At 42.6% G+C, this 144,179-nt stretch overlaps 1 long non-coding RNA gene across 2 annotated transcripts; it reads left to right on the plus strand.

Annotated features, from left to right (window-relative positions):
• Positions 1–12,266: 12,266 nt before the first annotated feature.
• Positions 12,267–109,460, plus strand: LOC142839727 (uncharacterized). Of its 2 annotated transcripts, none has more exons than XR_012908823.1 (3): positions 12,267–12,326; positions 13,943–14,038; positions 109,418–109,460. It is a non-coding gene; the product is annotated as an uncharacterized LOC142839727 (long non-coding RNA). The 2 variants fall into 2 exon arrangements; XR_012908822.1 differs by lacking the exon at positions 109,418–109,460 and adding an exon at positions 56,414–56,614.
• The last annotated feature ends 34,719 nt before the right edge of the window (positions 109,461–144,179 follow it).

Genomic DNA, 144,179 nt, shown 5'->3' on the forward strand with positions numbered 1-144,179 from the left:
TTAATTACGCATTTATTGTGGCCCAGAATTTTACATAAACATGTGGCTATTAAAAATAGAACATAGTATCAAAGATGAATAAGGCGTTTGAATAAATTCAATTATAGACTAGAATGTAGCAAAAAGGACAGAACTTGATACCTTTGTACCACAATTAAAATCGAATTTTACCTTTCATTTTCCATCATGTGCAATACTTCTTCTTCAGAGTAGTCTCTGGGCTTCAACATTTGCTAACAAATGGATAGAGAATAAGAATGCAAAGACTCAAAACCAAAGAAGATAAGATGTAGGTTCTTAAACCTGCAAAACCTTTCAATCAAACTTAAGAGCAATCGAGAGCAGTGACTAGGGATGAAGTTGGCCTTGGGCATTACCGCCTGTCTGCAATCAGGCAGCAATGCCTGAGAAATTGCGCTTCTGAGAGGAAAGGGGACACAGTTCATCACACACACCAGGAGGCATTGCAGGGGAGGAAGCGGCTCCCACACTTCTGGAAAGGTTTGAAGAAAAGGGTTTCTGCCGGAAACAGAGCCTGTAAATCTCAGTAGGCTTTGCGCTTAGACATTGGGCAGGACAGATATGACCAGGAATGCAGGAACAGGTCCATAGCGCACAGCTTCAGGGCAGGATGTTCAGCATCCCTAAGACACTGTAAGAACCCAGCTTTATAAAGCCAGTTATTCTCTAATTGACCCCTAAATAATGTGTTTTTCTTGTACCTAATAACGGGGTTATGAGGGCACAGTTGTATGCTATCTCACACCATTTTGGTTCAAAATAGACTACGCATATGACAATGGTATAGGAAGATTACTAATAGAGCTGAAATTCTTGCTGCTTAGTGATATAGCTGTCGCGATGTGAGCACAGGCTTGGAGGTAGCAAAATGATTTTCTGTTAATCATATTCAAGTATATATAAGAAAGTCCTAGGCAGTTGTGCTGGCTCGTTTCTATGTCAACCTGACACAAGATGGAATCATCTGAAGGGAAGGAACCTCAGCTGAGAAAATACCTCTATAAGATCAGGCTGTAGGGCATTTTCTTAATGAGAGACTGATGGGGAGGGCCCAGCCCATTGTGGGTTGTGCTATCCCTGGGCTGGTGGTCCTGCTCTGCCATAAGAAAGCAAGATGAGCATGCCCTGAGAAGCAAGCCAGTGAGCAGCTCTCCTTCATGGCCTCTGTATCACTTCTTGCCTCCAGGTTTTTGTCTCGCTTAAGTTCCTGTCCTGACTTCCTTCAGTGATGAACAGTGATGTGGAAGTGTGAGCCACATAAACCCTTTTCCCCCAATGCTGCTCTTGGCCATGGTGACTCATAGCAGCACTGGAAACCCTGACTAAGACAACATGACATAAAGCTGGGTAATAAAGAACTATATTGAGCTAGGTGTGGTGTCATGATCCTGGAGGCTGAACTGGGGGGCTCTGAATTCCAAGTCAGATTGGGTACATAGTCAGAACTTGATTCTAACAAAGGAAACTAATAATAAACAAAACAGAAAACAAGACAATTGCCTTTTTTTCTTTTTGGTTTTTCGAGACAGGGTTTCTCTGTGGTTTTGGAGCCTGGCCTGGAACTAGCTCTTGTAGATCAGGCTGGTCTCGAACTCACAGAGATCCGCCTGCCTCTGCCTCCCGAGTGCTGGGATTAAAGGCGTGCGCCACCACCGCCCGGCAAGACAGTTGCCTTTTAAAAATCAAAGCAAACCAGAACTAACTAACTATCTCTCTATATCTATCTCTCTATATATCTACTTACTTAATTTTTTATCATCATTTTGTAGTCCTTCTACTGATTTTTTTAAAAAAATTGTTCTGTGAGGGAAATGTGCCACCTCCTGCCTCTTATGCTGTGCTTATGTTTCTAGATTACATCATGAAGGAACGACTAACCCATAGTGTCCCTGTGTGTAGGTATATGCTACCAAGTACACACAATGCAGTTGCCCAGTGATAGAGGTCTCAGGGTGTGCACCAACACTGGGCAGTGCCTGATAATGTTGAAGAGGAAAGAACAAGAGCTGACCTAGACAATTTTAAAGAGAAAAATAATTGTAGTATTTATACCAGAAGCTGAACTTACATTAAATGAAGCTAAAGTTTGATGAAGGAGAAAATAATCGTTAGAAAGAACCGAGGCACAACTAAATCTATGTAAAAGTTAGACATATGATAGAAAGGAAAGAACGGTGGAGAAATAAAGAATTCAGCCAGTTCTTTGAGAACAACTGATTACGATGGAACAAACATATGAGTCAGTACCTCATAAGGCAAAACCAAAAGTCAGTGTGCGGTAGATACAACAATTAGGCTGTAAAATTAAAACATAATGAAAAGGCCTTTATGACTATATCTTTTGAGGAAGGTGTAAAAACAAAGCGCTTTATTTGATGATTTAAAACGTGTGAAACGAGAAGAGATGCAAAGTAGAATTCCTTGAATTATCATCTCTAGACTAAAAAATCCTGAAAACTTGTAATCTTCCATTCGAAAATGATAGATAATTTGGAATAGTATGCAGCCACAGAAATAAATAATATTTGATTTATTTTAATAATATGCCACACCTACATATTTCAAATTTGGTAAAGTTTAAATAACATAATTTTTAACATATAAAGAAAATTACAGAGTGGAATTATAGAAAATGTCATGTCCATAGTATTTGAAATACATGCTAAACTTGCAATACATTTTTAAATTTACACATATATATTTAGAAATACCATAATAAAGACTCGATTGTGAGTAGGCGTCACCATTAGAACAGCAGGGAAGAGACAAGAACAAGGCGTTTCAAATACACTAAATACATTCTGATTCTGTCCCATCCACCCACAAAAAAAAAATTAGAACAAACTAAAAGGAAAACAGAAGCAAGTAAATACAGCCAAGTGCTAACCTTATAGATCTACAACTGCGTCTCTTGATATTTTGTATTATTGCCTATATTTTCCCGTCCATGCAATGACAATTTCCTGCACACTTCTGATAGTTAAATAGTTTGCTTTCTGAAATATGCAAATTAATGAGAGAAATTTCTAAAGCCAACCCCCAAGTTGCATTAGATAATTCGTTAAACAAGTGGGGCGCTGTGTAATTGCAGACTACACATGGAAGTCATCATACAGATTATCCATTTCCCAGTAATTTATTTAACGAGTCTAAATTTTATCAACGTTCAGATGTCACTATATACATATAGTTAATATGAAGGATACAACACTGATGGTTCTGAAAGTGACAAAAAAGTATCTGCTCATAATATCAAGCTTCTCTTGGAAATATCTGCGACAGGCCGTGAAAAATACTGGTTATGATTTAGCACAGTAATTTTCTTTGGCACATTCTGGAAGGAAATAAGCAGTTTCAAAAATTATTTCCTTAAAAATATTTATAGTTATGCTATTTGGGATGTCAAAAACAAACACACAGCAGGAAAAAACCCAAATGTCTGAGACTAGGAGACGGCTGAGTAAAATGTGGCCTACCACAAGTTTACCGCAGAGCCATAAAAATGCCGTGCCCAGGGTGCGTGCTGCTGCATGAGAATGCCCAGTAATATTAATTTCACAAGATAGAGCTGTAAAGTGGCAGCTTTGAAAACCGTGCAGACACACATGGAATCGTAAATTAAAATTAATTTGGGAAAGCAGAAGATAGCGCTTCCTGATTTCCGCTAGGTGAAAATAAGAATAATTGGAAAAATGTGAATGTCTGAAAGGAAGTAAGCAAATCAAATTAGTTGCATTAGCTTCACATTCTCTCTCCTAAGGTTGTCTAAACTGATATAATACTTTTCAATACCCCGAGATGAGCATGATTAGATCAGCAGGGGAATGGTTTTATGGGGAAACAGACACATCTGAGTCCATGTAGTATGTCGAGTAAGCACTTGCCTTCCTCCCCTAGTGCCGTGCATCCTGCAAGCTGTTGAACACTGGACGACCTGGGGAAGAACCTTTTCCCTCAAAATATGTGCCGGGTGTGACCCATGTTAATTTTCTAATGATGGAAATGATGGCCTGGCTTGAGAAAGAATATAGCTACTGTAGACTAAATTATTAAATCAATGCATATAATATCAGCTTGGTTAATTTAAAAGAGGCAGATTGTCATTATCTGGAAATCAGTATTTCCTGAACAAACAACTTCGTAGGTCATTCTATACCATAACAGATGTCGATTTTCCACATGGACCACAACACATGAGTCAAGGGAACAAATGAAGCAGGAACAATCTGGTTTGTTCTGTTAGCCGCAAAGCTTTCGTTGGCTAGGAATAAAATTATAAAGGGGTAGAAGTCCAACAAAAGACAGTATTAGAAGAATAGAATAGGCTTTTATGGCATAGAGGAGATGTAAATGTTTTTTAAAAGAAAGAAATTATTTTTTAACGCCTCCTTCTTTGTCTTAAAATCCAACCGCATTGTGTCTATATTACAAAATATATCCAAACCTATTTTAATATGAGATTTCTTCAACCGTCAGTTCAACAGTTATTCCTGCCATACGCCAAAGTTGGAGAGAGTAGGGGACAAAGAGATGGCAAAAGAAAGGCCAATCAGTGGGTAGCAAGTCAAAGGAGAGAGAAATAAATTCTGGAGAGCTCCTCTGTGCTAGTGTCTACAAAGAAGATGAATACATGCTACTATGACATAAAACTATTTTACAAGTTTTAACCTCTAAAGAAACAAGTACTTCAAGAGATAGAGACATATTTACTCAGATTGGATTTGTCGAAACATCACGCAAGACTACCCAGTATAATTTTTTTGCCTTAATTTTAAAAGCTAATCATAAAGAATCAAGAATAAAACCAATGTTCTAGGACAATGCCCACTAATTCCTATTGTAGCAGCTCACAGAAACCCACCCCTGGGAAGAAATGACCCCATCTCCTGTGGGGAGCACACAATAGTACGCTGAGAGTAAGCATTTGAATGGCACTTCCGAGGTCATGTCTGATGGAGAGAAAGCTGAGCGCTGCTTTGTGTCAAAGATTATTTCTGAACTTGTGCTTTTTTTTAGAAAGTGAAATGAGTACCCCTTTCTAAAGGTGACAGAGATTTATATTAACTTATCATAATGAGTACCTCCCTCCAGGACAAAGTTGTCTTCCATTGTTATCCCTTATCTCAAATAGATAATATTGAACTACGGAGCGGGGAGGACCTTGGACTGGGCAGGGAACCCTGACTGCTCTTTGGACTGGAGAGGGAGGGGGAGGGGAGTGGGGCGTGGGGAGTGGGGGGAAAGGGAGGGAAAAGGGAGGTGGGGAGGAGGCGGAAATTTTTAATTAAAAAAATTTAATAAAAGAAAAATAAATAAATAAAAAATAAAAAAATAATTATCAGAAATTGTTTGTTCATTGTTTTTAAGCTATTGAGTTAGACTTACACATTATGAAAACTGAGAAATAGTTGGACCCTCTGAGAAATATGATGCTGCTACTGCTGTCCTTTGAATCTGATGCACCACCTGCCCATGTTTCATTTCTGTCACAGGGGAAGCACTCCCAACACAGAACCGCATAGAGACGAAGAGTTTACTCAGCTTCTCATTCCAGGTCACAGCCCATCACATGAGGGAAGTCACGGTCGCAAGAGTTGGTCTTTTCATAACCACAGTTCAGAGAAGAGAACAAAACCAGCATGGTCACGATTCAGCTCACCCTTTCCTCTCTCACGCTACTCAGGACCTGGCCCTTGACATGGCGACACTCATGTTCAGGTTGAGTCTTCCCACATCAATCAAGACAGTCATCCTCTGACACGCCCGAATAGTCACGTGATTTTTAGGTTGCAGCAAGTTGACAGTTAAAACGAATCGTCGTGCACTCCCCAAAACACACATTGACTTGAGGCCATTGAAGGACTGGAAAGTTGTGGAAAGGTTGAAGAGTAGAAGGAATTAGGTCACTGGGGATATGTCTGCCAAGGGGATTGTGGGACATCAGTCTCATCTTTGCCCTCTTTTGTTTTCCAACCAAGAAGGAAAGAGTTATGTACCCACTCATGATACATGCAAAGCTATGGCAAGAGTTGGTTGTTTCCAAAACTATAAAAGTGATTATTTTCTCTCTTTTAAAGATTTTATTTATTTATTGTGGGTATCTATGTTTGCATGTATGTATGTATGTATGGTATAGGTAAGAGCATGTGTGTATATGGTATTAGCTGTCTTTCTCTATTGCTCTCTACCTTAGATTTAAGCTTGTGGTGTGATGGTTAACCCCCATTGTTGACTTGACTGGATTTGGAATTACCTAGGAGACACATCTGTGGGTGTGACTTTGAGGGCAGTCCTAAGGAGGCTTAACTGAGGAGGGAAGACTCACTGTCAATGGGAGAGGCATCCTCCTGTGGGGTAAGGTCCCAGACTGGATCACAAAGGCAGAAGCTCTAGCAATCAGCAGTTGCCTTTCTTTGTTTCCTAGGTGCCCATGTTGGGAGCAAACTCCCTGCCACAGTGACTGGTGGCTCCTGCCACTGAGCATTGCCTACATTGATAGACTACACTCTGACTGTCCTGTGAGCTTTGAGACAAAAGCAACAAGCAAGCAAACAAAAACAAACAATTATTTTCTTCTTTAATTTGTTTCTTTTGGGTATTTGGTTAAAGAAACAGGAAACATAATAAATACAGAAGCTTGGTACCAAAAGGTGGGACTATTGCCCTGATAACTCTGACCATATGGGAGAAGTGCAGAACAGCTTGTAGCTAGAAAAGCCCTCCAAGGCTATAAGCACAGCCTAATCGGTCATTCTGGTGACAGCGAATGAGAGAAAAATGCTCAGATAAAGGTAGACACGAAGAGGACCCACGAAGTTTCAGAAGGCATAAAGACTCTACGGGTACCTAGATGAAAGGACGTTTGTGTTATAATATGAACAACAACAACAAAAACGCCTCTCACTGCTTAATGCCTGAGTCCTAAGAGCTTGAGTGATACTGAATTTGCAGACTTAGCTGTTTGACAGAGGCAGTACCAAGAAAGCGAACATTTCAGGCTCTGCAACATGACTACATTGATGGCCATATCTGTTGAGATTTATGGTGAGACCTGAAAGGGAGATGATACAAAAATTGCATACATTTGTAAGGAAAAGAGCATGAATATGGCTAATGTTTCAGACATGGCGGACAGAGCAGACAGGGTGGCTTTGATTGTGAAACAAAGTGGTGCCGCTAAACAGAATCTTCCAAGATTGCGTGGTGACCAAGACACACCGTACCCAAAGGGAGATCCCCAACCATTTAAAGCTCCAGCTTGGAGAAATTCTAAGGGGGGGGGACCTGTGATGCTTGGCTGGATTTGGGGATGCTTCTAGAGAGTTTTAACTGGATGTGCATAGCACCATCCCTTGGGCGGTGGTCCTAGACTGTTTATAAAGGGAAAGAGAGAACCTGCTAGTGCTACCGTGTATCCCCTTGCGCAACCACTTAGGTGTGAGCAAGCTCCCACTGCTATACCTGTACTGTGTCTTCCTCATCATGACCTGTCGTATCCCCTTAACCAGGAGCCAAACTAGACCTCTTTTCCATCAAGTGGCTTCTTGCTTGGTATGACGGGTACAGTCAGACTATTTAAGATTCTAAAGGATCAATTGTATTTTGAATATGGAAGTTATTAAGTTGCACGAGCAGAACTCTGTTTCGTTGCTTCTGGGACACTTGCCAGCCAGAGACCAAAGCACTGGCATTTAGCATGGGCACAAATCTAAAAGGAGAAGAGATAAAATGGTGGGAGGCTGTGAAGTTAATTTACCAGCCAGAGACACATGAGTTCTGGCTCAGGCAGGACTGTGGGAGAAGGAAATGATGTATAATCCAGGGTGAAAAGATTAGTCATTTGCATACATTTCACCATCATCACAATGACTAACTAGTGAAAGTAGATGGAGAAACATCCAGGCTCTAAGAGCGAAATACATAGAAGGAATATGAAAAAGATTCCTTAGGGTTGGATTCTATGACATCCTTGTTATCACCCATTAATTCTTGCACACTTGGTCATTGTTCTGGGAACCATTCGAATGTATCACTTTTCTTCAAAAACACTATGTACTCATGGACAGGAACGGAGTCTTGGGACCCTCTACAAAGGAAACATTACAGTTCACCCAAGTTTCAGGTCCACCAATTTCCTCTACAGAGTATGTGTGTATAATATTATTATATAAAATAAGATACTAGAACAGTATATTAGACATTATATGTTACAGTAACATATTATAGACTATAGTAATATACACACATTATAGTATAGTAATATATTATACATTATATATTATAATAGTATATGTGTTATATATTGTATTATATGTAATATCTATATATATAGGTATATATATATATAGACAAATTATCTGTTGTAGCATGATTAATAAAAACACAGAGACAGATATTGAGGTTCAACCTGAAGGTCAGAAAAACAAAACAGCCAGTCACTGGCTCTTACCTCTACCTCTGTCCAAAATAGTGATACTGCCTCCAGGAATCCTCAAAATGAGACTGTCTGAGAGCAGTCTCCTCCCACTTTATATTCCTCTTTAGGGCTGGGATTAAAGGTGTGTACCACTACTGCCTGGTTTCTACGGCAAACTAGTGTGGCTACTGGGATTAAAGGTGTGTGTCACCACTGCCTGGTCTGCAGCTGTTTTACTCTATGATCTTCAGACAAGCTTTATTTATTAAAATACAAATGAAAATCACTACAATCTATTATATATTATGTTATATATAATACACACAGATATTTAAACACACACATAATGTTCTCAGAACTGGGAGTCAAACCTATGCTAGGCAAGTACTTTACCAATGCGCCATATTCCAACCTCGTCCGGTGAATCCCATTCAGCTCCCACTTGGAGATAATGGAATCATTCTGATTCCAGAAACTTCTTGGAACACTGTGGCAAGCATAAAGAGCCACACAAAAGTCAAATTAGAAGTCAGACCTTAGAAAAGTTTGAGCGTGTCAACAGCGTGTCAACTAAAACCAACACATACAGAAGGGCTTCCCGAATCATGCTTGTTCTGATTTCATGGTCGCCAGGTAATCTTTGAACACCATTTGCCTTACTACGTAGAAAGCATTAACTGAGAAACATTAATCTTTGGGGCATTAACATCAGTCATGCTGGCTGTAAGTCTTGTCTCAGCTGCTTCGTTTAGCCTTATCACCGCTTTGGAGCACTAACAGAATTGGCTTCTTGATGTGGATGTTTCTGCTGTGAACTAGATCTTGGTTTTGAACCTGGTGATCCTAAGGTAAATTCTGCATGCTGACACACACCAGCTAGAGCCAGCTGATTTCGACCATGGCGGTCCAGGGCAGGGATGGGAATAGAAACCACTCTCCTGGTTCCTAACACATGGCTCTATACAGCACATCACAGCCGAAGTCTATTATAGCTTTGGGGATACATATAGCTATTAAAGAAAATATGACCTACCTATGTTTTAGACATTTTAAAAATTTTTCTTAGTCCATTATTTAGGATTGAGCATGGGGAAGCCAACAACACCTGTAAAACCTAGGTGAAAAGGCTGATAGTTTTCCTTCTGGAATTTTTCTCCCTTTCCAAAACCACACATTAGCTTTTTCAATACGGCATGCAATGGGAAGTGAGGTTTGTAAGCTGATGTGAGCACCCTTGTCCTGTTCACCTCACATAGATGAACTCTTATCAGGAATATAAATTGAGTTAGAGGCTTTTATTCTTTAGAGATCCCTGAAATTAAGGGTGTGAGGTACCCCCTCTCCACATTAGGGATTGACCAATGTCAGAGAAGCATCCCACAGAAGAGTTACAGTACCAGCCCCCTTCTACATTTTCTGTTAGCCTTGAACTCCCTATATAGCCCAGGCTAGTCTCGAACTTGTGTCCTGTTTTAGTCTCTTGAGTTGCAGGATTATTGGCTTGTACCACGAAGCCACCAGGACTTTATTACAGTTTTGTTCTACTAAAAATGATTATAGGTATAAGCATAAATCCAAACGGATTTACCTAGGTTTTAAGTAATTTACTCAAAATGCATAATATGCATATTATCTTGGTTACGAAGCTTTGTGGTGCCATTTAAAAAAGTAGTTTAAATTATTCAATATAATTGACACTTCCTTCTGAACTAGTATTTACATTTAAATAGAACTCTAAATTACTTATATTATAGGTCATTAAAGAAAATTTACTGTTAGGTAATCTGCTTAGAAACACATGTTCTAAGAAAGAGACCGTAATAGAGGAGTGATTAACAATGGAACTAATATGGAAATGAACTTGGTGATGACAACTGAAGACAAATAGTGACCAATGAAACAGTGTGTTGCTGCGCACAGCTTGGGTTTGTAGTCAATCATGCCTGACCAGGTGGAGGAATTCATTCCATGCTCAAAACAAATGCAAGGAACAGCTGAGGATCTTTCAAAACACCTCTGTCACTCGCCAATCCTTCTAGTGACTCAACAGTAAGGGGATACAACCTAATTCTATTCAGAAAAGAAATACAGTCACCGAGACCGAAAAAAAAAACTAGCAAACTCAGCAAATTTTCAAACATTGAAGAGTGCCGTGCCATGAGATGGCGTGGTTACTATCTTAGCAAGCAGGAAGGGCTGGTTTTCCCCAACCACAAACAGGTAACGGATGAGTCTAGGGGCTGTGATTTGGTTTCATTTGGATGATTTTCGGTTTACAGTTTCTCCATATTTTCGACGCCATCGGGGAATTTCTCCACGAGAAACCCTCTCCATCTCCATTGTCACTAACAAGAAGGAAAATACTCACACCCCACAGTTAACAACGCTGTATTCGGAGTGTGTTAGAACTAACCTAACAAGAAGGAAAATACCCACACCCCACAGTTAACAACGCTGTATTTGGAGTGTGTTAGAACTAACCTAACGAGAAGGAAAATACCCACACCCCACAGTTAACAATGCTGTATTCGGAGTGTGTTAGAACTAACCTAACAAGAAGGAAAATACCCACACCCCACAGTTAACAACGCTGTATTCGGAGTGTGTTAGAACTAACCTAACAAGAAGGAAAATATCCCACAGTCCCACCGTTCCTCAACATTTCTCTGCTCACAGGGTCTGTTGGTTAAGTTGTAATAATCAACAGTGAGCCATTTCATTTTAATCTGCAGCTGGGCAGATAAAAGAGATGTACTACAACAGCCTTAAAGTTCTGCAAGAAATGTGCTAATTTCTTCCTGCTTAGATTTCCATAAAATTTGAGTAACAGTGCTGTTTTTGAGACCAGATGCCAGCATCTTTGAGAACACTCTCTGGTTGTCAGTTCTCGGTAGGAATGCATTTACCTGGAAGTGGCCCCGAATATATAAATATATAACATATATATAATATAAATATTATATTATGTATATAATATTTTCTGACTGAAGCGCTCAACCTTCATCAGGCTGCAGCAGCTGCTGCCTTCTCAGACCTGTGCTCCTGTGGGTGGCAGGGGCAGGGGAACTCTGGCTGCCCCTTCCTCCACTGGTTCCCCTGGGATTTGATGTGGCCAGGTGCACAAGGGCCCCATCAACCTTTGCTGCTTGCTAAGATAGTAACCAACCACTGTAACACCAGGCACTGTTCAACTTTTGAAAATTTCCTGACTTTCTTTGCCCCCCCCCCCCCATCTGGATGGTTATATTTCCTTACTGCTGTTAAGGAAATGAATGTATCATCAGCTCCGCAAGGCCTTAGCACAAACATTTAAACAGGATAAAAATGAACACACCAGATATTCCTCCAATCAGTGACTGTGGCAGGCGAAAGGCCAAAGTTAGTGAGCAGGACTCTCTAAGTTCCCAGAGAGGAAGAGCGGTCTAGCTCTCGGTTCTCAGCTCACACAGCAAGGTCGGCAGCCTCCCCTCACCCTCCTCTCACCAGCCCCTTTCCACACGAAGAGCATCCTTGTAGATATCCCAGTAAGCCTGTGTGGCAAAGTCAAAAGCTGGCGATGGCAAGGGAGAGGGTCCAGCATCCTCCAGGGTGCAGGCAGAAAAGCTGGGTGAGCGCCTGGGACGAGGATCCAGGAAAGGGATGGCGGGGGAGTGGCCGAGATGCACTAGCCTGGCTCGGGCGAGCTGGTGCAGAGACAGCTTTGGGGATGGATAAGGTGGGAGGTGTGGGGACCGCGGCATCGTCCTCCGGGCAAGCCCAGCCTGCACACCAGCCAGGCTTCAGGGCAAAAAGCCAGGCAGGTGCGGCGGGAGCATGCGCGTGCGCGGCGGGGGCGTTTCCCGCGCCCTGGACCGGTGCACTTCGCGGGTGGCTGCTGAGGGGCGCTGGGGTAAGCAGGGTGAGCTCCAGGGGTGGGCGGGGGCGACTCCTCGGGGCAAGGGGTGGCGGTGTGGACTCCTCCCTTCTCTCTTTGCTGCGGGGCTGAGGCGCACCCCACTTGTCGCCCACTTCGCTAGCTCCTTAGCTGGCAGGGCGGGGGCGGGCCGGGAGTGGCCCCGCACCCCTAGACCTCTCTAGCACTCGCGCTTGGGTAGGCGGCGGCTTTTGTCTTTCTTTCGGGGACTGAAACCCGGGTCTGTCTCCACGTTGTCCACTCACGGGTCCTTCCAGCCTCATTGCCCCGGGCTTGCTTGTACAGAGTCGGGGAAAGGGCGCTGGGCGGCCGCCCCGCAGTGTCAGATGCTCTGTAACTACCCTGAGTAGGGGGCCTGGGAAGACCTTGCTGGTCTCTGTCGCCCTGTCTTCTCCACTCTGCTCCCCAGACCTTGCTGGGTGAGCTGGGGAGGAGGAGGGGACACGCGTGGGCCAGCACAGTTACATCCGGTATTGGTTTAAGAGTTTCTCTGGAGGTGGGGAGGAGGCTACCCGAGTATTTTGTCTGCAGCCTTTAATTGCCAATGGTTAACACCTTCAAACTGTTCTTCTTTGCTATATATACTTCTGTTCACTTATAGGAACATTTTTTTATTCGTTCATTTATTCTTTTATGAGATAGTGTCTCATGAAACCCAGTTATCCTCAAACTTGGTAGTAGCTAAGTTATGTTAACGTTGAATTCCTGATAGTGGTGCCTCCACCTGCCAAGTGCTGGTGCAGGTACACCCCAATACACTAAGGCCCTGAGACGGATGGTTCGTGTGACTACTGTGTCGTGGCTAAGGGAAGTCAGCCTGGCCCGGAACACCCTGCTCTTCTTCAGGCGTGTTTGGTTCCCACCAAGCTTGCCAACTGCTGTTCCTACCGTCCTGTGTTCAATGTTCTTTGTAGAAGACGCTTGCAGCAGGTCAGGGCTTGAGTTCTTGGCTGGAAGGAATAGTGTGATATCCTGGTGTTTTCGAATCCCCTTGATTCCGAAAAAAGGTAGAAGTGATAGACTGGTGGTGGTGGAGGCGGGGGGAAAGGTTGATGCAGAGTTTGCTCTTGTTGTTCACTTATAAAAGATGCTAAAATATCCAACTTCAGTTATTATTCCTCGGGGTAACTATAGGATTTCGAGAAAAGGTTGGGAAAGGAAAGATAATTTTGAACCTCCCGATGGGTGTAATTCAATACATTGATTAGTGTGAGATATGAGGCCGTGGGGAGTTTTCATTGTATGGACCGCTGGATCATGGAATCATTGAATAATATTAAGCTTGATTTGATGCTTAAAATAAACTCTCAAATCATTTCCTACGAGTACTGATGGGGAGGTGATCCAAAGACAGAACTGAAGTTGTACTGACCAAGCTATCACCAAAAAGAGAAATAAATGGGTTGTGGTGTTTACAGTTAACCAAGAGATCCTCAGGAGAGAGGCTACCATCTGCTTCACCGCAGCAACTGAGTGGTGTGCGCCTTAAAGCTCCGATTCATGGTTAGTAGGAAGAAAAGAGCCTGCAGTGCTTGGTCCTGGGTTGGTCCAGCATGTGGCTAGGTACTTATTCAAATTTCATTTTTTTTGAGGTTGAGTCTGTATGGGATCCAGCAAACCCTGAGCTGAGACGGGAATCTGAAGCAGGAATCAGGAGAGTCCACTGATTTTTGAAGGGAACTTTGCAGGTAGGATGCTCTTACACGGCAGAGCTCTTATGAGCAAGGTGGGCAGGACCGTGCAGCGGCTCTTTCTCTAGCCAGAGGGAGCTCCGGCTCTCTGCCTCCCATTCTTTCTTTTCATGTGTCTCAGTTTCCTCCTCTGGAGCTGAAGGAGAGGGGTATACTCCATGGCAACAGTGCTGTTATTTTAATTAAAAAAGGATGCTGCTATTGATGGATATATTGTTATTATTATAATCAGGTATCAACGAGAAAATCAAGGGTCTCTCGTTGTTGTTGTTCTTTTGCTTTATGGTGGAGAATATTCTTTAATTCCCATGTCTTTACAGCCTGTGCCCTGGTCCTCAGCACGATAAAGCCGAATTATTAGGGATGCTAGCACAGTACCCAAAGTCAATAACTTCTTTACTTGGTTTCTGTAGATGGATAGAACAAAATGTTTTTTTTTCTTTCTCACCCACAGCAGTGGATTTGTTGGGATCTCTTCCCAGAGGTTTTGTGAGTGTTTTCAGGGCCTATTTATACCATGTTTTAGCTTAGAAGGGGCTAGAGTTAATAAACTATGCATTTGAGGTCACATATCCACTTAGAGAGGTTGCTGGGTCTTGTTGGTGCGAATGGCAATTTGATTATGTTAGATCATCAGGAATATTTAGGGCATTTTGCTTTGTCAGGCAGCTATCATTGTCAGTCTTCCCAGAACTGGGTTCCGTCTGCATCCAAGATAGAGCCCACTGCTATGGGTGGTGGAAGAACAGAGATACTTTATAGTGATTGCTCCCCGACATGCTGCACAAAGGGAAGGTTAAACGTGATTATAAGCTGCATTCGTATCTAAATGTTTTTTTTTCATATTTCAAGAACTTTCAACTGAGTCGCTCTGTCCCATGCCGTTAGCTTATGGAGGTAACTGCTGTCCCACCTGAGCAGAAACCATGGAGGCACAAGGCTTCTTGACTTACTCACAGGCTCCTACAGCCTAGGACCAACTGCCTAGGGATGGTACCACCCACAGTGGGCTGAGCCCTTCTGTATCAGTTGATCATCAAGACAACGGTCAGGATAACCCTGACTGACATGCTACAGACCAATGAGATACAGGGTCTTCCACAAATGGGGCTTCCCACAAATGGGGTACACACTGATGATTAAGGGGAACCAGGACAGTGTCCTGGTTGTGACTTATTGAAGTAGTCTGCTTTACTGTGGTGGGAATGGGGTATGTGTGGTCGAGACAGCGTCTTGCTACGTATTCCTGGCTGGCCTGTTACTCACTTTGTATTCCAAGCTGGACAGAAGTCAGAATGTCAGTGGGGCCTCAGAAAACCAGCTACTTAAATTAAAAGAACTTAATATGCCCAAACTCGTAATAACATTCTCCTGTAAAAATGTCTGTATGATAATAGACATGACTGTTGATGAGTAGCTAGACAGGAAGTGCTGTTAATCACGGTGTGGGAAGGACCTGAATTATTAATAGCAGCTCGAAGAACTTGCTTACCCAAATTTATCCAACTGAGTAATGGTTGATTTAGAACTCTGACTTAGCCTTCTGGAGTCTGAGTCCATAGAATTTCCTCTATGTACACACACATGTATCCATCCATCGTCTGTCCATGGAATTTCCTCTGTGTACAGATGCCTATGTGTATGTGTGCACACACATGTATCCATCCATCATCTGTCTTTTGGTGCAGGGGATCAGATTCATAAGGTGTTTTCTTTTGCTTTTATTTTCATAGTAGAGTTTTCTAGCAAAGTTATATTCAATAGTTTGTGGACGTTATGTGTTTGCTCACTTGAATCGTGACACTTGTGCTGTATTTGCTAAGCAAGAAGATGTTCATTCATTCTGTAAATGTTTTTTTTTTTTAAATCAACTTTGACCAAGGCTGTGCTAGGCCTTGGGATGTAGAGATTTGAGGAGCCGAACACATATCTAGTTTTCAATCTTTCTTCAGGCAGCTTCCGAGAACACAGGCAGATTCCTCTGAGCCTCCTTCATGTTGTGACATGATGCTCTTACCTGTTGGTTTATGCATTTCTTGGGTCAGTGCTATTTCTGAGTACCGATGCTATGTCTGGCCTCAACATGAAGCTTCCAGCCTTCTCCGCTCAGGAAATGCCCTTGGTGTTTGTAAACTCCTTCAGAGGGCCAGTTGCTGGCTCTTAGGCCCCAGGTTCTAGGAGAAGGGTTGGGATGTACTTATGCAAGGGAGAGGGCAGGGAGGCAAGTGGAATTTAGGACCTCCTTATCAGGTCCCCAGTTGAGAAACTCCTGTTCTGCTCCACAGATGGCACCTGAGGAGCTACCTGTGGGAGGTGACATAGCTACAGGGTCTAGTCACCTTCCCGCCAACTTTGCTCTTTGTCAGCTGGATCCTGAAGGGCTGTCTCCAGAGACCATGTATTCTGGGTGTTAGGAGAAGGGTGGGCTTTAATCAAGCCTGTTCAGAAATGAGGAACACCCTCCGGGCTTGTGTCTTTTCTGCATTGTGCTTGCAGCCCCTGATGGCATATGGCACAGAAGAAGTAAGATCTGTATCAGTCTACAGAATGTGCAAACGCTTTGAAAGCACACCGAGTGTCGGCTCACAAACGAAGATCAGAAATTCAGCAGTAGTAATGTCTTCGTGGGTGAGCTTTACAAATGTCTTCAGATTCTCTTTGGCCTAAGTGTCTAAAGATGCCGCTTGAATCCAGTTCAAGAAAAAAGAAACAGTTTATTTGGAGTGACATGATTTTATCCATTAATCAATCTCTCTCTCTCTCTCTCTCTCTCTCTCTCTCTCTCTCTCTCTCTCTCTCTCTCTCTCCCTCTCTCCCTCTCTCTTTGTCTCCCTCTCTCTCTCCCCCAGTCTCTTTCTTCCTCTGCTGCTGCCTCTCTCTAATCCATGCCACTTGAAATGTCTATCATGGAAGCCATTATAGTTAAACCGATGTGCAGATTCCACACATCTTTCTTCCATGTATCTTTCCTCCACACATATTTCTTCCACGTATCTTCCTTCCACGTATCTTCCTTCCACGCATCTTTCTGCCACGCATCCTCCTTCCATGCATCTTCCTTCCACGTGTCTTCCTTCCACATATCTTTCTTCCACGCATCTTTCTCCATGCATCTTCCTTCCACGCATCTTCCTTTCACGCATCTTCCTTCCACATATCTTTCTTCCACGCATCTTTCTTCCACACTTCTTCCTTCCATGCATCTTCCTTCCACGCATCTTCCACGCATCTTCCTTCCACGTATCTTTCTTCTGGAACTGAAAAAGTGAAAGTCTTTGAAATAAGTTACAGGAGCCTGAGCCTCATGTCTCCCTGTTCCGGGGACTCACACTCGCCAGTCCTGTCAGGCACACAGTGGTGATGGTTTGAGGAGCATAGACCCCCCTCTGTTTCTTTTCCATTTAGAATACTCTATTGCATTTTTGTTTTTTAAGACAGGGTCTCACAAAGAAGCTCAGGCCAGCCTTGAACTTTTCTTCCTCCTGCGTCAGTTCCCCTAAGTGCTGGGGTTCCAGTCACCATGCCCAGCTGCACTTGAAATGCTTAACCTAATGTGGAAAATTATTCCTGGATGCTTCCTGATGTTGGGTGTCAACTCTATCAGACTTTGACAAAATATTTGTGAAATCCTTCTTAGGACCCTGACGTGTGATCAGTAGGAAAATAACTTTCCTCGTGCTTGTAAATTCTCAAAACAGTCAACACATGTACACGTGTAATCAAATGGAGAGCTTGGCAGGCTGTTAACTTTTGTTTGATTCTGCTTTTGAGACAAGGCTTCACTGTCGGCCCAGGCTGGACTTGAAATTGAGTCCTTTTGCATCAGCCCGTACGTGCTAGGCTTATAGGTGTGTGCTGCCATGCCTGGTGGCATTGATTAACCTGGAGAATATAAGTCTGCACCTGTATCTATATTTCGATTCACACTGAAAGGGCCAATGAAAACGCTGGGTCAGGTGGGACATGGCTGGGAAGGAGAATCGTTGAACAGCTTTTTTGCTCAGTGACGTCATTTCCCAAAGTTACAAACAAGACTTGGAAAATATTGAAACACAAAGTACACGTTTCTTGGTTTGTTTAGAGCTGTATTCCTGTGGGAAAGCATAAATCACTAGAACAGTGCTAAACTATTCTTTTGGCTTATACAAAATGGACTGAAGTTCAGAAATCTAAGAAACGTATGTGTAGTAATATGAAGCGGTGGGGCTGCGTCCCCAATACCCCAGCTGCCTGCCCGGCTAGCTCAGTCGGTAGAGCATGAGACTCTTAATCTCAGGGTCGTGGGTTCGAGCCCCACGTTGGGCGCCAAAATGAAGGCGTAAATCACAAACAATGCCACACCAATTTGGGATTATGATTAATAGGGTGATATTTATTTAAAGGGGAAAAAACTTACAGATCACTGTCAGCCCTCTACGCAACCAGGAGTCTAGTTGCCGGCGGAGCAGGAAGTGAAGAGAGAGAGGAGAGGGAAGTGGCTGCTTTTTTAAAGGGAGAGAGACCACGCCCCAATGGGCTGGTATCTCAGCGGCTATTGGCTGGAGGAGTGGGAGGACTTCCCGCAACACGTATGTGAGGTTTTTGACCTATGTGACCATTAAGTGTGATGTTCTTTCCCCCTGGAGGCAGGGGGATTGTATTCTAATGGATTTGCCCATGCCATAGGCCTTGCCCATGCCACTCCAGAGATGCCGTGCAAAATTAAAATAACTGTTCTGTGAATGAGAAACTTCCCTTTATTCGCAGTCCTTGCCCAGAGCTTTGGATAGTTCTAAGGAAATTCTTTGTTACTTGCAGTGATAAGGATGTGACATCATTTGCTAAAGGGCAAATTACTTCTGCTTAGTTTAGAAGTATCAATCACTCTTCCCTTTTATTGCTATTATTTTATGTAAAGGAACTTATTTTATTCGAATTTTGATATTTCTAAAATCATCTTCACTTTTCCAAAGTTTAAACCTTATAATGAAAATATTATGGTTGAATGTTGGCTCCCAGTTACAAATTATGTTTAACTTTGCTGGTCAGGTCTTGTTTGTATTTATGATCAATTAAATTTCTGGTTGTGTATTTTGTGGTCAAGTCTTGGTTTGGGTACCACCAAAGGTTTGACTGTGCATTGGTATATGTAGCTTAAAATGACCAAGTGGTCTGAAGTTAGAGTGTGCTGTCGAATCTACATTTGGGTTATGTGTGTGTGCACATCTGTAAATTCATGCATATATGTGTGTAAGCAGTTGAATTTATCACTTTATTCCAAATTATATTATTTTATTTTATCGGATATTTCTTGATGGTTCTAGAAAATGAGAAATCTTATTCAAATTGGAAGTATCCTTCCCTAACACTCTAGTTGATGTAGACTTGTTTTTGCAGGATCCCTAGCAGGTGATCATGTATACTGTGCTTGAGATAAAAAAAATGAGTACCAGAAAAAGTACTTACATAAATAAATAGTATTTGAGGGAATGAAAATAATCTAAGCATGTAAATCTTGGAATTTTGATTTCCAGAAAACCCTAGGGCTAGAGAAGAGGTTAAGAGCCCTGGCTGTTCTTCCAGAGGTCCTAAATTCAATTCCCAGCAACCACATGGTGGCTCACAACCTGCAGTGAGATCTGATGCCCTTTTCTGGTATTCAGGCATACATGCATGCATAAGTTAAATAAATAAATCTTTAAAAAAAAAAGAAAGAAAGAAAACCCTGTTAGTACATCATATGTCTCTAAGCTGACACAGGTATCTGTCACTAGAAGATTGGAGATAGAAATTTGTGTCTTTTCTGGGTGCCCTGGTTGAAGCCACGGTTTAGAGACATGAACCCCTGTTTGAGAGCTATGTTTCAGCTTTCCTGATCCCCAAACTTCTTGTTACTGAGGTTGGGGTTGAGACAGAGCCATGTCCATTTTGTCCCTATAATGGAGATGCTTCAGGGCCTCTTCCTGCATCTTTGTGTATACTTCCAACTCTTGGTTTTGTCCAGTGCCACCGTGTCCTAGTCGGGCCTGTCTTGGTTTTGCTGGGGGTGCCAGCATGCAGTATGTAATAGCTTTCTACAGCCCAGAGCTTCCCTGGGTGCCGGGGCCACACTTACTAGTGACTCTTACCTTTGAACGGAAAGGACCTTTGATGTATTCGATCCGAGTTCTCTAAGAGTGTGAACTGAAGGAGCTACTTACTTGTAGTCGGTGAGCCTATATAGCTGTAGTTTAGCTGTAATTCATAAGTCCTTTCATGCTGTTTCTCCATCCTTTGTGCTTAACCTTTTATAAGCCCTGTTCTTGCCCAGGGCCGCTGGGTGAGAGTGGAGTGGGATTAGGTTACACTGGATTCTTGCACTTTGCCTAGACTGTGAGAAGCAATAAAGGCTCAAATGTACAAAGCAGCATTTTATTTTGTTTTGTTTTATTACTATTTTGCCTTTCCTGTAGAGTTATCTCTCCAGCTTCCAATGTAATTCTTTAGGGTGTTTGACAGCTATTCAAAATTGAGGTTCTGAAATACATATGAAATACAAGATGATGACTGTAAATAATGCTTATTAAGAGAGGACATTAGCATGTTCTATATGGATAGCCCATAGCTGTACCCCTGGAAAATGGATGTGATGGGGTTTTGGGGGGATGATTATTGATATGACTGATGTGGTCACCACTGCTGACCTGAGTCTGTAATGGTCCTGTCTTAGTGATGTGGTCACCACTGCCTACCTGAGTCTGTAATGGTCCTGTCTTAGTGATGTGGTCATCACTGCCTACCTGAGTCTGTAATGGCTCTGTCTTAGTGATGCGGTTACCACTGCCTGCCTGAGTCTGTAACTGTCCTGTCTTAGTGATGTGGTCACCACTGCCTACCTGAGTCTGTAATGGCTCTGTCTTAGTGATGTGGTCACCACTGCCTACCTGAGTCTGTAATGGTCCTGTCTTAGTGATGTGGTCATCACTGCCTACCTGAGTCTGTAATGGCTCTGTCTTAGTGATGCGGTTACCACTGCCTGCCTGAGTCTGTAACTGTCCTGTCTTAGTGATGTGGTCACCACTGCCTACCTGAGTCTGTAATGGCTCTGTCTTAGTGATGTGGTCACCACTGCCTACCTGAGTCTGTAATGGTCCTGTCTTAGTGATGTGGTTACCACTGCCTACCTGAGTCTGTAATGGCACAATCTTAGTGATGTGGTCACCACTGCCTACCTGAGTCTGTAATGGTCCTGTCTTAGTGATGCGGTCACCACTGCCTACCTGAGTCTGTAATGGCTCTGTCTTAGTGATGCGGTTACCACTGCCTGCCTGAGTCTGTAATGGTCCTGTCTTAGTGATGCGGTCACCACTGCCTACCTGAGTCTGTAATGGTCCTGTCTTAGTGATGCGGTTACCACTGCCTACCTGAGTCTGTAATGGTCCTGTCTTAGTGATGCGGTTACCACTGCCTACCTGAGTCTGTAATGGCTCTGTCTTAGTGATGTGGTCACCACTGCCTACCTGAGTCTGTAATGGTCCTGTCTTAGTGATGTGGTCACCACTGCTGACCTGAGTCTGTAATGGTCCTGTCTTAGTGATGTGGTCACCACTGCCTACCTGAGTCTGTAATGGCACAATCTTAGTGATGTGGTCACCACTGCCTACCTGAGTCTGTAATGGCACAATCTTAGTGATGTGGTCACCACTGCCTACCTGAGTCTGTAATGGCTCTGTCTTAGTGATGTGGTCACCACTGCCTGCCTGAGTCTGTAATAGCTCTGTCTTAGTGATGTGGTCACCACTGCCTACCTGAGTCTGTAATGGCTCTGTCTTAGTGATGTGGTCACCACTGCCTGCCTGAGTCTGTAATGGCACAATCTTAGTGATGTGGTCACCACTGCCTACCTGAGTCTGTAATGGTCCTGTCTTAGTGATGCGGTCACCACTGCCTACCTGAGTCTGTAATGGTCCTGTCTTAGTGATGTGGTCACCACTGCCTGCCTGAGTCTGTAATGGTCCTGTCTTAGTGATGTGGTCACCACTGCCTTCCTGAGTCTGTAATGGCTCTGTCTTAGTGATGTGGTCACCACTGCCTGCCTGAGTCTGTAATAGCTCTGTCTTAGTGATGTGGTCACCACTGCCTACCTGAGTCTGTAATGGCTCTGTCTTAGTGATGTGGTCACCACTGCCTACCTGAGTCTGTAATGGTCCTGTCTTAGTGATGTGGTCACCACTGCTGACCTGAGTCTGTAATGGTCCTGTCTTAGTGATGTGGTCACCACTGCCTACCTGAGTCTGTAATGGCACAATCTTAGTGATGTGGTCACCACTGCCTACCTGAGTCTGTAATGGTTCTGTCTTAGTGATGTGGTCACCACTGCCTGCCTGAGTCTGTAATGGTCCTGTCTTAGTGATGTGGTCACCACTGCCTTCCTGAGTCTGTAATGGCTCTGTCTTAGTGATGTGGTCACCACTGCCTGCCTGAGTCTGTAATAGCTCTGTCTTAGTGATGTGGTCACCACTGCCTACCTGAGTCTGTAATGGCTCTGTCTTAGTGATGTGGTCACCACTGCTGACCTGAGTCTGTAATGGCTCTGTCTTAGTGATGTGGTCACCACTGCCTGCCTGAGTCTGTAATAGCTCTGTCTTAGTGATGTGGTCACCACTGCCTACCTGAGTCTGTAATGGTCCTGTCTTAGTGATGTGGTTACCACTGCTGACCTGAGTCTGTAATGGCTCTGTCTTAGTGATGTGGTCACCACTGCCTGCCTGAGTCTGTAATGGTACTTACTGTCTTAGCTGCCTTTTCTATCACTGTGATAACACGGCATAACCAAGACGACTTACAGAAGAAAGGGTTTATTGGGGCTTACAGTTTCAGAGCATGAGATCATGACCACCCACATGGTCACATTGGGGAGCATGGCAACAGTCAGGAAGGATGGCACTGGAGCTATACTTGAGCACTTATATCTTGGTAAGTACCAGGCATAGAGGAGAGGGCATGGACAAGCGTGAATGAGAGGGAGCACACACTGACTGGGGTGACTTGGGCTCTTGAAACCTCAAAGCCTGCCACAGTGAGGCATCTCCTCCAACAAGACCACACCTCCTAATCCTTTAAAAAGCTCTACCAACTGGGGACTGAGCATTCACATACAGAAGCCTATGGGGGTTGTTCTTATTTAAATCCAGGATATGTAACGGAGCTAGGGGTGGGCGATGGTTTCCCATCTCTTTCTGAGTCTGTCTGTAGATTTTAGTTATCAGAAAGGGTGCATTGATTTTAGAGTCTACCATTCAACTCCTTCCTATTTATTTATTTATTGCTGCGATGTGTAGAGCTTTTGGGAGGCTTCCTAAGGGGTTTGCAAACACCAGGTTCGCGTATTTTTCTTTCTTTTTCTCAGTTGTCCCTGGAATTTCTGGGAGTCTTTTTATACTTGTGTTACTTCACTCGGCATCCACAGGCACAGGAACTCCAGGGGAGGAGCCATCCAGGGTTGAGGAGAGAACATGACTCTCAGATCAGAACCAAAAGTATCTCTATTTTAAATATATCAGTGTATCATAAAAGAAATCCATCTGGAGATTCTTAAGGTTTATAAAGCATATTGTTAACACAGCATTTCCTGCTTACCTCTCCAGGGTTGCTGTGCACAGCCTTATGTTCTGGGAAGCTGCCGTTTTGCTCTTGAGAGCCTGGCTGCTGTGGGCCTCCCCCTGTGTAATCATCTTCAACTGAGATAACCATGAGTTGCATGCACAGAATTATGGTTGATAATTAATATGGAACAAAAGGGAAAAAAATCAGTCCCACGAACAAAGCTTCATGGGCAGTTAGGTGGCACTGTTTCCCTTTTCTTTCCAACAGTTTGACTAAGTGTAATTAAAATATGAAGAGGTTCCCTGTGACTCCCTGTGGCTCCCTGTGGCTCCCTGTGACTCCCTGTGGCTTCCTGTGACTCCCTGTGGCTCCCTGTGGCTGCCTGTGGCTCAGTATGGCTCCCTGTGGCTGCCTGTGGCTCAGTATGGCTCCCCGTGGCTCCCTGTGGCTTCCTGTGACTCCCTGTGGCTCCCTGTGGCTCCCTGTGACTCCCTGTGGCTCCCTGTGGCTCCCTGTGGCTCCCTGTGGCTTCCTGTGGCTGCCTGTGGCTCAGTATGGCTCCCTGTGGCTGCCTGTGGCTCAGTATGGCTCCCTGTGGCTCCGTGTGGCTCTGTGTGGCTTCCTGTGGCTTCTAGTCAGGTTGAAAGCAAGCAGGAGAGGTGCATTAGAAAGAGGCCAGAGGAAGAGCTTGCCCCTCTCCCCAGGTGGTATTTTTGTCTTCCTGTCCACCAGCAGAAAGGGAAAGTGACTTTATGGTTGCTGAACACACACGGGAGTTCTCTCCAGGGTCGCTCAGGAGCAGGCTTCAAAGCTCACACTCAGATGCTGTCAGTGTGGCAGGCACCCTGGCCCCCAGGATGGTGCAGTGACCTCCATGTTAAAGACAGGAGGGATTGGTGAGCCTGGGCTGCCTAGGTACACATCATTGGGTCTGCTGCTTAAGATTAGTGCTGTCTGGAAATCTTGAGTCCTTTCTCCCCACCCATTTTTCTTTCCTCCCCCATTGTGCTCCCCATAGAAGTTTGAAACGTAGTTTAAAAAAATGCATGTGTGAATGTGTGATTTCTTGTTTTGCTTTTTAATGCTTAGTGTGTGCGTGTGCATGAGCGTGTCTGTGTTTGTGCAGGTGTGTGTGTGCGTGTGTGCATGTGTGTGTGTGTGTGTGCATGTGTGCGTGTGTGTGTGTGCGTGTGTGTGTGTGTGTGTGGAGGGGGCACAGTAGTACTCCAGGCATTCAGTGCTTATTTTGACCTGTCAACTTGATAGTATATAGTAGTGTGTGTGTGTACACGCGAGCATGCGTGAGTGTGTGTGTGCGCGTGTGCGTGTATGTGTGTGTGTTAGAGGGGACACAGCAGTGCTCTAGGCATTCAATGCTTATACCGATTTGTCAACTTGATAGCATATGGCAGTGTGTGTGTGTGTGTGTGTGCATGCGTGTTTATTATAGGGAACACATCAGTACTCCAGACAGCCAATACTGACTTTACAACTTGATAGTATACAGCATCACCAAGCAGAAAAGCTTCTGGACCTTTCTTTTAGGGATTATCTCTGTCAGGTTAATTGAGGTGAGAAGCTCTACCCTAAATATGGACCTCGCCATTCCAGGGATCAGGGTCCTGACCTGCATGAGGAGAATAGCAGGTGCTGGAGAGATAGATAGATAGATAGATAGATAGATAGATAGATAGATAGATAGGTAGATAGATAGGATAGGGAGGGAGAGAGGGAGGGAAAGAGGGAGGGTGGGAGGCCTGGGAGGAGGGGGAGAGAAAGAGAGAGAGAGAGAAAGAGAGAGAGAAAGCCTATAGAGGACAGAGAGAAGTTGACGTTCCTTGACTTTCGTACTGCGGGTTCTGTGAGTCAACAGGATTGACACCCAAGTGTCTTTACCTACTGAGTCAGTTTTGTGTCGGTTTCCCAGGTTTTGAAATAGGCTAATTAACTTCTGCAGGCTGCATGGGAATAAGGCTTTAACTTGCACAGGCTGCATGGGGGTCAAGGCTTTAGCCTCTGCAGGCTGCATGGGGGCCAAGGCTTTAGCCTCTGCAGGCTGCATGGGGGCCAAGGCTTTAACTTCTGCAGGCTGCATGGGAGCCAAGGCTCTCATTCCTGCAGGCTGCGTGGGGGCCAAGGCTTTAGCCTCTGCAGGCTGCATGGGAGCCAAGGCTCTCATTCCTGCAGGCTGCGTGGGGGTGGGGTGGAGTGGTGTGGCTCACCAGGAGGAAACTTCAGCAAAATGCATTTGCCAGCATGAGAAGTGAGGAAGCAGTGAGCACACAAAACACAGCCCTCTCTCAAAGGGAATAAGATGTTGTTTATTTGGGGACCATATATGAGTGGCCATAGCCAAGATCACAGATTCAGGCTTCCCTAAATACCATGTTTCAGTGTGATAATACTTTCTTTACATTTTTACAGTAATAGGATAAAGGGGATTATGAATCCAGACATGTTTCAAATACAATGATCAAAACATGTTTTGAAATATATAGGTGGGTTACAGCAAAGTAGGCAGGCGTACCTACTGTAGGATTTATGTTACCTGATAGGGGTTGGTAGAAGCTAGGGCTCTATTTACATAGTCCGAACGGTTTTGTTTTATAAAGATCTTAGGTCACATATAGAGGTAGGCAATAAATAGTCACGTCACACAGGAGCTTCTATGGCTTTGGGACTGCAATGTGCCAACTCCCCACAAGCACGGGACCTCTAACCAGCCTTGAATTTTTTTTTCTAGGAACTTGATTTTACATCAGGCACAGCAAAAAGATGATTGTAGGAAATTCAGAACAAAAAACCAAGTCTTTATTATTTTTTTTTACAAAATTCTGAAATGAATCAAGAGTGATAAACACTGTGGAGGATAGGAAAGCCTGCCATGGCTCTAGAGTCGGTGCTTGCTGGTGTTTCAAGCCTAAAGGTAGGACATGAGGCTTCACTTAACTCCTGCTGTCAGGAAGAGAAGCAAGGTAGCCTCGTAGATAGGGATGATTTCCACTGCCTCCACTAGGGGCCACCACCCTTTCTGTCCTGGGTATGACTAGTATACTATCCAGCTTTCCCCTACTGCCATAAATTAGCTCATGAAGAAGTGGTTTATTTTGGCTTATGATTTCAGAAATCCCTGAGGCTGCTTGTTGGTTTTTGGCCGCCTGGCTAGCTTAGACCCGAAATAATCAAACACTGCTTGGCCTATTAGCTCTAACTTCTTGTTGGCTAGCTCTTACATTTTAATTTAACCCATCTCCATTAATCTGTATATGACCTTGTGACAGTGGCTTACTGGCAAAGTTTTGTCATGTCTGACTCTGACGGCGGATCCATGGTGTCTCTCTGACCCCGCCCTTCTTCCTCCCAGCATTCTGTTTAGTTTTCCCTGCCTACCTAAGTTCTGCCCTGCTATAGGTCCAAAGAAGTTTCTTTATTCATTAATGGTAATCACAGCACACAGAGGGGACTCCCACGTCAGTTCACAGTCATCGCTTTCCATGGCTGGGGACACTGGGAATGCCCAATCAGGAGCAGTGCCAGGGAGTCCTGGTGAAGCAAATAATTGTATCATCAACTTGCTGCAGAAGAGTGGGGGAGGGGTTGAGGTACATGCCAAGTGCACATTTCAGTCCATAGGACCATCCCCTAGGCACCTTGTGGGGGCTCCTCCACTTTGCCACCTTTAGCACTGGCTTAAGAGGAGACTGTGCCTTGAACACATGGGTCTTCTAGGGTGTTGGAGAGACATACTAGCAACCTTGTACTTGAAACAGAGGCCCTCAGAGTCAGGGCCCTTCTGGCTCCTAGAAAAGCTGTATACAAGTTTATTGAAAATCACTATCTGTTAATTTCCCCCATACATACAAAGTCTCAACTAAGGATCATGCATTAGCTCTCCTAAGGAGATTGTCTTAGTCTTGTGTGTAGGAGCGAGACTGCCTCAGGAAAAATAATGGAGTTCTTGCTGGAAAGGCCAAGCATGGCAAACAGACGTAGCATAAGAGAAATTAGTGCGCTGTCTTCTCAGTGTGAGGTGTTGTGATACTAATTTGTAAAAGGTTTTAGTGATGGATCACTGGAAACAATTGTTTTCTTGATTTATTTCAGATAGATTCTTCGACAATTTTCATTGCTTATATCTGTTCCTAACTTGTCCTTCCCACCCCCGTGCCTCCACCTATCATAACCTTCATATCCTCTTTTTAAAAAGTTTTGCTATATCTGATTAGTGCTTTCTGCTGTACCACTGGCTGGCTACTGGCCTGGTCTTGTGATGGTGACTGTAATGTCCATGAGCTCACGAATGCAATGGCAGGGCATCTCCAGAAGGCAGCACCCCAGCCCTTGACCACCTGCTCTTCCTCATAAATTCTTTCTACCCCTTATCTTTGGTGCTCTCTGAGCTGCAGGGGGGGCTTGACAAAGCTGTCTCATTCAGCGATTGAACTCAGCTGTCACTTTGTCTTGGCACTTTGATGAGTTACGGATGTCAGCCCTGCTTCCCAGGGCTGAGAACAGCACCGACTGGCGGAGTGACTTGCTGGCAGAGCTGCACTGAGTTGAAAGATGACGAGCTCAGATGCCTCTTAGTGTAGCAGGTTCCACGTGGCACCCTGTGCTGCAGGGCTACTTTGGAACCATTGGTCTCTGCAGCCTTGGGGTTCTGTCCTTTGTTAATCATTTCCTTGGATGCCCCCTTGACCCGTCCAGCAGGCCACGTAATTCGTGGGCCTCGAGTTCAGGATCACCTGGGTAGGAATGAGGGGAAAGAGAAAGAGAACCAAGCGCGTATAAAGAATGACAGAGTCAGTCTGAGCTGCGTCTAGGTTCTGTTTATTGCAGGCAGGGGTTTATTCTAATAGAGTGGTTTTGGTTGGGAGGGGTAGGGTTAGAGGGGAGCGGAAACTATCGCGCCGTAGGCCAGGGAGGAAGCAATATATCTCTAGAAACATCTAGTGGTTAGGCCGTGTCTTGGCACCTTGTGGTCAGGTCGTCTTGGCACCTTGTGGTCAGGTCGTTCTGAGAACTGTATCACAGCTGTCTGTGCAGCAAGCTGTTTTGGCAGCAAGCTAGTTTTGCAGAGAGGATGAGGAAGATTGGCCAGTACTTTAGGTCGGGGGGCTTCTTGGTCCTCAACACCCCCTCGTCCCTGCCACTTCCCTGTGGCCTCTGCTGCTCAAAGGCTGGAGCCCCGGGAGCTACTTTACCTTTGAGTCTATTTGGGGAGATTTATTTTTATTTTTTATTTTGGGACTCTTTCAACACAGCAATTTGAAGTAGAGGTTGCATGTCCAATTGTTCTGACACTTTGGTTATTCTCATAGCTATTGAAAGAAGCCGGCAATGTGTAGCAAGAATCAACCTCAGTTTGCCGAGCTTCTTGCTCTTGGTGTGGCACAGTCTGCTTGTTGATCTCAATTGTTTTCTTCATAAGAAACTGCTTCTGGTCTGCTTTCGCTTGCAGCCTCGTCTTTCTAAGCACGGAGAGCTGTGGCGCCTTTGAGTCTTGACTTTCCTGCTGATGACCTTGGGAGGACTTTGCCACTGTCCTTCCCTCCGAGCAGGTCTGTGATGATGCAATGTCAAAGTATCTCTTGCCTTCTAAGACTGGAATCTGTGCTGGATCTCACAGAAGAAGTTAATAGCACACCTTGAGGCCGCTCAAGATTTAAGACTCCTGTCCTACTGTGAAGTCAGCTCTTTGTTTAACCGGCTTTTAAGAGAACAATTTAACAATCAACCTTACTTGCCTCTGTTCCCATGTAATCAACTTTTACAACCCAAGCTAATGGGTAATAGCTGCAATCTTATCTTCCATGCCCCTGGCTCAGATAATGCACGGGTATCTTTTGCTTAAAGTAGCAAAGACAGAAGTTGAAAGTAACTTCCTAAAATCCATCAGAAAGGTTTAAAGTGGTCATATGTGTATAGTGGTGGATGAACAATGATGTTTTCGTCTGGGTTATTCGGGTGTTTTGGAGCCAGCGACAGTCTATTGTAGAACTCCGCTAAGGAGTTCCGTAAGTGATCATACTCCTTTCCCATCTGATTGTTTCTACGTTGTTCAATAAATACAGAGCAGAACCCTCTTAGGTACAGACATCAGCAGTCACACATACAGACATACACCATCACACAACAACAACACACACAGAGACAGAACAGACACAGGGACAGATTTATAGGAAAACCTTATTCCGGGCACAGACAAATTCAGACTCGGGTAACAGATAGACAGAGAACTGAAGACACAGGGAGCATGGTGCCGAGAACTCATACTGGACCCGCTGTTGGGTAAGCAGCTCCAAGGGGGAGGGCATTTCTTTCTCTCTTTAATGGGACCCATGAATTACAGGTGACTCGCGTTAACCACTGGTGCACACAGTCTGCGCTCAGGTCTGCTTCTGACTGTGCCTTTCCTCGCCTCTGCTCTCTCTGCTGGTCTAGATTTGGCCTCTGCCCACGTGTTATCTGCGATTTTTTAATTTAGTTTTTCAGAGTTCCCAACGTCTATTTTTACACCTAAAACAGCTGTATCTTTGGTTGAATAAACAGATGTTTAATCATGTGCCTGTTTGGCTCCGGCCCCTGGGTGGGCTCTGTGTAGCTGTGTGAACAGAGGTCACTTTAGGGTTTTATTTAAGATATAAAATCAAGGTGGCAGTAGGGTTGTTGTCAATATTAAGTGATGTTCTAAGCACCAAACATCTAGCACATGCTACAAAGATAGCTACTGTTTTTAATAACTGTCAGCAATGGCTTGCCAGTGCTTTTATGTATTATAATATTTCCCTGAATGGGTGATATGTTTTGCTCCTGGAGGACTTATATATGTATTCCAAACACAAAGAACCGAATGCAGGATGAGACACTTGCACCTTTATTTGTCCGTGCCTCGGGGAGCTTTCCTCACCTCTCAGAGCTTACTAGGTCTGTTGTTAGTTGCTAGAACACTCAGAGTAAAGCCACAGGCTTCTGATCTTTATCTGCAGAGGGAACTTTAGGTTGTGCCAGGAGGACTGAGAGGCACCTAGGACTGACCAAGGTCCGGCTGACCTGGTGGGCAGTGGCAGGTGAGGGTGTCAAAGTTGCAGCGGGAGCTGTGTCACCCCATGGGAACGCTGCCGACTCGGTTGCCCGTCTCATAGCCAGAGGTTCTGAGTGGACGGTGAAATACTGCACAGAGAGGGGTCCATCTGCTCTGTGTGACAGACTCTCCTCGTGACTTCTCAATGGCCATGCGGCTGCACTCTGCAAGTTACCTCAAGGCTATTAAAAGAATGGTTTGCTCTTAAGAATTAAGAGCCCCAGTTTGAATCATTTGGAGATATTTTCTCACAACTACTTAAATACTCCAAAGACTCTTTAAGAATGTCAGCTAGTGCCATTCAGATCAGAATAGCACTGTGTTTTCTTACTTCGTTAGTACTGGGCTGTTGTTTTTATATAAACTGATGGCAAGAGCGCTCCAAGGTATGATTCAGTAGGAGGATTTTATTGAAAATAGGAGGGAGGGATCCACCAGAGGCGTCTGGAAGGGTGTAGAGCAAGGAGAGAAAGTAATAGACGGAGCATGGCCGGTAGGCTGGACTTGGCCATGAAAGGAAGAGGGGAGAGAAAAAGGAGAGCAGAGAGAGGGAGAGAGAGAGAGAGAGAGAGAGAGAGAGAGAGAGAGAGAGAGAGAGAATAGCTGAAATCGCAGGGTTATAAGGACAGTGAGAAATTGGGGTGGGGGGGGGTAGGGAAGCCCATAATAGTGAAGTGTAGGGTAAGTGAGGAGGGGCAGGATGAGAAGAGCCAGGAGGCATGGATGCTGAAGTGTGTAGCAGGTACTTGTGATACAGAGGGAGCCTGGAGACCAGCAAGCGCTTTGGTATGCTAATAGGTACCATAGATACCCACTTACCCATCTGCCAGTGATGAAGAAATGGGTCCTTTGGTAGAGGAAAACTGGCTGAAGCCAGCTTCCTGAGGACTGCTGACATTTGTCTAACTGCCAGATGATGGACTTGACAGTTTCAACCCTAGGAGAAAAGTCAGTGATTTCCATGCATTGCGGATGTGGCCGCATTAATACTGTAGGTGGCTGGGTTCTGGTCTTGATCTTGTTCTCTGATGCTGTAGTAGTTTGGGAAAGAAAGTCTTTCTTGATGCCATGTTATCTTCTGCTTGAGGTTTGTAACATGAGGGTCAGCTTGTTGGGGTTTCTGTCCCACCCGGTACCCCACAGCCGGCAAGTCCCAAAGAAAATCACACAGAGCGTCTACATTAGGTTATAAACTGATTGGCCCACTAGCTCAGTCTTTTTATTAGCTCTTGTAGCTTATATTAACCCATTATTCTTATCTATGCTAGACACATGGCTCGGTATCTTTCTCAGCCGGGCAGGTCACATGTTGCCTCTTCGGTGGTCTGGGCCGGACTGGGAGAAATGGGCTTCCTCCTTTCCAGCATTCTCCTGTTCTCATCGCCCCTCCTCTACTTCCTGTCTGGTTGACCCGCCTATACTTTCTGCCTGGCCAATCAGCATTTTATTAAAATACATGATTGACAGAATACAGACAATTCTTTCGCACCAGACGTTAATTACAAAAATATCAAAAAGAAAGCTCAATGCAGACTAGCCATGTACTCTGATGTTATCTTTGGCTCCTGTGCAAAAGTGACAGCCCCGCCTTGACTTTCCTTGTTTAGTTATGATTTTACTCGCCACAAAGTGAGAGTAATTCTAGCCTCTCGGATGCCGCTACTACTAAGGGTATTTTTGAGGCCACAATTATATTAATACATCAAAACACATTGCAGTGTATATTTTTAACCCTTGGAACAGCAAATTGGTTGTGTAGGCACATACGTCAGAAGTTTATGTCAAAACATCATTTTCATAACAATACTTCTTAAAATAAAAGAGAATGTTCTCTGACCCCGGGCTGAGCTATTTCCTTTATACGTTTCTTGATATGAGGTGTGTAGCTTCTTCACCCATCCCCCACTGCTTGTCGGTAACAGTGGGCGACTATTTTGTTTATCCTTGCCAAAAGAATTTTTAATGCAATATGTGGGGCGCAGATGGTGAGCAGGAATAAGATATAGTCCGCTCACCTGCTGAGTTCTCCGCGGGAGGCCACGAGTAAGACCAAGAATAACATCATTTCCCAGTATTCAAGGCCATCCAGGGAGTAAGTGTGTTCCCACATGTCTAGGAAAATACTGGAACTTCTGCTGGGCCTCTCTGCTGAGTGAATGCTACGCTTTGGAGTGTAACACATCACGTAAGATTAATACCCTGCTGTGTATTCAGCCTAATTAACTTGCCTTTAAGAGAACAGTGTAATAGCCAACCTTACTTGCCTTGGATTTCCCATTTAATCATTTTTATAACTCAAGCTAATACATAACTTTAATCCTAACTTATGTATTCTTCCATGCCCCTGAGCTAGAGAACAACGTACATCTGTGTGTATGGGTGATATAACAATAATCTGCTAAAAGTAGGTAGCAAGTTGAAAGCGATAACTATCCGTCGTACGTGCTTCAATCTGCAATCAGGTACTGCTTGGCAAAGGGTATGTTTGCAGTATTGTCTGTTATTCTGGTCAGCTGGCTCATTGCATTGGTTTAATCCCTTGTAAAACTCATTAAAGATTCCTATAAAGCATCTGCCATGCCTCCTCCTGTGGTAATTTCTGTACAGTTCATGTAAATATAGAGAAAAGCCCTTTATGCAGGAGAGGCAGAAGACACAAAGATAGAAGTAGAGAATGCGCACTTGGGCTTGCTTTGGTTCAAAGCAATCCGTGATGAGGTTTGTGATTGCCTTCCCTCATGTGATGCAGATTCATGGGGCATCTCTGAGGTTGCCTTCTGTGCATCAGACTCACACACGTGAGAGTCTCACCATGTTTTATAAGGTAAGGGAACAGATACTACTGAAAGACATGCACAATTGCATCATGCTGTTAAGAATAATGAACTTTCTAAGGAATGAGCTATGTTCAGTGTATTGAATATGAACTATTCTGGTGTAGCCTTTACAAATGTTGCACGCAAATACCTTCCGTTTTATCTCATAGAATCTCACAGATCTGATATGAGCTAAGAAAACTTAAAATGGTGTGCAGAGGGGAGGTTTTGAGCCAGTGTGTTCTTGGTGTAGAGTAAATTATTTTTCCTTAAGAGTTCCAGTTCCTCCCCCAGTACATTTAGAAATTTAAAGTACTAAATACATTGCTTGAAGTAAAATAGTTTCAAATTCTATAAACAAGTAGCTTAAAATCCAGTAAGTTGATATTTAATACCTAGTTTCTTCTTCCGCACATTAAGTGTTGTGTGCTTAGATTAGTTAAGGTACCATTTGGGCATTGGACAGTCAGCAAACCAAATGGGTGCAGATCCTATGTGGAGCCTATGTCTGAGTTGGGAAGAGCCCATCCATCAGTCAGTGGTGAACAATACATAGGTAGGTTATTTAGTGGTTTGGATGATGATAAATATTTTGTGGAAGTAAAATAGAACTCTCTGAGATGATGAAAGAGAATATTTTTCTCATGTAGGTTGTTTTCCTCAGGTATTTTGTTAGAGCCATTAGAAAGCCAGTTAATAAAGTGACTTTATACAGTATTTTAGAGAACTCTGTGTACAGTTTATGCAACATCATGATTTCTTTCCTCACAAAATTTCAAAATTTTTAACATTTCAGATTTCATATTTTTGAGTTGGGAATGCTCAGCTTGTCCTTTATGCTTTCTTTAAGAGCTGTGTCTGTTTTCACTTTGACCTCCCCTTCTAGAGACTAAGATAATCTGTCACTATATCTAATTCCCTTACATTTTTGCCACTTTGTATCACTTTTTGCATTTTCATGGTGTGGTTGTCTGAATGAGAATGATCCATCCCTGTGTTAGTTAGGGTTTCTATTGCTGTGAAGATACACCATGACCAAGGCAATACTTACAAAAGAAAGCATTTAATTTAGGTGGCCGCTCACAGTGCAGAGGATTAGTCCATGATCATCATGACAGAGAGCTTGGTGGCAGGGATTATGGAGGCATGCAGGCAGACATGGTGTTGGAGAATTCTACATCTTGATCCAAAGGCAACAGGAAGTGTACAGAGTCACTGGGAGTGATTTGAGTGTATATGAGATCTCAAAGCCCACCCCCACAGTGACATACTTTCTCAAACAAAGCCACACCTACTAATAGTGCCATTCCTTTTGGGGGCCATTTTCTTCCCATCCATCCATCCATCCATCCATCCATCCATCCATCCATTCTACTTAGTGAAACTGCTTGGGAGGCATTGGCAGGTGTGGTCTTGTTGGAGGAACTATGCCACTGGGGACAGGCTTTGAAGTTTCAGATGTCCATAGCCATTCTCACGTAGCTGTTTCATACTCATGCCTGTAGATCAGTATTTAAGGTTTTGGCTACTTCTCTAGTGCCATGTCCACCTGCCTGCTTCCATGCCGCAAGTACAGATGGTCATGGATTCTAACACCTCTGGAAATATAAGCCCCAAATAAATGTTTTAAGAAGTTGGCTTGGCCATGGTGTCTTATCACAGCAAGGGCAGATGCAGCTGAATCCCATCTTGTTACCTTTATTCCTCTGTTTTATTCATTCAACACACTTGCTAAAAAAAATTGCTAGGGCTCCTATTCTAAATGTTAGTGGAAGGATATACTGATGAAAAGAAAAGGTTGTCATGCCCGGCTTTGTGGAAACCACAATAAAGACAGGTTATGTAGATCTTATGTATGCAAAGCAAATGAATATATAGTCAAATTTTGTCACATTAATTTGTAAGGCAAGTTCTCACTACGAAGCCCAGGCTGATCCAAAATTTAAGACCCCTTTGCCTCACTCTCCCAAGTGCTGGGTTTCTAACTGCATTTAGCTCAAATTCTTTTTCTTTCTTTCTTTTTATTTTATTTTATTTCTGAGACAGAGTCTCTCTATACCTTTAGAGCCTGTCCTGGAACTCTCTCTATAGATTGGACTGGCTTTGAACTCACAGAGATACTCCTGCCTCTGCCTCCTGAGTGCTGGGGAAGAAAGGCATGTGCCACCACAGCCTGTCCAACTTTAGCTCAAATTCTTAATGATGGAACTGAAGCTGATATGGTAGTGGATCAGAAGGCAACACTTGAGGTGGCTTCCATGACTGACAGAGCATCCTCTAGCTGAAAATGGGATTTGATGATGAGAAACAGGAAGTCAGATGAGCATGTAGTTCCATTGCTGGGTCGGCATAGGCTTTGAGGGCACTTTTCTGGGCAGTGGGAAGTCACTGTGACTAGTGAGGTGAAGTTGGAGACCTTGGGAGCACTGGGGACATAGGGCTGTGTGGGTCTTAGTAATGTTTTGGGGGTTTACTTAATGTATTGGCAAACTGTGCATGTCTGGAGCAGAGAATAGAAAAATCTCAGCCAAGACCCAGACCTTGAAAGCAGACGACTTGGAACTCCCAAGTTCGTTGCCTGTACCTAGACCTCCATTGTTCCCTGCATTTGTTACATCTGCCTATTTCTTGGTGAAGGTCACTGTTCATGTCTGTTCTGCCTCCAAGTCATGCTGTGATGGAGGAAGGTCATTGGTTAATAAAGAAACTACCTTGGCCCATTTGATAGGCCAGCCCTTAGGTAGGTGGAGTAAACAGAACAGAATGCTGGGAGAAAGTGAGGCAATTGCCATGCCTTTCCTCTCTGAGCCAGACACGATGAAGCTCCAGCCCAAGATGGACCTAGGCTAGAATCTTCCTGGTAAGCTATTGCCTAGTGCAATTGGAGAGTGCTACACAGATTACTAAATATGGGTTAAGCAAGATGTGAGAGTTAGCCAAGAAGAGGCCAGATATAATGGGCCAGGCAGTGTTTAAAAGAATACAAGGGGGCTGGAGAGATGGCTCAGAAGTTAAGAGCACTGATTGCTCTTCCAGAGGTCCCGAGTTCAATTCCCAGCAACCACATGGTGGCTCACAACCATCTGTGATAAAAATCTGGTACCCTCTTCTGGTGTGCAGACATACATGCAGGCTGTATACATAATAAATAAATAAACTTTTTTTTAAAAAAAGAATACAATTTGTGTGTTTTTATTTCGGGTATAAAGCTAGCCATGCGGGAGTCGGGCGAGACGAAAAGCAGGCCTGCTCCCCATCACTACAAATGGCGCCCAACATGGGCGTTCTACCAGTTTCTCCTTTATGCTCTCTGCTGCTTCAGTTTTATTGATGCCGCTAAACCTACCATCCTCTCATTATGCAGATCTATATTCTTTGACTACCTCCTAGGAGTCAAGTGCTTGAGGTATAGTGCCTGTTTGCGGTGTATTAACAATGGCAGATGAATAAAGCAGTTATGATGAGATGTGCCAGATACACTGTGAGGGGGGCTCTGCCTAGAAAAGCATTCATTGATCCTCCTGGGAAGGAAAGCAACCCCAGAGTGCTGCTTAGAAAGAAAAACTTAGGACCTGACTGGCCAGGGTTGAGGGCTGGAAGTGTCAGAGAGTGAGAGGAGAGTAAACAGGCAGTTTTGAGCATGATTTGGCTAGGGTTAGAGCTCACTAGTGTGGTCTGAAGAAGAACATCCCCCACCTCTCTCTCTCTCTCTCTCTCTCTCTCTCTCTCTCTCTCTCTCACACACACACACACACACACACACACACACACACACACCAGTTCATAGCATAGACTAGACTTGAATGCTTAGCCATCAAGTAATGACACTCCTTGACAGGGAATAGGAGCTGTGGAGGAAGTGTGACTCAGGGGTGGGCTTTGGGCTTCATATGCTCAGACCAGATCCAGTGTCTCTCTCTGCCTGCTGCCCATGGGTCCATATGTAGAACTCTCAGCTACCTTCCCAATATCATGCCTGCCTGCATGCTGCCCTGCTTCCTGCCATGATAGCAATGAACTAAACCTCTGAACTGTAAACAGCACCAATTAAATGCAATTAAATGACCACGACAGCTCTTATAAAGGAAAACATTTAAGCAAGGTGGTGATTACAGTTTCAGAGGTTCATTCCATTATCATCATGGTGGGACATGGCGGCATGCAGACAGACATGGCGCTGGAGAGTAGCTGAGACTTACATCTTGTGCAGGCAACAGGAAGTAGTCTGAGACACTGGGCAGTATCTTGAGCATAAGAGACCTCAAAGCCCACCCCCACGGTCCTACTCTTCCTTTATCAAGGCCACATCTCCTAATAGTGCCATTCCCTTTGGGGGCTATTTTCCAACAAACTGCCACCACTGTTCTTTGGTTTGCTTTTGGGACCTTAGGAAGTGGGGGTAGATGTTGCCCATTCCTCCCACCAGGGAGGGAGATTTAACAACACTGGTAGAAGTGGGTCACCAGAGAGGGGCCTTTGACTGCTGCTGCCTCTGCCTTGGTTTCAGCCTTATTCCTTGCTTCTTGGTCTTCAACAATGTTGAATAGTCTGCCACACACTCTTTCCACTGTCGTCCGAGTTATCCCACCAGGCCATCTTCACCATGACAACCTGGAATTCCTTGAAACATCAAGCCAAATAACTCTTTCCTCCTTAGATGGTTGTTATAACTGTCACCTTGACACAATCTGAATTATCAGAGAAGGGGGCTTAATGGGAGACATGTGAGAACATGACAGCCTGTGGGGGATTATCTTGGTTATGTTAAATGGGGTGGGGAGATCCCCTCTACCGCCAACCGTGGTCAGTGCCATTAGGCTGGCGCCTGGACTGGATGGAAAAGAGAGAGAGCTGAGCGGTAACCATGCACGTATTGTTTCAGTCTCGACTCTTCACTGTGTGACCAATGAGACGGGCTGCTTCAAGCCCGGCTGCTCTGACTTCCCCATACAGGATGGACGGTAACCAGGGATTGAATCTACAATAAAGCCCTTCTCCCCTCAACTGCTTTTCTCGCGGTATTTCATCAAGGCAGTGGTAAAAACCAGGATACCGCCTTTTAGTTTTTCCACTACAGATTTTGATTACAGTAGCACAAAATTAACCAGTACAGTTAGTTCCGTAGGACGTGAGGTCAGGAAGCAGCTTGCAAATCAATATTGTCTGGCCTTATTCTTAGCATGTAGGGGGCACTGGAGGGAATAAGCAGGGAAGAACCAAGTTGTGACCGACGGTAAGGGGCTCACCTGTCCTCTTCTCCTCCTTGGCTGCTGGAGGACAGTTGCCATCATGAATGACAGCAACAATCCAGACCAGAAGTTCAGGCTAACTGTGGGCTTCAGAGGAAACAAATGATCACCAGTATGCGCTTCGTCCTGGGAAGGCAACAGTACCAAAGACGGAAGCTTGGGGAAAGCTAGCCGACGTGTACAAAAACATTCCAGCTTTGTGCTTGAATCCAGAGTTCATTTTGGTTGTGACAAGCTTCAGAAGCTTCTCTGGATTGTGCAAAAAAGAATGGGCGTGAACACAGACTCCAAGACCTGGCCTTTATGAGAAGAAAGAGGCCTCCAGGAAACAGAGAAAGGGACACTAGAACAGGACGAAGATCAGGAGGCAGTGTTGTGCTAGAAAAAACAAAAGATTCCACTCTGATTGGATCTGCTGGGATGGCACAAAATTCTAAGGAGAGGATTAATAAACTGTTACAACTTTAGACAAATAGAATTTTTTGAGCACACGAAGGTTTATTGAATTGTGTTGGACATGAATTTCATTTGAATATTGAATTAATTGAAAGCCTTGAGTCTGAATGTATTTCCATAGAGTCCATTCTTCTTTACAAAATCTCATTTGGCCTTGTGTTTTAATATTTAATATTAGTAGTTAATAAGAACTGATAATTGAAGAGTTTGTGTTGAAGGAACTGATGGTAAGAGGTAGAGAGGGGCTTAATGGGAAATGGGCAACCTTATCATGTGGGAGGAGGGCCATGGCAGAGACCAGAGCTGTGGTTTGTGGTTTTCTGTTGGGAGCAGGACTCACTGCAGAGGGAAGCACCACTTAGTGGCTCAGTCTCAAATTTACCACCCTGGTGGTTTGAATTCAACTACAACCATTGTAGGTTTTTTTTTGTTTGTTTGTTTTTCGAGACAGGGTTTGTGGCTTTTGAGCCTGTCCTGGAACTAGCTCTGTAGACCAGGCTGGTCTCGAATTCACAGAGATCCGCCTGCCTCTGCCTCCCGAGTGCTGGGATTAAAGGCGTGGGCCACCACCGCCCTGCTACCATTGTAGTTTTAAATGCAATAATAAGAAAGGTCGCCTGCCTTTTAATGAAGACAGCTCTTTGTAGTCAACTGTCCCACATATGTGACGACGCTCTGCATATTAAATACTATGCTAGAAAAGTGAGGGAATTGAAAAATGAACATAGCCTCAAGCCTACCCTATCTACAAAAGAGTAAATTTGGATTTACTTATTTATTTATTGTTTTTGCAGCATCACAACCAAAGTTTCCCATCTCTCCTCTCCTCCGCTCCCACATCCACTCCTCCTCTTCCATTTCTCTTCAGAAAAGGGCAGGCCTCCATGGATATCAACCAGCCGTGGTATATTATATTATAAAAATGGCCATTCTATCAAAAACAAGCTACAGATTCAACACGATCCCCATCAAAATTTCATCACATTTTTTTTTTTACAGACCTTAAAACAAAAGTACTCTCCTTCATATGCAGAGTAAATTTTGTACAACATTTTTTTCAGTCCTGGAGGTTGAACCCAGGTCTTTGTAAACACCAACCAGGAGTCCTACCACTGGGCTGTCTCTCCATTCTTTATCGAGACAAGGTCTTGTAAATTGCCCAGGCTAGCCTCCGCTCCCTGCATATCTTAGGCTCACCTTGAACTTGCAGTGTGTGTGTGTGTGTGTGTGTGTGTGTGTGTGTGTGATAGGTATATATAAGCTTCTGACAGTAGTAAGTAGGTTTCCATATGACTTTTTCAAAGGTCTGTAGAGTCGCTATCCTTCCCTGTATTCCTTCCTCCATCCTACCCCACCATCCTCCACCCCATTTTACCTCGTCCTGTTCCACTAATTCTCTGTAAGCTTTCTATTTCCCTTCCCTTGATGAACCACTTACTGATTTCTCCGCCTCTGGATGCAGCCATGCTCCAGCTATACCCCAAAGACCATAGCCTACTTTAGAGACACCTGCTTATCCACGTTCGCTGCTGCTCTGTTCACCGTATTCAGGAAACAGAAGACTCCGAGATGCCCGTAACTGATGAATGGATAATAAAAGCGTGGTGCATTTGCACAACAGAATATTATTCAGCTGTAAAGAAAAAAATGAAATGATGGAATTTGCAGGTAAATAGATGGAGCTGCAAAAGTTCTGAGTTGACCCATAACGACAAAGGCGGCATGTTTTTTCTCTTTTGTGTGTGTTCTTTTGGAAAACCTGCACGGGCCAGGCTATTGCTGCTGTTCTCTAATGCTTTGTAGATCTGGTACAGTGGAGGTCTGGCACTTCGTTGCTGTAATGCACTTGACCTCTGGGCAGATGTGAGGCAGTTTGCAAAGGAGGCCTGCACTGCAGTTTCCTTCTACTTCCTCTGGCCTTGTCCTGCTGTGATTCGCTAGAAAATCCATTTTGCGCGGTGCCTAATCTGTTTGATAGAGTGCTAGCTCTGCCGACTCCGACTCAGCTTCCGCGTGTGACGGATCATCACAGTTTAGAAGTGACTCCTGTTTAGACTTTGTCAAAGCTCTAAGCTCTCTGTGTACCTGGAAGGCTGTGTGGTTGAGAGCCAAGCGACTGACATACTCTGTATGAAAGTAGGTATGGAGAAGACCTGAAACCTGATAAAGAATGCCCATGCTGCTCCAGGAGCCCTTGTTTCTTTGCTGCATGGGAGACAAGCTGTTCAATCTCCAGTGTGGATAACGTTGCAGAGGTGAGGATGTGCAAACCAGTTGGCTTTCCAGAGTCTATAATCACATATCTATGGTACCCTCATCATTTTCCTTGTATTCTCCCCCTAAGAATCCTGTGGGAGCAGAGGGCACAGTCCTTAAAGATGTCCAGATGTGCTTGCTTCTCTCTGTGTCCTCCATTCTGAACAATGCTTTACTAAAAGGAAGAGTAATGCAGGTTTAAGTGTGCTTTGCCACAAGAAAGCACTTAATGACCATGGATTGTCGTCCTCCTTGGGTAGGTTATTGAATTTAAAACTTCCTTCTCATTATTGGCAAAACACAATCATCACAGCTTAAATTCTCAGTGGGAAATGGGAAATAGGTTTTAAGTGGAAAAAAAAAGAAAACCAGTCTGTGCTTTCTCCTTTTCTTTATTTTTTAAAGCAAACCAACAAAAAGGATTTCAAACTAAATATTGAAGCAATTTGCATATTTTTAGAAATTATGCATCCATCCACTGGCCTCTAACTAGAATGATGAAGTAATTTAATGTAGACTCTAGTAGACTTCGATGCTGGTTTAGATTAGTAAGCTGGAATGTATAAAGCGAGGTTGTCTTGAGCAACACCACCTATAGTATAAAAAGCTACAAAAACAAACAAAACAACTTACTGATGTTGCAGAGAAAGAGGAAGTAAATAGCTGCAAAGTTTATTTAATATTGAAGAGAATCTATGTCATGTATGAGAATTAATTAAATTTTGCATCATTAACAAATCAATCTATTTATTATTGATACTGTTGTTATTTATTATTAATAAATCAATATATTTATTATTTGCATTATTAAAAAATAAATGTATTTATTATTGATGTTATTATTGGATACTGTTTCGAGAATACAGCAGAAAGCATGGCATTGTTGTTAGGGTCAGGGTACCATAGCGCAGCAAGAAAAGTGAGTATACTGTGACTTTCTTATGTCCCACAGGCACTGAGGCATGTATAAGGCAGAGCTGTCCCTGGTGTCTTTGCCTCAGCCCTGAATAATGCACTGAGGGCCCGTGTCACTCACACAGCACGCAGCAGGGATGCATGGTCCCCGGGATTTGTCCTGGTTGATGCTTGCTGGCAGTGTGATGCAACTTAGTGGCCTGAAAAGAAAGAGTCTCAATTAGGATCGCCCAGAGCAGACTCACCTGTGGCTATGTCTGGAGGGAATTGCCTTCTTGGTTGTAGATTGACGTGGGAGGACCCAGCTCACTCCTTGGCAGGCTGTTCTGGATTGTATCAGAGAGCTGGCTGAACGGGAGCCAGAGGGAGCAAGCCAGCGAGTAGTGTGTTCTTCCGTGCTCTCTGCTTCCGATTCCTGCTTGAGCTCCTGATGTGACTCCTCCCAGTGACGGACTGTAGCCCTTACGCTGAAACAAACCTTTTTCTGTGAAGATTTTCTTGATCAGAGTGTTTAATACCATTGCTGCTTTTGTCTTGGTGTTTGGCATAGTAATGGGAAAAAAAAAAACCAGGACCTGGTTTTTCAGAAAACCCAAACTAATAGAACAGACATAGACCACTCCTCAACCCCCGTGCATGCACACACATGCACATGCGTGTAAGTTAGGGACAATTTGCTGTATTGACTCACATAGTCAATGGTTAACTGTCCTATTATGGGTACCTGTAGCCTACAGAGGTGGGAAAGACAGTAGCTTTTTAGTCCAGGCAGGCCCAGAATGAGAAATAGGCAAGGGACGTAGTCTTGGATGCAGAGCAGCATCCCTGGAGAGCTGCTTGTGCAAACTCACTCACACTCAGCGCTGCAGGAAACTGGTGTCTGAGGACCACAAACAATACCAACTGCAAAATACACCCGCGCAGAAAGGGTCCAGCCTACATGTGCTTCTCCAGTCTTCCGTTCACTCTTTTACTCCATCTGGGCTCTGTCTTCCTGTATGGTGCCCCCTGAATTCAAGGTGGGTCTTTGCCACTCAGTGTATTGGCCCACATGCCAATCTTCTTTGAAAATAAATATGATTAGGAATATAGCTTATCTCATTTCTTGGTATTCCCTCAACCCAACCATATCAGAAACCAACATCAACATTCCCAGGAGGCCTCGGCTTTGCTGGTGTTGTTGGTGTAGGGAAAAGGAGGGGAGGTATGCGTTTCCCTCCTTCTTGAGGTTACTCGTTGCATAAAGGTACCTAAGGAATAAGCCTAAGGAAGAGGATAGCATGGATCCTGCATTATTAGCAGTTTTCGTTTCTCCTGTCAGAATTGTGGGAAGCATGAAGGCCTGTTGGCACTCCCAGCCATCCAATGTTAAGAAGCATATTGTCCGGATGACTTCAGGGTTAGGATTATTGTATTAAAGCAGGGGTAAAGAAATAGTATTGCAGGAAGCCTCATCGCTTTGGAAGGGCTTCTATATGGTAATGCTGATGGAGAACAGAGTCAGGAAACAAACAAAATTCCATACAGTGTTCCCAAGCCAACCATGAGATCAGACTTTCACCTTCCGCTTTCTTGTAGGCTGGCGCTAATGTCAGTTCAGTGACCCTCTCAGTTTTGGCTTCATTAGGAACACACTGTGAACACCGTTTGCCCATTGGCCTTCAACATGCTGCCAACAGTCCTGCTTCAGTGCATTAGAGCATCATGGGTGGGAACTGTGGGAGCCTCTGGTCAAAGTCTGCACTAGGGGCCTAATTCTCAAGGTAACCAATCACTCTTCTTCCTTAGGAAGATGAACGTTTTCACATCTCCGCCCTAGATGGTGTGCCAAGCACTCTGATAGTCTGCACTTGAGCTCATCAAGTGAGTAGCAGGATGCCGGGGCTGGCAAGCTGCCATCAAATGGCCAAGGGTGGAATGCTTCCTCTTTTTGTAACTGTATCTTTACTGGTGCGCTGATACACAGCCACACACTTTTGTTGGGTCTCTATAGCAGAGTGAAGTAGCTATAGAGAAGCCTGCCTGACCCTAGAGGGTATTGTTCAAGTATGGCAGTGTGTACCTCTAATCTCAGCCTTGGAGAGGCTGAGGCAGAGCCACCTCTTAATAGTACTTGCTTAATAATACTTTCCGGATCCATTCATTTGCCTGAAAATTTCATCATTTCATTTTTTTTTCTTAAAATTTAATTCCAGCACTCAGGAGGCAGAGGCGGGCAGATCTCTGTGAGTTCAAAGCCAGCCTATCTACATAGTGAGTTCTAGGATTGTCAGATCCTGTCTTAAAGCAAAACAGAACAAACCCTAAACACCCCCCCAAAGCAAACAAATAAGATACATACATGCAATATATGTGCAATGGTATAAGTATGGGTGTAAAGATATAGAAAGGAGACAAAGAGAAAGTACTATTAGATTATGAGGGAGGGTGGAGATGGGCAGGCAGGTGAAAAGGATCAGGAGTTGGGAGAGTGTCCAAGAGGAGGATGTGGAAATGGGGAAAGGGAAATTGGAAGGGGAGCCACAAAAACATACTTTGTTTGAAAATGTCATTATATTTCATACATTATATATTGATTTAAAATAATAAATGTATAATGGAAAGGAAAATTTTTGACATACATTTGATGACTAAGCATTCTCATGACTGGGGATTGTTCTGCCATTAGCATCTCAACATAATCTGCCACCTTTGCCCTATATTTTGTTGTGTGTGTAGAGGAAGCATTCTAGCCCTATAGGACTCAACCGGGGGGTATCTAATGGTGAGGGGTCCTGGGATAGAGTTTATCTGAGTGGAGACATCACATCTCTTCTTCATCTCATGCTCTCCAGTATTTCAGATGTTTGGCCTCCCATACAAACTTCTGTGATGACGTCTCTCTCGACCACTATCAGGGCAGGAAATCTGCCTTTTCTGTGTGTCCGAGATGGGGACAAGCATTGTCTGCTCTTGGCTGGTGCCTCTATGAATACCACACAGAGCTGGATAGGAGGCTGCTTTTCCTACTGTCACCCTGACAAAGGTCAGCTATTCTGTTTGGTGCTGGAAGAATCATCACTGTTTCTCTCATTTTATGGTCCCTCTAGAGGCTGGTCATCGTGTTCCCAAGTCTCACTTTATGTAGCTTTTTCTTTGTAGGAGGGCCTCAGAACCCAGTGATCATGTGACATGCAAATCCATTGTGTTATGATTCCTATATTGTTCCTGTGTCACCATGCCTTCTGCTAGGCATTGTTCTGAGCGTACCAGTGCCAGCAAAGCTGAGCAGCCCCTGTCCAGGGGCAAACCGGGGTAGTTCTTTCTTTTGTAGCTCACGTTATGTGTCCCTCTCTACCTCCTATTGACTTCTCCATGCAAGTCCACTCGCTAAGTTCTGGGCCATCCCAGATCTGTAGACTCGGTGGCAAATGCCTCTTACTTGCTGAGCCATCTCCCCGGCCCTGCTTTAGTTTTAGAAGAGTTAAAACCTGGCAAGTACTCACGAATCGTTGGCTGACAGGAATCATGGGACAAACAGCTGTTTAGCTGTGGCTGTTATTCTTGAGCTCGCGGTGTCTCCAGGACAGCAGTAAATACAACTGACGACCAAGTCATTCGTACTTGGTTAGGGAAGTTACCGGCGTAGGAGCTTGTGGACTGTGGCTTCAACAAAGGTGTCCTGGTGTTTCCCTTCTGATATTGACACTCCGAGAGTTTGTCTGCTGTCGAAGGCAGGGAAAGGCCTGCTAAGCTAACTCCCCATCACAGGAGAGTGGCAGAAAGATAATTAGTGACTGTGGGTGACAGAAGGGAGTTTGGAAGATAAAAGGCAGGGATGCCTGCCGTCACACATTTGTGCCAACTACAGCTTCCTGCACAGTGTTCTGGGCTCAGTGTGTTAACGGTTTGAGTCTCAGAGAGGAACTACTGGGGAGTGTTGAGCCCAGTAGAGGAAGGACCAGGGAGGTCTTTGGGTCATGGAGGTGTGTTCTCAGAAAGGGTCATATAATCTGCCAGTCTCTTTAGGTTTGAGGTGTGACTCTTCCCTTCCTGCCTTCCTGCCATTGTTTGGCAGCCACATCCTTACCACAGACAACACCAGTCCATCCCTCTAATCTTGGTCTTCAGTCTTAGCTAAACAACCCTTTTCTTTTTGTAAAGTTACTTGTCTCGGATATTTTGTTGTGGTGTGATAAAGATAACACAGAGAATTGTCTTCACTCCCTATGATTTTCTTTTGACATCCAGAGCTGTTCTGCTAACACACAGTATTATTCAGTCACTCAAAAAAAAATTAGTCTTTTTCTTCCAATAAAATTTTTCTTATAAATAATTCCTCTCGGACTTGGTATTGAATTTCTGTTTTAGTTACTTTGTAGCTGCGTGGCTACTCTGTAAATTGTAGGCTTCCAGTTTCTTTATAGAAAAGGGATGGGAGTGAGGACCAGTGTGGGTGATGCTGTGTTTGTAGTTTGCTGGGCAAAGCTGGAAGGTTGTGGAAAATTAACTATGAAAAGATTTTTTTTTTTGGACATGAAAAATGCTTTGAACAGGGCTTACTAGAGACTGGGGATCTGGCATCTGACAGTGGCCTCACTTCAAAGCACTTTGTCTGAGAACGTTCTGCCTGAGGCAAAGCAGCTTCCGGAACATTCTAAGGAACTGGCGCAAGATGTTGCTATGCACAGAGGGTATGATAAGAAGATACCAGGGACTGTCCTGCTTAGCCTTGAAGAAGCTTCGACATGCCCCCCCCCCTCCGTTTAGTAGGGAAAAGTCGAATGCAAGGACTAGGAAGCTTCTCTGGGACTGAGGACAGTCGCAGGGTCACCCTCCAGAGCTGGGGGCTGTTCTCAGCTCCTACCCCACAGTTTCCAGGTAGAACACCCTGTCTGAGCAGGGAGGACCTTGGGAAAGAGTTTTCTCCAAGTCCAGTTAAGTTTGAGATGGTGCCTGGAGGTTTGTGAGCCTCCTCTGGGCCTTTCCTGTGACTAATTCTAGGTAGGTTTTTATCGAAGGATTTTAACGTCCAGTCTTTGTTGCTGGAGAGGAATATTCTGGCTAATTGTGAGGAAGCCAGTGTTTTGACTATTCCAGAAAGATGGCCAAGGATCTATAAGGAAGGGTGACCTCTAGGGTAAATACTTGGGTCTTGGTCTCTGATTTTTCCCTCTGGTGCCTGTGGTGGGCCCTGGTAGGAGGAAGTGGTTTGGTGAATGTTTTCTACAGCGTCTACTCTTTCTCCCTTTGGTCAGGAGAGATCATTCCTATGGAGCATGGCTTCTTTAGCTGAAGTGAGAGATTTGTGGATAAATGCCAGATTATGGGTTCCTTTAGAGTGCCTGGCTCTTGGGACAAGGCAGATACTCACACTGTATGATTGCCATGGTGAAGTCTGTTCAGCCAGATTCTTTCTGGGAATACATCTTTGAGGGACGAGGTGAAACAAAACAGCCATCTGAAGCTGTCATACTGTCACTTCATGATGTTAGTGAAAGACCCCAGCTTAGCTGCTGTAACGCCATTTTGCAAGGCTTTAAAACAAACAAGTAAAGTTCAGGGTAAGGTCAGTACTCCTAGGCTGCCAAACAGAATATCTGCGGTCAGATATCTGGCCTAGGAGGGGAACGAAGAGTTCTGGGGAAGACTGCATATGCCCTTGATAGAGCCTAGTCAGCTGTTATCAGACGTTTGTGTCCCCAGCCAAGAGCAAGGGGGTTTGTCCTCAAGTAAACCCCTTGCCGCATTTGAAAGGACCAATGGGATCCCTGTAACCATGCATCTGCTTCTGTATGCCTGCTTCTGCCGCCCGTTTCCATATAAAAGACCCCCTGCCTAGCCTGAGGGTGCACAAGTCTTCCAAATAGACTCTGCTGCCCTCAGGTACCTGTGTACTCTCAATAAAGAAACCTCTTGCCGGTTGCAGCCAGTGGTCTCGGATTGTTCCTTGGGTTCAGGGGTCTCCTCCTGAGGGAAGGTCCTCCCCAAGGGTCTTTCAGTTAGTAGAGATATATAAAATCTTTGAATGTAATGTAGCATTGTGAACTTGATTTTTTTTAAATATAGAAACATTCAAATCTTTCCTGGGTTCTGTTGTATGAGTTTTTAATATTATTATTGCTATCCTAAAGATAACATCATTATTTAAAAACATCCACTTTTCTGTTTTTATAATTCGGTGACACACTTTAAGATGTGGGAAGATGAGCTTAAGACAGACATTTGTGATACCATGGTCTTTATCTGCCGTGAGAGTTACTGGTGTCCTTTGTTCGGGAGTATGGTATTTAATGGCTATTTAATGAAGATTGCACTCACCCTTTTGTGGACAGGAATTTTTGTTTAATATTATATTAGAAAATGAATATTGTTAGAAGTTGAATGTGAACTGTCCCCACGACGCTCACGTTTTAGACATTTTGTCCCCAGTTAGTAGCTGTGTTGTGGGATATGTTCTGAAAGTTGGGGATAGGATAGAGTTAGAGGAAGTAAATATGTGGAGGTAGATCCAAGACCATTTACCTGCCTGTGGATTCCACCTGCCTCTCTCTGTGCTCTCTGATCTGCTGTGGTTTGAGCAGCCTTTGTGCCATGCTCCAGATGCCGTGATCGGAGCAGCTCCGACACGCCTTCCCAGTGACAGACTCGGCCCTAAGTGAGCTTCCCTTCCATGATTTCTGTTTGTATGGAGGAATCCCATGTTTCCATGTATTTTTTTTTTAAAAAACTTAGTGCAGAATTAAAAGGTTAAAACTTACATTCTGTCTTCTAGCCATATTACCTAAATTTGCCGCAGGAGATAATGGTGTCTTTATCCTAAAGAATTACAGTCCACTTACTGGGACCCTGGTGAGGCGACCTTGGCCAAGGTTGTGTGATATTTCCCAAAGTTTGAATGTTCACACTCAGCCTCCTTGATTGAATTCAGACAAGTCACCTTACGAGGCTCCATGCTGTCTCGGTAATTAGGACTATGCTGTGACTAAGGGCAGAGTCTGGTGTCTCTGGGAAAATGGTGATAACTTGAAGATTCTTTCCCTCAAACAATAACAGCATTTCAAGTCCTTTGTGAAAAGATGACTTTTAAATATATTTCTGAGAAGGAGGAAGGAGCAGAAGTGCCGGTTTATGCTGGAGATGGTAGCCTGGATTTTATTATTTCTTTGACTTTATGCACTGTTCTTGCTCTGTGGGCTTTTTGTTCCTTTATCTAGAATCAGACAGTTCAAAGCACACTGTGGTCACTGCCTTATCATTGTAAGAGAAATCAGTGCCATTTTAAAAAACATGATTAAAATGTCTATTTTCAAATGGTAAGTTGAGAATAGAAATTTCCTGCCCTTTCTTCTTCTGAGAAGGAAGCAGACAGAGTAATTTAAGATCAGTATAAATAGTTATCATGTACACTTATGGTTAACATGTGTAATGTTCTGTCAGTATTTTTAATCACAATGACTAAAGGAAAATGGCAACGCTTTCGTGCCTGTTGGGTGGTGCTTTTTTTTTCCCTTTATCAGTTTTTCTCTCTTCTTGCTTGTAGAGAAGATAGTGTTTCCACAATCTGTTCTTATATATTTTATAATCTCTAATGCTTTCTGTCAGGGAAGAAGTGTTTGTTGCATGTAACATACTTGTATACAACCCTGTACCATGTAATCATTTTGATTTCTAATTGATGCTTTTGATGGTATTTGTGGTTGCATTGATTCTAGGTACAAATAATCCAACCTAAGTTGTAGAAGATCAGAGACTTACAGAGTTGAAGCACATGAATAAACATTTTGAAAACTGCATTATTGTAACACAAGAGGCTGCTTGTTGGGGTTTCTGTCCCACCCAGTACCCCACAGCTGGCAAGCCCCAAAGAAGATCACACAGAGATCTCCATAAGTTATAAAACTGATTGGCCCATTAGCTCAGGCTTCTTATTAGCTCTTATCACTTATATTAACCCATGATTCTGATTTTGCTAGCCACGTGGCTCAGTACCTTTTAGTTGGGCAGGTTACATCTTGCTTCTTGGTGGTCTGGCCTGTGTAGTGAGGAGCAGCAGCAGGCTGAGTTCCTGCCGCCCGCTCCTGCACGGCTAGCTTTACCGGAAATAACTACACGGAAACTGTATTCTTTTAAACACTGCTTGGCCCATTAGTTTTAGCCTCTTACTGGCTAACTATCACATCTTGCTTTAACCCATTTCTAATAATGTATGTAGCACCACGAGGTGTGGATTACCAGGGAAGATCTTAACCTGCGTCTGTGTTGGGTGGGAGAATCATGGTGACTGCCTGACTCGGCTTCTTTCTCCCAGCATTCTGTTCTATCTACTCCGCCTACCTAATTTTCTGTCCTATCAGAGCCAAGGCAGTTTCTTTATTAATTAACCAATGAAAGCAACACATAGAAAGCAACACCCACATCAGGGCTGGAATGAGGGGAATGGGCTTCCTTCTTTCCAGCATTCTCCTGTTCTCATCAGAATACGGATAGTTCTCCTGTACCATTATACTTATGTTTTCTTGCCATGCTGTATTTAAAAAATTAACTACTCATATTAGTATTTTTGGTGTGTGTTAACTGTGTCTTTCCTGTCAACACTTTTGAACTATATGTTACCTACCTTCATTGTTAGGTTGTTTAAAGCTTAGCTGCTACTGAAGTCTGAGATTAGTATTATATAGAAAAATATATGTTAGCTACAACTTTGAAATATTAGAATTAATCCTACTTAATTTAAACTATGTTTCAGAGATAGAGTATTTTATCTTATAGTATAACTTTATTTTAAGTGTAACTTTAAAGGATAATCTAATTTTATCAATTTAACTCTTGACAAAGAACCAGGTGAAAAGAAAATATACCTGTGGTTTTTATCATCTATTTAACTAACACTGAAGTTTTTAATTTTGAGCAGCAGGTTCTCTATTCCTATAGAGATAAAAAAAAGTAGATGTTCTTAAGGGTTTTGTCTCTGAACTCTCTTACACTATTGACAATGGTTGAGGTCATCAAAGGTATGTTTAGGGAATGCAGTATATATTTCTATTAGTATTTATTCCATTAGCAATAATATACAAATAACAACATGTTTCAGCTCATTTACAATAATAAGTTCCACTTCAGGTATACATTGTATCTTCATGGATACAATGAACAAAATTATTTTCTAAAATGAATTACTTTTCAGATCCTTTGATTTGACTTGCTAGAAGGGAGTTGCTTCTTGTGTCTGCTTCTGCATGTAGTGAATTGTAATGTGTGGTGCCCATTGCAGTGTAAAAAAAATTTAAACAGGCCTGGATGACCTGGGGTAGCAGGGACTACCTGGAAGACCCCTTTAGAGTACCAGGAGAGCACAGGCCAGAGCCCTTGCTGACAGTTCTTGTTTAAGATGACTTCATGAAGCTGTCAAGGCATCCTGTGCCTTCCCCACCCCTTCTTTCTTCAGACATTAGAAATGGGCGTCTATGGTAGCAATGAGAAACCACATAAACCCCAGAAGCACGATTGGCTCATCTTGATGTCTGTGTGGTTTCATCATCCGGGATCCACATTAGTAGGCACCGGTGTCCCAGACCGCCTGGACTCTGATCCCTCATGGCCCCGCTGGGCTGCTTTGTCACTTTAGACAGTTTCCAGGTCCTTGTCAGTTTCAGCTTTTTCTTCCTGTGTGCTTGCAGTAGTCCTTATTTCCTGGACTAGTGAGATAATTCACATCAAGTAACCCATATAAAAAGTTCCAGAGTCTGGTGTGTAGTATGTGCCGAGCAAGCCAGCGATTATCATCTTGCTACCTCTGGGTGTCCGAAGCGTCTTGGCAGGCATGTCATTGCATATCACATGCTCTCATTGGCTGCGTGGTACACAGGCTTTCAGAGTAGAACAGGGTGGAGATGCTCTCAGAAGACACGCTTTGGAAGTGCACTTGGGTGCCTGAGAGGCCTGGGTTGGGTAAGGTGAGTGGATAGGGTTTTCCTATAGATGGTCCAGCTGTGGTTTTCTATACAAGACTCTGTTGGTTCCAAGGCTAAACAAATTGGGGAAATCCACTTGTTGTGAACAGTCACAATCTACCAGCTGTGAAAATGGAGGCTTGATCGTTTTTTTTTTTTGGTGATTTTTCTCTTATGTGTTTTCCCACTAAGGATAAAATGTCTGGGTCTAGCATTTAACTTTGTCCCTGACATTTGTTCTAGGCCATTATCTCTGTAAGACTTCATTGAAAACAACTTCCTTATTTTCACAGAAATCTCAGGAGAGTTGTTTTAGAATAGGCTGTTCCACCAGGGTCCATGGGCAGCAGGGTGTGGTGACTTTCCTGGTTTTCCAGAAGGAAAACAACCTCACCTCCTTACTCTTCCTTCCCTTAACTTCCCTTTATTTGCAGAAGCTGGTATTCTTGGGAATTACAATTTAATAATTTGTAATGAAAATTATAATGTTTCCCCATATTTTACATCCTCTTTCTTTTGCCTCTGACTTCTGACAGTGTGTGTAGGAATTGGTCAGAGAACACTGGCTGAGCCAGCTGCTGGTAAGCTGTAATAGTTTATAAGGGTGAGGGAATGGAATGAAGAAAGTCAGCATTTTAGCACAGGAGATACCTGGGTTCAGATCCTGGTGTAGTTTGTCATCACGGTTTCAGCCAAGATGCTTAATTTCTCTGAGGACTGAGTAGAGAATGATGGTGATTCTAGTTCATGAAGAAGTTGTTGAACTCCTCAGGCCACACTGAAGAAGATAGATCTCCTCCAAGAGACACCCAGTGCTAGCTGGGTGTGGAAGGGAGTTTTCTGCCAGAGAGGAATACTGTTAACAGAAGAGAGGAGTACAGGTAGGCAGGTATGGAGAGGGTAGTTCGGTAGGTGTGAAGTCTTCTCGCAGAAGGACTGTCCTTGTCCAGTTTTCTTTCCAGCATAAGTCATGACAACAATCAACAAGACTCTCCTCCCACCATCTTCGTATTCATTAGGCTCTGTAGGAGAACAGAACTGTAAGAAAGAATGGATTATTAAAGAGGAATTCTTCAACTGGCTTAAAGGTTATGGACTAGGTATTCCCACAATGGGCGCCCTACATGTTCAGAATCCCATAGCTGCTCATAACCATGAAGCTGGAGGTCTGAGAAGTCTCTGGCATTGAAGGCCTGGAAGATTCCTTGGGAGCTGCTGGTCTTCAGTCCATGTTGGAAGATTGAGGAAGCTGGGTGCTGATGTCAGGGGAGAATGGGAAAGATGGCGGCTACAGGGTAGACACACTCACCAGGAAGAAGTGTAGGCAGCCAGGCAATAATAGCAGGACTCCCTTTACCTCTGACCTCATTTTATCTGGGCTACCACCAGAGGCTGCTGCCCTCTCAGGGGCTCTGGGGCAGGGTGTTCCCTCTTTAGTTAGTCCTTCCCTTAACTTTGTGAAGTTTTTGATTGCTTGCTGTGAAAAGTCTATAGAACAAAGAGCAGCTGATGTACTCTCCTATCTCACATCCGCCTCTGTTGGTCTGTTTCTATATTCTTAACATATATTATTGATATACAGTATAATAACACATGTACACATTAATAGAATACATTATTATAATATGTTAATACATAGTACCATACATTATTAATATATGCATATTTTTAAATACATGTAAGGGACAGAATTCCCTTTTACCTGTCAACTTGTTCATATGTCACATGGTAGTTTTGAATTATTGACTTGCACTTAAGGGAGGGAGAAACAAGGACCATGAGTTCCCAGCTCACACATCCCTTATGCCACCTTCTGCTGGCCATCCAGGGACACGATATGAATCCATGAAACATTGGCATCATCTCACTTTATCTCTTAGACCTGCCTTGGCCATCAGGGCTTCAGCCATGGCAGGTTTAGTCTCTCTAGCTCTAGGGTTCTTTTTAAAGAGTTGAAATTGATTCATCATAAAATTTCTGTTAGAAATCTTTAGGACAAGCTTGTTTATACTGCTTTATGAAAAGTACGTGTGCGTGTGTGTGCGTGCGTGCGCGTGTCTGTGCATATATTAAGCTAGTCTGGAACTCATAATATTCCTACCCCAGCCTTAGAATTACAGATAGGTTCCACTATGCCTGGAATAATATTTTTGTTTTAAAATAAATTAAGTCCATCTCACATGACTGGTTAAAGTCATGGATGTGTAAGTTACAAAATGAAAATGTTACAGTTTAATCCGTGAGTATGGAACACTCAGGTGCTGGCCGTTGCCAGATCTTCATAACTAAAAAGTATCAACACTGTCAATTGGAGTATGTATCATGTTAGAAACAAAACTTTCAGATTCACTCGGTCAGTTTCCCACCTTCTGCTTCTTACACTGCTGTGCAAGGCCCTTTCCTCAAGAGTCCCCGGAGCAGTGTAGATTGCCTACTTCCCCTCAGTGCCAAGGCACTGTCTCCTTTCTGTTGTTTGCGTGAAGAGAGCTGTCAGTGTACGTGAACAGTCAAGTGTGCTGCGTGGGGACAGTATAAACATACAGGACACAGATGCTTCCTAAGGTTATGCAAGGTCGGATCCTAGAAGGTCATGGATTTAGTTTAAAGAGCAGTGGGCGAAGAGACGCCGGAGTGTAGCTGCTGGCCGATGAAACCACGATTCTTGGATCCGCAAACGCATGCGCGTTTTGATTTCTTTTTTGTGTGTGTTCAGACTACTCCCGTGGATTCTGTTCTAAACTCTGTTTAGTTTTAGGGGAATCTGATTTGAAGGGTGGTAATGTCATTTTGTACTACTAAGGGAGACATTTTATGAGGTGTGGGTGAGGAGCAGAGTCCCAGGCAGGGCCAGCTAGCTGCACAACCTTGGCTCAGCTGTGTGGACTTCGGTTTTCTTTTGCTGTAGAAGACGGAGGTCAGGTAGAGGTGAATCCCTCTTTTTAAAACTGTGTTTCCATCAACACAAGTTGACTTTGGAAACATGCAGAAATGTATGTTAGTATAGACTGAGAAAGAATAAAGTAGACATGGAAGAGGCCTTAAAATTGTCTGCTAGGGCAAGTCCAACTCATTGATATGACATTGAACTCCTAGAGCAGCGAGCACGGTTTAAAAAGCTGTGTAACTAATATGAGGTCATTTTCTCCAGGGGGAAGGTCGGTGAGACCCGAAGGGAACACAGTCATTCCTCATGAAGTTCCCGAGGTTTTTTTTTTTTTCTTCTTCTTTATCTAACCATGACTTGTTAAGGAAACTTTTTAGTGGTTCTAGTTTGTGTCTTCCACGGGAAGGGAAGAGAGCACTGTGATAATGAGATTATGTTCTGAGCTTTGAGGCCTAAATGAGTCAGCTTGAAGAAGCTTTTAATGGACGGATGCATAAGTAATTCCATTTTGATGGTTGCTTTGCAATTTATGCATTTTGCATAATCTGCGGTGCTTAGGCACTGGTTTATTCATCAAGTGACCAGAGAAGCCTCTCCACCGCTGTCCTTCACGCATTCAACTTGATGTTTCCTCTGGAGATTTTTTTTTAAAGTCTGATTGTTTGTAATTGGAACCCAGAAGCCGAAAGGGATCTTCACAATTGCTTATGTGTATGTGGCATTTTGATAGGCCAATTTAAAATCAAGCAATCAGCATGTGGAGGACTCCTGCATTCCCATTAAGATGAATAGCAATCTGTCTTCCGATTGGGTCCTCAGTACCTGAAATTAGATCATTGGCTGAAGGTGGTGGCGGCAGGGGAGAGCGGGGATCTGGTTTCATAAACGATGCTAAGATTAAAAGAATTACAGGGTCCTAGTTATCTCACTGATGAGGAGTTTTTATTTCACATATTTTTTCCATTTTCTCTTATAGTATTCTTTCCAGTAAAGATTTAGGAATTTCAATACTACTCCAAGGTTTGATAAGAAAACTAAACAACAACAATAAAAGCCCCTAAAACGCAAACAACAAAAACAGCAACAACAAAATAGCCGAGACAACACGCAGGGGTAGCGACAGCTTCAGCCAGTCTTGCCATTTCTTTTAAAGATAAACACTATTTCTTATTGCATGGTTCTATTTTTTATTTCCTTTCTTCGCTGTAAACTTCAGGATGTCAGAACAGGATTTCGGGTGGGAGCCAAGCTGATCCCGGAGCTCTGAATCTCTTAGAGCAGAACGGTGACGTGAAGATCCAAGGAAAATCTATGCTCAAGGAGGACACAGCAAAGTGAAGCGATAATCCTCACGGGGGCGTCTTATAGCTCTCCAGGCACATGCCGATTGCCATTTCTCCTCGGAGGCCTGGCTACAGTTTTTCTGTAAGTGGAGACAGTTTTCTCTGCTTGCCCCTTGCAGTGTCAATGTTCCCTTGCATCAGGGTGGCTTAGTGGCTTTGTGTTGCCATGGAAGACGCTGTAGAACTCTTTGTATTTAGGAATCCTTGGGCACAGAATGTCTGGGTGACTCATGGATCTTTTATTTGTAGGTATAAAGGGAGTGTGGAGGGACTGGCACAATGGGAGGTGGAGAAATGGGAGTTTAAGATTCTGTTAGAACTCGCGCCACGGAGCTCTCAAACCTGATTTGTCCCTTAGGAAGTGTGTGTGTTGCATGCATGTACATAGTGTGTTAGTGCAGGCATCTGGCACTTTAAGTGTAGAGGTCTTGGGATAGCCTTAACTGTCCATCATGTGTAGAGGTCCTGGGATAGCCTTGACTATCTGTCATGTGTAGTCCTGGAATAGCCTTGGCTGTCTGTCATGTGTAGTCCTGGAATAGCCTTGACTGTCTGTCATGTGTAGAGGTCATGGGATAGCCTTGGCTGTCTGTCATGTGTTGAGGTCATGGGATAGCCTTGGCTGTCTGTCATGTGTAGAGGTCCTGGGATAGCCTTGGCTGTCTGTCATGTGTAGAGGTCATGGGATAGCCTTGGCTGTCCATCATGTATAGAGGTCCTGGGATAGCCTTGGCTGTCTGTCATGTGTTGAGGTCATGGGATAGCCTTGGCTGTCTTTATTCACCTTCACACCATCACCTCTTACCTTGTTAGGATGCTTCATAGTCAGACGGGAAGGTTATGGCTTCCTAGGGTTTTGGGTGTCATTTTCCTATTTTAAAAGAAACAAATGAAGCAAAAACAGCCCCCAAAACAGCCCACCTCACCCTATGGTTATGGCATTAAAAGTAAAGAGTTACTTTATTAAAATCTTTCAAGAACCTTCTTTACAGTGTTTTTGGCAGACTTGGTTTCTTTATTCCATCACATCTGCTCAACTAAATAGTCCATAGAATTCTTGCCTCATCACACACATAAAAATACGCCCGTAAGAATGTTCATTGAGAGTAGCGAGGAGAGGGCTTACGTGGCCCATAGCAAACACATGTGCAAACTGCTTTGTCTTAATGAGTCTTTGGAAGGCTGCGGCTGGGCAGCCATAGCACAGCCCGTGAGCTGGTTTGCTCATGCTGCAAGTGGCAGCAAGCCAGTGTCTTTCCCTTCAGATTGTTCACGTTTGGGTTTGAGAGACACACAATATGTGCGAGCCTTGCAAGACAGAATGTGTCCTTTCAAAGACTCCAGTCTTCGCTTAAGTGTAGAAAGTTGTCGTTAACAAATGTTGGCTCAATTGACCGAACACTGTAATTTTGTTCATTTATTCTACTTTTAGAAGGTCACAGGAGATATTTGGATTTTGAAATGTGAATTTGGGTTAGTTCTGTATGATAGCTAACTGTTCTTTAGGGAATGTATACAAGATGAGTTCAGAGAAAGTGGTACCGAAAGAGGAAAATATTTTTGACATTTTAAAGTTCTCCCAAAGGTGTCAGTTTTAAGGTTTTTCCAGCTTTGGGTCTAATGACTGTTTCTCCCTTTCTTTATATTCTCAGCATTTGGGAAAGAGAGAGAAGGAATGGAAAAATCCTCCTGGCTGTGCTGAGGCCTCCCTGTCCCGTTCACTGGGGAAGCTGTTTATGTCTGACCTTCAAGGGAGGCTAGCGTGGGGTTTCCTTGACTCTGCCTAGGGAAAGCAGAACTCACTGTGTGACAACAAGCTCAAGGCTGGAGGGCTAGGAGCAGCAAAGGGTCACTATAGACTTTGAATGCAAACAACTTGCTTTTTCTAGATCAGAAAAATGACTGTGACACAGAAGCTTTCCCTTTGATCATAGCAGGGTCTTAATTTTGGGTTTAGTAATAATAAAGTTCTAAAATGTTTCGAGAACCTGCGGGATGAGCTAGCGATTCTTGGCGAATTAATTAATCAATCTAAATTTAAAAAAACAACGGCAGTTGACTCATAAAGAAAGATCGACTTGTTCTGGATGAGAGCAAAGAGGTTGCAGTCATTGAATACATGCTCCTAGAGTCCAGCAAAGAATGCACGTGAGACACAGCCATGAGCGGCTCGTGAATGGGACTTATATTCACGTAGAGGAAGGCGAGATGCTTCTTTCTCTTGTTTGAGTTTTTGAAGAACTGGCGGATGTTCTTAGGGTATTCTTGAGGCTGTGTGAACTCACAAGGGACAGGGCATATTCTAGAGAATAAGATCTTGTGAAACTCATGAGGGTTTCAAACCTGAGTGCCCATCTGGAGGCTAGAGCCGTCAGGAAGATAGACCCGTCAGGAAGGTAGACCCATCAGGAAGGTAGACCCATCAGGAAGGTAGACCCATCAGGAAGGTAGACCCATCTGGAAGGTAGACCCATCAGGAAGGTAGATCCATCAGGAAGCTAGACCCATCTGGAAGGTAGACCCATCAGGAAGGTAGACCCATCAGGAAGGTAGACCCATCTGGGAATCTAGACCCATCTGGAAGGTAGACCCATCAGGAAGATAGACCCATCTGGAAGGTAGACCCATCAGGAAGATAGACCCATCAGGAAGGTAGACCCATCTGGGAATCTAGACCCATCTGGAAGGTAGACCCATCAGGAAGATAGACCCATCTGGAAGGTAGACCCATCTGGAAGATAGACCCATCTGGAAGGTAGACCCATCAGGAAGGTAGACCCATCAGGAAGGTAGACCCATCAGGAAGGTAGACCCATCTGGAAGATAGACCCATCAGGAAGGTAGACCCATCTGGAAGATAGACCCATCAGGAAGGTAGACCCATCAGGAAGATAGACCCATCTGGGAATCTAGACCCATCTGGGAAGCTAGACCCATCTGGAAGGTAGATCCATCTGGAAGCTAGACCCAGATGAAAAAATCGAGCATCACCATGACCCAGAAGTCCTCTTCTCGTTCCTCATACTGACTTCTCCTAGTTCCCCTGTCACTACAGGCTTTCAGTGGTGACTTTGTATTATACAGTTCTACTGAATTAGTTTATTGCTTCTGAAAGACTTTTGGTGGAACTTTAAGGGCTTTCTATCCATACCATCATGCCACCGACAATGAGAGATAATTTTACCCCTTTTGTACCAATTTGGATGCCGTCTCTTTCTTTATCTTGACTGATAACTCTGGTGAGAACTTCCAGTTAGACACTGAATGGAAGCGACCTTGTGGAGTAAAGAGTGTCTGGTATGAAGAAAGCTCAACTACTCACCCCTGAGAGGACATTTGCCGTGGAGTAGCTAGTGGCCTTGATTTCACTGAGTTCTATTCTTTTGTATATAATTTGTTGAGAATTTTGTTCTTACAACAAAAATATAAATTTATTTGATATTAGATTTATAGATTTATGAGAGAGTTCTTCTGGTTTGCTTTTGATCCTGGCTTCTTTTTGTAGCCCAGGCTAGCCCTGGACTTGTGAGACTCCTCCCTCCACCCTGGGGATCCGGTCATTTTAGGTGTGTTCTACCATGTTTACTTGAGTTTATCATTTTTAAAGATTCATTTGATTAAAGTGGTGCTGTTAGTATATTGACATTAAAATGTTGAATTTCACACACTTCCTGTGATAAGTTCCATGTGACCAGGTCCTTCTCTTGTGCTTTTAGCTCAGTTTGCTTGTACTTTGCCGAGCACCACGCCCCCATGTCTGCGCTCTGTGCGCTGGCACCCAGTTGGCGAGCTTCGGGCAAGGGAGCTGGAGGTTAAAATACACAGACACACACAGAGAGACAGCGACACGGGTCATCCTTGAATTCCCCAAGAATGCCCCCTTTATTGTGTTCAGGGGCAGATTATATAGAGATAGCCATGCCTCAGCCAAACCCACCAGAAACCACTCTCCTGCCATCAGGAACTCCTGAAGGTCTCGTGCTCAGAGCAGCTGTAGGCACTCAGATCACGGGATTACAAGAAATTCAGGATCTGGCGTCTCACTGCTCCCAACATACTTCACTGAGGATTTTTTTTTTAATACAACAAATTGCCTTTATTTCGGTATGCATCCATATTTCAACATTTAGTGGTCCTGAACAAAGTGGGGAACATGGCAATGAGCCAGGAGGCCCAGCCCCCTGAAAACTTGTGACACGGAGCTCCTCCAGGTCCCTGCCGAGGGTCTGAGGAGCAGCAACACTGAAACCTGAGTCCACAGGGTCAGGCTCCACATCAGACCTCATTGGTAGCCAGGGAGCCCTGTCCAAACCTCTTCAGTTTGTAAAAAGCAAAGCGATTATGAGAAAAGGAACCGACACAGAACCTCGTGAGCTTAGGCCTTTCTCTAGACGGAATCACCAAGGATCCTGAGCACTGGCAGGTGGTTTGTTGCCTTGTGACTGCTCTGTTCACCTCGAGACCTGAGCTCAAAGTGCATCGGCTGATGGTGGCGGCAGGGCTGACGACCCAGCACCCCCTTCCCAGGCTGGTGGCAAGTGAACATGTGGTCCAGAGCTAAGGGAGGGAGGCCAGGCTCTTCCAACCTCATCTGATGGCTTCTGGCCACAGCAAGTGTTGGGTGGTGATGGGCAACAAGGGAATTGAGGAGGGGGAAAGCAGCACCCCTTGATAAAGGTGGGGAGACAGGAAGCCCTGAATTCCTCACCCACGGCCAATTTCAGAGGGAGGGGAGGGTTACAATCTAAGCCTTGGCCAAGGGTGGGAGTGGAACAATGGGGGAGACAATGGCTTGGACGGGGCATCACTTAAGACTTAAGGAAGCAGGGGTACAGCCAAAGCACCCCAAACCCAGCAGTAGTCCCACGGCTGCTACCTGAAGCATCTAGTCTAAGGGCCACCACACAGCTGTGGCAGGAGGGCGGGGCAGGCAAAGGCAGACCCAGGCCATTGTGTGACGCGTCTGTTCACAGTTGCGAAAGGAAACTGATTTCAACACACCTTTTTTTTTTTTTGAAAAAAAAAAATTTCTGCCTCCTCCCAGCCTCCCATTTCCCTCCCCTTCCTCCCTCTCCTCTCCCCCTTCTCCCACTCCTCCCCCCTCCCTCTCTAGTCTGAAGAGCAGTCAAGGTTTCCTGCCCTGTGGAAAGTCCAAGGTCCTCCCCCCTCCGTCTAGGAAGGTGAGCATCCAAACTGACTAGGCTCCCACAAAGCCGGAACATGAAGTAGGATCAAAACCCAGTGCCATTGTCCTTGGCTTCTCAGCAGCCCTCATTGTCCGCCATGTTCAGAGAGTCTGGTTTTATCCCATGCTTTTTGAGTTCCAGTGCAGCTGGCCTTGGTGAGCTCCCAATAGATCAGCCCCACTGTCTCAGTGGGTGGGTGCACCCCTCGTGGTCCTGACTTCCTTGCTCATGTTCTCCCTCCTTCTGCTCCTCATTGGGACCTTGGGAGCTCATTCTGGTGCTCCAATGTGGGTCTCTGTCTCTATTTCCATCAACACATCTTGATCCCAGAAGTTCAACTAGGCAGTCAGCCTAGTTACACTCAACAGAAGATGTTACACAGCACAACTCAGGTATTTCAAATGGACAGAAATTAGTATCAGAACAGTGTCTCAGGATGAAGTCTCAGTGGAGCTTCCTCTCCAGGACTTTGATGTCTACAAGATGAATCTAGAAAATTCACTCTTGTGGAAAATGAAGACTTAGGGTGGATTGGGGAGGGGAGGCCTGGGCCCTGGTGACAGTGTCATGTTCTCTTTTGACATCATCAAGCTTCGAAGCTCCTGCAGGATGACTTTGGTGCTGTGGGAATTCTGCCACTTTGCCAGCACCGCTGTGGCCCTTGGGTCCACCACGCCATTTGAACTACTCACGCCGCTCATATTGACTTCTGTTACAAATCTCACAGATGGGGGTGCTTCTGGGTATTTAGGCCCACATTCTATTTTAAGGCTGTATATTCAGTTTTCATAAATTGTTCTTGGAGGCCCAATTATCATCCCTGTCCCTCTTGTAAGTGTCCTGTCTCCGTCGTCCTCTAGACCTCAGCTAACTGTGCCGTCGCCTACTCCTTTCTGGCCTTCTTCCAGCTCTTCCTCCAGTCGGAAATTTCGAGGGACTTTTACTCCCGAGCCTGTGGTGGCTGCCATCTTGCGCCGCTGTCGCTCCTTCACTGAGGATTTTAACATTCATGTCTATCAAGGTTCTTGGTGTATGATTTTCTCTGGTTTAGCTTTGACATCAGGATAATGGTCTTGTAAAAATGAGTTTCCACTTCCTACGTCGCAGTATTTTGAAAGTTTTTCAGCAGTGTGAGCTTTTTTCTTTCTTTGTTTATTTGCTAGACTTCATCCTTGAATCCCTCTGATGCTGGACCTTTCTTTGTTGGGAGGGTTTTTTTTTTCTGTTTTCAAGTCTAGCTGAAGATTTATTCGTTGTGTTTATGATTTCAACAAAGTAGCTTAGTTTTGTTGATCTTAATCTGTAGCCCAGCCTGGCCTCAAACTCATGCCATTCCTCTGCCTCAGTGCCACGGATGTTGAGACTTGATCACCAAATCAATCTTGATATTGATCTGTTGGGACTCACTGTTTCTTCCTGTTTAGTTTTAGTAGTTTGTGTATTTCTGCCAGGTTATCTATTTCCATGAGCTTAGCCTGTTAAATGGAGAACTGTTGTAGCCTGCTGTAGACCTTTGTATGTCTGTAGCATAATCTTCTTCTTTTTGTGGCTTACTCTGGTTCTTTTTGGAAAGTTAATTCAACTGATGGTTATCATTTTATCTATTATGTAAATACATTAGCTCTTAGCTTTTTATTTTCTGTCTTTCTAATATCTGTTTTTGATTTAATCTTTATTATTTTCTTCTTACTACAAAGTTTGGGCTTAGTTCTCTAAGCTCTGTAATGTGCAAAATTAATTCTTATTTGAGTTTGCTCTTTTCTAATGAAGGCCCTTGTTGCTATTCAGCTGTCTCCCTTGTCCTCCTTTGCTTGCATCCCGGAGGTTTGGGGATTATGATTCCGTTTTGTTGATATGAACACATATTTGGATGGTTTTTCCTTTTATCTATCAAGTTTCAGGAGTGTGTTGCTTGTCTCTCATGAACCTTGGATTTGCCCTCTTGTTGCTAATCAAGCTATGGCTTGATTGACTTACATCTTCTTATGTTTAAGGCTCATTTGTTGGCCTGACATGCACATACTGTGTGTGTGTCCTAGAAAATGTTCTGAGTGCTTTAGAAAAACATAGATTCTGTTGCTGTTACTTTACGTGTGTATCTGGTCTTTTTGGCCTTTGGTGTTAAGCTTTGCTGTTTCCTTGGTTTTCTATCTCTACACTGCATTGTAGTGAACCACGTTATTACTATTGCATCCCTGTCTGTTCCTTCTTCCATGTAGCCCAAGTTGGCTTTGAACTAGTGGTGAATCTCCTGCCTCAGCTTTCCAGGTGTGAGGATTATTGACAAGTCCTATGATGCCTGCTTTAGCAATGTCCTTTCAGGATTGTAATGGTTTTCTTTACAACTTAGTAGTAGTTTTTGACTAAAAGTCTATTTTTTGCTTCAACTCCCTCTACTCTTTCTGGTTACGATGCACTCAGGATGACTTTTGTCATCCTTGTGCCCTCAACCTTAGTGTGACCTTTGAGGTAAAATGAGTTTCATCAGATTCTGTAGTTGGGATTTGTGTTTTAAATACATTGAGTTCTCTGTGTTTAGCTACTTTGTCCAAGGAGTTTGCTGTACAAATTGCCCCCTAGGAATGACAGATGTGACATTCATCAATAAACTCTGTCCACTACCTCTCCGCACACGTCTCCCAACCTCCTGTAACTTCTGTGACTCTGTTTTTCTCTGTCACAGCTGCCTCCAGTGTTATTGATTTTGCTACGATGTTGGGATTTACTTCTTGTGTGGATGTACCACATTTTGCTTCTCCATTTGTTGATAGAGACTTAGGTTGATGCTGTTTTAACTATGATGTATTGCTACAATCAGCTGAGAAGGCAGGTATCTCTCTAGCGTGCTAATTTTATTTCCTTGAGATATATAGCTAGAAATGTATATGTAGTAAAAGGGGAGTGGGCCTGCTTTTTCATCCTACCTGGCTCCTGTACGGCTAGCTTTACACCCGAAATAACAACACACAAATTTTATTCATTTAAACACTGCCTGGCCCATTAGCTCTAGCCTCTTACTGGCTAACTCTCACATCTTGATTAACCCATTTCTATTAATGTGTATCGTCACTTGACTGTGGCTTACCGGCATGAGTCTAACTACCCTCCGTCTTGGGTTGCTGTAATAGGAGCAGCGGGCTGCTTCCCGCCACCGGCTAGCTTTATACCCGAAATAATTACACGGAAACTGTATTCTTTTAAACACTACCTGGCCCATTAGTTCCAGCCTCTTATTGGTTAGCTCTTACATATTGACCTAACCAGTTTCTAATAATCTGTGTAGCCTACGAGCTGGCTTACCAGGAATGATCTTAACCTGCGTCTGCCTGGAGTGGGAGAATCATGGCGACTCACTGAATCTGCTTCTTTCTCCCAGCATTCTGTTCAGTCTACTCTGCCTACCTACTTTTCTGTCCTCTTAAAGGGCCAAGGCAGTCTCTTTATTTAACCAATGAAATCAACACAAAACAGCAGACTCCCACATCATTGGGTAGGAGAAGCATGGCGTCTGCCTGACTCTGTTTTCTTCCTCACAAAATTCTGTTCTGTCTACTCCACCCACCTAAGGGCTGGCCTATCAAAAGGCCAAGGCAGTTTCTTTATTAACCAATGAAAGTAACACATAGACAGATGACCCTCCTACATCATGTATAGGTGCCCCACAGACCTTCATGTACAAATTCTGTATTTCCATTCTCTATATTACCTAGCTTTTAATATATGAATTTACTAATAAGCTTTTATGAAAGAATTCATGAAAATAGTACAGTGTGAACTCAGAAGTAATCACACATACAGATTTTATTTGTATATTCACAGCAGAAGGAATAATAATTTCAACACTTAGAGTGAAAATTGCCCACTTCAGTGCTAGCTATAGAGATTTGGATTGGTATGGATCTTGGTTTATTGATACAAATTTAAGGTCAATTTTGTTATATGTATATTTCTTCTCTTGATTAAGGTATTGTGTTTGTGCAGCTCATTTATAAGTGTAATGCATAATTAAGAAATATAGGTTAATAGATAGTCATCTATAATAGGCAAGCTTGTAGTCATGTTAGTTAGGTTTTCTAGATATATAGAGATATATTTCAGTTAGGTATTCTTCAAATCTTTTGGAGACATTCAGAAGATGGCATTTAAAATGTTTTAATAAGTTAGGGCTTTTCATGACAATGAGACACATCTGCTCCTGGCAGCACCAATTACTTCAAGAGGAAAAGAGGCTCCTTATGGAGTTGGTTAGCCATTGGGCCAGAAACTGCTCTTGCACTTGATGAACTGGACATGCTGAACATGCCTAAAGGTGAGACAATCCTTTGGGGTTCCTGCTGCATGAAAGAGTCTGTTAGACATTCTGTAGGACACAGAAGAAAGTTACTGACAAACTGCCAATATAGGTGGAACTGTCTTTGAAATTTCCTGCTTCATGGAAAAGTCTGCTGGATACTATGGGTCTGTAGGCTGAAGATGGATGTCCCAATGGTATAAAGAACTTTGGGTGACTGTCCAGGCAGTGAGATGTTTCTGTCAATTCTACAGTTTTGGAAGCTACTTACAATGAACTTCCTGTTTGCTTAGGTAAAATCATATCCTTCTGGAGTCTTTGATGGAGTTGAAGAATTTATAGTTATAGTTTTTCTTAGTTATGATAAAAGATAAAGTAGATATAAATATTGTAACTAATTATTGCTTGATACTTGGTTTGTTACATGTTACTTTTCTATGTTAAAGTTAAAACCTTCCTTCTTATTTAAACAGAAAAGGGGAGGTGATGTGGGATTCCCCTCTATATGCTGTGAATACCATTGGTTTATAAATAACTGACTTGGGTCTGCATGGGGAATAAAAGTAGGTGGGGAAAACTACACTGAATGCTGGGAGAAAGAAGGAGGAGTTAGGAGAAGCCATGTAGCCTTGCTGGAGACAGATGCTGCAACTTTACCCCATAAGCCACAGCCACATGGCAATATCCAGGTTAATTTAGATGGGTTAAATTAATATGTAAGAGTTAGCCAATAAGACGCTAGAGCTAATGGGCCAAGCCGTGATTTAAATAATATAGTTTCTGTGTGATTATTTAGGGAGTCTGGGTAGCCGGGAAATGAACAAGGGACCTCCTTCCAATAGTAAATCTTACTTTTCTACTGCTGGATGCACTCCTAAGCTAGACATTAGGTGCCCTGTGCAGCCATGATCACATCATTTAGTGACGATGCTCAAACACATCTTTTGCATTCTCAGTGCTGTCTAACTAGTATAAAATCCCACCCTGTCCATCCCTTTATTGGAAAATCACTGCTGCCCTTGGCAAACTTGTCAGTTACATGCAATTAATTTGGTGCATGAAAGGAAATAAGTGTGCGTTCATACATATATGAAGGAAACACGGTGGAAGTTAAGAGATGAGCATGGTTCAGTTGTATTAATTGGACAGCCAGCTTGCTGGTCTCTGAGAGGGCATCTGTTGAGGTTCTGGGGATATGTGGTCACCGGTGACTTTGCTCCTACCTGAGGCTGTGGCAAGAAATTGCTTGATTTTCACTTTTCTTTAGTGTCATTGCCATTCCCAGAATCATTTGTTCCCCTTTCTTCAACCATTCCCTCAGAAATCTGAGCTCATGATTCTCTGCCAGATGAGGACCTTGCTTTTCATTTTGCATATTCAGCTTTCTTTGGAGCAGTGGCTCCCCCTGCATTTCCCTCTCTGCTTCAATAGAGGAGGCTACTATTCTTTTCATTGTACTTATCTGCCTGTTACTGAGCATTGTGTAAGGGAGTCATTTGGCGTGTGTTTCTCTGATGGCTTTCTCCTGTCAGCATGTTTGGATGCATATTTTTTTTTGTCCTAGCTGTACAGTGTTGCTCATTCTATAGAGTAAGTGTCCCATAATCTATCCGTTCGGCTCTTGCCGAGCATTTTATTTCTCAAAGCATTTAGTGACTTGTCATTCACATTACATCTCCTGTTATACTCATCTGTTGGTTTCAGGTTTTTCCCTAGTTCTAGGATTTCCATTTGGTACCCTATGCATACTCCAAATACCTCATCAAATTTTTGGCTTTATTTATTTCACATAGTGATTACTTTGGAACACATTAACCACAGTTGTTTTAAAGTTCTTTGTAGTGATGACATTGGGCGCCATTCTGCAGTGATGAGGCAAGCAGGCCAGCTTTTTGTCCCTCCCGGCTTCCACATGGCTAGCTTTTCACCCAAAATAACAACACACAAACTGTATTCATTTAAACACTGCTTGGCCCTTTAGCTCTATCCTCTTACTGGCTAACTCTCACATCTTGTTTAACCCATTTCTAATAATCTGTGTAGCACCACAAGGTGGTGGCTTACCGGGAAAGATTCAGCATGTCTGACCTGGCAGCTGGCTCCATGGCATCTGCCTCACTTCCCTTCTTCCCAGCATTCTGTTCTGTCTACTCCACCCACCTATGTTCTGACTCATCAGGCCAAGCAGTTTATTTATTAATTAACCAATGAAAGCCACAGATAGACAGATGACCCTCCTCCATCAGTTCTTGGCTACTAACTCATATATACACATCATTTAATAGTATAGTTTAGTTTTAGGTCATATTATCTTATTCTTGGGCCTAGTATTTGGGACTGGCTAAAAGAGAATGCACATAAAAGCGAAGGCAACTGTGCATTTTAGAAATTGCTATATTTCCCTAGAGAGGATTTTCTATTTCCTTAGCAAAACTGAAATATTAGACCATTGACCTCTGTAATTATTTCATTAAGGCTTTCAGCTACTAGGTTTAATCTAATGCATGATTATATGTTTAGGCCTAAGGTCTCCATTATTGGCCCCGGCACCTCACAATATTGCATATTTCCATCATGATCTTTGCTTTGTGCAGATGTAACTAGGAAAATGAGGTAAATCAATAATTTTATCTCTCCGAGGTGCCACTTTTTGAAAACAAAGTGATAATCTTACCTTTAATTATCTTCATTGCTTTGGTACCTCCCTTTGATACCTCCATGATGCCTTTATCAGTTTGGAACTTAATTCATCTTTCTCTGTCATGCAAGTTAATATTGGTGTGTATTCATACCAGTGGCTTCCTTCTGTCAGCACTCATGTGTCAGCACGTGTGTGATCCTCATGTTGATGCTTACAATGACGTCTGCCATGGTCATATTACTGCCATGTCAGACATCCCTCACATGTATATGGTTGAAAAGCTGTTAGAAGATGTGGTGTCCCAGATTTGGCCTGCTGACAATCCACTACATTTCATTACAGTGTGCGGTCAACAGGTTTGATCTAGTAGACGATGCGGATGATCAGGAACTATATAGCATATATGCATGTAACCATACGTGGGCCACGATCAGAATAACTCCAACTTGCTAAGCGCTTACATTTATTTTATTATTTTATATGTATGGGTGTGTTGCCTGCATTTGTGTGTCTGAGCACCACAAGTGTGCAATGCCCACAGAGGCAAGAAAAGGGCTGCAGATCCCTGGAAGTGGAGTTATAGGTCATGTGGGTTCTGGGAATCAGACTCAGGTCCTCTGCAAGAGCAGTCCATGCTCTAAACCACCGAGCGATCTCTCCAGTCCCACGCTAGGAGCTTTGAAGGCATGTTGTTAATTTCAAAGTGGTGTTATTTCACTTTTCAGACTCGTGTTGACTTTGGAGTAATCAACAAACTTAATCAGTATATGAGAAAATGGCATTTTCTTCTCTAGCAGCAATTATTTTCTGTGAGACTTGATTCCTTAGACAAATTTTAGAGAGAAAAGTAAATTGTTCATGGTCCAGGAAAAGTCATATGGTTCTGTTTACAGTGTTGCTTGGTTTATATTTTCCTTTTTCTGTCTTTCCCCATTTGCAAAGGTTGATCACTGAAGTAAATATAGCATTTTCACACATTTATATTATTGCTCTCGGTTCATATTCATTCCTTCTAGTTTCCTTCCTCATTCCCCTTTCCCATGTCCTGGTCCCCTTGCTCTGCCCAAATCCTGTTTTTTCTGCTTTCATGTCACATGCCCATAGAGTTGAATCTAGATTTCCTGTGAAAGAAATTGGTTCATTCCATCTTTCTCCCCATTGTCCTTTCCTGTCCTCCTTCCATTTAGATGCCTTCCTCTCTGTTCTTAGCCCCTTTTTTCTTTCACATGGTGTGTGTGTGTGAGTGTGTGTGAAAATACGGGTTGTGCATATGAGAGAAAATGTCATTTGTGTTTTTCTCATTCTATTTTGTTGACATGATGATCTCCAATTGTGTTTATCTTCCTGCAAATGACATAATTTCATTCTTTTTTAATGACTGAACAAAACTTCATAGTGTAGACATACCACATTTTCAGAAGTAAATTCAGATATAGAATTTGCAGATCAAAGATTAGGAGACAAAATTATCAGTTGAGAGTTAAAATAACATAGGTGATACTATAAGGAAATGCAGTCTCATCTTTCTGGAAATCGCAAAGAAAACCCATTAACATTTTATCACAATAGGAAAGAGGCCAGTGTGGCTCCCCTCTCCTCTCTGAGTGGAATGGGGGTGTCAATGGATGAGCGTTCATTCTAGAAATGTCAAATTGTGAAGCAGTGATAAAAATTATATAAAAGAAATCTTTTGGCCCAAACAAATCAGCCCTTCTGGAAAGTAAAAGCTAGGTGTGCTGACCATGAAGCTCCTGCTTCCAGCCAATGAGCTATTGCTTGTAAGACACTCCTTTCTTTTAAGTACCACCGAGAAGAAAAATAATGCCAATTAAATACTTATGTTTTCTTATTTCTAGAATGAATATTTATGAACAGAATCTTACTTGATTAATTCAAGCATTTTTATTTATCTCTCATATGTACTTAAAGAGCAGTATTAGTCTAATGAATTAGAAGGGCTTTCTAAAGCTTGTTTGCCTTGTGGATCTGAGCTCTGAATCAGTCTTGACTCAGCCATCACTGCTGTGTTTCTACACGTGGTCAGCTCTGTGTCACCAAGGGTATAAATACTGGACATTTCTGGAAGGAGTGTTTAAGTAGCGTCCCCGAGCTTTTCTTCTAAGGCGTTGTTATTCAGTTTGCACAACTGATGATATCTTCAGAGGGTTTGCCTGACAACGCTAGGATGTGTCCCTGTCTTTTCTCCCAATGGCCCACTGATGGCATGTGGACCAGCCAAGGTAGCCTCGGTCTAGCCTTACACTGAAGCCTCCTCTCTTCCATCAGGTGGCAGAGCCAAGTGAACACACGCTGGAGCGATGATCACATAAGGGCTACTCTCTGACTGACAAGGCTGGTCTGATTTGAGAAGCGACTTTGGAATATTCTAGGGCACTTTACATCTGCCTTTTTGATGCATGTTCTATTTCATGTTCTTTATTACACAGGTAATATGTGTCTTTCTGCAGACAGAATGTAGGGAAAAGACTAGTTTAATACAATGTTTGATATTAGTCCTTGATGCTCAGGGACTATGGGGAGATTATTGTAGCATTATTGAGTGATTTGGAACATAGGATGACAGAGGCTTGTCTTGTTTTCTCTGATGTCTCAGGGAGGTTGCTCTAGTCTCTCGAGACTGTTGGTATACCATGTTATAGAAGCACGTGTGTGTGTTTGTTCCTCCGCCCCAATTTTGCCCCCCATAATCTTTTACCACAGTCTTCTTTTTTTTTTGCCTATGCGTCATCCAAAACTCATTCATCATTATTCTCATTGATTTCTATTTTTAAAGCTTCAATTAATACTGACTCCCAATTTTTTTCCTCTTGATTCAAGCACTCTTCCTTTTGCCCCGGGTGCCTTCAGATCCATAGACTTGAACAGTGCTCCCACCAGAGCCTTCCAATAATGGGGATCACGAGCACTTGTAGTCATGACTGGTCAGCAGATGCTTTTATTCTGGGGCATCTTTTAATTACTTAAATATTCTAAATGTCACATCTTCTTATACTTCAATTAATTGATTCCAAATAAACGAGTTAAAAATAATTTTATTTTAAGCTGCCGCTAATCTTGAGGCCTTTGTAAAATGAAGATTACGTTTACAAAGTAGCAGAGGGTTAATGAGTTGAGGAACGTTGGGCTTAGACTCCAAATCGTTTTCAGTGTTTTCCTGAGGAACTCTTAGGGAGTGACGGTGCTTTAATTATCTCTTTTAAACTTTGTCTTAGATTTGACTCTTTGAGTTACACAGATAGGAACACAGCTCAGAATGTGAGAAAGAGAAAGGAAAGTTATTGGCTCAAAAGCTGCAGAGCCCAGGGCTGGTATTGGCTCAGCGTTGGCCACATCTGGGGCTCCTCACTCCCAACACTTGAGTCTGCCTTCCTCTAGGGTCTTTGTCTCACTGAATCTTTACTTTACTTGATTGCCTCTGCAGATCTAGGTTTATAATCAACTAACCTAACAGTTCTGGAGGAAAATTCCTGTGTTTATTATCTCCAGTTAGAGTCCTAAAATCAGTTGGTTCAGTTTGGTTACATATCCATCCCTGAATCAATTAGTCCAGTCACAAGGATGGGTTTCATCGAACTAACTCTTTCCTGGTTACCCTTCTACCCTGAATCTCTGTGTAATCAGAGTGTGGACCCCCTATGTTAAAATCAAGTAACTCTATAAAGGAGGTTACTTGAATTGCTAAACCCTATGAGATATGAGCCGGGTGGTGGTGGTACACACCTTTAATCCCAGCATACGGGCGACATAGGTAGGTGGATCTCTGTGAGTTCGAGGCCAACCTGGTCTATAAGAGCTAGTTTTCCAGGACAGGCTCCAAAGCTGCAGAGAAACCCTGTCTTAAAAAACCAAAACCAATCAAAATAAAGAAACTTTATGAGATCTGTAAGTAGAAGCCTGGTTTTGTTTCTGGTGCACAAACAAGGAGAAACAAAAACCATAATGGTGAATCAGAAAGTAGATTAAGGAAAGTCGATCCCAAAACGTGGCTCTGATTCGCTCAGACTGGCAAGGTGACAGATGGTATGATGGGAAGCTATGTCAGTTCAAATGTGAAGAATGAGAATGTGAAAACAAATGTGAAGAATGAGATTTGGTGTTGTAGCAGGTACTCCCTGGGTGTCGAGTGTTCCACGTGCGACCTCCAGATCTGAGAATATAGGCCAGTGATCACTGTGCTGGATGAGGCGTCCCTGGGGAGCAGGGTGCGGTCTTGCATTACTTCCCCATCTCTGTCCATCTCTCATCTTGTAAACCTCCCTGTTTGGTGTGGGAGAATTGTCTGTATTCTGTTAATCATGTATTTTAATAAAATGCTGATTGGCCAGGCAGGAAGTATAGGCGGGGCGATGAGAACAGGAGAATTCTACGAAGGAGGAAGCCCATTCCTCCCATTCCTGCCCAGACCACCGAGAAGCAAGATGTAATCTGCCCGGCTGAGAAAAGTACTGAGCCACGTGGCTAACATAGATAAAAACAATGGGTTAATATAAGCTACAAGAGCTAATGGGCCAATTAGTTTATAATTAATGCAGACTCTGTGATTTTCTTTGGGGCTTGCTGGCTGTGGGGTACCAGGTGGGATTGGAAACCCCAACAAGCAGGCCGCTCATGTTACAGCTGTTAGATGTATATTATGACATCATACCTTATCCTCCAAGTAGTATTTTCTCTCATAATTCTTAGTACTCTGTTTCATAATTTTTTGATGAATGTCTCATGTCTGAATTTCAGTTTTCCAGTTTTCATTTCTCAATAGACTACCTATATATCTATATGCATTTCATAGTATTTATTATTTTTCTATTTACTTTTTCCAATTTTTACTTCTATAGGAGAATTTGAAGAATTTTCTACCTTTTTTCTTTTTTCAGGGGGGTCCATGTTTTCCTTTATTTCTTTCGAGAGCTTGTCTGTGCTTGCTTTCTGACGTCACAGAGGTGGGGACATGCTCAGGTTTTAGTGTGAACACTTGTCTTCATGTTCCTCTTGATCTTTGCAGTTACGTATTCCCAAGATTTCCTAGATGTTCCTTCTTTGCATCTTGCTTTTATCTGACTTTTATGCTACTGATTTCCTTGTGAATTTTCTGATTAGAAAGGTTAGGAGCTCATCTTTAGGGAGGTTTTCTTTCCTCTGCATTTGAAGCGCATCCGGAGATGCTGATGGGTCAGTTTTGCTCCTGGCTTTGGAGGTGCCTTCTTGTCTGCTGGGTGTAAACTTCGAGTTTTAGGTTTCTAGGTGATTGTTTTGTTTCAGTGTTATAATAAAGTCCTTTTCTGCACTAACGTCTAAGATGGTAGGTGGGGGGATCTCAATCGTTAATCAAGGATGGAGAAAGCTTTCCTTAATCCTTGATTGTATCAATAGAACAGTTTTTCTTTCTTTTTTTTTTTAAGCTTCAAACCATACATACAGCACACAGCTTCCATTTTCAATCACAGGCAAATAATAAACAGTCACAACCCTTGTCCAGGTTCGATTGCTAAGAACATGCTGTCTAAAATGCAAGTTTAGTTTTTTCTATTTTCCTTTTTTTGGTTTTTCAAGGCAAGGTTTCTCTGCGTATCTTTGGCCTATCCTAGAACTCACTCTGTAGACCAGGTTGGCCTTGCACTCACAGAGATCAGCCTGCCTCTGCCTCCTGAGTGCTGGGATTAAAGGTGTACGTGCATGCTACCCCCTCACGAGCAGGTTGAAATTGTTAAGTGTGTCTGAAATGCTAAGATAGGGCAGAGTCAAGCGATCAGACAAGGAAATGGTGACGATGCATGACATACACTCAACATTTTAACAAAGCAGTGTGGTTTCTATAAAAAAGACCCCAGTGTTCAGGGCTGATTTCTTCACCTCAATTTTATCTCTCATTTTTTACTTTTCTCTCTTTTAATAATCTAGAAATTCTTTATACAATACAAGTGTTTCTGGTATTTTTTTCAGCATTCTTTCTCCTTCTGTTTATAATTCTTCCCAAATCAGCTTAGTTACATTGTATTTTTCTATGTACTAGGACATGATGTAACAAAAAGTCTATGTTAATTTATATATAGATCTACAAACTTAAAGTTTTATTTTTTTATTCTCAAAATACAGAGTCTAGCAATTTAATAAGTCTCATAGGACTAAGATAAAATGGTAGCTGCTGCACGGAAAGGAAGAAATGAGTTTACTTCATGGTAATATCAGAGCTTGTCAAATAAATTTTGTCCCAGCCAGTGGGATACGAATGGGGGTCCCCGATAAACCTAGAGGAGGAAAGGAATGGAAAGGCACGAGAGACACGAGAAATGACGGCAAGACAGGATTTCTGATTAAACTGCCTCTTTATTAATTCTCAGAAGCTATTATATACCAAACAGGCAAGGGGGAAGGGGAGGGGTGTCAGGTCTGCTGGAAATTATGTCAGAGATACCCCTAATTGATAAGTAAATGCTGAGGGTCTGTTATTGTTGACTAACAAAGGAAATGCTAATTGTTTCTAAAAGCCTGGTGCCTGTGGGTCTCACTAGGCTAAAGTCCTAGGTCTGGAACTTGCCTGCAAAGGTGAATATCTTACTTGTGAACTTAAGATGCATGTAAACAAAATACAGATCTCAAAATACAGGTCTTTGCTTCAGGCAAAATTTTAAAAACGTTTTCAAAATAAATGCATATTCTGGGAGGAAGAACTGTGACTCTCGATGTTTACTCGCTGTTCCTTAGAGCTGGGGAGGGTTGAGATTGAGACCACAGTTAGAATGGATGTTAATTAGATAATCTTCAAATTGGGGGATAGATAATTCTGGATTATTCGAGTTAACTCACAATCATATGATTTCTTTAAACACGGAGGAGGTGATCACAGAATCACTGTTACAGCCTTCTCTTCAAAGAAGACTTGATGAAATTTAGAAGATAAAAGTAGGAGACCATGAGGCCAAGGAACATTAATAGCATCCGCAATCCAGGAAAGGCAGAGAAAAAAATCTCTCTCACCTGTAGCCTACTGAAAGGAGTCCAGTGTTGCGGGTGCCTTGATTTTAGCCTAATGAGACCCATGGAGGACTTTTGAAAGACCCCCCCCCTCCGTGTAGGGAGACTCTCACTCAAATCTCAGGATAACAAGACCCTCCCAGTAACTCATGAAAGACCATCCTTGCTGCAATCACATGAGGTTTATTTGACAGGACAGGAACCAGTGAACTGGGGCCGAGACTCATAACCCATGCAGGGGAGGAGTTCGACCTCGAGTAACTGGGAGAAGGGGTTTTTAAGGGAAGAAACCATAACCCAGTAATCCGAAGGGGGTAGGGAGGGTGTCATAGAAAATCCCGAAAATACCAGTGATGATCACAAGGGGGTAACTCCCTGTTTCTCAAGATTATTCTCAAGATTATAATCTAACTTTATCTTCAGCTAGTTCCTGAAACAGAGTCACTGAACCTAGTGTTTTGGCTCTATTTTTCCTGCTAGAGGGGTCTGGATTTTTCCAGGTCTTTCATCTCCCCACTTCTTCTAGTACCTAGTTCTAATCATAGAACTAGATTTCAGTATCTTCTTGACCTTGTGAAGCACTATATTGGTGGCTTCTACATATAAATGATGCACGTGGCAATTATATTTCAGTGCTTGATTGGCTGGAATGTCTTCAGGTCTAATCTGTATGTCCACAAATGACAGAATTTTATTCTTTTCATGGAAAAATAATGTGCCATGGCATATGCACCCATACTTTGTTTTTTTATTTCCTGGCCAGTGGATTCCTCGGATGGTCCCATCGTCTGTCTGTTGTGATAACTGTGTTTAGAAGAGAGTGTAGGTCTTCTTCAGTGCACTGTTTCTCCTTCCTTTGTGTTTTTCCAGTGCTGCGGAGTGCTAGGACAAATAGCAGTTCTGTTTCCGGGTTGTTTGTTTTTGAGGAACCTTCCTATTATTTCCTGTAATGGCTGGATTTGCTGTGCTCTTGGTGAGATAAGATTATGTTTCATTTTAGCTTTGTTTTATGTTTACTGATGCTTAGTACCCTTGGGAAGTTTATATACATACATACATGGATAACACACACACACACACACACACATACACTCACTGGTAAATTGTGAATTTTTTGATACATGAAAGACTCCATTGAATTGTCATGGTTTATGCATCTGTGTCATACAATTTAAAGCTTTTTCATATGTTTGCGGGGCTCTGAGGCTTGTCTTTGACGGCATGCCCCTGTGGTCATGATGTGCCATGTTTCAATGCCTTGCCTTTTGTTGTTGCTTTTAATTATATCCCAGTTTTAGACCTTTGGTTGTTTTTGCTTTGGGCTATTATGATATGGTTGCTATGAATACTCAGGTTCAAGAGTCTGTGTGGACTTGTTTTCCTTTCTTGAGTGTGCCTGGAGGGAGGCTGCTGAATCACTTTAATTTTTAAGAAACTGCCATACTTCTTTGGACTGTAGCTATATTATTATTATTAAATACCACTACTACTACTAGTAGTACTATTATTATAACAGTATAATGCCTAATTCTCTCCATATTGCTGTTACTGTATACATGTTTTTATTATGCATACTTAGCTGCTGTATCTCCTGGTTTTTATTTCCATCTCCCTAATGGAGAATGATAATGAGCATTTTATGTAGTTATCAGTCATTCGTGCATTCCCTTTAGAGGCATTTTGTGCAGATTTGCCAATCTTTCAGTCACTATCGCTCAGTTATAAAGTTGTAGGAGGTCTTTCATGGTCTAATACGAGTCCTTTAGACCTTTGGACATGTATCATTTTCCCCTCTGTGGCTTTTCGCTCTCTTTCTTGAGTATAGTTTACAGTATAAAAAGTTTTAGCGTTGATTTATTCCACTTTACTTCTTTTCATTGTTTGCACCTGTCACATCTACGAAGTTGTTGTCCTAACCCAAGTACATAAGGGCTCGCCTCACCCATCTGTTTGCTCCAGTATTTGAGGACTTCAGCTCTTATGGTTAGGTCTGGGGGCCTTTGAGTTATTTTTTCCTATTTGCTCTATAACACAGGGCATCTATTTGTCTTAGCACATCGTTTGAAGAGACTGAAATTTTCTCATGAATAGCCTTTACAACCTTGGAAAATTAATTTTTCATAAACATATTGTTGAATTTTAAATCTCATTCTATTTATTTAGGCTGTGTCTGTCTCTATGCTAGGACCAAACTGTCTTGTCTACTGTAATTTTTGAAATAAGTTTGGGAGTCAGGGATCATAAATCCTTCTACTCTTTTCTTCTTTTGCCAGATTATTTCTGGCTGTCTAGGAGCCCTTGTATTTCCACACAAATTCTAGGATCATCACTCTGTGCAAGTATTTTATTGGTGGTTGTACTGAATCTGTAAGTTAACCTGACGAGTAGAACACAAAATCATTAAATCTTCTAACCCACAGATGAATAATACCTACTTCCTTTATTAATTTCATTCTACAGCATCAGGTTTACTGTTGATAAATCTTGTACTTCTTATTGTGTTTATTCTTGTGCGTTTTATGTTTTGATATACTGCGCATGGAATCAGCTTGGAATTTCTTTTTATTATTAACTGCTGGTATATATAAAGGCACTAGATTTTTATATATTGACCTCATTTTCTCCACCTTCACAAGCTCACTCACAATTTCTAGCAGTTTTCATGTGCTTTTTTAAGGTGCCTGAACCACCACGTTATGTAATTATGAGTAGAATTTTCTTCTTACTTTCTTATCCAGATGCTTTCAATTTCTTGTTCTTGACTAATTTCCCCAGGCAGAGCCTCCTGTACAGTGTGGGATAGAAATAGTGACCGTCCTTGATGGTGATTTTAGGAGGAAAGTTTACACCTTTCCTCATTTAATGTGGCTTTAGCTATGGTGGTTCAGAAAGCGTTTCCTCGGGCTTAGAGAATTCCCTTTGGCTGCTATTATGTTTAATTGTTTCATTGCACACCACTGAACTTCACTGGGGCCTTTTGCCTATGGAGATGGTCCTAACATCTTGTCCTTTGTTCTTTTGGTAACGGTGGTTTTGACTTGCATTCCTCTTCCTGTTCTGTAGCCTTTTATATGCTCCTGGCATCAGTTCCATAGAGTTGCACTGAGGATTTTGAGTCGCTATTTATGGCTTTCAAATCAAATGAATTGTGAAAATTCTCATTCACTTGTCAGGATGTTTTTGCTTCACGGATCCTTTGAGCACCCTACACTTCTGACCACTGGAGTTTTGTGAGGACGGACTATTTTGACTGGTCATGGATCTCACGATTTCCCACGTTTGGCTTGTAGTGCACTTGGAGGAGAGGCTTTGTGCTCACAAAGCGTGCGCCCACTTCTCTGGCTTTTTGTTTCCTGGATTTGTCTTCTTAGACATGTAACTCTAACCACAGCCCGTGATATCCATGCGCAGGTTCTCTATTACTCCTAATTCGCCGTCCAGGGGGTTTCCTGCTGACCACCCTTTGGCTTCAAGGGAGCAAACCGATGCCACCCTCCCGCTCTTGCTGGTCTCTTTGGACTTTCATTGCCTCATGGAAAAAAAGAGTCTTCTTCCTTGTTCTCGTCCTGGGCACAGGCGACTCAGCATTTCAGCCTCACTACTTTCTGTTTTACAGAGAGAGTTCCTTTAGTTTTTAATATTTGTTTTTTATTCATGTGTACACATGTGTGTTTATATGTCTGTCTGTCTACCATATGTGTGTGTGGGTGCCCACAGAGAGCGTTCAGTTTCGCTGGAGATGGACTTATAGGCAGTTGTGAGCATGTCTAACCTGGGCACTGGAACTGAACTCAGGACCTTTAGAAGAGCGGTAAGTGCTCTTAGCCCTGGGTCATCTCTCCAGCCCCCAGGAAGGATATTTTCATGACTGCTTTTTTTTTTTTGTGTGTGTGTGTGTGTAGAGTGAAGGAATGCCTGGAAACAGGGATGCTCAGCCACGACAGACGTTCCCAAGAGGGAATCAACCTCTATGAGACACTGCTGTGAGGCTATGCGTTAATCAGTGCAGAATTATGGGTGGAATATAAAATGCTTAATGTCATTCTAGAAAGAACTGAAGAAGGAAGGCCTTCAAATGACACGAGAGGCTCAAAACAGGACTACTGTTCCTGTTCTCAACCTGTGCGTGTGAGCGGGGAGGGGAGGAGGGACGGCACACTCCATTTCTGGTTATTTGATGTTGTTGTAGCAGCCTGGTGACAGGAAGGGCTCATATTTGAAGGTAATGTATGAATGTGCTCGTTAGAGCCCATCTTTTAAAGATAATCCATTGTAATATCTTTTGGGCTCTGAATCTTGGGGCTCCTATGTTATTGTCATGTGATTTAAGAGTATGCCGTTAATGTGTAATGAATCAACTACTCTTTAAGATTCCAAAATGAGTAAAAGAAATGAAATAGCGAAACATCATGAGCCTTAACAGAGAAAATATCAAACAGGAAGGTGCTCTGCTGAGAAGTTCAGCAAGGGAGAGTTTCAAGCTGGAGAGTTTCAGCTTCAGGTTACTAAACTTAGATTATAATGACAAAAGCTGCTACAAAGGTTCAAAGAGGGGCTCTGGAACTGTGCTACCTGGGCACTGAGACAAATCACCTAACCTCTCAGTGTTTCTCCATCTGTAAAGTGGGGTACTATAGCACATATGCCATTGGGGCATTGTATGTGTTAGCAGAAAGTACCTATTATAAAGATGCCTAGTATGTTAGTACTTAGGTAACATTTGCTATTGTTGCTAACATAATGAAACATTAATAATTTATGTGTAAGTAGTCATCATTAATTATAATCACCTATTACTATTATTTTATTTAAATAGCAACTATTTTGCTTTGTGTTTTTTTTTATTGGTTTCTTTTTTTTTATTTTTTATTCAAAAAAAATTTCCGCCTCCTCCCAGCCTCCTATTTCCCTCCCCCTCTCCCCCTCTCCCTTCTCCTCTCCCTCTCCCTCTCCAGTCCAAAGAGCAGTCAGGGTTCCCTGCCCTGTGGAAAGTCCAAGGTCCTCCCTCCTCCACCCGGGTCTAGGAAGGTGAACATCCAAACTGGCTAGGCTCCCACAAAGCCGGAACATGAAGTAGGATCAAAACCCTGTGCCATTGTCCTTGGCTTCTCATCAGCCCTCATTGTCCGCCATGTTCAGAGAGTCCGGTTTTATCCCATGCTTTTTCAGTCACAGTCCAGCTGGCCTTGGTGAGCTCCCAATAGATCAGCCCCACTGTCTCAGTGGGTGGGTGCACCCCTCGTGGTCCTGACTTCCTTGCTCATGTTCTCCCTCCTTCTGCTCCTCATTGGGACCTTGGGGGCTCAGTCCAGTGCTCCAGTGTGGGTCTCTGTCTCTATCTCCATCCATCGCCAGATGAAGGTTCTATGGTGATATGCAAGATATTCATCAGTATGGCTATAGGATAGGGTTATTTCAGGTTCTCTATCCTCAGCTGCCCAAGGAACTAACTGGGGACATCGCCCGGGGCACCTGGGAGCCACTCTAGGTTCAAGTCTCTTGCGAACCCTAAGATGGCTCCCTTAACTAAGATATGTGCTTCCCTGCTCCGCTATCCAACCTTCCTTTATCCCAATCATCCCGCTTCCCCAAGTTCCCCCCATCCTCTCCTTCTCACTTTTCTCTCCCCATCTCCCCTTACCCCCATCCCACCCCACCCCCAAGATCCCAATTTTTTGCCCGGCAATCTTGTCTACTTCCCATATCTAGGAGGATAACTATATGTTTTTCTTTGGGTTCACCTTCTTATTTAGCTTCTTTAGGATCACAAATTATAAACTCAGTGACCTTTATTTATGGCTAGAAACCAATTATGAGTGAGTACATCCCATGTTCATCTTTTTGGGCCTGGGTTACCTCACTCAGGATAGTGTTTTCTATTTCCATCCATTTGCATGCAAAATTCGAGAAGTCATTGTTTTTTACCGCAGCGTAGTACTCTAATGTGTATATATTCCACACTTTCTTCATCTATTCTTCCATTGAAGGACCTCTAGGTTGTTTCCAGGTTCTGGCTATTACAAATAATGCTGCTATGAATACAGTTGAACAAATGCTTTTGTCATATGATAGGACATCTCTTGGGTATATTTCCAAGAGTGGTATTGCTGGGTCCAGTGGTAGGTTGATCCCGAATTTCCTGAGAAGCCGCCACACTGCTTTCCAAAGTGGTTGCACAAGTTTGCGTTCCCACCAGCAATGGATGAGTGTACCCCTTCCTCCACAACCTCTCCAGCAAAGGCTATCATTGGTGTTTTTTATTTTAGCCATTCTGACAGGTGTAAGATGATATCTCAAAGTTGTTTTGATTTGCATTTCCCTGATCGCTAAGGAGGTTGAGCATGACCTTAAGTGTCTTTTGGCCATTTGAACTTCTTCTGTTGAGAATTCTCTGTTCAGTTCAGTGCCCCATTTTTTAATTGGGTTAATTAGCATTTTAAAGTCTAGTTTCTTGAGTTCTTTATATATTTTGGAGATCAGACCTTTGTCAGTTGCAGGGTTGGTGAAGATCTTCTCCCAGTCAGTAGGTTGCCTTTTTGTCTTAGTGACAGTGTCCTTTGCTTTACAGAAGCTTCTCAGTTTCAGGAGATCCCATTTATTCAATGTTGCCTTTAATGTCTGTGCTGCTGGGGTTATACAAAGGAAGCGATCTCCTGTGCCCATATGTTGTAGGGTACTTCCCACTTTCTCTTCTATCAGGTTCAGTGTCTTCAGATTGATATTGAGGTCTTTGATCCATTTGGACTTGAGTTTTGTGCATGGTGATAGATATGGGTCTATTTTCATTCTTCTACAGGTTGACATCCAGTTGTGCCAGCACCATTTGTTGAAGATGCTTTCTTTCTTCCATTGTATACTTTTAGCTCCTTTATCGAAAATGAGGTGTTCATAGGTTTGTGGGTTAAAACAATACGATTCCATTGGTCGACTTCTCTGTTTTTATGCCAGTACCACGCTGTTTTCATTACTGTAGCTCTGTAATAGAGTTTGAAGTCAGGAATGGTAATGCCTCCAGAAGTTCCTTTATTGTATAGGATTGTTTTGGCTATCCTGGGCTTTTTGTTTTTCCATATAAAGTTGATTATTGTCCTCTCAAGATCTGTGAAGAATTTTTATGGGACCTTGATGGGGATTGCATTGAATCTACAACTGTCTTGGCTTTTTGATAGGGCAGAATTTAGATAGGTGGAATAGACTGAAAAGAATGCTGGGAAAAAAAAAGCAGAGTCAGGCAGACACCATGGCTCTCCTGTCTGAGACAGACGTAGGTTAGACTCATTCCGGTAAGCCACAGTCACATGGTGATATAAAGATTATTAGAAATGGGTTAATTAAGATGTGAGAGTTAGCCAAGAAGAAGAAAGGCAGTGTTTAATCGAATATAGTTTCTGTGTAATTATTTTGGGTAAAGCTAGCCAGGAGCCGGGCGGTGGGAAGCGGCCCACCTCATTTTACAACATGGAACTAGTAAGAAATGAGGGTAGTAATTATATATTTTCATTCAGTATTCATATCTGAAATTCACTTTCAATTCTATCAGTATTTTAGAAGCAGACGAAATGTTCCCCGTCTGCTCATGTTGCTGGATGTAGTTTCCCTCCTGGGAACACCCGACCTAGAGCACTTCATTCTCTGAAATGATGTGGACTGCATTTCTTACTCATAGGACACTGCTTAGGTTGTGGTTTAAACTTCAGTAACTGGGGAAACAGAAGGTGGTGCTATTACTACCTAACACCATGACAGGGCGGGGAGGACAGAGGACAGACCTTGTCTGTTATTTCGGGTGTGTGTCACATGCACCACTGAACTGATTTGTTATATGTAATTTCACTTTGTTAAAGTTAAAACCTTTTCTTTATTAGACAGAAAAGGGGAGATGATGAGGGATGTCCTTCTGTATATGTGTTCCTTTCATTGGTTGATGAATAAAGCTGTTTCAGTGAACAGTTTAGCAGAGTAAAGCTAGGCAGGAAGTCCAAACAAAGAAAGAGAGAGTGAGTATGTAGAGCTGAGGAGACGCCATGTAGCTGCCGAAGGAATAACATTCTGCACTGGTAAGCCACAGCCTCGTGACTTACACAGATTAATAGAAGTGAGTTAATTTAATAGTTAGAGCTAGCCAGTAAGAAGCCTAAGACATTGGCCAAACAATTGTAACTGATAATAAGCTTCAGAGTGCTTATTTCATAAGCAGCTGTGGGAACTAGCAGGACCACCAGGTGGGTAGAGAGAAACATGCCCAGTGGGATCTGGTGAGATGGAGAAAAACCTTCTACCTATACATCCTCCTTTCTGAGGTGTTTAAGGGGGCATCTTCATGTTCCATGAAGAATGGATGATAATATGGGACCCCAAGAGCACTCACACGTAGATACAGATTTAATCTGAAGGATGGGAGATGTCAAGATGCCCTTTCAGTGAGATCTTGATGTGTCTGCATGAGTAAAAGTTTGGTTAGAATGACAAGTGCCTGGCAGTGTGTGACTAAGGGCTCCCAACGTGAGGCCAAGGCATCTGGATATTAACAACTCGTTCCCAGTTTTCTACGGGATATGAATACTTTTTATATATTTACCTGCCTCACTTTTTAAAATGCAAAGCATTATTTAGAATGTTTTCCAATTAAAAGCTCACTGACTCGATTGCAGATAGTGCCTGGGTTTATTGTAAGCCAAATCTACTGCGTGGCTCAGTCTGTCATTTGTCTTATTCTTTCTTTTGATGATGTGCTTTAAGGCTGTACATTGTTCTTTCCTGACTTTTAACAACTTTTTATTTCCTTCAAGTCTAGGAAGAGGAAAAATGACTAATGTACTATTTTGGACCATTTGGGAATAGACCATTTTTCAGGGGCAATTAGAATGGTTCATATAGTTAGGTACTTTTCCAACTATAAAGTTAGGTTTCTGTCAAAAGAAATATTCTGTTTGTTGACTAGAACAAGTCTACGAATTGGCTTTCTAAGTGGGTATAGAGACCTCTCTAAGTGTGTCAGTGTGCCCGAGTATCCATCAAACCACCATTACCAATAATTCACATTCTGTATTTGACACTATATTTATTCTTTTCCTGTCTGTAACAAAATATATGGGCTGCTGGGTACCTTTTATATTTATACTTTATTATTTCTAAATTTAAAGATAATTCAGTTTTTTCAAATTTTATTTTGAAGCTCTTTGGTATAGCTTTTATTTTGTTCCTCACATATTATAATAAAAATTCAGATTTCTGTGTTTTACACAAACTAGGGTTGCTGAGATAATTACCAGGGATTAGCAAGGCAGATCACCTTGTTTATTGAGCAGAGATGTCAGTAGCAGGTGATTTCTCTTTGACAAGCTGTGGGGTGTTATTCACAATAAAACACACGCCAGGCTTGCCAAGGCTCATGCCTGGTGCAGTAATGATCTGCTGAAGGCACTCCGTCTAAGCTGCTCATTTGCATAGATGTTCACAATCTTACCTGGAGCTAGGCATGATGAATTGTATTATTAGTTAAGTGCCCGTCTTAAGAGCATACCATCTGACTAGAAGCAACTGGAAGTGAGAAATTAGTTCCTTCGTTTGCATTTTGTTTTGTTTTATTTTGTTTTGTTTTGGTATGGCGTGGCGTGGCGTGGTGTGTGTGTGTGTGTGTGTGTGTGTGTGTGTGTGTGAAGAAGAGATAGGAGTTCAGTTTGAGAATGATACTCTAATGATGAAGCATTCTAGAAGGAGAAATATTTGTTTGAGTCAGTGACTGACATCCATTGGAGTAATGGCTCTGAGGTTCTCATATAAATCAGGGAGATGGAGATGTGTACTCTGTGAAACCTAACAAACACATTCGGAGAGTCTGCTCTGAGCCTGGTATAACTGGGTAATGGAGAACAAGGATGGGCAGTTCACAGTCCTTGTTATCAGGCTGCTTGTAGCTGCACAAGGAAGGATCTATGAGCAAAGTAAAAGAATGCAGCTCAAAGTATTAAAAGCTGTGTCAAAGGCATGCACAGTAACCATGAAGTGTAGGAAATCTGTGTGAGATCCATTTGAGACGGGAAGTAATCAGAGAAGGCTTTTCTGACGGTTCTGAAGTCTTCTTAGTTGACATATGAAAGATGAGTAAGTGGTGATAGCTGGAAAAGGGAGATATGCGGTATCCAGAGGCTGAGGGTCAGCAGAAGTTGGGAGCAAGGAGGTGCACATTGTATTGGAAAACTTAAATCATCCTATCGAGTGCAACATAAAGTTAAAGGTGGAAAGAATTTATATATAAGAAGACAATTGAAGAAATATTCACTAGATTAAAAGATAGGTAAACGTGGAAACTGTTTCATCCTAAGGGGTGAAACAATACGGAATCCTCATCTGGCTCAGGCAACGTCAAGCTTGTCATCATTCAAAAGGATGCATTTTCTTTTGGGTAGGTCTAGTGCAGGGGAAGCAGGACAGTGTGTGCTGAGCACAGCTGGATTCCAGCTGTCTGACCTGCTACTGTCTACATACTACATGTGTGTAGCATGAACACTGTAAGGCAGGTATGGGAAGAGGAGGTATGAGAGCTCTTGAGGGTAAGAGATGAGCTTGGCTGTCATGTTTGTCAAAGACAACTCTCTTAGGACTGGCAGTTTCCCAAATATTACATGCTAGCTGTTATATATCAGCGACTAGGTTTTAGAACAGTATCTTCTGTGGTATATGAAGAGTATTGGTGCTTGCTTCTCATCTGGTTGCCCTGCTAGGCAAAAAGAAATCTCATTTCAAATCATTTTTTCAAAAAATCTTGACTGCCTTATGCTAATATACTGAAGAACCATTCTGATGGTTGAATTGTTATGCATCCATCTTGATTCCTGTTTCTGAGTGACATGCTGTGTCTGGTTCTTGTGCAGGTCAGACCCCTAAGCAGTGAGTCCTAAGTCATCTAAGCAAACGAACTACAGAAGAATTTACCTTAGAGAGGACCAGACACAGCAATATCCATTTTCTTATGTAAATTCTAGGTAGGAAATGAAATCTGTCACCCTTCGTATTATTTCATTCTTGTATTAGAAGCTTTAAAATTAATGATATAGTTTGTCAGCAGCAAATTATAATAAATAAAATTAAGTGTTTATGTTAGTTGGAGTCTTTTTTCTATAACAAAATACCTGAAACTGGACACGTTTATTTAGCTCACAGTTCCTGTGTTCAGGGGCATGGTCTGGCATCAACTTGGCTCTCGTGAAACTCTCAGGACAGACAGCAACACAGCGTTGGGATAATTTAGGGAGCCAGAGATGGCAAGTAATGCCAGTCCCTAAATGACCAAGCATTCAAATTTAAGAGCCTATGGGGCATTCTTATTCAAACCACTTCAGACAGGGTCTCTCATCGTTCTGGAACTTTACAAGGTCGGGACAGCTAGCCAAAGAGCTCCATGGATCAACCTTTTCCACCCTCTCCCTCACTGTTTCTGGAACTATGAGCCCTTGTACCATACACAGCTTTTAGTGTGGGTTCTTGGAATCTGAACTCAGGTGACCATGCTTCAAGGCAGACGGTTTACCAACCGAACCAATTCCTCTTGTCCCCTTGGTTGTTTCGTTGGGGTAAATATTCAATCTCATTTTTTCCAGTCTTTGAAATGCGCATTAACTTCTCTACAGTAACTCTCTGTAGTGTTTTGGTGTAATTGGGCCCATAATCTCATAGGGAATGGCACTTTGTTGGAGGAAGTATGTCACCTTGGGGGCGGGCTTTGAGGTTTCCTACGTTCAGGACACTGCCCAGTGTCTTAGTCGACTTCCTGTGGCCTGCAAGCCAACATGTAGCCAGCACCACATCTACCTGCATGCCATCATGCTTCCCACTGTGATGATAATGGACGGAACCTCTGAAACTATAAGGGAGCCACCCCAATGAACTGTTTTACTTTATAAGAGTTGCCATGATCATAGTGTCTCATAGCAATAGAAACCTTAACTCGGACACCCATTATGTAATGTTGCTTCAGAACTTGCTCCTATGTATCTAACTGTTACTTGGAACCCAGGCGTCAACTGTCCCAATCACGTTCCTTCTTTCCACTCTTCCCAGACTCTGATTACCACTCTCTGCTCTCAGCTTCCTTGAGAACAGGCTCTTCTAGATTCCACATGTAAATAAGATCACAGGGCGCTTGTTTTTGTTCCTGATTTATTTAACATAGCACAGTACAATTAATCAGTTCTATACATGAAATGAAAATGATTTTTTTTTTAAAAAAGATGCAGGCAAATTGGATATTATCAAAGAAAGGAATGGAGAGATGAACTTTAGAAGTTTTGTTAGAGATCTTCAGAGAATCCCTAACTAACACTTTATCCATTCACCCACCCACTTGTGTATCTGGATACCCATGTAGATAGTTATTTAAGGGGTTGGCTCTTGCCATCTTTGTGGCTATCAAGGTGGGAATCTGTATGGCAGGCTGGAGGCCCAGGAAAAAGGTGCTGCAGACCTGAGTCCCAGGTCTGTTTGGCGACAGTCTTCTTTTTCAGTGATCTCTCCCTCTTCTCTCAGGGTCCCCAGTCTTTGGAATGTGCCCTTCCCCGATATGCTTTTCACCAACATCTCCTGATTTCAGTGCTAATCTTACCTAAAAATACTTCGTAGCAGCATGGATACCTTGAAGGCAAAATGTTTACCTCTACTTCTCTGGACTGTGCTGTTTCCTTTGGACAACTGTATGCCTTGTGGAAACTTAAGATGTACAGAGCCCCCTGGAGCCCCCTGTGGTGAACGTTTCTTTCCATTAGGGGCTGAGAGCTCCATAGACACCTATTCTCTGCTTTGATCAATTGTGAGTTCCTGTACAAACACCATCTACTGCTCAAGGAAGCTTCCCTGGTGGGTCTGAGAGCTTCACTAATCTATGGGTAGAGAGACATGAATTTGGAGGGCAGTTGTGTGCATTATCAGAAAAATAGTAGTTGGTTTACCCCCGGGGGCTGGTGAACTCCCAACCATGGGTTATTAACTAAGTTTATAGTAACAGGTGTGGTCCCTCCTGTGGCCTGAAATCCATTCAGAAAGCAACTGATTGAAATGCATGCCACTATTGTATCCATGGACTTATTGTGCTATGCCAGGCGTTAATGTTCACAGGGTAAGGCATTTGATGACTTTCCCACCTCAGCAACCTACAGAGGACCTCCCAGCACTCTGAGGCTAATCAGCTCGGAGTTCTCTGGTCATTATTAAAATAGAATCTACATGTTCTGTGGCCAGAATTTGTGGTGTCATCAGGAATGGGGATTTCCATAAGTTCTGGTGGTTAACCAAGAGCAATGGCATAAGCTGTCTTGTTTGGGGGGTGTTTCTGGGATACTCCCGATTAAAAAAAATTGAGTGGGAAGGGTATCCCATACCTGGCACTGAGTTTTTTATTTAATGGCCTTCTAGGTATTTGTGTGTATAGATTTAAGGGGAGTTATTTATATTTTCAAAAATGAGCATCTGGTTAAAAAAGGCAAATACACACACAGGGGCTAAGGGAAAAAGTGAATTTCCTACCACACTTCTAATACTTACAGTAAGTATAAAATATTTCCTGAATTAAGTACCAAATAATGTAGCATAGTTAATAAAGACCCAGAGACAGAATTTGGGGTTCAACCTGAAGGCTAGAAAAATAAAGCAGCCAGCCACTGGCTCTTACCTCTACCTCAGTCTGAAATGGCGATTTTGCCTCCAGGAATCTCAGAATGAGACTTTGTCTGTGAGCTGTCTCCTCCCGTCTTATATTCCTCTCTAGGGCTGGGATCAAAAGCGTGCACCACTACTGCCTGGTTTGTATGGCAAACTAATATGGTTACAGGGATTAAAGGTGTGTGTCACCCCTGCCTGGTCTGTAAGGCTGACCAGTGGGGCTGTTTTACTCTCTGATCTTCAGGCAAGCTTTATTTATTAAAATACAAATGAAATATCACTATGAAATAATATTAACTATTTCCTGAAATATGTAACTATTACTACTGACAGTTTGTTGTATATCCGTAAGAAACATAAGCAAAAAGGAATTTATATGAATAAATGACACATTCATAGTGCTTGTCCTAAATGGACTAATCTTTTACTTGCGGTTAAGGCCTTGGGTTTGCTTTGAAAGCACCTCACCGCTGAGCTACGTTCCCAACCCTGCCCTTTTGGCAGTTAATATCCATACTATGGGAACTCAGGTTTGTTTCTTCTTTTTAGTGGTAGATAGTATTCAGTTTGAGAATGTGCCAAGATTAGAAAAAAGGATCGAATATTTGTTGGTTGGTTGTTGTTGTTTTTCTTTTAAAGTTAGCATAGAAAGTAAGAGGCTTTGTTATGGTATATTCATACATTTCTGCCAACTATACTTTGCTCCGGTCCATTTCTTGTGGCCCAGGACACTGTGTTTGCCTCACTTCCACCAGACAGCTCCCCCTTCTGTTTTCAGGCCACCTGTATTCTAGTACCTTCTTTTCTTCCTCCCTTAGGATCTTTCTCTCTCCCTTCTCATGATCCCCTCTCTAGTTTCAATGCGTATATGCACACACACATGCATGCAGGCTCCTGTGCTGCATGCATATAAATAATTTAAAATTTAGATCATGTATATGAGAGCAAATTTCCAGGTCTGGCTTATTTTCCCACTAGCAGTTTGAACGTTTCAGGCTTACGTTTGAGATCTCTGATCCATTTCGAATTGATTGTAGGATGTCAGCATTTGCAGTCAGGGTTCTGCACTGAATACAAACTTTGAAGCAGCGCCACTTAAAATGATGTATGTTTTTGATTCGGGCGTGGTAGCCGTGTGGCTCTGTTTCTGGGTCCTGCATTCCAGTCCACTTTTCTGCACATTTGTTTTGTGCCAGATTGCGCGACTGTGGCTTTGTGATATAATTTGAGATCAGGTACCGTGAAATCTTCACACTTGCTCTTTTGGCTAAGGCTTACCTCGGTCATTCAGTCTTTTGTGCTTCTAATATGAAGTGTAGGATTTCTTTTTCTTGTTCTGCAAAGGATGTCATTAAGATTTTGGTGGGGATTGCATAATAAAGTCATTTTCTCAATATTAATCCTGTCAATCCATGATCAAAGGGATCTTCCTGTCACCTGGTATCTTCTGTTTCATTCTTCAGTGTCTAAAAGTTTTTACTGCAGAGGTCTTTTATCTTCTTTGTCAGGCTTGTTGCTACATGTTTTATTAATTTTGAAGCCTCCATGAAAGGAATCCCCACCCTTGGATTCCTTTCTTGGCCAGTTTGTCACTTACATTGAAAAGCTACTGACTTTGGTGTGTTGATTTTTTATTCTCCTCCTTTACTCAAGGTGGTTTCATTTCTAAAAGTTTCTTGGTGGATTCTTTACAGTTATTTAAGTATAGCATCATGCCATCTGCAAAAAGGATGATTTGACTTCTTTCCCTTCTTTTAATCTTTTTTTCTTATTGTTCTGAGACTTTGAGCTCTGTATTGAATAAAACTGGACAATCAAGCACCCTGAGATTTTAGAGAGATGACCCCAGTGGCCGTAGATTTTTCCATATATGGCCTTTATTATGTTGAGGTGTGTTCCTTCTATTCCTTTTTTTTTTTAAGTTGGTACTAGGAGTTGTGCCTTTGCCTCACATCCTCTACTCAAGCAAACTGCCACGGAGCCACAACCCTATCCCATCTAGATTCTTCAGAGCTTTTATTGTGAAGGGATGATGAACTTTGTCCAGGGACTTTTCTGCATTGCTTGAGATAACCACGTTATTTCTGTCCTGAATTCTATGTGGTGCTTACATTATACTTACTGATTTCTATATACTAAACCAAATTTGCATCCCTAGAATGAAATGAACTCGGTTGGAGTGTGTGGTTTTAATTTGTTCTGGAATTCTGTTTGTAAGAATTCTTAGCAATTCTGTTCTACTATATTCATTAAGAGATTGTGCTGTAGTTTTCTTTTTGTTGTGTTCTTACCCACTGTTGGCATGTAGGTAATGCCAGCTTGATGGGATGAGTGTGGTGGTGTTTCTTTCCATTTTCATTTTGGAACAGTTAGAAAAGCATTTATATTAACCCTTACTTAGTCAAAATTAGACTTTATTAGTGGTGGTTTGTTGGTATTTGCTAAACTTCTAGCAGGGAAATTTAATTCATTTTTTATTGATACTACATATTCTTCTATTAGCACAATTATTTTGTATTATTGTTAGATATTTTCATGGTACATATAATGCAGGGTCATAAGATCCCCCAACTCAGCCTGTTTTGGGGCTGAGGCTCTGGGACGGGGTGGTGAGTGCAACTGGGCAGGAGTTCCTTTGTTTCACTGAGCCTGCAAGCAGCAAGGTAGTCCTTTTGTCTGCAAGGTTCCTGGCGAGCAAGTGGCCCTGATCCTGTACCAGAAGATCCATTGGAGAGCATTTGAAGGAAGAGATGGGCAGGTGCCAAGGCAAGAATTCCTCCAACAATCTGAAAACTAACAGGATAACACCAAAACCCAGCCGACATACAACAGGAAGACTTGAACACCCTAATCCAGAAGAAGTAGAAAAAATAGATATTATGAAAGTGATAGAGTCCCTTAAACAGGATGTGAAAAACTCCCTTAAGAAATGAATGAGAAGAATAACAAAATATGGAAAAGAATCAGCCAGCTCTACTTTACACCTTTAGGGTGTATAACCACTCATCAATAGTTTTTATATCCAAAGATTGAGGGCAAAAATGGGTACAAAAAAATTAATTATCACCTTTGGTCACCAACCAATCCTAGCAAGAAAAGTGTGTCAGCTAGTAATAATTGGGCTGCTTTGTTCTTGTTTCCTGACCTTAAAGAGTCCCTCGTTCAACTATTTGCTTTTCTAAAACTTTAAATTATCTTTTTGTGTTTTTCACCTCAAAGCTACTTGACAAAATCATCTTAATCTAACTTAGTTATTTTCAAAGCATCGTTTCAGCTGTGACGCACTCCAAATCTGTGAACACCTCTCCCAGCGTTAAGATGAGAAGAACTTAAGGTAGCTGGTCTACTGGGAATTGTTTTTCTTAATCATTAACCCAAGCCACAGTCTATACAGCTCCTCAGCAGAAGCTCGTGTGTTCAAGCTGTGTGACACCTCCTTGTTTTATTTATTATCATCAAAACTATTTAAACTAACATTATTATTGTTAGTTGGACGGTACAGCTTAGGAAGAAATCATCTTCATAATAATCCACAAGTAAAGATGCCCAGTAGAACGGGATGTATCCATGAGATAAACCCACTCTATTACAGGCAGTGGGGATCTCCCTATGCCCATTCACTCCATGCCAGATACCAGAGAAAGATGGCAGCAGCAGGCATGCAAAGGCACAACAGAAGCAGAAGACACCCTGGGATTTGTGGTCTCGGGCCTTGCCTGTACCAGAGTCACCCATCAGAGAGTTTCCTCATGGTGGGCTCTCATCCGAACTTCAGTTGCCACCTGCTGCTCCTCGGCCACGGCCACCAGCAGGTAGTCACAAAGGGCAACAAAGAATAATAATATAATAATAAACAAATGATAGTATAATATATTATATATAATATATAATAATAAATAATATAATAATATGTTGGGAAGTCTCTTGGACAGCCTCAGTGAACAACTCAAAAGAGGTCTTCTTATCTTTTTGTTTGTTTGTTTTATTGTTAGGTTATCTTTTTCTCTTGGAGAAAATGTTAGTCTAGTTGAGAGAGCTTATTAAAATTGCTCATGTGTATTTATACTCAGAATTATATATACTATAAAATGATTTTAAGGGAAATAGTCAATAGTGGCTCCTTATGGCTTTTTTTTTGTGGTTTTTCGAGACAGGGTTTCTCTGTGGTTTTGGAGCCTGTCCTGGAACTAGCTCTTGTAGACCAGGCTGGTCTCGAACTCACAGAGATCCACCTGCCTCTGCCTCCCGAGTGCTGGGATTAAAGGCATGCGCCACCACCGCCCGGCTCCTTATGGCTTTTTACGACACTCTTGTTCCCTCTCTCCTGCTGTATTGCCCTGCTTTCCCTCCCTAAAGAATGCCGCTCCCCCGTTCTCTCATCAGACCACCTGCGCTCTGCTCTTCCCCTTTGCCCTCCTCCCTCTTTATCCTGCATCTGTCTGACAGTGCCTGAAAGGGCCCCCTTCCCCATTTCTGTGATCAGATCATTTGTACGCCGGTATTCCCCTCTCTGTCCCTTCTCAATACCCGTACCCCGGCAATGGTCCTGTTTTTTTCCTTTTCCGGTTTCCGGACTCCAGGATATGTCCTCCCATCTGAAGATTTGCAGTTAGGAGTCCCAGACGAGAACATGTGACATTTGTTTTTCTGAGTCTAGGTTACCTCACTCAATAGGGTCCTTCCTAGTTCTGTTTACCTACAAAGCTCATGATTGATTGATTTATATAACTGAATAGTATTCCATAGTGGGCACTTAGCATATTTTCCACTATCCCTTCATTGGTGTTGAAGGGCATTTAGGTTGCTTCTGTTTCTTAGCTATTGTGAACAGAACAGCAATGCACGTAGTTGAGCACTGTCTGTGGAGTAACATGTCATGTCCTTTGGGCCTGTAGCTGGGGCACATGGCAGATTTGCTTTTAGCTTTTGGAGACCTTTCCCTCACTGATTTTTATAATGGCTGCACCCATCTGCAATCCCACCAACGGTGATTGGGGGGTTCCCTTTTCCCCATATTCTCTCCTCACACTTGTTGGCTGTTTTATTAATCTTTGCCATTCTGACTGGGGTAAAAATGAAACCTCAAAGTAGTTATGATTTGCATTTTCCTCATTACTAGGAAGGATGAACATTCTTTGAGCTATTTCTTAGCAATTATATTTATTTATTTTGATAACTCTCTCTTCAGGTCTATGTCCATTTTTGTGGTTTTGGTTCTCTGTTGTTTTGAGTTGCTTATATGTTCTTGTTATTGCTCCTTAGTCAGGTGTATAACTGGCAAAGATTCTCTCCTGTTTTGCAGGCTTCCTCGACACCCGAGTGATAGTTTCTTTAGCTATGCAGAAGGGTTTTAGTTTTATGATGTCCCATTTGTCAATTTCTGGTCTTAATTCTTAAACAAATGGAGTCCTAGTCAGAAAGTTCTTTCCCACCCTGTATCCCACAGTGTCCTGTCTGCTTCCCATCCCTGTATCACAGTGTCCTGTTTGCTTACCAACCCTGTATCACAGTGTCCTGTTTGCTTACCAACCCTGTATCATATGGTGCCTTGCCTGTGTTTTCTTCTGGTACTTTTAGGTTACATGTTTAGGTCTTTTATGCATTGTGGTTTGTGTGTGTGTGTGTGTGTGTGTGTGTGTGTGTGTGTGTTGGGGAGGAGGGTTAGTTTTTTCGAGATAGGGTTTTTCTGTTTCTGTTTTTTCCTGACTGTCCTGGAACTCACTCTGTAGATCAGGCTGGTCTCCAGTTCACAAAGATCCACCTGGCTTCCAAGTGCTGGAATTAAATGTGTGCATCACCACTGCCTGGAACTGGGGTTGTTTTTTATACAGGATGATAGATACAGGTCTAATTTCATTGTTCAGAAAACACCCAGTTTCCCAGCACTATTTGTTGGAGATACTTATTTTCCTCCAACCTGTTTTTGACTTTTCTGTCAGATTCTCAGTGGCTGAAGTTACTTTGTTCATTGGTCTCCATGTCTGTTTTTGTGCCAGTGCCATACCGTTTTTGTTACTATCACTCTGTAATGTATCTTAAGATGTGGGATTGTATCCTCTGCCATTCCTTTTGCTAGGGATTGTTTGGCTATTTGGGGGGTCTTTGGTTCCATAAACACTTTATGATTTTTTTGTCTATTTCTGTGATGAATGGGATGGGGATTTTTCTGGCAGAATTTTTGGGATCTTTAAATTATACTGTCCTGTTATCTGCAAATTGACTTCCAATTTCCATATTTGTATCCCTTTAATTTCCTTCTCTTGCCTTATTGCCCTAGCTAGTATTTCTAATGAAAGTGGACATGCCAGTCACATTCTGACTTCAGTGGTATTGCTTCAGGATTTTCTCTGTTTAAGGTAATCTTGACTGTGGGTTCCTCATATATGGTTTTTATTGTGTTAAGTATGTTCCCCAATAGTCCTACATTCTCTAGGACATTTTTTTCATAAAGGTACATTTGATTTTGTCAAAGGTGTTCTTTACATCTATTGAGATGATTATGTTATTATTTTTGTCTTTAAACTCATTTATTAGATTTATTACCTTGAGTATGTTGAGCCATTCTTGCATTTCAGGGGTAAAACCAACTTGGTCATAGTGTGCAATCTTTTTGTTGTGTGTCTGTATTATGTTTCCTAGGATTTTATTGATCATTTTTGAGTCTATGTTCTTCAGGGACATTGGTCTGCAGTTTTCTTTTTGTTGTGGCTTTGCATGGCTTTCTTTCTTTTTTTAAAATATTTATTTATTTATTATGTATACCATGTTCTGTCTGTGTATATGCCTACAGGCCAGAAGAGCCACCAGACCTCATTACAGATGGTTGTCTGTGAGCCAACATGTGGTTGCTGGGAATTGAACTCAGGACCTTTGGAAGAGCAGGCAATGCTCTTAACTGCTGAGCCATCTGACACTGCCTTTGTAGAAGGAGTTTGGGAGGGGCCTTCTGCCTCTGTTTTTTCAAATCGAATAGTTTAAGAAGAACTGTTTTTTCTGGAAATCTTTTGTTACTATTTGATCTCCTCATTTGTTATATAACTGTTTAGATTGTTGACTCCTTCTTGGTTTAATTTTGGTGGTTTGGCTTCTTCTTGAAATGCATTCACTTTTTTTCTTAGAAGCTTTTCCACCTTCATGGAAGGGGGTTGTTTTATTAAGTGGGCTACTTTTTGACGGCTCAGTCTGAAGCAGAGATCAGCTAAGACAAAGCACAGTACCGTATTAGCAACAGCATCAGCAAACTGAAAAATTTAGAAAAGTACAGAAAAAGATTCCCCCACATAGTTACCAATAATAAAAATTTTCAAACCTTGAAAAACAAACAAAGGGTATGTTGGTTAGGTTTTTGCCAGCTTAACACTAGACCAGCTAGAGTCTTCTGAGAAGAGGGAAATTCAATTGAAAAAAATTCCCCCATCAGAGACTGACTTATGAGCAAGCCTGTGGGACATGTTTTTGATTGATGATTGATCCATCCCATCCTGGTGTGGGTGGTGTTACACCTGGGCACGTGGTCTTGAGTTGTATAAGAAAGCAGGCAACAAGCCACATGGAGCATTCCTCCAAGGCCTTTACTTCAGTTAATTCCCTGACTTCCTGAAGTGTAAGAGGAAATAAATCCTTTGCCCACAAGTTGCTTTTGGTCATGGTGTTTATCATAATAATAGAAACACTAACCAGGACAGAAGAGAACAACAAAACAAAACCATGAGAACTTTTTTTGTTTTTGTTTTTATCCATAAAATATAGTAAAAAAATAAAAATAAAAAAGAAAGAAAGCTGAGTGGTGGTGGCACACACCTTTAATCCCAGCACTCAGGAGGCAGAGGTAGGCGGATCTCTGTGAGTTCAAGCCCAGCCTGCTCTATAAGAGCTAGTTCCAGGATAGGCTCCAAAGCTACAGAAAAACCCTGTCTTCAAATATATATAGCTAAAATAGGGAGGGCAGGGAGGGAAGAAACACAGGAATAAATGAAAAACGTATTGCTGAAAATGGAAATACTGTTTACACAGAGTTAAATAACTATACAAGGGAATGAAGTAAAAACACAAACATTTTATGAATACAGTAATTAAAAATAATGTTAACAATATAATGAATGAGTATCAAAAGATCCCAAAGTTTAAACGAGACGAGATGGGTGTGGCAGCTCCTTTCTAGTCCTTTGAAAGTTGGAGACAACAGTTGTACACGTGGAGGTCCATTGACTACGTAGCTGCTACCCTTCTGGTTGTCTATGCTGTGGTTGACTCTGTCAACCACATGATAGCTGGCTCATGCCTTTAGTCCAGTCTTTGCACTGGAATAGTTCCTTCCTTGTGTATAGTCCGTGGGCCTCTGCTGGCTGCATTTAGCTTTGCAGGTTGTGGTGGTTTCTTCAGTTTTGTTCCGAGGTTTCTCAAACTCTTCCCCTAGCCCAGGGACGAATGTTTTAGCTGGAGGATGGCTCCGTGTGTAAGTGAGAAGTAATCAGAACACGGAGATTAGCCCAGGTAGAGGGCCTGTCTTCATGCTTTCAAGAACTCTTGAATGCTAATCACCCCGTGTGGAACACAGCTGCAGGCATCACCTATACCCTTGTGATTTCAGAGTTCTTAAGCGCTCCGGGCTACAGTTCCCTCCAGAACCTGGTGTCCTGCTCACAGCGACCACACTCCAGGGCTGTTCTTGTCTGATGAGCTCTCACCAAGCCCAGAGGCAGCACTATTTTTTCTCGTGTGTATTCTAGCCTGAGCTGAGCCTCCTGTGTATATAACCTTGGGTCCATGAGCAATTCCCTGTCCCCCTGCTCTCAATAATCACCTCCCTGGGCCTTTCTTCATTTAGGAGCTGAACGGAGCAAATGGAGGCTCACTGGCCTGTGATTTTTCCCTTATTCGGGCCCCACTTCTCGGGCAGGTTCCCAGGCTAATTGTAGGTTCTGTCTCAGAATACTGGCCAGCTATTGCCTTGAGTCGTAGGATGACAAACGCCATTGCTGCTCACCACAGCCTGTCTGCTGTATGAACCACTGTTTCTCCAACACAGCTGAGTGTGGCCGTGACTGGGGCCCTGCTGACCTGAGGACAGGACTGCCCATTTCTAGCCTGCCTTAACTTTTGGAAGCACCGCCTCTCCTCTGACCATATCCCTCGCCCGGGGCCAGCAAGGCTGAAGCTGTGTCTAATGTTTTGAGGATTTGCTCTTTTCCTTCCTGGGCTTCTAGAGTTCTTTCTGCCGTTTTTGTTTTGTTTTGTTTTTTCTGCCTTTTCTGTGTTCTGGCCCTCTCCCAGAAGTTCACAGGATTTATTTTCCTAGTGTCTTACTGTAAACATTGACTTTACTTTTATTCTTGTTGTTATACATGTTATGATCAGTGTTCTTCTTACGTGTCTTATAGATATTAGGATACTTTTGCAGCCAATCCACAGGCAAAATCATATTGGAAGAATTTTTCTATTAAGGGGAATTACTGCCTTTCTGCACCATCTTCCAGAAGGGTCCCATTGTTTTACCCTTTCCGCAATGGTCTCTGCCATGGTGGATATTTCCCCTGGTCTTTATAATACGTTCTCCATCTTTGCCTGTGTGGTTCTCCTGTGTAAGTGACCTTGTGTTTCTGCTTCAGTCCCAGCGGTCTGAAGGAAGCAAAAGAGTAGAGGTTTTCTGCCCCACAGAGATTCCTTGTTACACCCTGCTTCTTGCCAATATCTGGCACGAAGATCACTGACATTTAAGTCCCCTTTGTTAGCTTTCTCCACCTCACACCTTGAGAATTGTCTAGCCTAGAATGGGCACATGGTGACTTGGAAAAATTATACATTTTTTTCAAAGTGATTTCATCCAAGTGCTTGATGTGTATATGGGTGTTTTGGACTCCAACTGCAAAGCAAGATGTAGTCTATATAATTTTAAATTCCTCCCTCAGATATGAGCTTCATAATTTTAAATGGATATCTTACTTACCTATATAAGAGTAGGCTATCCGGTGTCTAATTGTATATATAAAATATATAATTCTGAGTAAATGTTGTTTGCCATTCTTCTTCTTTAAGACCCCTCCCCAAAGTAGGAAACCTCTTTACATATTGAATTTTAAACTTTGAAGGGTTAGTGAATAATGAGACCGTAAGATACCTTGGGCAGGTCTGCGTGGTCCCTCCCAGTTACTCTTCATGACATAGCTGAAGAGGTTGTACTTGATGCAGAGGCCACTGGCCTTAGTATAAGGATGCCAAGGGGCCATGGTTGACCTCAATATTCTGCAGGGTGAAATGACATCTCACTAATAACATCCTTAAATAGATATGGAGAAAATCCTGGGTTCAGCGTTATTGGTTTACTGTTTTTCCCCCAGGTGTTCTTAATTCTTTACCATTTCATGGCCTCACATGAGACTGATGTTGTTTTCCAATAATCAGTTGAATTAATTTCCAAGTGGGCTCCAGAAAGAAGGTATTCATAAACCACTGGGGATGTCTGACTTGGCTTTTGGTAAGTCTTGGAAAGTACGATAGTGATTTCCTCTGGAGACAGTAGCCACACTACCTAGTATTCAAACAAAACACAAGTGCTTTTCTTTTTTTTTTGATTACATCTAAGTTTCCGTAGAGCAGTGGAGAAGGTTCCCATATATTCCTATCTTTCTCTCAATGGCTAATTTCATTTTTCTGCGGTTCCTATCCCACATGGGATTGGAGCACTCACGGATTTGAAAAGTGTGTTTGAAGCTCACATAGCATTCAAGTAGCGGTTTGTTCCTGAAATTATTCATCAGAAATCCACATTTTCTACAGTTCACAGAGCCGGTATGTGTCACCCTCAGGCGAGTGTCAGCTCCTGGAGCAGGGACCCCAAGGCTCTCAAAAGCCCTCCAGCGTTCCAGGGGCCTACGTCCAGAGACAGAGGGGCAATAAGGCACTGCAGGCATCCGAGCTGCTCAGAGCGTTTGACTGGAACCCCTAGACAGACGCAAAGACACTGTGTAATTAGAAATCACCACTGAAATGTAGCGGCGTAAACGAATGCAGACAGATTGTAAAAATATATATAGTTTTAATGTAGAAATAGACTTACAGAACCACCGTTCCCGCGGAGACCAGGAAAGCAGAAGAGACAGCTGGGAGCACGCTAGCCAAATTTATAGGCAGACATTAGCCCGAGGCGAACACGCCCCCAAGGGGCGGGACTTATCCCTACACTGAAATGCTATCTCAAAGCGCAGGGTGTGTCCACGGCTATGAGCAGGGGCCAGCATGTCTAGTCTTACTGGCTGTTTCGCTACCACACAGCCTTCCCTTTTCAAATGATGGATTTAAATTGTTAGTGGGAATGTACAATAGCGAAGTTTATTTTCTATTTCTTCAGCTGTCAACTCTTACTCATCCCCGGACATTATTCTTGTTTCCCTAATGATACAGTTCAATTTTGCGCTTTTAGAACCGAAGTTTGAAACCTGGGAGACCACAGTAGTGGTTCGATTTTCTTCAGCTTATGCCGATGCCTGTAGGTCTTCCAAATGGGAGAAGATACAGTCTATATTTTACCCTTTAAAATATGTTCTGAATCCATTCATAGCAGTGCAGTTGATTATTTTTTATAAAATAATTAATTAGTCCAGGCAGAAATGAAGAGTATTAAAGCTCCAGGAGCCATGGAGGAACCTTTAGTCTGATCACTTTAGAAAAAAATAGAAAAGCCAGTTTTAGAAAATTTAGGTCTGGAGAATAGAAATCACTTATTTAAGCATACATAACTATTTATTTCTAGGTTGGGATTTGACCTTATGTTACCTGGCCCCCAACTGAGCATTTTTTGGTCTCTGTCATATAGTATTAAGTAGTTTAAATCAATAGAGTGAATACATTATAATGGATATGTAAATTACTCTGATACTAAAAGAGCTATCATTTATACATGCTTTATCTAAAGAACATACAGACACGGGGAGCTCGGGTAACGTATGTCCAGAGTGAGAGGTAATATTATTTTTCGATTCCTTTTCCTTCTAAGCAGGATTTCAGTAGCACATAAACGTGTGAGCCAAGTAGCCTAACCCACTCGCCGAGGGACAGATAGCATATTATAGATTTCATTTCACTTCTGAATGCTACCGTGATTGTCAAAGAGCTCCAGCAGCTGTCATCTGAGCATAATCAGCTCTTGAATCCCGTGTCTCTCTCTCTCCCCATTGCAGTTTTCCTGTAGAGGAGAGTGATGTCTCTTTGAGTTATGCAAAATATCTTGCATATTGACTGAGTGGAGAGGGCTCAAACTGCTAGAAAGAGCTCCCGCAGAAAATTAGGCCTAATTTGGGTGTTCATCTCAGATGGAGAATAATAGAGGTCAATAGGATTGGATTGCCATGGTCCTGCTCCCGCTCCTTGCCCTGGTGAGAGGTGGAGTTCCCATAGCTCAGAGGTCATCCATATGCTTTTGGCAGAAGCTGTCACATGCATGGAGCCGCATAGGAATCTCACTTCCAACCCCTCCCATGCCAAGATATGCATGTGGCAAGATTCCTGGGTGATCGGCATGTATGTTAAAGTGGGAGGGGCCTTGGCTTACTGAACCTTTTATTAAGTTGCTGCTCTATTCATTGCACAATGATATCCATTGTGACTTTGGATGTGGCATCTGCCAGGCAGAGGAGAACTGCTCTTAAGCCTTGCCTTCATACCTTTCTCCAGCAAGTACTTGTTGAACGGGACTCAGCACCAGGCTATGAAATCGGACCAGATGCCAGGGAATGGAAAAGGGTTCAGACACTGTTGTCCTTGTGCTGGCTCTCCAGACTTGGGGAAAGAAAAACCCAGCTGAAGATGGCGCAGTGCTGTAGGATCAACAGCAGATGTTTGTACAAGATGCTACCTCTGAGCATCAGAAGGTTCCCCTGCCCAAATGACTAGAGGGAAGGAAGAGGGAAGCTCGGATGCTTCCTGGGTTGATGCCGAATATGCCTTTTATGACAGTGTATCAAAACGCCTCAAATACAGAAGCTCAAACACTGTTTTATTATCATTGCATAGTTTCTGGGTGGTCAGGCCATGGGCTGAGTGTCTTCACTGTTCCATCTCATGGTGACATCCGTGATGGCTTGGCCAAATTCCTCCTTGAAGCTTAGTGTCATCCCTAGGTGCCTATGGTTGGTGGCAGGCTTGGTTCCTTGAGGCTGGAGGACTGACCTTCTCCAGGGCTGTCAGGCAGGACTCACTCAGCGTCTTGAGCCTACCTGGTTCGGTGGCAGCCTCTCTCCAGATGTGATCCACATCCTAGAAGCTGGCAGTAGACTCTCTTAGTCCAGATGCTGAATCACAGAATGTCACACAGCCAGAAGAGCTACTTTTGCCTTGGTCATATGTCCACCCAGCAGGGACTCCTTGGGGTCATCTTGTACCGCTGAGATATCAGGGCAGGAAGCTATGCTATATGTCACGAAATTTGAACTGAGGAAACAAAGGTCTTTAGAGTGCCAACCAATGAAATCCCTTGGTGATCAGGTGGCATCTGGAGATTGCTAGGCATCTCTGCTGTCGGATTTAGGAGCTGTGCGTGGAAGCTCAAAGGGAGGTACAGACTTGTTGGCAGTTGTTTCCGTGACCGGGAGTGTTCTGTCAGGTAAGGAATTGGTGAGGTGAGGGGAACCATGGGGGAAGGAACTGCAGTGATGACCAGGAGGCTGTGTTTAGAGCGGCGTTTACAGAGAGCACAAAGGAGAACTCCAGAAGGAAGTAGCCAGCACACAAATGTGCAAGGCACCACCGCCATGGGCATGTTACCAGGAGATGGAAGAGCCAAGGAAGCCCATCTCACCGTTCTACCGCTTGTCATTCAACAGGGTGAACCCCTGACACAGCCTAAACACTATGGCCTATTTGCCTTTAGCTAACCACAGTGGCTAGCTCCAAGTAATTGCTCAGCAGGTTCTTTTAAACGTCAACTGTGAGATTCTTGTTTACTCTCTCCTAACGCTTCTTTCAGGAGGGATTATGCTCATTTGAGACGTGTTTCTTTAGTCAATAAACACAAACAGGCTCACTAATTTAATTTTAAAGTCCCTGGATACATTATTAGCAGGTCGAAATCTGGCAAAATGACTGATTGCTTCAGTTAGTTGAAAGTCTGCCATGGGTCATGTGCTGGGCTAAGGATTTTACCCACAGTACTGTAATCCTCAGAAAGCCTCACAAGAAGACATGACTTTCTAGAAGACACACAGGAAACTGAGATCCACAGAGGTTCAATCTATCACCTGCCTGGAATCATGCAGATAGGAAGGGGGACACTGGAAGTTGAGCTTTTGTCTATCTTGAGTCTAAAATTTGTACACAAGCAGAACTCTCTTATTGTCAGGGAAGCGTTAGGTAACCTAGAAAGCATGTGAAACCATAAGGCTGCAGCAATGAAAACAGTGTGGTCCTGGCACACGAATCAACAGACAGACTGACTAAACAGACGAGGAAGCCAGAAATAGGCTGGTACCCACAGGTCTCCGAGGCTGGTGGGGGAAGGAGACTGTTAAGTCGGGACACCTGCATAGCTTCCTAAAACTAATGTCTTCCCTTCACTGTCTTCTCTAGCTCAAGTCAGACACCGAAGCGTTCAGTGTAAGGAATGAGCCATAGGCATGCAAAGGGGAAGTTCCTTGTCATCTCAAAATGAAGAAGCTTTCCTAGCTTTTTCTAAAATCTAAACACCATAAGCCAAAGGCTTGATCATTGTATTTCTTTGGATAAACCTTAAAAGTATATCATGATCAAAATGAAAATAGAAATGAAAACATTGGAAAAATAAAATGTATATATAACACACAACAAAACACTCACACACAGTGTACACACACATTATGTATGCACACTGTAACAGAGATAAACAACTAATTTTCCTACTTTATTAGGATTAAAAATAGATAGTCATTTCAGGAAAACATGATCATGTATAGAAAGGTATTTTACCATAAAGGAAATACAAATGATCTTTAAATCAGTCGTGTCCTGTCAGTTCCCAAATACTGACGTGGAGACTTCTTATTAATTCCGAAAGCTCTGCCTTAGCTTAGTCTTGTTTCTATAAACTTGTTTCTTATAAATGAAGTTAACCCATTTCTATGAATCGGTGTTCTGTCACATGACTTGTGCTTTCCCCTCTCCTCCTGCATGTCCTGTTTCCTCTGTGTCCAGCTGGAGACTCCCCCTTTCCTGTTCCCAAAGCTGTCTCTGTCTGGAAGTCCCACCCCAACCTCCTGCCTAGCTACTGACCTTTTAGCTTTTTAATAAACCAGTCACCATTATGTATCTTCACACAGTATAATCAGAAATCTCGCAACACAATGATGCGTTAGCCTTTTCATGATGGGACAGATGCAGAGGCTACAGTGGGGTCTTCTTTTGTCACTGTGCCATACACCCCAACTTACAGCACGAGCTGTTGAGACGGACATGCAGAACCAAGTGCTTATCAGTCTTGTGGGCACGGAGTGAAGCAGCCGAGGAGAGCTGGACTCAGAAGCACCTCGCAACCCAAGGATGCACGGCTCCTTCCATCGGCGCTACCCTTCGAAGTTATTGCACATGAACTTGGAGAGGTACAGGGAAAGGTTTACTTGGGCTCTTGCTGCAGCATTGTAAATTTGGTCAAAACGAGATGGCTAACTAACAACCTAAATATTTATCAATAAGTAGCCAGATAAACACTGACATACCTGTTTATTATAATTATTATAATGCAGCTATGGAAGACAAGCACCATTCTATAAACCTACCCTGTAGGAAAGACCCCATCAAAGCAAACACTAAGACTGCAAGAGGATACCTCTGGAGACAAGAGCAAGAAATAAGCACACACAGCCGTGTTTCTTTATATTTTCATAAGGAAAACATTTTCAAGGACATACTTTTTAGGATATAGTATAAGTGAATTAAAGTGTTTACTGCTTAGAAATGCCATGCACTAGTCAGCTGGAGGAACGCAGGAGGGAGTCTTTTCACTGTAAGATTATATTCTGTGTATATACACATACAGACATATAGACATGGGGAGAGGCAGAGAGAGAGAAAGAGTGAGAGGGAGGGAGGGATGGAGGGAGAGACAGAGATAAAGACAGGGACAGAGAGAGACCTCAGAGACACATAGCAAGAGACAGAGACATAGGGAGAGAGACTTAGGGAGAGATAGACATAGAACAGTAAAATATTACCCACATAGATGTTGAAGCAGATTAACTCAAAGACAACACACCTTAGCAAGTCACACATCTAGAAAAACACTGGGCTAAAGCATCTAGGAACGATCAGTTATTACAGCAGAAATAACTGGCTGCTGGTGATGTCTTCGTTAAACATTTGCTCCACCCACTGTGTGAGTGAGTGTTCCTTTTCTGTGACCAAGGTAAACACGTGGAAGAGGAGAAATGTTGATTTTGGCTGGAGTTTCAGGCTCTCCAGTCTGTGGTTGGCTGACTACTTTGATTGTGGGATGGGAGCATGTTACAGTGACCTGTGAGGAGAGCACAGCTTCTTCCCTCAAGAACAGGGGGGGGGGGGTTGGGGGGGAGGACGGGAAAGCAAGAGCAGGGAGGGAAAGGGGTGATGGGGAAGGGTACAGTGAGCAGAAGAAGAGGGCGGAGGGACAGTCTTCTAGTGCCATGTCAACGGTTTGTCCTGAAAACTCCACCGTCTCCTAGTAGGACCGCAAGCTATTGCCCAACCCTTCAACATGGGATCCTCAAGAGACACTTGACATAAAAATACTTACTGGTAAACTTTAATCACATTTCTTTATATAGTTAAGATGTTATGCTGTGAAATAGTATTTCATAACATAAATGCAGTCTCAAAAATACCAAATCCACAATATAAAAATGAAATTAATAGCATTTAAGGGTTAAAGAACTAATAGACTCTCATTAAAATAAGCACGACCCTTTGATGAGACTTCGTTGAAAGTTTGTGGCACAATTGTGTGTAGTCTTTGAACTTTAGTTTAATGCATGCCACAGCTAGGGGGACCAGCCCTTCCTGTTTGCCTCAGATGGGGTGGTTTACCTAGACATATCACTTCACATTGCTACGTTCAGGTCAGCCCTGAGCAACTGGGACAGTCAGTGTCTGTTTCAGGCTGATGAGATACAGCCCAAACTTATGTCTGAGAAACGTGAGGAAATGGTTGTTGGCTGAACTTACGAAATCATCTAACTCATTTTCCATCATCAGTCACTAATTATGAAAGATTTTGTGTAAATCACCTGCTAAATTTTCATCTTCTCTGATGACAATTTATTTGGGAACTAATCAAGAGGAATACATAACCGTCTTTCCACAAATGAATTAAGAGCCCACACCTTTCCTTTGGAAGCTTCTCAGCAGCAGCAGTTCTGTTCTTCAGTTTTAACTTTTCACATACTTCCGATAGGCAGCATACGTTGTGCATTGTAGTGAATGAAGCGGTGGGCTGCGTTCTGGCCACCCCGGCTCCCGCATGGCTAGCTTATGCCCCAAAATAATTACACGGAAACTGTATTCTTTTAAACATTGCCTGGTCCGTTATCTGTAGCCTCTTATTGGCTAATTCTCACATCTCAATTAACCCATTTCTAATAATCTGTGTAGTACCATGAGATGGTGTCTTACCAGGAAGGATTCTAGCCTACATCCGTCTGGGGTCGGAGAATCATGGCGACTGCCTGCCTCGGCTTCTTTCTCCCAGCATTCTGTTCTGTCTACTCCGCCGACCCAATTTTCTGTCCTATTAAAGGGCCAAGGCAGTCTCTTTATTTAACCAATGAAATCAACACAAGACAAAAGACTCTACCACATCAGTGCATGGCCACAAAACCACAGAAGTAAGGTGCATGTCTAGATACCTCCTTTAAAAATGGCTTTCACCTCTCTTTCAGTAAGTACGTAAATTAAAACCAGAGTGCCACCATTTGCTGAAGGCTCTGCTTTAGCCCAGGAGCTGTGATCGTGCTGGTGTGCACTGTGACTGTGAGGAAAGACATGGACATATCTCTCTTCACTTCTGTTTATTTTGTGTATTATATTCAATCTGTGTTGTTGCTTTTTTCAGGGGTCCTTGCAGCCACTTGATATAGATATGAATAATTTGCATTGGAATGGATTTTAAGGTCAATTTTGTTATATGTTATATGTATTTCTGATCTTGTTTAAGGTATTGTGCAGTTCCTTTTAAAAATGTAATGTATAATTAGGAAATAAAGGTTGCTAATGGATAATCACCAATAGTCAAGCTTGTAGTCATGTTAGTTAGATTTTCTAGATATGTAGAGATATATTGCAATTAGATAGGCATTCTTCATATCTTTAAAAGACTACAGAATATGGCATTTAATGTCTTAATAACTTAGGGTTTTTTCATGACAATGAGACTCATCTGCTCCTGGCGGCACCAATCTACTTTAAGAGGAAGATGGGCATAGAAGAGGATCCTTATAGAGTTTGATAGCCATTTGGGCAAGAAGCTGCTCTTCCCTGGACTGTTGCATAAACTAGATACAAAAAATCCGCAGAGAGAGGACTGCTGAACTTTCCTAAAGGTGAGATGATCCTTTGGGGTTCCAGTTTCATGAAAGAGTCTGCGAGACATTCTGCAAGACACAAAAGAAAGTGACTGAACTGTCTTTGAAATTTCCTGCTTCATGGAAATGTCTGCTGGATACTATGGGCCTGTAGGCTGAAGATGGATGCCCCAACAGTACAAAAGAACTTGGGGTGACTGTCAGGACAGTGAGATGTCTCTGTCATTTCTAGAGTTTTGGAAGTTTCTTACTTTTTGTTTACTTAGGAAATATTATATCCTTCTGGAGTCTTTGATGGAGTTGAAGAATGGATAGATAGTTATAGTTTTCTTTAGTTATGATAAAAGATAAAGTAGATATAAATATTGTAACTGTAATTCTTGCTTGATAACTGCTTTGTTATATGTAATTTTACTATGTTAAAGTTAAAGCCTTCCTTTTTGTTTAAACAGGAAAAGGGGTAATGGTGTAGGAGGGTCTTCTTTCTATGTGTTGCTTTCATTGGTTAAATAAAGAAAGATGCCTTGGCCTTTTGATAGGGCAGCAGCTTAGATAGGCGGAGTAGACAGAACAGAATGCTGGGAGAAAGGAGGCAGAGAAAGAGAGCTGCCTGCCACGAAGTTGCCAGGTCAGACATGCTAAATCTTTCCTGGTAAGCCATGAGCTTGTGGTGACATACAGATTATTAGAGATGGGTTGAATCAAGATGTGAGAGTTAGCCAATAAGAGGCTAGAACTAATGGGCCAGGCAATGTTTAAATGAAAACAATTTGTGTGTTGTTATTTTGGGGTATAAGCTAGTCAGGTGGCTGGGAGCCGGGTGATGGGAAGCGACCTGCTGCTCCTCTTACAACAGCTGTTTGTGCATTTTAGTTGGTCAGTGTGGTTACAGTTAAATAATATTATTTTCATTGGGTATTGATGCAGTGAGGTTGACCAGATAGCTGAAAAGAGGACTGAGAGCTGAGCTCGTTGTGGTGGTAAGGCAGCCCTTCTCCAGTCAACCACAGCTATGCAGCCCTTCAGAGCAGCTGTGGAGGTGGTGGGGGCACCTCTTTCTACCTTTATATTCAAGGCTGTTGAAGCTCACATTCTCTGTATGTATCCAGTGAACAAATGAGGCTGAGGGAATGAATTTATTCCACGAAGAGAGGTGGTGATGGGAAGGTGCTGGCTCCATGGCAAGCCCTCAGTGACATGGATGTTCATACATTTGCTACCCGCGAAGCTTCAGTTTTCAGTGTTGAATCAGAGTGACAACCTTCAGAAGACAAGCCTTTGGGATGCATTCGGAGGGGTTGTTTGATTGGGTTGAGGGAAGACCCCAACCCCATTCCCTACACCTGGTTATGGGATTGCATAGGAAGGAGAAAGCTGGTGAGTCACAATCACTCACTCCTCTCTGATTCCTGACTGTGGGTGCAATGTGACCAGCTTTTCCAAGATCCTGCTCTCCAGCCTTCTCTACACCGACAAGCCAAAAGAAACCCTTCCTCCATGAGTTGCTGTCATCAGGGTAGTTTAGCATGGCAAAAGGGAAAGCAGCTAATACAAGCAGGTTCACATGAATAATGAGCTAAACCACATTTTCTCCATCCCAGGGACAAGCTGAAGAAGAAAAGAAGCCCAGAGGTGACGCCACAGTTTTAAGCCAAGGTAATTATTATCATCTGGTGCAGTTGTAATTTACAGGGAGCAACCACCCTGTGAAAATTTGGCTAGATTGCTTTAGTTGTCTTAGGCTTCTTAGCTTGAATATAGAATCCTATTGTCTCCAGTTTCCTCATGGTCTAATATACTCTGATGCAGACTTTAATTGATGTCTTCTCATGTTTATAGACATATTAAGGAATATAAAGCTGAAACTTTTATTTTTATATGTATTTGCCTTTTAAACAAGCTGTGAAGGAGAGCATTGCTGGTTTCTAGCTCCATTAGTGATAGAAGATGGTACTGGGTTTATGCCTCTCTCCCTGCTTCTCTTTTCTCCCCGACTGATGAATCATCTGATGTTTGTGCTTGTTCATTCTTGCTAACGCCATGTAGAAGAGATGGTACATTTAATCCAGAATAAATATCCTCATGGCTCTTCACACATGGGTAGACTTTAGATATATTGGCTTTTTTTTGTATTCCTCTGATTTTCAGATACATTAAATTTAAATCAACAAACAGAGCTGCTGCTTAGTGGCTGTCTCCATCAGACAGTTGCTATTAAAATTTCTATAAAATGCCATTGACAATACAACGGGATTTTTCCCATTATCTGGGAAGAAAGGTACATAAATTTGATAATAAGCCTCTAGAAAACTCTGAAAATACCAAAAATACTTATTTTATATTTCGAATATTTTGATTTCTAAAAGACTGCTTACTATCACTTAATTTTGGAATACAATATTGAAAATCTGTGACCTTCAAAGTGTTCTCTATTAAAATTTTAAAAAAAAAATGTATGTTGCTTTAAGTGGAGAGTCTGTTGCTGCCACCGAGGCCTGTCGTGTTCTCTGCTGAGAAAGCAGAACTGGGTGCAGGACGTTGATACTTATATAACTTGATGTTCGATCCACTGGAATATACTTCAGTTATACAACACTCAAATTTTAGAAATGGAATTGGCCTGCACATGGCCCGAACAGTAGGGTTTTTCAACATTTATTTTTCTTTCTCAGAGATCGGTTGATATTTATTAAATTGTCATTTCTCCCCTGGAGCTATATTTTCACACTAATATAAATTGAGTGTTTCTGTTTTTTTTTTTTTTAATTTTGTGGTTGAATCATTTCTGGAAGAAAATCACAGGCTTAGATGAACAATTTGGAACTTTTCAGTTCCTCATGATAGGGTCTTTTCCCAATTCATTGCTTGCGTTTTGACTGCATGCAAGGATTTGTGTCTTTCAAATAGTTTCTCAGATTTTATGAAAAGCCAGTTTGCTTTGTGTTCTCTGTCTGCTGGCCTGTTTTGTAGTTAATCATTCATTCTCAATCATTTCTTGCTGTGATTTACTCTGCCCCAAATTTGACATTATTAATTGCTTCTGGAACATAACTAAATGTTTAGAAGAAGGATTAGCTTTGTTTTATGTGTGTGCATGCCATTAATTGCTAATTATAATGAAAATAGGGTCATCTGGAAGCTTTAGGAAATAATGTATATTTTTACTCTGTTTCATGGAATGAGTGAAATATATCTCCCATTGTCATATTATCCTAGCATTGTAATGGAGATTTTATTCAACCTGCAGATTGTGGAACAGTCAATTTTTTTCCTTAGACTCCTAATACTGGAGAAACTTAGGCAGTTAACTTAAAGAATTATAGCAACCAAACCAGAACTGTGTTTGTACACATTGATATGTTTATCATAGAGAGAATATTATACTGAATATAAACATGTAACTCTTTGTGGCAATTTTATAGCCAGTGTGTGCTTCTTTGGCTGTTGTTATGACATAGTTTGAGTGCCCAACTTGTGCCGCTTGGCTTTCTCAGAATAAACTTCACTAATTGGCAGTGAATTCAAGATTTGAAACCATGTCCAACAAGTCGTATGGCTCCTTTTAGCCTACACATGCTCTTTCTGTATTAGCATCTTTTCTCTGCTGTGTAGGGCTTAAGATGAAGGTGTAGGGAAGAAGCTGCTGATAAAATGCTACCGGGTACTCGGGGCGGGCTGAACAGCATATTCCCTGAAATAGCCATTTCTGGAGAGTTAGGTTTTGTTTGTTTGTTTGGTTGGTTTTTGGAGATTATTTGGCTAAAATTCTTCCTGGTGACTAAAAAATGACATAGCTCCTTTAGCTCCATCTCCCCGAGAGAAGGCTTGTATCAGCACGTTAAGATTCTCTTGTCAATAGTTGGCCGTGGTAAAGTGAGAAAATTATTCTGATCAATAAATGTGAAGTTCAGACCTGTCTGCCTCTGCTTTTTCATCTCTGATTTCTTTGTGAACACAAATGATCTGGATTTTTTATCCTCAATTTGCTTGCATTGAGGCAGTGGGGGTTTTTATGAGCATAGAACTGTGAATGGAGAAACGTGTAAAGAGAATATAGATCTATACATATACAAATTAAACACTCTAGTAACATAAAGAATAATGAATAAAATGGGAATAGAAATTCAAAAAATATCATCCATAGATAAAATGAAGAACAGGCCATAAATACACAAAGACGTTGGGTAAATCATCAGAATCACTGTGGGCTTAGTCATCACCAGACAAATGTTACAGATTATTCACCAGCGAAGAGATGAAAGTGACTAAATATTAATACATTGAAATAATCAAGTTTCTATGGAATATGAAGTGTAATCTGATGATTCTCTGGATTTCCTGTTTCTATTGTGTTCTCCTTTTTGTTTATGACTTGGTTAAATTTGATATTCTCTCTTTGCCTTTTGGTTTGTTTAAATAAAGGTTTCTTGAAGAAAATCAATCTCATCAATTCTTTGTATTTTTTCCTTTGTTTTTATTTTGTTAATTTCAGTTCTCAATTTGATTATTTCCTGCCATCTAGTCCTCCTGGGTGAATTTGCTTCTTTTTGTTCTAGAGTTTTCAGGTGTTCTGTTAACTCACTAGTATGGGATTTTCCCAGCTTCTTTATGTAGGCCTTTACTGCTTTGAAGTTTCCTCTTAACACTGCTTTCATTGTGTCCCATAAATTTGAGTATGTTGTGTGGTCATTTTCATTGAATTTCAGGAAGTCCTTTATCTATTACTTTACTTCTTCCTTGGCCCATTGATGATTCAGGTGAGCATTGTTTCATTCCCATATGTTTGTAGGCTTTCTGAAGTTAGTGTTGCTGTTGAATTCTAATATTAAGCCATGATGATCCGATAAGATACATGGGGTTATTGTAATTTTTTTTGTACTTGTTGAGGTTTGTTTTGTTACCTAGTAGGTGATCAGTTTTTGAGAAGATTCCATGAGGTGCTGAGAAGGTTTGGATGGAATATTCTGTAGATATCTGTTAAGTCCATTTGAGTCATAGCATCTGCTAGTTCCTTTATTTCTCTGTTAAATTTGTCTGGTAGATCTTTCCCATGGTGAGAGTGGAGTTTTGAAGTCTCCAGCTATTAGCTTGTAGGGTGTAATGTGTGATTTAAGCTTTAGTAGTGTTTCTTTGACATATGAGTGTGGCTTGTATTGGAGGCAGAGATGTTCAGAAGTGAGATTTCCTCTTGATGGAATTTTTCCTGTGACAAATATGAAATGTCCTTTTTTGTCTCTTTTGATTGATTTTAGTTTGAAATCTATTTTGTTAGATATTAGAATAGCTACAAAAGCTTGTATCTTAGGTCCATTTGATTGGAACAATTTTTTCCCAACCCTTGACTCTGAGGTGATGTCTGTCTTTGAGGTTGAGGTGTATTTCTTAAATGCAGCAGAGGGATGGGTTTTGTTTTTGTTCCAATATGTTAGGTTGTGTCTTTTTATAGGTGAGTTGAGTCCATTTATATTAAGAAATATTAATATCTGCATAACACTTGACTAGGACCTTCTGGCTTTCATTGTTTCCATTGAGAAGTCAGGTCTAATTCTGATAGGTTTACCTTTATATGTTACTTGGCCATTTAATATTCTCTCTTTATTTTGTATGTTTAGTGTTTTGATTATTATGTTACAAGGGTTTTTTTTTTTTTTGGTCCAGTCTATTTTATTTTCTGTAGGCTTCTTGTATCTTCATGTGCAAATCTTTCTTTAGGTTGGGAAAGTTTTTTTCTATGATTTTGTTGAATATATTTTCTGTGCTTTTGAGTTGAACTTCTTCTCTTTCTTGTATCCTTATGTCTCCTTCAATTCTTAAGTTTTGTCTTTTCATTGTATCTCATATTTCCTGGGTATCTTGTTAGATTTAACGTTTTCTTTCACCTGTGAGTCTGTTTCCTCTTTTGTATCTCCAATACTTGAGATTATCTCTTTCATCTCTTGCATTCTGTTGTTCATGCTTGTATTTGTGGTTCTTGATCATTTTCTTATATTTTCTGCTTCTAGAATTTCCTTGGTTTGTGTTTTCTTTATTATTTGTATTTCAATTTTCAAGTCTTGAATCATTTCTTTCACCTGTTTGATTGCTTTTTCTTGGTTTTCTTTAAGGGATTTGTTGATTTCTTCCCATTATTTGTTTGTCTTTTCCTGCATTTCTTTGAGAGAATTTTTCATTTACTCTTTAAGGGCCTCAAACATTCTCCTAAACTCATTTTTTTAGGTCATTTTCTTCTGCTTCATCTATAATGGGGCATTCAAGTCTTGCTGTTTTAGAGCCACTATTTTTTGTTGGTGTGACATGTTGCTCCCTGTGCTGTTGAGTGTGTTCTTATCTTCTCTACCCTTCTTTCCCTCTGATTGTTGTAGTTGGGCCTGTGCCTCTGGTGATCAATCTTCCAAGTGCCAGTGGACCCAATGATTAGATGGTTGCTCCTCATTGTAGAGTTGGAGCCACAGTTCCAGTCACCCTGGAGATCACTCAGCATTTTTGTAGGTTGCTTTGCCCTCTCGTAGGTTGCTCTGCAATCTTGTAGGTCGTTTGGTCCTTCTTCCTTGAAGACGCTTGTGCCTGATTCTGTGGAAGTTGCTGGCTCAGGCCTGGTTCCGCAGAGGTGGTTGTCTTGGACCTGCTCTTGTGGAGGTCGCTGGCTGGGGCCTGCTACTGTGGAGGTCACTGGCTGGGGCCTGCTACTGTGGAGGTCGCTGGCTGGTGCCTGCTACTGTGGAGGTTGCTGGCTCAGGTGTGGCACTGTTTATAACTCCAGAAAGTTGTAAAGAAATATTCAATGAGTTTCGTTTATAGGGAAAGCATTGTGGCTTAAATATTTGTAGATAATTATATCATTTATGTCTTTGGAAACTTTAAATCACCATAATAGAAGCTGATGATAATATTTAATATGTCAATATTTTAACAACAGTTATCTTTAGATTGTTTGATTTTAAAAATGTATTTAAAGCAGTCACTTATGGTCACAGCATATGGTGGGATCAAGCCTACCTACTTTTTCTGAAAAAATATAGCTTATTCTTTTTCTTTCTTGTGTCTCTTTTTTTATGATTTTGAATGCTGTCTTAACCTGACAATGTTCTCTGTTATACTTTAGGCTGCTTTGTTCAGGCTTCAAAGATCCCCCCCCCACTCCTGCTTTGGGGCTGCTTGTCTGTCATGTGCCTAGTGACAGACTTCCATGCTTAAGTCAAAAGTCATGGCTTCTCCCTTCCTCTTTCCATCCAACTACTCCACATAGCTGCCAACACTTACACCTTAGCTGTCGTAAGGATTCTTTAAAAAAAAAAAAACTCTTAATAAAATTTATGTTAAGCTTTCCCTGAGTCCATGTTTAATTCTTTTATCAACAAGGTTAATACCCTTACAAGGGACCCTAATAGCATGGTGTGTGGTCCCATGTTGAGGTCCCTAAAATTTCCTGTGACCATGAAGGGACCTCAGAGGAGTTTATTTTATTCTGAGGACAAAACAGGAGACCATACTTCACGATCTTAGCTACTGAATTTGCTCCCTATTATTTGGGACAACCAACCTCTTCTGGAAACATCTGTGGTTCTAGATTCTTTACGTGGTGTGATGGTTTGAAGATACTGGCTCCTGTAGGCTTGTATATTTGAAGGCTTTATCCACAGTTGGTACACTGTTTTGAAGGATTAGGAGATGTGGCCTTATTGCGGGAGGTGTGTCCCTGGGAGTGGGTTTTGAGGTTTCAAAAGCCCATGCCCCTTCTGCTTCACTCTCTCTCTTCCTTGTGCTTGTGGGTCAAGGTCTAAGAACTTAGCTGCCGCTCTAGAGCCCTACATGCCTGCTGGCTGCCGTGATCCTCACCATGACGACCATGGACTGTCCCTCTGAAACTGTGAGCATTAATCTGTACGTTGCCATGGTTATGGTGTCTCATCATAGCCATAGAATAAGTAAGACACATGGCCTACCCTTTCTTCTTTTATCTGCTAAAGAGGACTTAGCAGAATAATTTCAGATTTGTAGAAAATCTGCAGTTAAAATAGTACAGAAAGAGACATAAGTATTCTGTACCTCGTTTGTTTTACTGTACGGTCATGGAACGTTTCCCATCACTCAGCAGTTAGCACTTCCTTATCACCCATATCACTGAGCATTGAATTATGGATTTATTAGGGTAGAATTAGTATGTTTTTACCTATATTGATTCTATGCTGAGATTCAAAACACTACTTTTCATATAGCGTTATAGAAGTTTCTTTTGCTCTCTGTGTTTTCTCATCTTCCCTACAGGCAGAGCGTACCTTTCAGGAAAGATGTATAGTATTTCCTTACCTGCCTTCCTCTGACCCTCTTCACCACCATCTGAGTACCACACCCGGCGTGCCGCTCACTCTCCTCTTGCTTCGCTCACTAGTGTCCCATGGAGAGTTGTTAGAGTTCTGTTGGTTGAATGGGACCATTCAGATCAGTTGACGTTTTAATGCTGTTATTGTCCTTACTGTTTCATTTGCATGTGTAGCGGATCTTGTCCTTGGTTCCCAATGTCCATCGTGGGCCTGTAGTCAAACCATAATCCCATAGACATGTCTGTTATTACCAACTCATTTCTAGTCCCAGCCTACATCTGCTCACTTTTCTCTCTACCCATCCTGCTTGAGAACTCTCCAATAAGACCTCCCTAGTGGGAATAGTACTGGAGGTTTAGAGCTATCCTGTAGCCTTTCTCTCTCTCGCTCTCTGTTTTTTTTTTTGGTTGTTGTTGTTGTTGGTTTGTGTGTGTGTGTTATCTTATTGAAATCCCTCTGGATTCTGTTAGAGTGTCTTACCTACTTCCCCTGGGATATTGTTAGAGGCGTCTTACCATCTGGCCATTGCCTGTTACCTGCTGCCAACCACTTTGTGCTTCATGGAGCATCTAAAACACGCTGTTGAGACTTAGTATCTGAAGAATCACTCCACCCACCTGGAGGTCTTTTTTCTGGATGACCCCTTCAAAACCTCTTCACACATTCCTTCCCCCCATGGGTGTTTATATTTTGGGGATGGTTTCCATGTCTTAGGATATTTGCGTTTAAAGTTTTCAACTGTATAACATGACATATCTTCTCTTAAATTAAACATATTTTTAAAGGGCATGTAAACAGGTCCAGTCAGGCCAAGGAGACTTGCCATTGTGTAAACTGATACAGTAAAGTATTAAAGCTCTTGAGTAGTAATTCGCCAAGTCTTCTAGAGAAGAATCAGTATAGCTACAAAGGTGCTTCCCCACTTCCAAGGGTTAGTGTTGGTGCTGGAGGGTGCTGTTCATTTAGAGATTCCAGCAGCTTCAGAGACGGGACCCTCGACTATTATCTTGGATTTGTTCACTAGGCTCGCTAGCTTTCTACTTGGGTACACTCCCAGGCCTTCTCTCTTTCAGGATCATTTTTTTGTGAGTGGAACTAGAATGTCTGTATCTGCCAAAGCTACTGAGAGACTAGTTCATTCTGACTGAGACCATTCCTCCTCACAATGAGTGATGTCATCCTCACCGTAATGGATAGCAACATTATGAGAGGGGAGAATAAATAGATCTTCTTTTATTCAGCTCCCATTAATATAGATGGCATTTACTATCACTGAATAATCAATTAAATATTTTGGCGTTTGTTACTTTGAACCTGAAAAAATAAATTTCACTGTGCCGTGATGTTCACTGGAGGATAAACTGTTTTTTTTTTCCTTTTTTAATTGATGAGCTTTTCTTGGGGGTCCTGTAATAACTGAAAAAACTCAAGTGCATTTTAATGAAGAGTGTTTCTCTTTACTAAGTAATTTTAGTACATATTTTCACATCATTCGCCTGCTCTCGGTAATGGCTTATAAGTGAGCTGCTTTTTGAACGTAGCTTGTTTAGCCACCAGTCCTCTCTGTGGTAGCAGCCAATTCTAGGTGAATTGATGGGGGTGTGAATGTAAGCCCAAAGGACTGGGACACATGTGCTGTCTTCCTGGAGTCGCTGACCAATGAGTGAAGCTTGGAAACACGTGTGTTGCGAGTCACTGGCCAATGAGTGAAGCTGGCTGGAGCACAAGCTTAGGGCCATGCCCCATAGTCCTGCCGCCTGCTTTGTGAAGGTCATCCTTATGCCATACCTAGAATTCCCTAACAGATGACTGTGTATACCACAGTGCATATTTTCCTCATTGAAGACCTTCCTACGAGGGCTTCAGATGATTCCTGCATCCAAGCTGCCCTACAGAAGAGCCCAGCAGAGGAGGCCTCCATCGTCTGTCCCTGGGGGATAAGGTCACTGCACTCTGGGGAGATGAGTGAGCGCTTGTTGTTCATATTGGCTTGAATGAAGAAACTGCCGCAGACCGACGCTTGATCCTAGAGCAGGCACCCCAAGCGTTCTGCGCTGCGGACATGCGGCTCCAGAATCGGAACCCATCTTCCCTCTCTTGGTCTCAACTCCTTCTCTTGCTAGAAGCTTTTGTTTGATTTGGAGCCCAAATCACAGGGTGTTTACAGAGTGTGCACTGTGTGCCGAGCACGTTTCCTTTTGTTCAGTCTGATTCCTTTTCTGTCATTGAGATGACAGTTGCGATGTTGGAGACATTTTAATGTCCTTTAAACTTAAACCTACATTGCTTCGTTTGAAAACTTAGACTATGGGCTTATTTGGTGACAGGCTATTTCTTATCCACATGGTCTCTAGTTTGGATTCCTGGCCTTTTCTTATCCCCATGGTCTCTAGTTTAGATTCATGGCTATTTCTTCATGATGGAGTTTCAGGTATCTCCTAGGAGCTCCCCAGTGTCTCCTTTCTCTTTGCCCTCATTGCCCCCCTATCCATTGGCACACATCTCTGCTTTGTCCCTTGTTTGATTATAACTCTGATTCTTTGCTTAGTATACCTTGTCAGGGTTTACCACTGGGAAGTTATTTGTCCTTTTGATAATGTCTAAAAGGAGGCAATTCAAAATAGCAAATTTCATAGTTTTCATCACTTTCCCATTTGCTTCTTTCTTTCATTTACTTCCATATGAGCCGTAGGTTCCTTATTTCATTCAGGGTATTTTAAGCCACGTCTGTCATTGTTTTCCTGCTCAGGTTGCCACAATTGTAGTTTGGACAGTTGGGTCCTTTAAGTTGGTCTGCTGTCTCTTTGATAGATCCTTTATTTTTATTTGGCTTTCAGAGACAACCGCGGCTTTTCCTTTATAGCCAAAAGGAACCAGATACGCATATTTTATGCTTTGATAAAGTTATTTGTTATTTATTTCTCTGGCTTTATGTGTACAGTAACTCATAGAATGTTCAAGACTGGGATCACATTTTCCTTCTCATTTCTATATGTGATTGAGGGTCACGTTCTTCTAAGACAGTATCTAACGCACACTTATAATGCACACTGTGGATTTGGTGCAATCCACAGCTATATAGAATACTTAGAGCAGACTATGTAGGGAAGATGGGTTGGAGGGATGGCAGGAGAGTGGGAGGAAGAGGAAGAGAGTCACACAGAAACAGACAGTTTCGGGCTGGAGAGATGGCTCAGCCGTTAAAAGGCTAGGCTCACAACCAAAAAGTATAAGAAACAGACAGTTTCCATCTTGAGTGTCCAGCCAGGTCTTGGTCTTCAGCCCAGGGTAAATGTTCTTTTTTAATAGTATATTCTTTTAGTTCTTATTTCTGCAGAATGATTATCTTGATATTTGAAAGCAACCACGGACTGTGTGCTTAGAATCAAACCGTTAGGCCCTGCTGCCTGATTGGCCCCAGCGGTTTCAGCAAATCACTTATCTTCTTAAGCCTCCATCTTCTTTCTCGGGAACAGGAGAAATAGATAATATCACTTGGCCATGAAATTATCAGGATGAAATGAGGAAATGTTCATTATGTCTTGGCCTCTGGGTAGATATTATATAAATGGGCTAAATTGTGAGCAACTTAAGTGGGGGAATTTATGTATTGTTTTTTAATAACTGTTAGGTTGTTTCTGTAATGAGTCCTCATATTTTGTGTTGGTGATTCCTATAGGACTAATTTTGAAAAATATAAGCGACAGAATTGACATTAGCCAAGATGTTCTCTTTAGTATTTCTGCCGTTGACTGTCCTGCAGGGATGAAGATGCCTGGGAACTGCCCTGAGTGTCAGCCGCACAGCCGGAGCCCTGGGGGCCATCTTGCTGTTCCCTTTCTCCCTGTCTTGGCTAGTCTGTCATGGAAGGCCACTGCTTTTGATTAAGGAGTTTATCTTCTAAAGTCTGTATATTTTTCATCTTGCTTCAGCTCTAGCTGTTGTCCCCCACCTTGACTTCCCAGCTGGCTCCATCAGACCTGCTTTTGATATGACCTCACGCTGATGGCACAGTACAGCTAACTCTTTGTTCTTGTAGGGTAAGCCGGATCCTGTGGATACCTCCACCGGTTCTTTTCTTAAAAGTTTCGTCTCTCCATTGCCTGCAGGTTAGGACAAGGGCAAAATCCTAAGGCCTTAAATTCTTAGGTTCTGGCCTTCTATGGTTTCAGTCTTTCTGCCCATGATCTGCTTGCATGACTCTGTGTTCTGAAAGTGCTAGCCTTATTTGAGGCCTGGCCAAAGGGCCCCTCTACTTCCTGCCCCTTCTGCTTGAAATTTCCTCCCCTCTTTTCCTGCATATTTATCTTTTGCCTGCTTTAGAAACATGAATTGCCTAAAGATTTTTAGCTTCAGTGCCACTTGTTAGGGACATTCCCGTAATCTCCTTGACTAGGCTCTCAGGAACCTGTGGCTTGAAAGCCTGTGATAAAGACTGTGATCACAGAATGCAGTTTTTTACTTCCTCACTACATTTAAAGCCTGTAATGAGGTTACTGTTATTTCTGCAGACCCTTGTACACAAGATGTCCTCTGTATTATTTGATGTATTAATAACTGCAGAGACGTTAGTGAGGCTGAACACAGGGTTGGGATCCAAGGACAAAGACCTTGTGTGTTGTGTTCAGCTATTTGTACATTATTCTATAGCTAATAAAGGGAATGAAGCTTTGCATATCATTCTGTGCAGAGATAAAAATTGCCAGGAGTCAATAAGGTGACTTTTCTTAGTTCCTGCAGTGGTATCAGAGAGCTGACAGAATCCAAAGAGGTTCAGGAAGAGAGGCCCTGTATCTCAAGCCAGTAGAGTCAGTCTTGACTTAGAATCTGGGATCAGACTGGACAGCCAACACAGGGGTGGTATTTGTGCAGAGAGTGAGGACCTAGAGGAATTTGTGCAGGTCAGAAGCTGTGGAGAGATGTATCGAGGAGTAAGCATTTGGGCTCATCAAACACAGACCAGCTGTTGAGCCTGTGAGCATGGGACTCATTTGTAGCGGAACAAGCTTAACAGAGGGGGAGACTGGACAGATGCCTTGGGGTACAGAGAAAAGCTACCCCTAAGTGTGTAGCCATGGTAGGAAGGAAGAGTGTGGTTCTGGAAGCTGTGGATGTGATATGTTTCCAGCTCTGGGATGCTGGTACCCTGTAGATGATATCCAGAGTGAATCTGTGTAGGTTTCGTGAAATAGAAACAGCTTTTCCCAATAAGGCTCAAAGTATATCGTTATGCTTGTGAATGTTATGGTTCTGTTATTTTACTTTTGCTATATATTGAAAGTATCCTGCATAAAGTTTATTGTTTTCTTTGTAGTCTTAATTGTTTATAGTTGTCTTCACAACACACAGGATTTAGGAGAAATGGTTTTTTTCTCAGGTGGTTGTCTTATTGACTTAATAATAGCAATATGAATTCAGTCTTTCAGTATTTAAGTTGACAAGGATGCTGTATTTTACTGATGGTTTTCAACATAAAGGATGCCTGAGATTTGTAACCAACTTTTCAAGTTCTTATGCATTGATGACTTATCATCATAATTGGTCCAGGAAATCAGATCTCTATGCCGAGGATAAACTTGGGAGAAATCGTGCTTTTTCATCTCAAAGCGATCATCTGTTTGCTTAGATTCATTTTGTCCCTGCAGGTCTGTGACTACTCACCCCTGCTTTCAAGAGGTGTTTTCCTTGGTGCTGCATGCACAGAAATGAAGGTTCAGTGAGAGCTTTTTGAGTCTAAAAGATCCATTACAAATTACTTTCTTGTCTACCGTGAACTCGGGATGCAACACCTATATGTGATAACTGTTATTCTAAGATAATTTACTGTTTATGAATTCCTGCTTCAGAAAAGATAATTAAAGTGGTTGGTTTAACATTCCTATTTATTGAACTTTTAGAAATTTTGTGGTGCTGTGTTTGAACGGTTTACTACATACCAGTGCTTGTGACCCCTGCTCTGCAGCCCTGTTAATGTCCTGATGCTGACACAGCCATTTGACAGTGCAAGCGCTGTCTTAGCGTTTTGTATCCTAGAGGAGGCTGAAGGACACACTCAGGGTCCAAGTGTGTCCCAGGCACATTCATTCCAGCATTTCTAGAGAGGCCTCAGTCTCTTGTCTCTTCTGGGTCCTGGAAGCCACCTGCATTCCTTGGCTTGAGGTCTCTCCCTCTACCTTCAAAGCTAGCAAGGTCCTATCTTTCAGAGCCCTGATTTTAGCCATATTCTCTGTCTATAGCCATTGAAGGACCTATGGGTTCCACTAGATTTTCCCAGACATGGTCCCCAATTTCAAGATTCTTTCCATATCTCCAAAGTTCATTTGTGTGTGTGTGTGTGTGTGTGTGTGATATAAAGCAGTGTTCATAGATTTTGAGATGAGGATGTAGGCATCTTTGGAAGGATGCTATTCTGCCTATTCCAAGTGAAGTCCCTTGGGAACCAGCACCATCATCATATCTGTTAGCTCACAATGTGGAGATGTAGGCATCAGGCTTAGCAGCTGTTAACTTGTTAACCATGTTAACTTGCTATTGTAGTCCAGGGTGGCCAAAGAAGGTCCCTTTCTAGCCATCTTGGGGAAAAGCCATTGGTAACCAGGGTTGTGGAATCACTAGCTGCTTTGAATGCAATCGCCAGGAGTTTTATGAAACTGTTTTAGTGTTTATACATCCAATTCTTCCTTTAAATAGTACCAATTAAGTATTCTCCATTGACCCTGCTTAGTAAACTGAAGTTGTATTTCAGATTTCCCTTCTCCAAGAGTAAAAGCTTTTCAAAGGTTAGCAAGCTGCGGGACTGAGATGGGACTTTGAAAGAATTTATTTTAAACAGTTAATGTTTAGTGTCAAGAGAAAGAATAATCTTGGAAGACATTTGAAGCATATTCATTAATTGAAGACCACCAGGGAATTGAAAATAGAAGGTCTAAGTTTCAAACTAACAGAAATACTGAAAGAACAACTGGAACAATATCTTTATTATATTAGATGTTCTCAGGATACACATAAGAACTCAGAGCAGGTAAAATATACTGCTAAGAAATGTTGTCTCCCCTTTAATAAAGATGGGTGCTAATTTGATGACTTACAGGGTAGAATTCAGGGGAGAACATTTTAATATGAGCCTCCTAATTATATGGAGTCTTTTTTGTATAACTTCCATGTTAAAAGTTTTGTTCGTAGACCTCCCGCGTATTTGCATATTTACTTGCTGTCAAAGGAGTCATTAGTTAGTAATAGGAGGAATCTGCTTGCAAAAGTGTTCCTGCTGATCCGCTGCATCACCTGAAGGTTTCAGAGAGACTTTATCAGAAATCCTGATCTTCCTCCAGAAACAGGGGTGCAATCAGAAATCCTGTTCCTCTTTTAGAAATAAGGGGGTACAATCAGAAATCCTGATCCTCCAGAAATAGGGGTGCAATCAGAAATCCTGGCAGCATTGTTCCCTGTTGTGGAGAAGACCCCACATCCGTCTTACAAGTGTCAGATTCATCCGTCTAATTTGACTCTATCAGTTGAGATGCTAACTCTCCTTCTCCCATTTCTCTTCTCTTCTTCTCATTGGTCCCTTGCTCTTCCCCATCACTTTGATACTTCATTCTTTCCTTGGTCTTATGTTTCAGTGCATGGTTCTCCTCTGTCTTACATTTAAAATATAGGATTTACCTGAATTTCAATAATAATATGCTTTAAAAAATTTTATTTAAATAACATTTTTCACTTATTTAATATACCAATCAGTTTCTCCTCTCTCCTCTCCTCACTTCCCTTCCTCTTTCCCATTTACCCCCTCTCTACCCTCTCCTCCTCCATCTCCATTCAGAAAAGGACAGGCCTCCCATGGGCCTGCACAAAGCATTGCAAATCAAGGTGATGCAAGACCGAGCTCCTCCCCTTATGTGTGGCCAGGTAATCCAGCATGGGGAATAGGTTACCAAAAGCCAGCTAAGCACCAGGGAGAGGTCCTGCTATCCTTGTCAGAAGCCTTGCTAAGAGACCAAGTTACACACACACACACTGTCATACACATGAAGAGGTCCTAGGTTGCATCCTGTGTTATTTAGTACTCAAGAGATGGCTTAGCCCTTAAAGGCTAGGCTCACAACAGAAAATACTTTGTTTTTTATTTGTCAGTTTTCCTCAGTTGACTTACATTAGCATCGTAATGCTGCTCTGGCTATTTCTACTTCCTTGCAGATCCATGTCTTATCTCAATGCTGAAGAAGAGGGCTCTACCTGGTTACCCCTCACATGGATCAGCTAACCTTTCCCAAATATTCTTCTTCTCTGGGTTTTTGGCCATCTTTATTTGCTGTTCCCCTTCTCTTAAATCAGGAATCAGTAGGCTGCACATGATCTTAAGCTCAATTACTGAAGAAAAAATTGAATAATATGAGACTTAAGAATGTAAATATGAGAAACTATAATACATGCATTTTATAGGAACACACTGAAAAGGTGGAAGACTGGATTATTCCCCATTAAACTAAAGATTATTAAAATGTGTGCAAGAAAAGGCAGAAGATTGGAGAAGGTCAGTAGAAGAGTCTAGGAATAAAGGCACACAGACTTACACTTCATTTTGTAAGAACAGTGAAGATGGGCAAACAATATCAGGCAATAGAAAAAGATATAATTTCCTTCACGGAGGAAATGGCAAATGAAGTCTCGGGACAATAGTGTGAGCATTGAGACTCTAGAATACAAGTTCATGCTATGTGTGAACCTCTGAAATTATAGTTACTTGCAAATTAACTCAGCCATGCTTTTCTACCAAGGAGAGTATAGCAATCATTAGCATAATATCTAGTGTAGTAATAAGGGCGGCGGGGCTGCATCTCCAACACCCCAGCTCAACTAGCTTTTGCCCCGAAATAATTACACGGACACTGTATTCTTTTAATCACTGCTTGGCCCTTTAGCTCTAGCCCTTACTGGCTAATTCTGATATCCCGATCAACCCATCTCTAATAATCTGTGAGCACCGGTCTTACCGGGAAGATTCTAGCCTAAGTCCATCCTGGGTCGGAGCTGGGGCATGGCGTCTCTCTGAGGCGTCTGCTCCCGAAAGGAGAGCTGTCGAGTCTGAGCTCACTTCCTCTTCCTTCTGGCATTCTGTTCTGTTTACTCCACCTACCTATGTCCTAACCAATAAAATGGGCCAAGGCAGTTCCTTTATTAGCCAATGACCTTCCTCCATCAATCTAGCAATGAAACAGGGTTCAGTATTACAAAATTTGACACATAGTCCTATATTAACAAACTAAAAGGACCATGACACGCATGATTTCTAAATTGAAAAAGTTCCTGAAAAAATTGTCATTTTTTTCAAAATCCATTATGTAAAATATGATCAAATGTAGTAAAAGTTATTTTAACAATCTAGTAGCAAATATGCTACATAACAAAACATTAAACCACTTTCAATTCAAATAATTGGAGTGTCTGTCATAATGACTATTCAGTAATTTTGGAGTTATTGTTTGATTAATATGTAACATCAGGTGAATGCCACAAATTGAGGAAAGAAAAGCTCAAACCACACATACATTTGCCATTGTTGGCCAGTGCTGTGATTTCACACGTAGAAAACTAATTATAAAATATCACAAGTAATACAAAAACACAGAGGTATTTTAAAACACGATCTTTTCTATATCTCAGTCATCTTCACTTAGGAATATAAAAAGAAAAAAATCCATTTGTATTCACAACAGCTTGTTGAGAAAGAAGTGGGCAGAACCATACTTGAGGTAAAGTCGAGCATTCTATCACTATCTAGAAATATTCAAAGATTTATACCCTTCAAATACCAGTTCTTCTTAAATGGACAATTAGTTTCAGCTCAATCCCATCCTTTTTTAACTTAGTTGGGCAAAAAACATTTTTTTTGACACAGGTTCAAAGCCCGGCTCTGTTATAAACTGCTGGTTGACTTTGAACAAATTTCATTTTATTCAGTTTTTAAAAATTTATTTATTTATTAAAGATTTCTGCCTCCTCCCTGTCACCACCTCCCATTTCCCTCCCCCTCCCCCAATATCAAGTCCCCCTCCCTCATCAGCCCAAAGAGCAATCAGGGTTCCCTGACCTGTGGGAAGTCCAAGGACCACCCACCTCCTTCCAGGTCTAGTAAGGTGAGCATCCAAACTGCCTAGGCTCCCACAAAGCCAGTACGTGCAGTAGGATCAAAACCCATTGCCATTGTTCTTGACTTCTCAGCAGTCTCAGGACCGCAGGGGGTGCACCCACATACTGAGACAATGGGGATGATCTATCGGGAACTCACCAAGGCCAGATGGACTGGGTCTGAATAAGCATGGGATAAAACCGGACTCGCTGAACATAGCGGACAATGAGGACTGCTGAGAAGTCAAGAACATTTTTTTTTTTATTGAAATCATCATCTTTCTGGTGGCATAGGGAGCGACCAAGAGTTTGTCAACACCTTAGAGAACCTGGACTAAGGCGTCTGGCATTGTGATGTGGTGGTGAGGGAAGTCAGCTAGAAGGTCAGCTCAGTTTCCATCGGTGAGCTGTACTACTCCATGTGGCCTTTGCCCACAGAAAAACAAAGTCAAATGAAGACAACTTTTAAAGAAGAAAGGACTTTTAAAGACTATTTTAAATAACTCTCCAGTGGTGAGGGAGAATTCAATCCAGAGTAAAAACCGTAGTCTGCAAGAAAAAGGATGCATATCAAAACAAGTCTGTTCTTAATCTTAAATTTTGGTCATTTTACTCTCACATTTTTCCTTAAAATTTTATTATTTTATTTTATGTATATAAATATTTTACCTACATGTATATCTATGCACCACATCCATGCCTGGTACTCCTCAGAGGCCAGAAGAAGACATTGGATCCCCTTCAACTGTAGTTACGGATGGTTGTGGGCCACCATTAGGTGCTGAGAATCGAACTCGGGTCCTCTGGAAGAGCTACCAGTGCTCTCTTCTGCTGAGCCATCTCTCCAGCCCCATCCCTCCCACTTTTGAAAGCTGTTTTCCTTGGCCGTGTGATTCTTTCTTGGTATTGTATTAGATCTCCGTGCTCCAAATACTCCATTGCATCTGTCTTCCTAATCCCAGGGTTTCTGAAGACATCTCTGTATTCATCAACTGTGTTCCCTAACCCCTCCCCAACCCTGTTTTCTCTTTCACTCTTTCTGTTGTCTGGCATACTATGTACTTATTTGTTTTATTTCTTTCTTGCTTTTACTTGGTAGAATTTATGGCAGTAAAGGCTGTTAGAATTTTGTGTATTATAGGCTGCTAGCACTTACTAAATACTCTTTTAATATTTGTTGAAAACAATGAAGACTGAATGAATAGCATCTCCAAGGCAATCTAGATTGCCTGATTTTCTGTACTCTTCACTTTCTTCATGTTTCAACAATTGGATTTTCATTTCTGTATTGTGAGAATCATCTGTTTTCCCCAATAAGCTGCAGGCTCCTTAAGGTAAAGGAGGTTTCTTCCTTTCCTTTGGATCATTAGCAGTAACACAGGGTCTGTCTCATAGAAAGTGCTGAGAAATGGATTTTGAACAAATGTATATCAGGCTTGAATGGATTTCTTTTCCTTCTTGGTATTCATAACTAAACTTTGAAGACTCCGTCAATACTACCAGTTCGTGGGTCTTTGACTTGTTCTATCTAAAGGTCACCACGCTGGATAATTTCATGCTGACACAAGCTAGAGCTAACTGAAAGGGAGGTACCTCAATTGAGAAAATGCCTCCATACAAAGCAGCTGTTAGGCATTTCCTTAATTGGTGATTGATGTGGGAAAGCCCAGCCTATGGCGGGTGGGGTCATCCCTGAGCTGGTGGTCCTGGGTTCTATAAGAAAACAGACTGAGCAAGCCACGAGGAACAAGCCAGTGAGCAGCATCCCCACCCCCATGATGTCTGCATCAGCTCCTGCCTCCAGGTCACTGCCCAGCTTCCTTCACTGATGGACGATGGATGATGTGGAAGTGTAAGCCTATAGACCCCTTTCTCCCAGTTGCTTTTGGCCATTGTGTTTCATCACCAGTGGTAAACCTCAGACAATCACTGTTTCCAGGACTTCCCATGTGTAGCTCCGCCCTCATCACAAGATGTTTTTTCTGTTCACCCCATGCTTCCTTGTGTCAGAATTGACACTCAGCCTTGGTTCTATCTGCTTCTCTGCCTTCAGATTTTCCCCTCTTTGGCCTCAGTGTCTACTCAAGGTTGGATGAAGGATTTTTTTTTCCTGGTTTACTTTTTGTTGTTGTGGCCGGAACAACAAGGGAAGAAAGACTTCATGGGCTTACACTTCCAGGTCACCAGTCACTATGGAAGGAAGACAGAGTGGAAACAGAAGGGGAAATCATGGAAGAGTACCCTCTCTTTGTCCCCCTTCTTCCTGGGTCATGTTTGGCTAGCATTCTTACACATTCTTGGCCCTCATGCATCAACTTATGCTCAAGACTCTGACTGTACCCTACAGATTGCCCACAGGCCCATCGGATCCAGCAATTCCTTGTCAGGGCTTTTGTCTCGGGTGACTCTAGAGTAGACTGTGTAGTTCATAATTAAAGCTAACTAGCACACTTCTTTTTGCTATTGAAACCAGTTGTCTTTGTTCGGTTCCATAAAGTAACAGTATAACTGTCTACTTGGTGAAACATATGTCCACCACTGCTCCCCCCTTTCCTCTGGTTGCTCCTCTTATTTATTCCTTTCCTTATTATTTTTCTCCTCATATCCAAACCTCCTAATCATGTTCCCAGGTATCTATTATTGCTCCTCTGCATGCTTTACTCTTTATAAATTCTGAAATATCAACTGGTTTTTTTTTTTTTTTTTTTTTTTTTTGGTTTTCCGAGACAGGGTTTCTCTGTGGTTTTGGAGCCTGTCCTGGAACTAGCTCTTGTAGACCAGGCTGGTCTCGAACTCACATAGATCCGCCTGCCTCCGCCTCCCAAGTGCTGGGATTAAAGGCGTGCACCACCACCGCCCGGCTAAAACACTGTACATTAATGTGACTAAGTCAAAATTTCCCATCTAGAACATTCTTCTGCAAGACCTCTATTTTTAATGTCTCCTGGATACTTCATAGAAAATGACTGACCTTTAGATCTCTTTAAATTTCAAAAAAATTAGCATCTCTGAAAACATATCCTACTTTCGCTCCTAGCCTGGTCCTCTAGTTTTGTGTTGCTTAGTGGCAAACATGATTTCATTTAAAATAATCTCCTGGCTTCACTGTATATGGAGGCCAAAGACAGGAATTCTTTAGCGTGGTGTTTTACTTACGGTCTCTTTTTTTTTTCTCTTCTGAGAAAGGAAATAACTCAAGGCTGCGCCAATAAAAATGTATGTTGAGAGCAAGGAAACTCATGGAGTCTGAAGATAGGAGTTTTGATTAGAGTGTGGATTCTGCCCCTGAGCTGGGACATCCCAGCAGGAACGTGGCCCCTCTGCTGTTCTCAGCTATGAGCTGCACAAGCTACCTACAGGGCTTATGAGGACTGAGCACTGGTCCTCATCCCTGGCATTTTTGATTTGACAGGTTCTCATCGGTGCCCCCGCATTTTATCTTTCTAAGAATTTTCCAGGTGATGTTCATACTCCTGGTGCCACATTTGGAAACCTTAACCCCTTTAAGGTTCAGGCTCATCATCTATGAAATCTTTGATAATCTCCATGAGAACTGATTCTTTCTCTGCTTCGTAGGTTTTCCTTCTTGCTATATTAAGACAGTGGTTCTCAGACTTCAGCATGCATCAGTTTGTCAAAATGCACTCTCGATCGCATCGCACCCAGGTCTTGATTCATCCACCCTGGAATGTAGCCTCCAGATGTGCATTTCCAGCTATATCCATTAAAGAACAGGACTTCCAAGACCTTGCTTATACACCCCTACTATTTGCTCACCTCAGAAGTCTTTCCTTGTTCTCCTTTCAGCTTGGGGGCATTGGTAAAGGTTTCCAGCCACATGATTATTGACCACAGCAAACTCACTGTATCTGGAATTGGGATGGCCTCTCCTCTAAAGTATATTTGTGGAGTATTATTATTATTATTATTATTATTATTATTATTATTATTATTATGGTGGTGGTGGTGGTGGTGTGTCTGTGTGTGTGTTTGTAGGTATGCACATGTGTAGGGGTCAGATGACAAGTCTCTGGTATTAACTCTCTCTTGCCACCTTGTTGGAATGATGGATTGAACTTAAGTCGTCGGGCCTGCAGGCAGCTGTCTCTATCTAAGAAGTCACCTTTCTTTCCATATCACTTTCTTGGTTTTATTTCCGTTCCCTCTAGGTCCCTCTGTCCTTCAGTTGGCTCCTGGATTTTAGCTTTTCCTCCTCCTTGTGTTGATAACTGCAATAATGCAGTTGTTTCCTGATCTCGCTGCTTCCAGGACCAGATCTCCTCAGATACGATCTCTCCCGTTCTCCTGGCTCATCGTTTTGTATCCATTGTTATCCCTTTATCAGCATCCAGATGTCTGCAAATTTTGTCATCTGCTCTCTCACTTCTAGAGTACCAAGAGATGCTGGAGGAGTCCCTCGGTTGAACTGGCTCCGTTGTAGTGATTAATCCAATGAGTGAATGTTGCAGTCTTGCTTAAATGTCCCCAGTCTTCCTTTCCTCATGCTTCTGCTAGTACATAGTAGCCTTCAGTCTCTGGTGAATGAGCTTCTGAGCTGAGTGAAGGTCAAGGCCATTGGTATCGTTCCGTTCCTGTTCTTCACAAGCGTGCAGAATTCTCGTTTTCTTCGTTGGTCTTTGAAGTTCAGTGTGCGTTAGTTAGCTTTCTTTTGCAGTTATGAGATATTTGAGGTAAACAGCATAAAAGGCATAAATTTTATTTCAGAGTTCCTTGGTCAGCAGAGACGTATGGTAAAAGAGGCTGCCTGCCTTAGAGTAGCCAGGAAGCAGAGGCAGCCAGGGAAGGAAGGAGAGGGGAGAGAGAGAGGAACAGACGGGGGTGGCAACAGGATCATAAGAACTCATACAAGGAAGAGGCAAGGGTTTTAATACCTCCATCTAAAATTTTTTATTTGATATTTTATACCTTTATAATGATTAGTGTTATTTTTATTCCTCATTGCTCTCTCAATGAAACCCTTCTTCTCCTGGTTGGTTCTCATGCAGATTTTGTGTCTTTTGAAATGGCCCACTGAGTCACACAGGGCTAGTCAATTAAGGTTGCTCATATGAGCATTGCAGGGTATTGTTTACTGGAGAGGAAGGGATGTGGCAGGAACATGTGAGGGCAAAGAACAGAGTAAGCAGATCAAACAGAGTAGGGTAGAGAGGCTTTCTGTTCATCAGCGTTAGGAGCCCGAGAGTGGGGAATGGGAGCTCTTAGATGAGAGTCTCGGGAGACCGGAGGCCTTGAGAGCTCAGGTAGGAGTTCCCTGTAGTGTTCAGACCTGAGAGTCCTCCCCCAGAGTCCCGTGTCCTGAAGACTTGCTCCCAGCTGATGGTACTGTTGAGTGGGGGTGAAGCCTTTTGTAGGTGAAGATTAGTTGAATTGAATTTTCTGTGGCTTAGGACTGAAGAAACTGGCAGCTATAACAGCCTCAAGGAGGGGTGAGGCCTTGTCAGCTGCTCTCCTTTTCATGACGAAGTGTCGATGGGCTCAGCCTTTTTCAGTCTTGGGCAGGTAACCATATCCGATGTGAGTTCATAGTACAATTGCTGTGTCACAGCCAGAAGGCGCCACCTCGGAGCTCTCCTCCTCTGGGTCTTAAATCCTCTTTGTCCCATAGTTCAAGATGTGTTCCTGAGCCCTGAATTCAAGAGTTACTTATTCCCAACACGTTTGATGATTAGGGGTCTCGGCATTAACCACTGCTCATTACAGAAAAATTTCACCAAGGAAGGCTTAGAATGTCCCGTGTGTGTGTGTGTGTGTGTGTGTGTGTGTGTGTGTGTAATAGTAATAGTGATGTGTGTGTGTGTGTGTGTGTGATATTGATCTGTCTATAGCAGGCCTCTCCTCCTACAAGAAAATGGTATGTATAGACAAGAGTCAAACTCTCTGCACCTCATGGCACACTTAATCTGCTCGGACCCGGAAGATAAATGATTTTGAAATTCAGTAGGACTGAAATGAAAAGCAGCTGGAATGGGATCTGCCAATGGAAAATACTGCAGCTAGAGCATGGAGACCTCCAGCTGGAGTGACATGACAGAGGGACTGCAATGAGACCTCAGAGAGGGGACGTCCAAATGACGGGTTGCTCTTTCAGGGGCATGATGTGCTGTTTCTGTGAGAACACTGCATCCTTCCTGGGAAAGGTTCCTTGTTTAGAACGTGGCATCCCGTAGACAGTTCATGGTAATACCAGTTCTTTCTCATGTGTTCTCCGATGAAGCCTTGTCATTTATCCCTTTAGGAACCTAGCTAAAATTTTTATTAATGAAAAGAGCTTCAGTTATTCAGAATGATAAATATGAAATGATAATATAAGACATGGCTGTGCTTTGTGTAATCGAAAAGGCCCCTAAATGTTGAGGTATTCCTGGCCTGGGATAGGTAATGCTTAGTCTGTGAGCTTCTCTTTGAGTGTGTATCTTCTAGATGCTGTGGTTGGTTTGGAAGAGGTGTAGTAATAGGGGCGTTGGGGCCGCGTCCCCAACACCCCAGCCGCCTGCTTGGCTAGCTTATGCCTGAAATAACAACACACAAACTGTATTCATTTAATCACTGCTTGGCCCATTCTCTTCTAGGCTAATTCTCACATATTAATTTAGCCCATTTCTAATCATCTGTGTGTAGCACCCCAAGGTGCGCTTACCGGGAAGATTCTAGCCTATGTCCATCCTGGGTGGGACCTTCATTGCGTGTGTCTGCCCGGGAGCGGGACATGGCGTCTCTCTGAGGCGTCTGCTCTGGAGAGGAGAGCTGTCGAGTCTGAGCTCACTTCCTCTTCCTCCCAGCGTTCTGTTCTGTTTACTCCACCTACCTATGTCCTAACCAATAAAATGGGCCAAGGCAGTTCCTTTATTAGCCAATGACCTTCCTCCATCAAAGAGGAATACTGCTGGGGTCTGAGACTGTTAGGGGGTCTCCTTTAGTAAAGACATGGCTGGCCTCGGGAAGTGTGCCTATATGTTAGTGGCAGGACATAGGAGTACCTCTGAGGTCATCAGTCATGGCACTGCCTTCTTCCCCTCGTGACCACGGATGTGCCCTTCTTACCTTAGGCTGGGTATTTTACCACATCCTTCGATCTGCTTCTCCCAGCCATTGACGCCACGTCACTGCCTAGCTCGGAGTTGGAGTCTCCTCATCCGGCCCGCTGTGACCCACTATGCATGGTCTCAGAAATTCTCTGGCTGCACTCAGTGTGGCCCCGGTCTCTCCCCTTCACTGGCAGTTTCTGTGGGTTTGCAGCCTGGACTCAAGACAAGACAGTGTGTCAGTCAGTGAACGACACTGACAATGGCCTCTTAGGGTGTCTTGTCTCTAAGGCTGCTGCGGAATATGAAAGTTCACAGCCGCTTCACCTCCTGTAGTCACAGAACAGCACACCGAAGCATTCCAAGTCCATTGCGGACTCACAGTGCCACTTTGGCCAGTGATTTCTGCTGCCAATATCTTTTGTTCTTTCTTGGCATTTTCCTTGGATCCTTTCATGCCTTTTCCTTCCGTACTGTGCTATGAATTTCTTCTCTTTGCTCACATCAGCATGCTGGAAAAGCCAGCAGACCTGAAGGTAGGGGTGTGTGTGTGTGTGTGTGTGTGTTATATGATGTATGTTTGTGGTGTGTGTGAATGTATATGTTTATATGCATATACATATGTGTGTATGGTGTGTGTTATATATGCATGTGTTGTGTGTGATGTATGTGTGTTGTGTGTGTGGTGTGCACACATGTGTTTTTGTGGGTCATGTGTGTGGTGTGTATGATGTATGTGTTGTCTTTTGTGTGTGCACATGTGTTTTTATGGTGCATGTGTGTGGTGTGTATGATGTATGTGTTGTCTTTTGTGTGTGCACATGTGTTTTTATGGTGCATGTGTGTGGTGTGTATGATGTATGTGTTGTCTTTTGTGTGTGCACACCTGTGTGTATGTGCATGTGTGTGTGCCAAACTTGTATTCCATGACTGATTCAGGGTAAAGCTGTCATTTCTGTGAACTCTCTATGGAAGAAGTCTCTGTGGGGTGGGCTGGTCTGTGTAACCACAACTCTCTGTGGGGAGCTCAAAAGAAGAGCAAAGAAGGATAGAGAGCTGTATACACAAGGTATATGCAAAGAGGCCGAAGAGACTAGACTCCATAATAAAACACATCTTGTCTATGAAGCTATCAGATGGATAACTGTCAGAGATGCTCCTCAGATTCAGGCGATTAAAGATGGGCAAGGTCATTTATTAACAGAACCACGGGAAGTAAAGCAAAGATGGAGACAAGACTTTGACACCCTATACAATAACCCTAATACTGTCAATATAGACTACAATGAGAAACGCTTTGACAGCCACTTGAACACCAGAGACGATGAGGAAATATTAAATATTGACAGGAGTGAGGTATTGGAAGCTATCAAGAGACTGAAGCACACAAAGGCCCAGGAGTGGATAACATGGTGGAGGAGATAGAGGCAGCTCCAATAGGCTCAGGGCCTGAGACGCTTTTCAGACTCTTCAGAGAGCTATGGAAACACGGAATGATTACCACTGAATGGAAGCATTCAGTCATAATTCCCAGACACAAGAAGAAGGACAAGCTGGACTGCTCAAATGACAGGGGCATTAGCTTGTTATGCCACAGCAGCAAGATCTTCTCCTCCATTGTCCTGCAAAGGATCAAGAGCAGAAGAGAGGAAATCCTAGCAGAGGCCCAGTGTGGGTTCAGAGCTAACAGGAGCACAATTGATCAGATCTTCACTTTGAGGCAACTGGAAGAAAAATACAAAGAATTTGAAAAAGACTTATATGTCTGTTACATCGACTTCAGGAAGGCATTCGATAGCGTTTGGAGGAAAGGACTTTGGGAAACAGTGAGGTTCTACAGGTACCCAGAGAAAAATCATAAGAATATTAGAAAATGCATATAATGATACCTTTGCATCAGTCAAAGTCTGTGGAGAACTAAATGATCAGTTTAAGACAATCATAGGAGTGTTGCAGGGATGCGTCCTCTCACCAATATATAGTCTTGAATATAGTCCTGGAATTAATAATAGCAACAGCCCTGGAGGATGAGGAGATAGGCGTGCAGAGAGGTGGTGTGCGAATCAATAACTTGCATTTTGCCCGTGATACAGCGCTACTTGCTGAAAGTCCAAATGAGCTGTCTGTCGGCCATGGTCAATAGAGTGGTAGAAGTCAGTGTAAACCTTGGTATGAAAGTCAACATCGAGAAGACTGAGATACAGCACATGGGAAGGGCGCACAAGGATTTCAACATTGTAATAAAGAATCTGAGCCTCAAGCAAACAGTCAGCTGTGTCTCCCTGGCAGAAAACTCCAGTTCAAAGGAGAGAACTATTTCAGACGTCAAGAGGCAGATAGGGATAACGAGGGCTGCATTCTAGGCACTAGGAAATGCTTGGTCAGCAAGAGACATAACGACAACAAAATTACAAGTATATGAGACACTTGTCCTGAGCTACCTTCTTTATAACTCTGAAACCTGGACAATGAGATGCTTCTCAGAACAGCGGCTGAACGTGTTTGAGATGGCATGTCTCAGGAGGATTCTAGGCGTCACATGAAGAGATAGGCTGCGCAATGATGACATTAAGAAACATCTCCATCTACAGAAGGAAGTGAACCACAGGATACGGCAACGGTGGTTGAGATACTTTGGCCATGTTATGAGAATGAATGGCAGCAGGTACCAGAAGATAGCACTGCTTGGAGGACTGCGTGGGATAAGGCGAAGAGGAAGGCCCCCAAATCCCTGGATAGACAGCCTAAAGGAAGACTCTGGAGGCTTGGGTATGACAATAACGCAGTCATCCAGGACAGCCCAGCATAGGAACAACTGGAGAACAGCCAAAAACAGGCTGTTTGTGCATGTTTAAACCAACAACAGGATGCTGTAACCAATAGCATCAGAGTCCCCGCCCCAACAGGATGCTGTAACCAATAGCATCAGAGTCCCCTCCCCAACATGATGCTGTAACCAATAGCATCAAAGTTCCCTCCCCAACAGGATGCTGTAACCATACAGCATCAGAGCCCCCTCCCCAAAAGGATGCTGTAACCAATAGCATCAGAGTCCCCTCCCCAACAGGATGCTGTAACCATACAGCATCAGAGGCCCCTTCCCAAAAGGATGCTGTAACCAATAGCATCAGAGTCCCCTCCCCAACAGGATGCTGTAACCATACAGCATCAGAGGCCCCTTCCCAAAAGGATGCTGTAACCAATAGCATCAGAGTCCCCTCCCCAAAAGGATGCTGTAACCAATAGCATCAGAGTCCCCTCCCCAAAAGGATGCTGTAACCAATAGCATCAGAGTCCCCTCCCCAAAAGGATGCTGTAACCAATAGCATCAGAGTCCCCTCCCCAAAAGGATGCTGTAACCAATAGCATCAGAGTCCCCTCCCCAAAAGGATGCTGTAACCAATAGCATCAGAGTCCCCTCCCCAACAGGATGCTGTAACCATACAGCATCAACACCCCCCCAACAGGATTCTGTAACCATACAGCATCAGAGCCCCCTCCCCAAGAGGATGTGGACCATATATATTGCAGGGTGTGGTCTTCAGTGTCTACCACTTTGTACCTGGGGTGTGGGATGTTGGCTCTTGGCATGGTGTGTATGATCTGCTGAGTAAATATGAGGAGGAACTCACTTTTCCACCTGCCAGATCCGTGGAGTTTGACAATACTCATTACCTTTGTGCAGTCTGTAGTTCATTGTTTATGCTTTTGTTCATGTGTGAGCATGTATACTTCTAATGAGATATGCATATGAACTATGCTCAGCTATATTTGATGACTGTTTGCAAGAGGATAATTATGTTCTTGTCATAACCATACTTGTTTAGACTTATGTTTGGGTATTTTAATTTTCTCCATTTTGTGCTGTTGTAAAGGCTGCGTTTATTCCATTTAAATTTTTTAGAATAAACTATTGGATTAGGGTTGACTAGATCAACAAATATTAACACCTTTTGGCTATAAATATGTATAAACTCGACTTTCAAAACTTTTAATTACATTCACAAAGCCACCGTCAGTGAGTGAGATTATTAATATGCCTGCAGACTCAATTTTATAGTGTTGTTGATCTAAACTGTTAATGGTTGGGTGCGTATTTCTGCGATATCTTGACTGTACATGGTAAAGTGAGACAGTCCCTTACAGTGGGTGTAGCGAGGCTAGGAACAGTTTGTGTTAAAACTTTTCTAGCTGCATGACTTAGATTTCTAAGTGTCTGTGTCTTATACCTAGAGTTAAGTTATTGGTTTAATGTTCAGTGTGGAAGCCAGGAGCAGCTTTAAGAAGTCTGTAGTCCCTGCTACTCAGCAGGCAGAGTCAAGAGCACTTAAGCCCAGGAATCCAGCCTCAGTAACTTGCCAGGTCCTGCCACCCACTCCTTCCCTATCCCTGTTTCTATGTGTGTGTACTTGTGTGTCTGTCTGTCTCACACACATATATACACAATATGAATGGAAGGAAATGTATACATGTATGCTCACATGTATACTTGTATACACACATATATCTGTGCTGTAACTGCATAGTTCAGTGCCTAGCATAGACTAAGTATATATATTAAGAAGTACCAGATAATCTACAATTAAGGATATTTTCTACATCAAATAATATTTACCAGAAGGCTAACGATTAGAACAGTTCAGTATAGCCAATGAGTGAAATGAAAAATGAAATTTAAGATTTGAAAATCATCTAATGTTCTATAAAACCAACTCTGTGTTTACAAAATGGTTCAGAGAACTGCATAAAAAAATAAGACACACTGAAGTAGTGTGTGTGTGATAGTTGGCTCTTTCTGTTTGAGATGATTAGGAGAAATGAGTTGGTCAAACAGATATCCATGAATAATTCTTCTGCTTGCTTGATTTTTCTTTTCCATAATGAGACAGAGTCTCATGTAGCCCAGGCTGGCCTGGAATTCTTGTAGCCCAGGCTGGCCTGGAACTTGCTCTGCATATGGGAGTGGCCTCAGACTCCTCTGATTCTCTTGCCCTTGTTTCCCAAGTACTAGATTACAGGCGTGTACCACTATGCCAAGCTCTTGAATGCACTTTTAAGGCCCGAAGTGGTATTAAGTCTGCCTTTGCTTTTAAGTCATTAGACAAGCATTTATTGCCAGGCAGGATAACAGCTTGCAAGATGGGGAAGAGCAAATCCAAGGACTTGGATTTCTTTGTGGCTTGTGTTCAAAGTAGATAAACTCAGCGGGTGTAGCTCTGTACTTCCCACACTGTAGAGGGATCCAAATTTCAGGCTCATCTGGGCTACATTGTGAGATCCTGCCTGTCTCAAACAATTACAAAGTCAACACACTGTTTAGTTTCAGCTAATGTAAGTCTTGAGAGAACCAGAGAAACCACATGGTGGGAGACGGAAAGGGAGCAGGCGGTGGAAGAGAGCCTGTCCACAGGTTGTGGTGCTGGCTAGCCAGCGTGCATTCCGTGTCCCTTGCAGGCGCCATATTGCTGAGTAATCCTCTTGCTCTACTAAAATACTAATTCATTGGGAGTTTCCATTGTCTGATTTCATGTATTCTTTTTGTGATGATTGTTAAAAGGTTCTTTGCATACTTAGGTAATCATAATAGGAAGTCTTTGAAATGATTTACTTTGGGCGAAATGATAATGTACGACAATCGGAAATATGATTAAATTGAGAAATTACACAGCGTCTTTTAAAGAACCCAGCTGCGGTAGAGAACGAGCTATCTATATTTGCTTTAGTGCCTGTGCTGCTATAATTCTTTTTTTGTAAAGCACATAATTGTAAGGCAGGAAAATGCTTGTGTGAAAACAGGGGAGTTGGATAATGTTACCGGAACATCATCAGGGTTTGTCGTCTTTGCTGTGAAGCAAATGAAAACACCTCGTGTTGGGAGATACTGAAGCAGCTGCAAGCTCTGAGCAGCGTAATGGGCCAAGGAGCTACAGGCTCCTAGGTGGGCTCGCGTTGGGTTGGGTTGGTATTTCAGGAGAACTAGGAAATCCACCGGTCATGACTCAGTCAGTTTCGTTTGATGATTACTGCTTTCTCAGGCAGTGTGTTTCCTAGCAGCAACAGGCGAATGCTATCACGGTAGAGGATGCTAACATCCATGCTTTGGGTACATGTTTTAGCGATAAGTCGTTGCCTAAATTTAAATGATTTCCCTCTGTTGTCAATGATGTTCATGAGTATTGAAGGAAAAGAAAACATAGTATGTACTTTTCATTGTCTGAACCAGGCATAGGGTCACACTTTAGACATTGATCCTCTTTGTGAAGTAGGAGGCACACAAATAATTTAAATTTAAATATTAAAGTCTGTGTAAATCATCCCTGCCCAGCATGCAGAGGTTGCTTTTGGCTGTTTTATCAGGTTGTCTTACTGTTCTGGGAGATCTCAGATGTGGGGCTCGGAGGAGGGACCTTTCTCCCTGTCTCTGCCAGTGCGGATGGGCTGGCCTCCTACCATCTGTACCTTCCTCTGGGTGGGACGCTGGTTTAATACTCAGTCCTTTCAGATCAGTATCTCCAAGTCTGTGTGTGTGTGTGTGTGTGTGTGCGCGCGCGTGTGTAATAATCCTTGTAGAATATTCTGACTTAGAAAATACAACAGGGAATGAACATTTACATTAATCCCACTGTCCATATACAACTGTTGTTAATATTTTGCTGTTTTGTTCCAATTTCTTTTCTGTGTATGCTTGCATTTGTTGGCATACATGACATATGTATGTAGTGCCTTGCACATAGAAGGTATTTTATAAATATGTGATTAGATGAGTAACACACACACATACCTACCTTATATGCTTGTTTTTCTGTTTTATTTCTAATTGTCAATCACATTTATATTAGGGTACAAATAAAGTTTTTTTTTTTTACATATACGTGTGTGTGTACGTGGGCGCATCTGCACGTGGGGGCTGGAGATCAAGTCTGGCTGTCTTCTCAATTGCTCTCTGCCTTCTTTTTTTGAGACAAGGACTTTTACAGAGCCTAAAGATCATTGTTTGGCTAGATGTGTTTTCTTGCAAGCTCCAGGGATCTGACTGTCTCTGTCTCCTGACCAGAGGGTCTCCAGGGTCTTCTAAGGGGTGCTAGGAATCACACTCCGGTTTGTATGCTTGCAAGACAAGCACCTTACAACTGAGTGTTCTCCCTGGCTTAACTGGGGTGTTTTGATATGTATACGTGTTGTGGAAAGAGTAAATGAAGATAATTAGCATACATGTCACCTCACATAGTTACCATTTTGTAAAGTTGAGAACACAGGAAATCTCTCTGTGTGTGTTTGTTTTTTAGCAGCTTTGAAGTATACAATGTATCTACTGCAGTGTGATATGTGTGATCACTGTAATGTGATGACTCTCTGAGGCTCGTTCCTTCTCTGTGACTGAAATAGTACCTTTGACAAGCATCTCCCAATCTCCAGCTCCTCTTCTTCAGCTCCGGTCACCATCTTCAGGCTCTCGGTTGATTCCTTTCAGGCTGCACACATGAGTGGGATTATACCATAATTACCTCTTCATGCTTGCCTTATGTTATATCCCACATAGGAAAAATATGGACATGAAAGAGCCTATGTACCACTTAGTCTCTTCAAGTTTCTTAGTGACACATTTAATTATCAATGCATTTCATTAAATGAACACAGGACTTGATAATCTCTGAATCTATCTATCTATCATCTATCTATCTATCTATCTATCTATCTATCTATCTATCTATCTATCTATCTATCTATCTATCATCTATACACATATAATCACATGTGTATATAATTTAACCCTCCTCCCATGTTAATTTTCTTTCATGTTTTTGCTTTTCGGTTGGTGCACACTTTTACCCCCAACTTTCATTAGTGACGAGCTGCTTTCTTCATTAACTCCAGAGGAGAATTTACTGAGAGGCACAGGTGGTAATTTTTAAGTTATTGTTATTTTCTCTAATTTTAATCATTCAAAAATGTGAAGTTTTTATTTATCAAATATTCATCTGCAAAATTTGGAAGGCAGAAAAATCAAAGCAGGAGGAAAATAGGAAAGTCAGCTATTCATGTTCCTAGTACCTAAAGGTGACTTAGCGTGAAATATGATTTCTGTAGTTTCCATCTCACTTTTAATCTGCCATGTATTTGCCAAATATAACTCTGCTTTCTAAGCTCTTTCTGTTTCTTCAGTGTATGGTTTTTGTAAATGATACACCTATATAAAACATTGAATTAACTCCTTGATGGATGTTTCGTTTATTTCTAGTGTTTCATTGCTTTGTGGACTGCTATCAGAAATCCTGTGTTCTGTCCCCTGAGTAGTCCACTGTGAGTTCATAAATTCCTTGAGGAAGAATCGCCACCTCCAAGGTAGACACACCAAGGCTGTTGACAAGCATTGTCACATTTGACACATTGCCGTCTGAGGCTTATGCCAACTGACACCCACCGCAAAGCAGCATGGATGTGAAAGGGGAGGATTATAAGGTTCGGGCCAAATCACTTTGCTGTCTATGCTAGCGTCTTTGAGACGCCAGCTGCAAGTTCCATTAGGCACCTATTGGAGGTGTGTCCAAGAGCTTGTCTCCTGACACAGAAAGCTCAATGTGGAGTAATGGATGAGGGAAGATTCCTGACTGTGTACAGAAAGCAAGGGACAAAGTCCTTACTAGTTGTGCCCCTTCTGATCGCCAACTTAAACAGCCTGCAGTTTGAGTTTATCTCAGTCACATTGTATCCTATTTTTATCCCATCAGGATTTGCGTCAAGAAAAGTGTAGTATTTTCTTTTTTGGACTTTTCTGTGACCCTAGGGGAAACGTGGTTCTGGGAGTAGGACTTAAAAGAATGGAGTGCTGTGGCCACACTGGTTGAGCTGTGTTCCAGGGTCAGCCTTCAAATTTTGCAAGGTGATTTAATTAGGAAGTTCAATTGAAATGAAAACATTCACCTCAGTAGCTTACCAATTAGTGAATTGGTGGGCAGGGCTAGGAAATGACCCATCCAAGCTAGTCAGACTGTTAGTGTTTCAGAGTGTTCACTGGAGCTGGGTTTGACATCTAGCACTGGCACCTGCCTTCTCTGTGACCCCCTCCCCAGGCAAATCATTCAATCATTCACCTTTTCTGTGCCTCAGTTTCCTCATCTGTATAGTAGGGAAGGTACACATCTCCTTGGATTTTTGGAGGACTAGGTAAGTTGAACACATAAGGCACCTAGAATGCAATCTGCCTGTAGTTAATCACCTCCTTCCTTCGTATTAGTGGATATAATTTGTATATGTTGTCTCGGGGTTATGTTACACAGATCTATTTTTGTTTGTTCATTGACAGTAATTGAGTAGGATGTTAAAAAAAGATAATGGGATCTCTAGATCACATCATTCCAATTTGGAGGGCAGGCCTCTTTGATGGAGTGCTTGGGCACCAGAGCCTGTGGTTGTATGCAGGAAATCTTATATTGTATTTTAACCTGCCACGAGAGGTGGACCTTGTGTTTGCTCCTTGTCTCATGACATCTGCGGTGGTGTCCTCAGATTCTTCTTCTGGTGGAAGGACTAGTGTTGATAATTGTGGATGTAGTGATGGATAGGGAGAAAAGGACAGTAAAAAGGAAGAGAAAGAACAAAACCGACTCCTGGCACCTCACGGTGAACAAATGCTAAACACCGTAGTGGCTTCGGCAACAGAATAATGGGAATATTGACCACGGAAACTGAGAGCATCAAGAGCAGAGGTTTTAGCCAAGCCTGGGTTTCACATAGAAAGCACTGAAGTGTTGATCTTCTCAAGACCTACAAAACCCGAATCTCAGGCAGCGGGGCCGGCAAACATTCAGTCAGGAAGCCCCCATTCTCTGTGCGGCTCTGAGGTCTGGAAGGGTAAGGATGTGTAGGTCCTGCTTGGTACGCAGGTCCCTTAGTGCTCTTTGTCCCATCAAAACCATGTCAGTCCGTAGCACAAATGCTAGGCAGATGCATCTCTTTCTCTTGCGTCTCTCAGTGATTTCTGTGTTGAGCATGCATGCATGACTGCATCATGGTGATTGATTGAGTTCTGTGTTGAGCATGCATGCATGACTGCATCATGGTGATTGACTTCTGTGTTGAGCATGCATGTATGCACTCATCATGTTGATTGACTTCTAAGAAAAATTTTCTTACTTTGGAGTTATTGAAGGTCTTAGAGAAGGTGGCTTGGACCAAAAATCCAGTGTCTCTCACGTGCCTTTCTCTCTCTGCCTGTGCCCTTCTCACACCCTGGCTATGGAATCATTGCATCCATTGATAGAGTGGTCCAGCAGGTGGTAGAGTACCTGAGGGCAGAAGAAGCCTGATCTGCATCCAGGACTTGATGTCTACCTAAGCACACAGTTGGCGACTTCACGCCAATATTTGATGGCATTACTGTCCAGAGTCTTTGGATAACCAGGAGCTGCAAAGATGAAGGGATAATGATTGAAATAGAACTTCCATGTGGCCAAGTTGGTTTTGGAGAACCCCGCATCTCAGGAGACAGACTTGGGCTACACCCTCAGATCAGGATTCTTGAGCTGGGATTAAGACATTAGATATCTGAGAACTGGTGTACAGTGAAGGTATTTGCAAAGGAAGGTGAGGTTAGGCTGGAGGCAGAGAAGTGTCAGGTTCTCTAGCCCTCTGTTATGTTCCTTCAGCCCAGTCATGGAATGTATTAATGTCATTAGTTTATTCCAGAAAGTTCTTTATTTAGGTCTATCAGCCATTGCAAAGATGATTGCAGAGTGACGCTTTCTCCTCTAGATTTCCCCTCTTGGTGTGGTGTTAATGAAAAAAGACACGCAGGGAAAAATGGAAGACAGTTCTACTGAAGCAAATCAGGACATCAGTGTTGGGACAAATTCTCAGGCTGTCAGGCATGA

Source organism: Microtus pennsylvanicus, chromosome 22, assembly GCF_037038515.1.
Source record: "Microtus pennsylvanicus isolate mMicPen1 chromosome 22, mMicPen1.hap1, whole genome shotgun sequence".
Taxonomy (NCBI): Eukaryota; Metazoa; Chordata; class Mammalia; order Rodentia; family Cricetidae; genus Microtus; species Microtus pennsylvanicus.